At 33.9% G+C, this 144,179-nt stretch overlaps 7 protein-coding genes, 1 long non-coding RNA gene and 2 pseudogenes across 11 annotated transcripts; 6 read left to right on the top strand and 4 right to left on the bottom strand.

Annotated features, from left to right (window-relative positions):
• Window positions 1–2,256: 2,256 nt before the first annotated feature.
• Window positions 2,257–3,408, bottom strand: LOC147390445 (Protein kinase superfamily protein). The gene has a single exon (XM_086458467.1). It carries the CDS (start codon window positions 3,406–3,408, stop codon window positions 2,410–2,412), a length of 999 nt encoding a protein of 332 aa, XP_086314593.1. The 3' UTR covers window positions 2,257–2,409.
• A 2,404-nt stretch (window positions 3,409–5,812) lies between these two features.
• On the top strand, window positions 5,813–6,536 carry LOC147390444 (protein DMP4 pseudogene; annotated as a pseudogene).
• A 115-nt stretch (window positions 6,537–6,651) lies between these two features.
• LOC147390443 (uncharacterized) lies at window positions 6,652–9,957 on the bottom strand (annotated as a pseudogene).
• A 1,993-nt stretch (window positions 9,958–11,950) lies between these two features.
• LOC147390442 (DNAJ heat shock family protein) lies at window positions 11,951–15,267 on the bottom strand. The gene is made up of 3 exons (XM_086458921.1): window positions 14,860–15,267; window positions 13,942–14,357; window positions 11,951–12,556 (listed from the first exon to the last, which is right to left on the bottom strand). Exons 1-3 carry the CDS (start codon window positions 15,022–15,024, stop codon window positions 12,118–12,120), a joined length of 1,020 nt encoding a protein of 339 aa, XP_086315047.1. The 5' UTR covers window positions 15,025–15,267; the 3' UTR covers window positions 11,951–12,117.
• Window positions 15,268–16,708: 1,441 nt separating this feature from the next.
• LOC147390441 (taximin) lies at window positions 16,709–18,719 on the bottom strand. Its single transcript, XM_086459974.1, has 2 exons — window positions 18,607–18,719; window positions 16,709–17,246 (listed from the first exon to the last, which is right to left on the bottom strand). Exons 1-2 carry the CDS (start codon window positions 18,702–18,704, stop codon window positions 17,123–17,125), a joined length of 222 nt encoding a protein of 73 aa, XP_086316100.1. The 5' UTR covers window positions 18,705–18,719; the 3' UTR covers window positions 16,709–17,122.
• A 10,511-nt stretch (window positions 18,720–29,230) lies between these two features.
• On the top strand, window positions 29,231–44,590 carry LOC147390440 (pectinesterase inhibitor-like). Its single transcript, XM_086457875.1, has 2 exons — window positions 29,231–29,437; window positions 44,102–44,590. The coding sequence occupies exons 1-2, from the start codon at window positions 29,231–29,233 to the stop codon at window positions 44,588–44,590; spliced, it is 696 nt and encodes a 231-aa protein (XP_086314001.1).
• A 17,613-nt stretch (window positions 44,591–62,203) lies between these two features.
• Window positions 62,204–67,458, top strand: LOC147390439 (putative transcription factor GLK1). Its single transcript, XM_086459882.1, has 6 exons — window positions 62,204–62,965; window positions 63,405–63,545; window positions 64,277–64,585; window positions 64,675–64,731; window positions 65,369–65,485; window positions 67,037–67,458. The coding sequence occupies exons 1-6, from the start codon at window positions 62,528–62,530 to the stop codon at window positions 67,184–67,186; spliced, it is 1,212 nt and encodes a 403-aa protein (XP_086316008.1). The 5' UTR covers window positions 62,204–62,527; the 3' UTR covers window positions 67,187–67,458.
• Window positions 67,459–80,278: 12,820 nt separating this feature from the next.
• Window positions 80,279–80,921, top strand: LOC147390438 (uncharacterized). Its single transcript, XM_086459588.1, has one exon. The coding sequence runs from the start codon at window positions 80,314–80,316 to the stop codon at window positions 80,785–80,787; it is 474 nt and encodes a 157-aa protein (XP_086315714.1). The 5' UTR covers window positions 80,279–80,313; the 3' UTR covers window positions 80,788–80,921.
• Window positions 80,922–87,995: 7,074 nt separating this feature from the next.
• On the top strand, window positions 87,996–89,159 carry LOC147390437 (protein E6-like). The gene has a single exon (XM_086417131.1). The coding sequence runs from the start codon at window positions 88,037–88,039 to the stop codon at window positions 88,949–88,951; it is 915 nt and encodes a 304-aa protein (XP_086273257.1). The 5' UTR covers window positions 87,996–88,036; the 3' UTR covers window positions 88,952–89,159.
• An 18,345-nt stretch (window positions 89,160–107,504) lies between these two features.
• Window positions 107,505–110,931, top strand: LOC147390436 (uncharacterized). 4 transcript variants are annotated; one of them, XR_015182488.1, is made up of 3 exons: window positions 107,505–108,198; window positions 110,328–110,563; window positions 110,663–110,931. It is a non-coding gene; the product is annotated as an uncharacterized LOC147390436 (long non-coding RNA). The 4 variants fall into 4 exon arrangements; XR_015182489.1 differs by having other exon boundaries at window positions 110,160–110,563; window positions 110,730–110,931; XR_015182491.1 differs by lacking the exon at window positions 107,505–108,198 and adding an exon at window positions 108,270–109,641 and having other exon boundaries at window positions 110,730–110,931.
• The last annotated feature ends 33,248 nt before the right edge of the window (window positions 110,932–144,179 follow it).

The raw sequence follows: 144,179 nt of genomic DNA, 5'->3' as shown, positions 1-144,179 counted from the left end.
TAAGATCAATTACTTGTGTAAATAACGGTTATTATGAAATTAAAATGATCCAATTATGAATCATTGTCGTTGGATTTTGTATTTTAACGGTTGGGATTTTGTGAAGGTAAAGTCAATGGATGATGATTTCGTATTGGGTTTTATGTTTGAGATACCTAGATATGATGATGATGATGGCCATGATGGCACCATACATGCAAGCTTGAAGAATCTTAAAGGGAAAGATGAAAGTAATGAAGAACATGTCCAATTTGGGCCACTATGGGGTGTGTTGGACTAGTTTGGTCCATGTTCGACATTGAACTCATATCTTATTAGAGAGGAAGTCAATCTTAGTTGGATTATCGATCATTTGAGAAACATTTTGTTGATTAATCTCTCCTCATGTGGGTTTGGGGATAGCCAAAAAATGCACTCTTTTGGGGCCCATTAGCTCATGGACGTATGGCCCAACATTGGTGAATAAATTTACCAAAAAAATCAGCTTGGTCGGAGTTCCCTAGCCATTATATTCAAATGAGAAGGCCAGACTATTCGAGCTTATCAACGGGTCCAAGTGGTCCACCATAGTTTCTTGGACTTATATATGGGCTCAAGAAATAGATCAATAAATTATGTTCAACATCCCCAAGTAATTTATAACCATCGTTATGTTTTCCATTCATCTCAGCCATCTTCTGATCCAGAACTTCAAAAAATCCATAAAAATATGAAGAAATCGTTTATTTATTATATGAACATGTTTTTGATAATAGAAGATGCAGCTTTTGACAAAATGAATTAAAAGAATAAGATTAATACTTGAGACAAGGATTTCACGATGGTGATTAGTTTATTATTATATATCTAAAGATTTACGAGAAACAAAAAGATTATTATACAAATTGAACTACATTCATTTGTCGAAACCTCCATCTACAAAAAATAAGGGCTCTTTAGTTTGGAATCTAAAATATGGTTCTTGCCCATAATCCCATTCTAAAATCTGATGTTATGTTTGATTCAGATAATAAAATGACACCTTTTACCCTTAGGTGCACGATATTTCATATTACGATTGTACACAAAAAAAGGATTCTAATTCTAAAATAAATTTCGAAAAATAATAATTGAGATTTCTTATTCTGAAAATCAGTTTCTATAATGTGATTCTAAAAATCCATGGATCTAACAATGTGAACCCGACACTCTATTCAAATTGGAGTTTCACTTCCTGTAAAATCATTCATTGGCCAAAATTAATTTGTTTAAGCTGCAAAGATGGCATTTAAGTCTGCTTACATTCAAGAAAGTCCTAAAATGAACTTAACCCTAAGTCACTTTATAATTCCTCTATTCAAACAAGAGTTAAATCCAATCCTTATAACAGCACATATTAGTAAAAATTGAAAATTTTCCACATAAACCAACTTTGACCACCAATCTCATCCAGTGGGTCAACCTTGACTTTCAACTCTGTGGATCTTCATTGATTTTCTACCAAACCCACATTGACAATATATGACAAAGCTTGTATGAACTTCATTCCTCTTCATTACTCATGATGAATAAGTAAGCTTAGTTTACAATTCAAGATAAGGATCATCTTAATCAATTTTTGTGTGTGGATAAATTAGGCTTGAACCCACCACATATTATTCGACTACCATTAATTATGGTCAATAGATTTAATAGTTTGTGGCCATTTCTTAACCACAGATAATTATCTCTTATGTGTACTGACGTTAACAGATTCTTAACTCTATCCTCAATTTGCCATTGGTAACAAAACTTACACTACATTATACATAATTAGGGTCAAGGATTAACATATTGGCCTCAAAACGACAGTTTAATAGGAAAAAAGATAATATTTTTATGATAAATTTCAACCACGATGACAAAGACGACAATGATAATGATAATGATATTGAGAGTACTATGATACATTGGGGCTTCCTCGATGCCCCAATCAAGATGGACTTTGGTCATCCAAAAATGAACACCAAAGGTTATAAAAGTAATTCAATGATTCAGACATGATTAGTCAATTGGAACATATATTACACAAAAGAAGACAATACGTATAAGTAATTAATTAAACTTGGCCCACCATCACCACCGCTAAAAGATACCCATTTGACACGAAAACAAAACTTTCAATTTCCACCCATAGACAAGTCACCGGCCATACTTTCCACTTTATGTGGGGAAGAATTAGATATCTCTACTAAATAACAAACCATGATCTTTTCGGATTCGTGAACCATCACATGAATCTGGAAGCATAATTTTTTATAGAAAACTTGTGATTGTGGTACAATGTTTAATTATGTGCCAAGATCATCAATTACACATCAAATAAATCTAGTAGTTCTCAAGTCTCTATCCCCTATAACCCATCTTAGAGGTAAACCCATTGTTCAAAATTTAAAGTTCCATCTCTAAATTGTTCAAAATAGCTGCCACTTGAACAATTGAAGGCCTGTTTTTTCTAGTATTGCTAACACAAGACGAAGCAACCTTAGCTAATCTAACGAGAGGTTTTATAACTAAAGGAGCTTGAACCCTAGTGTCCAAAAGCTCAACCACCCTCATATCCCTGATCAAAGGCAAAGCCCATTCAACAAGCAACCCTTCTTCACACCTTCGACCACTCAAAAGCTCTAACAAAACAACCCCAAACCCATAAACATCACTTTCCTTACAAACTCCCCCTTTATCAACCCAATACTCCCTATCTACATATCCTACAAGGCCTTTTCTCTCTTGTGGTGCTAAAAAGGATAAGCCATAATCACTAATTCTAGCACAAAATTTCACATCTAATAATATATTAGAAGACTTGATGCACCCATGGACAATAGAAGGTGCTATGCCTTCATGCAAATACTCGATACCCCTGGCCGCCTCAGTTGCGATCTTCAAGCGGTGCTGCCAGTCTAGAATTGGTGCACCAATGGAATTTTGATGTAGGTAGAAATCCAAGCTCCCCATGCCCATGAACTCCATTAAGATAATTCTCTCTCCTGGGGCTTCCGAGTACCCGATGATGGGCACCACATGTGGATGGTCGGCTAACGATAGTGACTTGATTATCAATGAGAACCCAAAACCAGCATTGCTTAATACAAACCGTGGGTTAATCCGTTTTACGGCAATTACTTCCCCACTTGGCAATATAGCAGCATAAACAGTTCCTAGACGACCCGTACCAATAATTCGTCGATGGTTGAATCCATCAATGGCAACATCGATGTCTACTAAGGCGTAGGGACGGGCACAAAGTTTGGCGGGGGGATTTTCTTCCGACTCCACTGGTTTCTTCCGACAAATGACGATGATGATGAGACCGATAAGTAAAGCAGCGAGAGCGGTGGAAACAAGTCCCACGACGACATCAGAAACGATAGTGCTAGTATGATTCATGTTAGAGACCTTCCTTTCTGTCCTTCAATGGTGCTTTAAATGGAAAATGGGCTTAAATTAGAGATTGGGAGAAAGCTGGTTGAAAGGGAAAGGTATGAGTAAAAAGATGGTATCTCTTATTCTCTTAATGTGTACGTTTTCACTTTGAAATTTTTGGTGGATTGGTAAGAAAGTTGGACTTCTAGTTTATAGGTTTAGTAAGTTTAGTTGGCTGCCTCTCTATCCAAAAAAAGAAAAAGATAAAATAAAATAAACTCTATAAAAATATATAATACTTTAGCAATTATTATATCATCATCAAGCAATACCTGAATGTTTCAACGAAGTTTCTCTTACGTTAGGTAGAAGTTCCATATGAAGTAGGTAGTGAAAAACAAAACACAAGCTCTCATAAGGCCCATAGTGAGCATAGCCATCCTAAATTTAAACAACCAACCAAACAAATAAATAAATAATTTATAAAATTATATGATCAAAGATTTATATTTGTATATTTTTTTTTTACTAAGCAAGCAAGATTAATTGTTTCTAATGAATTGGTTAAGGCAGATTTCTAACCCAAGTTGTGATATCAAGTTGAAGGATATGGACCATTCATTTAAACTGATTATTGAAGACAACTATGAATCTAGTTTATTAATAATATTAGGATGAAATGATTTTTTTTCTATGAACAGTGGTTTTCTAACTGACACACACCCTCTGATGTGGCATGTGCTAGAATCATAGTCTTTCCCCGGGATACATAACTGCACATATTTATGGGGATTAGAATTGTGTATCCCGAGGGAAAAATCTATGATTCTAACTCATGCCATGTCAGAGGGGGCATCAGAAAATCACGACTCTTGTTCTAATGATGATCTACATTTTGTGAATACCTCATTAATTACATGGTTGGCCCAAAAAATTTGTTTATATATATATATATTATTCCGAATTTTAACCATGTCAAAAGTACTTCTAGGAGCATCTACATAATATCTATGGATCAAGATAGACCAATTTTATTTAGATTCATGTCTTCTATTATTGAAAGTGTGTTCGTATCTACTTTTATATTATTTTGGGTTTGCTTTTCGTTTCGTTCGACAATAGGCCAAAAATCAACCAAATTATATATTTATAGGCATTGAAGTTCAATAACTTTTCATCCACAATTTCTAACCATTGGATTTGAGCAGTTGTTTAGGATACTCAATGATGACTGAGAGAGACCAAAAACCACACCTTTCCTCTTCTAAAGCTACAAGACACAACTAAAAACCAAAGTTCTCGTAGAAAAACCAAATCCAGATCAACACCCATCAATTACATCTCATTGTAACAGAATACATATCAAAACTCAAAACAACCAAGATTGCTGATTCTATACTTCAAGGAAATGGTTTCTAACCCTACCCTGGTCCCCTTTGCATACCACGTGGCGGAGGCTTTAGGGCCCACTAGCTCATGAATGCCAGTCCCACCCATTGATATCCAATCAACAAATCAGCCAATAGATGATGTTCTATAGCCGTTGGACTCAGACCTTTCCCCTAAGCTATTGTAGATTGAATATATGATGATGGTCGTCACAGTGACAAAGTGGAGGTTCGCAAATAATTCAGCAATATAAAGCTCCAGAAAAATCAAGGAAAGTCGGGAAAGTATTGGATAAATTTAAAAGAAAAAATAATTTTTGAAGTATAAAAAATGTAAAAAATAAATATTTCATATATTAAAATCATAAAATAAAAAATAATAATCTTAGATTTAAAATAATAATAATAATAATGATAACAATAATCAACTAAATTATGAGGAATCATGATTTTTTGAAAAATTTTAACAATCTTTCAAAAAGAATTTGATTTAATCGATAAATATGAAAATCATATTTCTTGCAACCGGATTCTCCGAGATGGAATCAATTGCCATGTGATACGGAGCCGCCACTCTTACAATTTTGACTCTTTATCGATCTCTTTTGACCTCAACTCTTTGGTCGTGCAATTTTTGGGTGCACAAAAATATTTAGTCACGTCTTTTTTTAAAAAAAATGGCAGATTTTTGTCAGTATGATTGTGGTGATGATGATGATGATGAGCTAAGTTACACAAGGGTCACGTAAGCTTCTTGCACAAAGAAGTGATCCTTATTTTTTGCCTTTCCAAACCTCCACCTTAACAAAACATGCAAATAGAAAACTAATCCCACCTGGCTCCTTGTACCCGTTACTTTCCCTCCTCAAATTCCATCAGTTTTCTGTTTCTTACAACCTTTCTTCTCTTCTCCTCCAGCTCAGACTCATCTCTCATTCTACTACTTAAAGACACATAGATCCCTAACTACAAATATGCAAATAAACGCCTACAGAGAGATCAAAAACAAAGAAAATAGGAGATCATAGAAAAAGTGGGTCATGGAGATTAAGGTTGAAGGTGAAGAATCAACCAATCGCAATCAACAACGGCAACCCCTCTTGGGAGATCAACAAATAACCGACACAAAACCACGTACTCCTATACAGAAGACCATCAAGAAGACGTTTAAGGGCACGGCTCATTTGGCCAATCTCCTCCCCACAGGAACGGTGCTCTCATTTCAACTTATATCTCCCGTCTTCACAAATGAAGGTCAATGCGACACTGTTAGCCGGTACATGACACAAGGTTTAGTGGCTCTCTGTGGTATCTCATGTCTTCTAGTGTGCTTCACAGATAGCTTTAGGAATGAAAAGGGGAAGGTTTATTATGGGTTGGCGACATTCCGAGGGTTGTGGGTCATTGATGGGTCTGCCACCATTGCACCAGAGCTTAAAGAGAAATATCGGTTGAAGTGCATTGATTTCTTACATGCTTTCATGTCAGTATTGGTGTTTGTAGTGGTCGTGTCGTTTGATCAAAATGTGGTGAAATGTTTATACCCAACACCGTCAGAAGAGACTAAGCAGCTTCTTATGTCATTGCCAATTGGCATTGGTGTCATCAGCAGTATGTTGTTTATGGTTTTCCCAACTAAGCGCCATGGAATTGGCTTCCCACTCTCTACCCATTAGTGCTCTTTTCTTTCTATGGGAATTGGTTGTATAACCATGTATTCATACATAATGTCATTATGTCCTCGGTGAACAATCTTTGATTGAATGGTGATAATTTCTCTGATCTGCAGACATAAATATAACATTGATCATTACAATAGATGATATAGATTCAGCACAATAAATCATACTCAAACTTTTCTTACAAACAAACAATATGAGAGATTATAGTCTCAGTACATTTCTATGAAACTATTTTCCAAATTAATTTCAAGTGAAAAAAAGAAGTCATGGCACAATATCTCCCCACCATACACATCAGATATAGATTCGCAGCCCATTCTCAAATCTAACAGAAAGTGAATCTATTTGGCGAATGTATATTCCTGGCCCTTTGATAGATATATTTCCATGCCAATAACTTTAGATGTGGCACATATGTTCGATTAGATGGAAACCCGGGATCCTCACCTATAGTAAGTCAATCCACGTCGATTGATTCATTTAGATGGATCTTTTGGGGGAACTATCCAACAGTGGACCTTTTAGTTTTCCTTTGGTTGGGAAGCTGGATTTTAACCTCAAGAATTGAAAGTTACATTACAAGTATGTCAACCCACTAACCTTATACTAGACTCTTACAAATGTGACAGCCTTAACTTCTAGAATAGAACCCTGAACTTGGAGAACTTAACACTTAAAATAATTGAGTAATCTAGAGGAGAGCGTACTCTATAGGTTACCACTGACACTTGAGTTGCCACATGTACACAAGCCAAGATTCATATGAAGACCTTATGCCCTGGGCTCAACAAACTTGCTCATCAGTTCAACCTGTACCAACTCGGCAGTTCCCGCATCTTCCATCGACCCCATAATTCACTCACAACAGCATTCCATGTGACCTCATCAGGGACACACCCTTCGAGCACCATTTCATTAACAATCCGAGCAGCTTTGTGCACATCTCCTTTCTTACAAAAACCACTCACAAGAGAATTAAAGGTCTCACCATTGATTGAGATACCTCGGGTACGCATGCTTAGGTAAACTTGAAAGGCTCTGTTCAGATCACTGTTGGTACAAAGTCCTTAGACTACAATATTATGAATCTTGACATGAAGAGTCCATGTCATACGATTAGGTGAGACTCCACCAAGGGGCATCTCATCAAGGAAGTTTGCGGCCTCTTAGAACCTAGAGGAATCACATAGACTTTCTATGATCTTACCATACAACCCCGCATCAGGTTTCAAGCTTTGAAGCTTCATTCTATCAAGAATCTCTACTCCTTGAAGCTTTCCTTCTTTACATAGTCCTTTAATTAAAGTGCTATAAGTTATTGTGTTGGGTGAATGACGTTTACCGATCATCTTTTCGAGTAGCTCCATGGCTTGTGAAGATCGCCCACCTTGGAAGAGACCCCTCCATTAAAGAACTAAAGTAACCACATTGGGTTCAATACCTTTGCTACTCATCTCTTCGAACAATTCCATAGCTTCATCCAAATTGTTGGACAGACATAGACCATGAATCAAAGATGTGTATGTAACAACTGTTGGAGTACAACCCTTAGTTTCCATTTCTTTGAATATCTCTTTTGCTTCATTAATCATCCCAAATTTGCAAAACCCACTAATCAAAGTACCATAAGTATAAGAATCAGGAATACACCATGATGGGGCATCTTTCTAAAAACTTGAAGAGCAGCATCCATGGTCCCCTTGTTCATGCATAAAGCCTTGATCAAAACATTGAGCGAAGCAACACTTGGAGGAATACCCACTTCTCTCATATACTTGTAAAACTTTAGAGCCATCTTCAATTGGTTTTCGGCAACAAGAATGGCAAAGACTGTGATATAAGATTTTTGGGTGGGCTCACACAGGAACTCCTTCATCTGATGGAAAATTCTGAGGGCTTCCAATGGCCTGTGGACCCGCCCATAGGCTCTACAAATAGAGAGAAATACGTCTTCCGTGAAGTTACATTTCTCTTCCTTCATCCTATTGAAGAGCTCCTCAGCTGATTTGAATTGGTTTGTGGAAGCTAATCCGGAGATCATGAGACTAAAGGTGATGTGATCATGCTGGAAGCCATTAGTGTACTTGGCTGTTGCTGCATCAAATATGAAAACAGCTTTCTGGATGTTCCTTTCTGCCTGTATCAGCTGCTGGACTTGGGAGGATGTGATTTGTTTTGACCATTTAATCAGTGTCTTGTTGCCCATTATATATATGAAAAAAAAAATCTTCTTTTGCAGACCACGCTTTCTTTAAAGACAACTGTGGGTAGTTGTAACAGTAAATTTCAGGAAATTCTACAATGTAAGTAGCCTTCTTTGTTTAGAATCAACTTCGGGATAAAATTCCACCATGAGTTTCCATTGGTTGACTAGAAAAGTTTGTGTTTAATTGAATTTAAAAAGCATCTAGTCCTGAAGCAGAGCCAATGCACGTGTTGGAACTACCAACAGTAACCACAGCCCTTTATAGGCTGCAAATAACTTTTAGAGAGGTCATTAATGATTTATATACATATTAAGAAAGAAAGAAATCAAGAGTAGTTCAAGTAATGCGAAGAAACTTCCTTTTAAGTGTGCACACTTATATTGCAAAAATTATAAAAACATAAAACAATGAAATACCAAAAAAAAAAAAAAAAAGGAGGGAATTAAAACATATCATTTTACAATCGTATAGAATGTTGGGGATTCAATTACAGATCAAGAAAACAATATAATCGACATATAATTGCACACACCAGAAAAATATGCGAATAGGCTATCATACAAAATTCTTGGAGACTAACTTCAAATTTTTTCAATTTTGATAAGAAATATAATGTGAGAAGATTTTATCTTTTTCTATTTAATTAGTTGGCTATAAACATGAATTTGAGGCTTCGAAACTTAAAGGGACAACACTAAATTTTTCAATATCTTCTCTTCTAGAAAGAGGTACCTTTAGACTATCCTTCCTTCAGTCATTGCTTGAGGTCTCTGGAAAGAGTGCAATACTAGAGTGTTCTAGAGTAAGGAGAGCTCACCTCTCACTGTGATTTTGGAGATATTGGGGTTAGTCATCAAAGATTTTGTTTTCAATTGGGAAACCATTTGTGACTCATAGCCCCCCCTTTGGGCATGTATCTTTCTTTTCCTTTGTTCTTTCTTTTGCTTTTGGCCTGTTTGTTTTTTGGTCTTGCTATTTGGGGGCTATCTCAGCCACCTTTTCTCTTTTTTTATCAACATAAAATTTTATATTTATCAAAAAAAAAAAAAAAATTTCCAAAAAAAATTGGTATTTGGGAAAAATCGATATTTAAATCAAGAATAATGCTGAAGTGACCTCAGGCTGGAACCTCATATAACACTTCTTGATGTGAAAGTGTATAGGATCCATAGATGTTTTTCATCGAGATATGAGTGAAAAAAGTATCTATGGTTCCTATCCACTTTCACGTCAAGAAGTGTGATATGAGGTTTCAGCCTGAGGTCAATCCAGCACGACTCTTAAATCAACCTATCAGACCAAAAATAAATCACACCTAGAATAGAATTGTCTTAAACACTTTGTGAAAGGAAAAAAAATAAAAAATAAAAAACAGGCTCTTTTGGGAATCAGAAAAAAGAGTTCTCTTAGACACTTTATCAAACATTAGCATGAAAACTATATTAGAGCAACTTTTATCAGAATAATCACATATAAAGAATCATATGTTCACTCTCAGTCCTTAATACGTAAATTCAACAGAAACCCAACACCAACTTCAAAGAGAAAAGCACTCTACTTCCATTAAATTCGGTAATTGAGATGTATTACACAAAAACATATATTTCTTAACATATATCGACCTTACAGACCAAAAATAGAGGACACCCATAGTACAAATTCGAAAAAAAAAAAAAAAAAGAGTGAGAAGAAACAATTATGAATTCTGGATAAGTACAATTCGAGAATTACAAATACAAAAAAAAGTTTCAGTTGGGCATCAGGAAAAAAAAAACACGTCTGTTAGACATTTTATCAAACATTTGGCTATAAAAGAGCGTATACCTTCATCAGATGAACAACATTAAAGAGTCCAAAGTTCAATCTTAACCCATAATATAGAAATTTAACAGCAGTCCAAGACCACTCACGAAGAGAAAATTCTCTCTCTCCTGCCGTTTACAGTTTTTAGAATCAGTGAGGTAGGTTTGAGCCTTAGAGCAGATCTTTACAAGGGAGTCAATCGGACAGATCAGCCCAGTTCTAATCGGTACTCAATATCCTAGACAAGGCCCGGCCCACTAATGGTTGGGAGTTGTGACAGATAATAAAAAAAAGTCGTGCCGAAGAAACCATGGTCTCAGGCTGGAACCTCGTATGGCACTTACGTGAAAGTGTATGGGAACTCCAGATACAAAGCAAAAATCAATGGCAAAGACTGGTCCTGCCTGCAAGTATTCGAGCATAATTATTAGGATTGGATTAGACTAGAAATCCAATCCGTCCTAATTCAATAATGTTGGATCTGAATCGACGATTTATATTCCAATAAGATTTGGATCCCATTATATTAATTCTAACCAACCATATCCCGATCCAATAAGGATTGGATCGGATAAAATGTGAGCAATGCATATATTATATTATACATTTTGTTTCAATATGTGAAGGTTATTTAGTTTTGTACATCCAACTGTTATTGGATCTGGTTTGGATCCTAACATTGAGATCCAATAAAAAATAACTTCAAATCAATTCTAGATCCAGTCCTTATCTTATTATAGGTACCAAATCAACCCTGATCCAATCTGAAAAAATGGGATGGCCAAGACCTGATTTCAAACATATTTTTTCTTTTAATAAATGAAAATACTGATAATATAAATAAAATTCTAAATAATGCTCAAGTTAACTTAAAATTGAACCTCATATTGCACATCTTGATAATGCTTGACTTGTATCTTGATGAAAATCATTTATAGTTTCTATAAACACTTTATATGGAGTCGTGCTGGAATGACCTCATAGCACAAGTCAGGTGTGGATGTGCAATGTGAGATCCCATCTTGAGGTCACTTCAAGATTATTCTTTTATTAATCGTGTTGGAGTAACTTTGAAATTGACATCGTTTGAGACATTAGTGTGCATATAGAACCATTGGATCTTCTTCTTCGCATCCCGATGAAAAGTACCTACCGTTCTAGAGTCACACCCACATCAGCAATGTCCCATTCGATGTCGATGTCAATTTCGATGTTACTTCAGCATTTTCCTTCTTTTAGTAATTGATGGGCCGAAACCAATTACTAAAGGGGCCTAGTAACACAATCAAACCCAGTCCACAACCACACCAAACGAAAGCCGGCCCGTTGACAGCCCTACATTTGATGTCATCCATTGTGAACCGTCCAAGCTACAGACAAACTCATTTGTGTACCATTGGTACCTTCCACATGAAACAGACACACAAACACACACACACACACACACACACACACACACACAAAAACAAACAATAATTTGCAGTAATTTATGGTGACAATTAATCTCAATTGCAGATAAATTGCATGTAAATATATGAATACATGAAGCTACATTTTTCCAACCATTATCTATATCTCAACTCTCATCTATCATTCAAACTTAAACGGAAGCTCACTAATTACAAACTTTTCAAGAGCAGACCAACATATAACTCAAGGAGCCAACAATCTCTTAATTCCGACTTTCTGCTCAGAAGTAAGCCTCGTCGGAAACTTTATGTTGAACTTGATTCTCAAATTACCCTTCCTTGAAGGATCTTTTTGTATCGGCATCCCCTCATTTGGCACAACCTCCTCATAATTGGGATGAATCACATTGTTGATGGGAATAGTAAGGTTCCTACCATCAAGTGTTGTGAGTTTAACGGTGTAGCCTGTGAGGGCTTCAACCAACGATATCTTCTGTGTGACAACCAGATCGTTCCCGTCCCTAGTGAACACATTATGTGGTTTTTCATCGACGATAAAGATAAGATCTGCAGGGGTAACATTTGGTTGCTCATTTCCTTTCTCTGAAAATGTGATCTTCGTTCCCTTCTTCCAACCTGGCTTGATGTCAATAGTTAGAATCTCTTCCACCGGTAAGGTTTTCCTGCAAACATAGAGGAGGCAGATAAGTAATTATTGGTGCCAAGAAATGGTTGTATTCTAAACTAAATGAAAGACCTTAATTGAAACGAAACATCAAGATGAAAAACATAAGAATCCGTCAATCATCCTTTCCTCCATGCCGAGAATTGATGATCTTGTATTCTTTTGTAAGAACAAAAAGAATAGAGAAGCATCATAAATTCAAATCTCAACATATACTATTAAATCAAAACTTCATACACATCGACCACCATCAAAGACACCAAAATCTTAAGAGAGACGGACTTCTAGACCCCAGAGAACACTAGCGGCTTTCCACAAACCCTCAAAATGATCCTAATTTGAAATGGAAATCCATCATAAGAGACCATACATTCATAAGCTCATCAACACTTACATGGTGTTTCCTAGCCATAACAATCTGACGTATAGTCCTAGTCATCAAATGATCAGTCCTGCTCTTCAACATAGTTGATTGGACTGAACAGAACTCAACTTATAAACCTAGTAACTGATCACTAATTGAATTTTTCCACCCTTGTAAAACCCCTAGGAAAGCTAAAACAAAATAGCAAGTTCTGTTGAGTTTAATTCCACTTTGGACACTTGTTGCCTTGTCTCTCTCCCTATAAGCTCCTGGGCCTCTCCGCTCTTTGCCAATTGGTTTTGAGTTGGACCAACAAATTTATCATTGTTTCAGAGCAGGCCTTTCTCTCCTCCACGTCCCCTAGTTCGTATCTCCCCGTGCTTTGGCCCAGTCCGACATAGGACACTCATTGCCTTGTCTCTCTCCTTACAAGCTCTTGGGCCTCTCCCCTCATTGCCAATTAGTTTTTAAGTTGGACCCCAAATTTATCAAGTTTGACTCTCAAAGATATAGCCCCCTTACACACTAATCTGTTATAAACTACTATACGGTTGTTGAATTGTTTTTTAGAATAAATTAACAAAGAGCTTATCCATGAACATCAAGACAGTAGGCTCTTCTAAAACCAGGTGGCTTCTGCAATCTCTAGCTGAAACCCAAAGTTCCCTTTTCTGCAATCAATTCTATCGAAGAAAAAGGAGCAGGAAAAATTGGTAGAATAAAACTACCCGGGAATACCCCATATTCGGTGCAATTTGTTACCTTGCATTTTGAGTTCCCTAGCTTACTAAATTGAATTACTGATGAGAATGCAAGATGTCGTAAAACCATAACCTCTAAAATCAATCAAAGAAGCAAACCCATTAATCAATTTGATTAACAAGAAAAACCCATAACTAACTTTGATAAAAATAAAAATTTAAACCCATTGCTCAATTTCATCAAACAGACTTAAGTCACATAAGCCATTAATCAAGCTACCCAAAATATTAAAGAAGGAAAAATGAAGAAGTACTCACCCACTTATATCAGAAATTTCCCTGGAGATCTTCATCTTCTTGGTAGTCCCCTTATAAAGCTCTTCAAGGCTACATGGCAACAAACGCTCTATTGGAGCAGCTTTATGAGGCACCTGACTTACAGGCACCTCCCCAAACGATCCAAAGATATCATCCCCAAACATCCCATTTGAGAACCTCGAACCACCCCTCATGCCACCGCCGCCCATCCTTCCAAAAGGGCTAGAGTTCCCGAAGAATTCAGCAAAAATATCATCCGCATTTCTCGGATTAAATCTAAATACTGTCGGCCCGTCTCCACTTTGGAAGAAGGTAGTTCCATCAGGACCTCCTGCACCTGGTGGAGGCACTTGACCTTTAAGCCCCTCTTCACCGTACTGATCATAGATTGCTCTCTTCTGGGGATCACTAAGAACCTAACCAAAATTGAGAAAACAAAGAAACCCAGATTAGATTTCAGAAAAAAGTCCATATTTCTGTATTTTTCTGAGATCATGGGTAGCTTTAAATAGACTTCATACACAGAAAACAAAGAACCCCAAATGGGGGGAAAAAAGGAAAAAAAAAAAAAAAAGATTTTGGTATGATGGATAACCTTAACAAGGATATATTTACAGAAAAATAAAGTATTGGATGATGGGTAGCCTAATAAGAAACATAAATTGAAGAAAACAAATAAGCCCAGATGCTAAGATGATAATTGAGATCATCATAAATAGGTTTTATAGGGAGAAAAACAGAGAAACCCTACGAGTATAACAATATTTTGGGATGATGGGTGATCTTCAAAAGGACATAATTTGAGATGATGGGTAGTCTCATAAAGGAACAAATTGAGTAAAATCAAACAATTCCAGAGTCTATAATGAAATTTTAGATTGATGGGTAGCAAGGAAAAATAGATAGAGAATTCCTCACCTCATAGGCTTCAGAAATCTGTTTGAACTTGGCTTCAGCTTCTTTCTTGTTATTGGGATTCTTATCAGGGTGCCATTTCATGGCAAGCTTTCTATAAGCTTTCTTGAGATCATCATCTTTGGCATTCTTGTCAACTTTTAATATGCTGTAGTAATCCACTCCCATCTCTTGTGCTCCTCTTCTTCAAACACTTGGCTTCTGTTGTTTAAATTGTTGGTGGTACAATTGTGCTTGCTAATTGGTGTTGTAGTTATGGTTGAGGTGATAATGTTGGTGGCAGTCTTATATTTAGATTTGAGAGAGAACCAATAATGGAGAGGGAAGAGATGTCTCTGGAAGGAATTGAAGGGTGTAGAAAGTTCCAGGAGGCTCCAGAGTCTGCTAATCTTCAAACTTACACACCTTTTCACTATTCTTGAAAAAGTAAGGGTGTGTTTGACACATTTTTACAAGTTACCGTTACTTGTCACATAATTAAGGATGCGTCTTGGCTCCTTACGGAAAAACGTTTTTTGAGTTAATCGGTTTATATAACTGCACTTCGATATTTCACAAAATCCCATATGATCAATTGCACGAAATCTATGAAAGGTAAATTTTGTAAATTGAGGATATATTCAATACATGAAATTTTGTGTGATTGATCAATGCAAGATTCTGTAAAATTCTGAATTGACTTTTTATTGAATAAAAAGATTTTTGGTGTTTAGTATATTAAGTTGAGAAATGGTGAACTCCCCCGTATAGTAGACCCTCAAAAATCATTTCGGAGCCGGATGAGAGTTTGGTGTGACTCGCCCTTCATATTCCTTTAGAAGTGGCTTAAATCCGAAAGGTCAAAAGTAAAAACTGCCCAAAAATAACATTTGAGTTCTAGCTTACGAGGGAACTGATGAATTACATCAATTTTATTTATTTATTTATTTGATAAAATAGCCATTCGTTTTTTTTTAAATTTATAATGATTAAAATATCCATAATGATCAGACTGTGCAAAAATTTTACTGTAACGAAAAAAATATCCCCAAGAGTCATTTTTCACCATAGGCCCACAGATTTTGGAAGTACTTCTAGATCTTATTGAAGATATCTTAGATTCTTACAAACGAGCCATTCGTTATCAGTAATTACTAGAAAACAATTTTAAATTGAAAGTTTCCGAAGATTTTGGGTGTTCGGCTTCACATTAAAAATACCAAAATACTTGTATTCTTGATTTGATTATAATAAGACAGCAATTAATAAATTAAGTGAAATTTCAGGTGAACTTAGGGTAAGAAGGATTGTCAAATTAACCTATTGGATTGCACATTAAGCATTACTTGTCTCCTCAATAAGTGAGATTATTGGATTCCAATAAACAATTATTATTAACATTTTGTTGGGATTGAAAAAAATGAAGATAAGAGAAGAGAAAGGAATCAGTTTTCTCTCCATTTATCTTCTTTGGGACGTTACGTGACGAAAGAAGAGAAAGACAATAAAGAAAAATTATTCAATTTTGTTTTCTCCAAATTGAAAAAATTTGAAGAGAAAATAGAACAAATTACTTCCTATTATTTTATTTTCTCTCTTATCTATCTAAATAGGGTGGAGAGAAAATTGCTTTACGAGAAGACATTATCAGTGCCAAATCAAAGTGTGGGCAGACACTATAATTAAATGTATATCAGTTTTAAAAGTTGGGGCGACCACAAAAATCATAATCATACTATCGGCTGCTCCTACCAAACATGGATAAAAACTTACCATGAAGATAGAAAAAAATTCTCAGAAATTGCAAATAGCATGAAAAATCTGAGGAAATTCAAAAAATAGTGAGCAAACAACACTTATTAAAATTGGTGAAATTCAATCAACGAAGATTTTTTACTTCCCATTTACAAAAAGATTAAACAGCTATGGGATTTATAAAAAGGGTCAGGATCCATAGACACATGAAAAGGAAACTCATATGTTCGCACACAATCCCAACCATGTATGTGCAAGATCCAACGGTTCAGATAAAATAAATATCCCAAGAATATTTTACGGATCTCTAAGATAAATCTTAACCATTGGATCTCGCACATACACAAGTGGGATTGTGTGCAAACATATATGAGTTTACCTTCGTGAGTCTATGGATCCCAACTCTAATAAAATTAAAAGAATCTCCAAATTTTCTAAATCTCTTACACCCAACATACTTGAATGGTGGATTGAAGTCTAATCACAAACTAATCAACCAAAAAATCAAGAACCATAGAAACAATGGTCGACATCAACAAGGGATCTGATCGATGAACCATCTAATAACTTCAACTGGAAGGTTCACAACGGACAGGGCGAAATTTGCAATTCCAGTGCAACATATGCAACAAGGGCACAAACAACTCAACATAGACCTGCCATACCAAATAAAAGAAGTTATTTAAAGACAACATCAAACCTTGAAAAGGAAATTTGCAATCTTGTCATGATGATTTAGCGGCATTTGGTTTTGATTCTAGAATCTAATTCTTGCCCATAATCCAATTCTAGAATCTGATTTTATGCTAAGTTTAAATCATAAAAATGATTCGATCCCATTATCAAAATCAGAAATAGTAGAGACATGGTCGGTTAGAGACTAGATTTGAATTTTATATTCTAAAATTAAAATCAGTTTTAAGATTCATTGTCGGCAAACGAGACTCTGTATTTTGGAAATCAAATTTTATAATCTGATTTAAACAATACAAATCACAATATATTATTATCCATGGGAACTCAAAATAAAAGTGCTCATGAAATAAGTGGTGACATTTCCTTATACAAATTTATCCTATTAAGGGCCTACTTGGTATACCTGCAAAACACCGCAAATTTTTTAAAAGTTTTGTGCTGCAGTTCTGGGGTCACCAAATTTGGAAAACTTTTGCAGTGATTTTTATTGGGAAAAAATCCTTGTCGAAATTTTTAGGATTGCAGGGAATCCCCTTTCAAGCGAATATGATTATCTTAGGAAAATGGCTCTAGGAAAATAAATTCTATAGAAAAATGAATTTCCCCGTTTTGATTGCACCTAGGAAAATCTCAAATATGGAGTTGGTTTTAAATTTTGGGGGTGGTGGTAATTGTGAGAAAATAAAATTGGGAGACTGGAAAAACTTTTATTTTTTATTTTTTTGTTGTTGAGGATGAAAATTTGATTTGGGCAGGAACATGCACAATCATAAACTTAAAAATTGTATTTTCTACGAAAATTAATTTTTTTCTACCCATTTCAACATGCAATCATATAAATCTTTATGAAAAACAAGGGGCACAACCATCCAAATAAAAAAAAAGGTGAGTGTACACAAAAATTTAACCATGCACCTAATGACAAAAAATTACTGGTAGCGCACACAAATTACGATGTTGTATACTTGGACGAGGGCAACCAAGCAGGAGCAGATTTATATTGGGGGCACTTGCCCCCACAAAAAATTTTGATGTCTATGAGTATAGTTGAATTATTGCGATAAATAAGAACAGATAAGAAAATCCATCATTATTGCCCCCACAAAATTATGTTTTCTATCGGGTTGCCCCCACAAATTTTTATGCCAATTTGCAACTGTTCAGGTTGCTTTTAAGAATCAGAAAATATATGAAATAAATAAAATGACTTTTTTTTTACAATAGAAAATAAACGAAAAACATTGTGATGATGATGATAATGATAATGAGATAATAGTAATAAAAGAAAAGAAAGGGGAAAATGAGAAACTAGTTAATTACCCAATTGCCCATACAACAGTTGCAACGAGAGATAAAACCAATGCAAGAACAGCGAAGGGCAATCCCACCAAGAAACCCAAAGGTCTGCAATTCTCCATATCTTTGCTTCTCTCTTTTTCCCTTTACGTATACTTTAATTTGAATGGTTTAGATTTGGTTTTCTTTTTCTAGGCTTTTGATAGAGCGAGAGAGAAGAGGAAGTTATAACTGCCTTTATTTAGCCAATCAGCAAGACTAATATGACCACAGTGGCAAAAAAAAATTTAAACTGACACAACTACCCTTTAAGAACACATTTGTTTTAAGGATAAATGTGGGTCATTTAGGAATTTAAAAATAAATTGGCTATTTTCTATTCTAACCTTAAAAATGTTGAGCCTATCGAAATGATTTGAGCTTGATTTTTGTTAGGATTGTCGATGGATCAAATTAGGGTGGATTTGGTACTGATCTAATAAGGATCGGATTTGAGACTGGTCCGATAAGTATCGGATCAAGTTTTTATTGGATCTCAATATTAAGATTCAAATCTGATCCATTAACATTTGGATTGAGTCCGAATGAAGTCAAATCCAATTTTATATACAAAATATAAATAAATTCTACATATATCTCACCAAATATATAATATAATTTATATACTTTCCAACATATTATCTAATCGGGACATAGTTGATCTAGTTTCGACCCATTAAAATATCGAATCAAATTCTTATCGGTTTGGATTTTTATCGGAATCCATAATATCTATCCATACTCAAAATTATCTATCACGCTCTCGATTTAGGATCTAGTTTTTTCCAAATCTCGAGGGTGGAGCGAAAAAAATAAAAATCTTCAAATCTTAAATACGATGTGATTTTTTCCAAATAATTTCGACATAATTTCTCATAAAAATTGGACTTATGAAAAATTTTCACCTCTATAGACATACATGTATGATCAAAATCTATATATCCAATTGCATTCCAACCACTATATCTTAATGAATATATATCATTAAAAAAATATAACTATAATTACAACTTAAAAGTGTACATGCATCAACTACACATCTCATATGGATTGACAATTATTCACGTCATAAACACTAACTCTCATACTCTGAATATATACATACAAGAAAACACAACATACATGACAGAAATAATACCCATCATCTTGATCTTGAGATCCTTATATATAATATTCTCTATCAGGAATAGGCATCTCGATAACTATGATATCTGTAATATTTTGTTGGTAGAATGAGTAACAGAGAAATTTACTAAATAGTAAACTCACATTTTAAATTAATAGTTTTAATATTAATAGATAAACAAGTTAATCTATTACAAATAATACAGGTTTTTAAATAAATAACAAAAACAAGTAACACTTGAAACATGTTAATCTTTAATAAAATATATCCATCTTATAATAAAATAAAAGAAATATAAATATGTTATAAAAATTTCAATATTGACGGTGTATTTGATAAAAATGACGAGGTACACAACCGATATAAAAGTGTCAATCTATATATTGATATTACAGTACTTAACCAGTGTAAACTCATCGTTAATTCTTGATTTTATGGTCAGTCTTGCAATTTACCATAATTGGTTAACATTGTTTTTTGAGTCATGTTAGTCATTGATCCCAAATGGAGATCAATCGTTTGATTATTATAAATTGTAAATGATCATTAGACTATTATAGATTGTAAATGATCATTTGACAAGCCAACTTCATGTACTTATATGATATGTATGTGTCATCAATCAATCTAGTAATCTACAAACCATCTTTACAATACAATTTATTATTTTCCAATAAAGATAAGATATAAATTTTCTAAATGATAGGTACAATGATATTCTCAAATGGTATCATATACTACCAAAGATAATATTAAACCTTTATTATTCTAAATTAATTGGTTGCTTCTAGAATGAGCTATCGACTAATCGTGTAGACATTCATTATCCCTTCAATGGTTTATATATAGGGTCCCGTTCAAAAACAAATATTTTGACAAACATTTTGGCAAAACATTTTTCAAAACATGGGTTAGAGGTTTTGGAATGGGCTGATTTTTGGTGAAGAAGATCTCTACGGTGAGGAGATCATCCTCACCAAAAATCAGCCAATTCCAAAACTTCTAGCCCCAGTTTACAAGTTGAAAAATCATGGACCGTCCATTTTTTGTAAACTATTTTTTATGGGGTTAGAAGTTTTGGAATGGGCTGATTTTTGGTGATGATGATCTCCTCACCGTAGAGATCATCCTCACCAAAAATCAGCCCATTCCAAAACCTCTAACCCATGTTTTGAAAAATGTTTTGCCAAAATGTTTGTTGCTGAACATTTCCCATATATATATATATAAAATTCATTAAATTAATTAAAAGAAATTTACAATTGTAATGATCTTCCCAGGTATTTTAGAATTATAAATATACAGTAGTATATTGAAAATAGTAAATTATAAAGTAGGAAATATATAGGTACATCGTCCCACGATTATCATCCTAATAGCATCTCACGTTCTATTACATAGTGCTCAAAAACACTTTAAACTTGAAAATTTTTCAATACAAGTACATACAAACGAGAATCTCATTCTTGATTTCAAGCAAATCGAGAATCACAATCTTTATTATAAACAATCGAGACTTTTATTATAAATTATTATCCAATAAAAATACAGTTTCAAAAAAGTGCATCTTTACAATTTTTAAAATGACTATGAAAATCAATTTATTTTAAATTGATTTTCTAGTTAACTCACCCAAATTCATTTATTTTTATTTCATAATATTAAAATATTAGAGAAAAAAATATAAAATGAATTATTCTACAATTCGATGCATAAATTTTGAATTTAAATCATAATAAATTTGAAATTAACTATTAAAATTGAAATAAAACAGATTCGATGTACACGAATCCACTCATTTCGGATTTCTATTTCTCTCTCGTAGAAATGAATGAACATCAAGTTACATTATAATATATTATATCATATTATAATATATAAAATGAATACACCTAGGTATCTAAACTATTTACACAACTGTAACTTATAGTATATTATATATAATATATAATATAATATAAGATAATAATATTTATATTTATATTAATTACACCTTAGCCCTTTAACATATCAATAATTTCAAATCAATCCCTCTTATATAAATAATTATAATTAATCCAAATTTATAATAAAAATTTATTTTTATATTTTATTAATAAATATAATAATTAAATAATATTTTTTTTTATATATTTTTCGTTTTCTTGTTACATCCGTTACATTAGATTAATTCGAACTATGTATCTCGGATTTTTAAAATTCCTCACTAATTTTTTTTTTTATTGATCAAAATACCATATACGCGTTAAGTTTTCTTGATAGAATTAATATTTTCATAACTTATCATATTAAATTCAAATTTAAATATGTTGATAGTCTTTTCGATGCTTTTGAATTTAATGATAACGTCCGTTTGATCAAAAGAGTTTCACATAAAATTTTAAGTTTTATATACTTTGACTAAATGCTATAATTTTTTAAATCATAATCATGATAAGCTTCTCCAAATTGTACATTTTATTTATCAAATTCTCCTTGTAACAAATCTTTATTTTATATTTATAATGTTACGATTTATTTTTATTTATTTTAAACTTAATAAGAAAGTAGGTCACTACAGTTGACTTAATTCCTCAATATACATAATAAAATTTTATGGCGTTACACTATCAGATCAAATTTTAGGTTTGATCTGATCTATTGATAACCATAATTTCTACTTTAAAGCTAAGGAAGTGTACCACTTAAGATAAATTCCAAACAATTTTTATATTGAAGTTTTGATTCCTAAAAAGAGTGAAAAGTACAAACTATACTCGTTTTCTTTTGTCCCCACTAACAGGTCACATAATAAAAATCACTATAAATCCAATATAGATCAAAATGATGTGAAACAAATTTCTAATACAAATTAACTTCCAAAAATCTGTTCCACATAAAAATCATGCTTAAATTTGAAGGGAAACTTAGTGTGATTTCTGGCACCAAATAGTACTTCTAATTTTCAATTCAAAAAAAATTAAAGAAGAAATTTTGCAAATTAATTGGATTTGAAGCTCTTAACCACCCAAACTAAATTTAATAAATATACCAACAAATTTAAATCAACTAAAAATATATTTCTGATGGTAGTCCCCCATGCCTTTAACACCCAAAAATAAAATAAAACAAGATAACTCCTAATCATGCTTAGTAAAAATAGAACAAATCCTTCACTCGCCTCCTGTTGCTTGACTTTAATGTATTTGAAATATTAAAAATATGAGCTGTGAAGCCCAATAAAAGTCACACGACAAAATCGAACAAAATGCACATAGTATAATGGCAATGAAATATACAATACAAACTAAATATTTCATCACATGATAAAGAATATAATAACATAATAATTTTCTATCATTGAATCATGGTATCAACAAAATCGTGCTAACTTCTACACAAACAACATCATTGGGTTCCATTTATAATTATCTTCATTTTTTTGGTAACAAAGATCATGGCTTAACTACAATACATAGAGATATATAAATATACACCCATTACTTCGTTTTTATCAATATTAAACTACATTAAGGAGGTCAAATCCTACCTTGATTGTCGATAGTATCCTCTACTTAGCCTCTTGATCTTCTCCGCTTCGAGTCTTCTCTTCAAGTTCTTCTAGCTAATTTCTAAATCTTCCTCCAATGGAATCTTCTCTTCAAGTTCTTTAAAGAGTTCAGGGAATTTTTCTAGTACACAAGGGAAGGATGAAGAATATTAGTTAAAGATTAAGATTCCACTGTAAATCATATGATCTTACAATATCTTAAAAGAATGCAATTTATTAGACCTAGATAAGGTTTCTTCATGCTCCCACGATTTAGGCATTTAAAGACCTCATATTACTCAGGAATGGATCTCCTGTAGCTCCGTTTTCTTGTAGCTATTGTCCTACAGTCTATAAAACGTCGCTTTTGAAAAAACAAATAGCTCAATCCTCTTCTAATCATGGTTTATATTATATTTTAAAAAAATTTCTCAAAAAATAGTTTTTTTAGTTAGATCAAGTGTTTAAAAATGGATGTGCACTAAACTACGAAATTTAAACAATCAAATATAATTGTCTTGATGATGATGTGACACATACGTAACTATTTATAATAGTTATAGAGAGCTGTAGAAAAAACTGGTTACAGAGATCTACTCCTTTTTTTTTCTCTCTAACACATAAATAACAAGCTTCATAATTAGTATTTTTTCAGTAAAATATGTATATAGATGTGAGATGGGGTTGTATAGACTAAAGGACCATCCATCCCTATGGATCACATGTCAACTCAAATACACCATTAGGTGGTACATGTATGTAGAGCATAAAATTTTATGACCCCATCTCATATATGGAAAAGGTTTCCTGGTCCAAAGGACCAAACAAAGCTTGGACCGAATGAATGAAGATGTGACATGTGGCATTTAATTAACTTGAGGTGAACTGTGGTTAATAAGATAAATCGTAAGAGTCAACTATGTTATTATTTTTCATTTTTTACTCCTTTAACCTCAAATTTTTTTAATAATACTTTTCTAATTTTAATCACAATTAACCTCAAATTAATTAAAGGTCACATGTCACTTTTTCATTCATTTGGTTCAAGCTTTGTTTGGTCCTTTGAATAAGGTAACATTTTCTATATATATATATATAAAGTTTGACTTCCTCAAAACTCCCCCCAAACACTTCCATGATTTTGGTTTCTTATGGAATCTTCTTTGTTTCTTAAAAAAAAAAACCCTCGGTTAAAAAGAACCACCAAAAAGCTTCCAATGAAAATTGCATGGTGAGCCCTCTATTAAAATCCTTGATTTTCTCTCCAAATTAATTGTGATTCCAAATTTAATTACATTGCTAAATATTCTTCAACATTCCAAGATCTTCTTGCTCCATGGCAACGTCACACTAACCCAACAAAACTCTAATTATTCTAATCAAAATAAGGTGGTGCTCCATAGGAAGTCTAAATAAAGAATATTACACATAAAATATAATTTTATTTGAATAAAATATTCTCTTTATAGGATTCCAACTTCCAACAATTTTGACTAGGTGGAGTTGATTTTCTCCTATAATTTCTCAAAATTTAAATTTTATCACCAAGTTTAGCACTCCACGATTTTGCTTAGGAGAATTGCATTGATTTCCTTATGTTATGCCAAAAATAACTCCCACAATATCAATAATTAGCACTCACGATTTTGGTTGGTTGGGATTTTCCAGAATTTACATTTTAGAATAATTTGATGGCTAGAAAACATTGAACAGAGATTTGTTGTCTCAAATTTTATGTGCTTAGCTGATGAAGTAATAGCATTACCACACTTGTCTTTAAAAAGCTACTAAAAGTAACTCCTGACCGCTTAGAAATTCTCTCCACCAACCAATCATACTTGTTTTTTTAATACATGTGGCATAATGCCCATTGGTTTAACAGCTTAGCACATAAATTTCTTAACAGCAACTTTGTACTCTTCCAATACGGAAGCGTATCCTCTATAGCACGAGGTTCCTGTAACACAGTTTTGACGATCGAAAGAGTGTCACATAAGCGATGCAACTAAATCACAAACTTAAAATATTAGGAGTTTAGTAATCATTCATTTGTAAAGATATGGATCTGGAGAAAAAAAACATTTTTGTTGAATTTTTTTTTTTTTTTTAAATCAGTTCTAAATCATGATTACAACTCACAAGAGGGTTGAGATGTTAAATTTTTTTATGTTCTAATATGACTCTCTTATCTATTAGAAAAGCAAAAGTGATTGGTTAGTAGTGAGAAAATTTATAAGCAGTTTAAATGCTTGGATTTTACTTGTTTTTCCAATACGCATGGCATGCCATTGGTTCATAAACATAACACATACATTTTGAAAGAATAATGATTTGTTGACATACGCCCCGTCACAGAACTGTAGGTCATTTGACTTGGGATGTGCAAAACCATAAATCTTTTTCTTGTGTATCCCTAGTTAAATGATCTACAGTTCTATAATGGGGGCATATGTTAGAGGGAGGCATCGGATTATCACGACTCAATTTGAAACAACAAATCTCTGTTAAAAAAATAGTAAGTTATTTACTACTCTTGCCATCAAACAAAAATAGATCCTACGCAATGACTAGTAAGGAAGAAAGCAACAACTTCTGTAGAAGAGTTTGTGTAGTTTGTATGCTTTGGAGTTGTTAGTGATCAGCAAAAAAAATACTCAAACCACAAGAATAACATACGCACACACAAGTTTTTATTTTATTTTTGCTAAGCAAGCAAATGAATTTGTATTAACTCAAAATAAAATTACAAAGGGAAGGTCCCTCTTAATTTACAATTATCATTTGAGGCAAGGCTAACCTATCTTCCGACAAACATTTTCTTACTAGCTACCAGAGGAAGGTTATTAACCAAACTTATACACTTGGAAGATTGACTTCTCATGGCGAAGTTAGGTAAGGCATCTGCCACCGATTTGCTTTCTCTCCAAGATTGTTGGACCTTCCCATAGACTGGGGCCAAGGAAGATCTGATGTTCTGAATTCAAGGCTCCAATCTCCAAGGATTTTAGCACCCTTAAGACCATATACGATAAATAAAGAATCCAACTCGATCAGAAGAGGGGTTGGGATTTATTCTTTCCATGAATCTTGAGGACAGCTTTAATTTATTACCTTTTCTCTTCTTCTTCTTTTCAAAAACAACCCTCGAAATTTATTGTCTTTTATCTTATAACCCCCTTTTTCAGGAATATCCCTCAAACTTCATACATTATCTTCCCCCTTCTCCCTCATTTTTAATAATACCCCTCTAACTTGATGGGATTGCTAACATCCAAAACCTTATAGGGATGTTAGCATTCTACACAACTTTAAATTTTCCAACATGCCACCGTTAACAACTATGTTAATAGTATAAAAAAGATTTGCGTATTTTGGCATTATAGATTGGTATTTTCATAAATATCATAAATCTCATTGCCTTCTTGAAAATTCATTTATTGTACAAAGACTAAAATACAATTGAGATTTGTGATGTTTACAAAAAAAAAAAAAAATCACTCCACAAATATCAAAATACCCTTACCTTTTTATTCTAAAATAAGGAGTGCTGATTTTGTAACTCAACCTAATAGGGTAACTAAAAATCTCACTGACGTGGCAGGCAAAAGAATCGTAGATTTTTTCCCTTGGGATACACAACTGCACATGTTTCATGGGGATGTGCCGTTGTGTATCCCGAGGGGAAAATAAACGATTCTTGCAAGACACACGTCAATTGAGTTTTTTAGTTACTTTGTCAAGTTGAGTGAAATCGCCTCGACCCATCTTCACTAAATAGTGGATAAGGGTCCAATTTATAAATGGGGGACTTTTGAGAAATGGGAGTCGCCACCTAGTTTAGGTCTAGGAATCGTAAATAACTCGAAATGGATATGGATCGATCCACGGATCAAAAAGATGGGTAAGGGTCAGATTACGGGTTTTGGAAAGTGTTAGGCACCGAACCCGCCCGATCAAAATGATCTTTCTCTACTACAATCCAAAATCATCCTATGGTCAACATACAAAGACTACTGTCAAAGTCACAGTCCAATCATCATCATCAATTTATGCTGGGTTTGCCAAACAAATCGTATGGCTAAAATCATCCCAATTATCACATGGTCATTCTTTGAATTCCATAAAATATGGAAGCATTTGAAAAAGCTATAATTAGTCCCATGATCTTGAATCAATTAAGAAATTTCATATGCAAGTATTTCTCAAATTGTCCCAAATAGGAACTACCAAATCAGAACTCAAAGAATTTTCAAATTGGGAATCCGAAGTTCCCCAAATTATGATTCAAAAATATAAGCTGAATTTAAAAGATACATTCTCCAAAATAATAAATTTCAAAAAATGCAAAATTTTGAATTAGGAACTCCCAAATTTCCATATGAATGTGAACCTTCTAAATATAAAAATGTAGAATCTTCTAAATTGGGAAATTGTTAAAATATAAAATTTCTAAATTAGAAATCTATGAATATATTCTCTTAAAATAGAATACTACGCAATCCCATATTAGAAAGTTCAAAAAATACATTTTCCAAAATAGAAAGTTTCAAAAAATGTAAATTTCTGAATTAGAAACTCCCAACTTTCCATGAATGTGAACCTCCTAAATATAAAGATGCAGAATCTTCTAAATTGAAAAATTGATAAAATATGAATTTCTAAAATGGAAATTTATAAATATGTGTTTTTCCCAAAGTAGAAAATTATGCAACCTCCTATTAGAAGGTTTCCAAATATGAATTTTCCAATGATTTGCAAATAATTTCCTAAAAGAAGAATTACATGAACATGAAGTCCCAAACTAAAAGATTATGGATTTGCCAAAAAAATATCAAATCAGAAATTTATAGATAGTACAAAAGAAAATCCACGTTCATCCAATTTGCGAATATCATCATAAGCACATTAATCACACGGAATAATCTTGAAATAACACAAAGAACTCGAATACCACCATAAGTCCCACAAACCCGATTCGAGCATAATGATTATAATATCTAAAAAAAATCTTTTAATACTATCAATATGCAAAAATAAAAAAAAAATGCATAAAAAAATATTTTCCTAATCCTATCGATATGCAAAAGTAAGAAAATGAATAAACAAGTAAATAAACAGAAAAATAAATAAATAAATGATGCATCTTCCCTATCAAATTGTTCAAAACACGGCAAAACATTACCTAGCATTGCAAGCCAAAAAAAAAAAAAAATCTATTTTGCAACTCTATGATGATTATGACACTGAAACTCAATGTAGGGGCCAATTTAACACACGAAAACAGAGAGAGAGAAACATAGAAAGAAAAATAAAATAATAAATAAATAAACAATTTGTTATAAAAAAATGAGAGAAAGTAAATAACGAAAAATGAAAACAAAAAGAATAAACCAAAATAAACTCACCTATTGATCGGAGAATGAAAAATGGCGGGTCGATTCCTTCAGGTATGATCCGAATACCTGTGAGTACTCGTTGCTATTGGGATGCGAGAGATGAGGACAGAGAGAGGGACATTCCTATATGCACAATAACAGTGTTGCAACAGTAACTTGAAAGTACTGACTGAGCAAAGTATGACTGTGTTGGGACGTGGTTGAAGAGGAAGAATGTGAAGAAGGGGCTGTGTTGCGACAATGAATTGAAGGGGATTGGATGGTGTAAAGGGGCGTGATAGAGAGATGACTGAGGAGGGTTGTTGCAACAATGTAGAAGAAAAAGAGAGTTCAGGAGAAGGTGTAAGTGAAGCTAGAGGCTGAGAGGGACGTTGGGCAGTAAGGGGACTGTTAGGAGATGGAGATAGAGAAGGGAGCGTTGCAGTGGGTTAACAAAAAGATGTGAAATGTTATAGGGGCTGTGCTGAACGTGAGAGAGAGGAGTCTGGGTTGAAAGTTGTTGCAGGTTTATGGAGATGATGGAGCGGGCAACAAGAGGTTGTGTGAGTTGTAGGTTTAATGGGGAAGAGAAAGGAGGCAGTAAGAGGTTGTGAGAGTGAGAGAGGATGTGGAGGAAGTCGGCTGGGCAGAGAGAGAATGACGTTGGGAAGAAGACGAGTTCAACAAGTTGCAGTCATAGAGAAGAATGCAGCAAACTCCAAAACGAAGAAGGGTCCAACTTGTTGGAAGAAAAGACGTCCAGAGAAGTTGTGTTTTTCCGAAGAGGTGAGAGCCCTATTATTGAAGAAGAGAATAAGAGAAGATGAACAAGGAGAGAGCGACCTGTTTTGCAGCCCAAAGAGAAGAAGACGTGGAGAGGGCCATGTTTAGCCGAAGAGGAGAATGGTGTTGAGGGTGTGGTCCCAAGAAAGACGAAGGAGAATCCAACCTTTTTTTTATATAAAAAACTTTCTAATTTTTTTCGCTTCCTTTTTCAACGTGTCTCTCTTTCTTTTTTGCTTTTAATTTCTTTTTATAAAATGATGGTGGGGCGCCCCCGTTACTGATAACGCATTAGTACTCCACCATTAACGAATGGCGATCGGTAAATCTAGTTTTTATTCTAATTGGGTTTCGTCGACGTTTTGATTTAAGTTTTAATTTGATTTTTCATTTTAGTTGATTATGTAATTTTATTTAAGTTTGATTTTTATTTTGAATTTTGAATGAGTTGATTAATTGAAAATTTTATTTTGGTTGATCGATTTTAATTTGAAAATTTCTTAATTGGATTTAATTTATTGATTGCATTTTGATTTCAATTTGATCGGTTATTTGATTTTAATTTTAAATGTTTAATTATTTAATTTTATTTGATTTTAATTTTAATTGTTTAATTGTTGCTTGATTTTAATTTTAATTGTTTAATTATTAATTTCAATCGTTTGAATTTGAATTGTTTAATTTTTAATTTGAGTTTTATTTTTAGTTTTAATTGTTTGAATTTGAATTGTTTAATTTTTAGTTAAATTGGATTTTTAATTGGATTTCAATTTTTATTATATTTTCCTAACGATCGGGATCTCTATGTTAAAGTTGAAAGTTGAGGGGCATTTCGGTCATTTTTATGATTTTTCCTAAATTTCTCTGTTTTCGTCGGTTTGGATCTCGTTAGACTCGAAATCATGTTCTGAGTGCAATGGAGGTATGGATCTCGTTAGACTCGAAATCATGTTCTGAGTGCAATGGAGGTACTTTCGAGGTCTTTTGGAGGTCCGAAATTCATGAAGGGTATTTTTGTCATTTTGTCGATTTTTATAGATTTTTACGAATTCTTGCATGAAGTTTCTTTTCAGTCCCGACGTGATTATTTCTAAGTTTCAAAGTTATGTTTTCTTAACGTAGCGAGGTCTCTACGTTATTGAACTGTGTAGCGAACCTAAATGTACATTGATCGATTGTAAAGCTTGCAATATAAATGCAGAGATTAAGATGTGAATTAAGACTTTGGGCAAGTCGAATTCGTTCCACAGGGACAATGAAGATTCAAAGATTCATTCGGTTAGAAGTCCAAAACAGAATTGGAAAACAGATTTTTCTTAAAAACAAAACAGATTTGTTGCACAAATCAAATGGAAATTAACTTGCAATTTGAAATAAAAACAGAAAGTAGAGATTGAAGATATAAGAAAGGAGGTTTAGAGAAATCAAATCAGCTTTTGCAAACTATCCATAATGTAGATCAATTCCAAGAATATCTCAATCCATGTAGCAAGTCATTGCTCATGGATCGGAAGGTGGAGCGGTTTAATTATTAAAGGTAACCAAGAGACATTCATGAAAATTCAGATTTAATTGAGATTGCCTAGCTTATATTCAGATTCTTCACAAAGCATAGCCGTTCTTGAGCTTATCTAAGTAATGGCTATCAAAGTTTGAATCAAAAATATAAGTAGATCATCTAATCAAAGTAGAATTTCTAGAATAGTAAACATGTAAGCAAAATAAGGAATTAAAACTACATTAGAGGGATAAACTTGCTTCGGCATCATTGATCTCTCTAAAGAGGATCTAGCGATCATCGCAAGGATCATATTGCAACAATACTAAAAAGCAAAGAAAAGATGGGAGAAGAAGATGAAGATGCAACTTGATTCCTTCTTGAATGGATCTCTCAAAAGAGTTACAATAGAGCCAATGGCTTACTCTTGATGTTCTCACTACACTCAAGATCTCACCAAAAGGAAAAATACAGAAAATTAAAAGAAGAAAAATCAAAACTTATGGAACAAGAGAAGAAGAGAAGAGCCCCCAATTTATAACATTTGTATTCGGGTAATCGGGTCAACTTTTCGGATGATTTGCTTCGAACTACCCAATCAGTTACAACCACCGAAGTTTCTAGAAGCTTCTGTAAAAATCTCGAGGATAAATTCCTCGAAATGACCGCGGCGCGGTCATGCCTAGTCGCGGCGCGGTGACGTGGCGCCCAAATCGACCGAGATTTTTCTGGAAACTTCCCTTCGACTCGTGTATTGTAACCGTAATTGTTTCGCGATTTGTTGCTTCCACGTGCGCTACAATTAACACTAATATATCATTAGCTTTATTAATTTGGATAAATAAAATAATTTTGCAATTATTTAAAGGAACTAACATTTATGCAATGGTAATCTTAATGCAATTACGGTCCCAAAATCGAATAATTGGGATCTTATCACACCCCCAAACCTCAATTTTGCTAGTCCCGAGCAAAACTTAAATGTAAACAACTCCTCTTTCGTGAGGTTCCCGACTGCATTTAGCTTATGCAGTAAGCCCTTAAACCCCTAGGTTACCCCTAGTGGACGAGTTTGACTCGTGAGGGTTTGCAGCGAATATACCCACAAAATTCTAACATTTTAAAAGATAACAACTTCAAAATTATTGTATATAATGCCATCACACCAATTTCAGAATCCAGTCAAAGGTCTATTTGAGTAAAAATTCTTTTTATTCCTCATTTTCAGAAATATTGAGTGTGTGCACAAATTTTTCTGATTGTAACATAAATTTTTCGGAACAAGGTTTCCCTTCTTAACTATTAAAATGTATGGTCTGCCTAAATTCTAACTCGAAACTGAGCCTCCTGTCTGGGATTGTGAGAAGTATGGATGTTCACTTTAATACCTCTAAGGGGCTTTATCTGTGATATTCCAGTGTACTCACGTTTTTTACCATTGACGGCTTTCACCCTACTGAACTATTTTGGTCCCATTGGACTCTTTTTACAATTTGCACTTTTTCAGTTCTAACTTCACATCTTTCTGCTTTTTTTTCAACCTTTTTCACGCTTTATCATTTTTCTGATATTTTTTTCCAAAAAGCAGGTAGCCCTTTTCAAGGTACCCAGTCTAATCCTATGGTTGCTGTCTCCCAAAATATCAACTACAGTTCTGTTTTTCTTCTATTCAGCCAACCAAAGGACAAGGAGGTCAAAGTTCATTATTTTTCAAGCTTTCCCTCTCATTCTAGACAGTGAAGAAGACAACTCTTAATCCAAAATAACTTTTTCACTACAATCAGAAGTGGCGTGAATTTTGTTTTTCAAAATATCTTGTTTTGAGGAATAAGAATTTATAAACAAATTGGACATGAGCCTGGTTTTAAAAATTCGTATGATGACAGTACATATAAAAATTTTGATGAAGGTATTTTTGAAAATGTACCGAAAACAATGTACAAAAATTAAAATGTGCTATCCCACACCCCCAAACCTAAATTTAGCATTGTCCTCAATGATTAAAGAGTAGAGGTTTAGAGTACACCTGAAAACGGATGTCATTACGTAGCAAAAGTTGTAGGTACAACCAACAGAAGTGTTCCGCATAGGATGTAGAAGCTAAGAAGCACGCCACATAAAAAGTATGCCAAAATAAGTGGTCCGAAATTTTTTTTTTTTTTGAGATGATTTAAACTTTTTTAGAAGGTGAGTAAATGTGGAAAAAAATTGACAAAATAAGCACACAAATCAAGGGTTGCCTCCCGAAATAGCGCTAAGTTTAATGTCTTCAGCCAGACATGGAACTGGAGCTAATCCTGGTACACAGGATTACTCAAAAATGAATATTTCCGATGAATGAGGGAGAGTCTGAAATGGCTTCAGCCTTTGGCCATTGACTTGGAAAATATTTCCATTGGCTGGGTTGAGTACCTCGATGTTTCCATGAGGGTGAATATTGTGAATCAAAAATGGTCCAGTCCAACGAGACTTTAATTTCCCTGGAAATAAATGAAGGCGAGAGTTATACAAAAGCACTTTCTGGCCTACGTGGAAAGATTTTCTCTGAATGTGCCTATCATGCCAGATTTTCGTTCGATCTTTGTAAAGTTTTGCGCTATCGTAAGCATCATTCCTTAATTCTTCCAACTCAGTGAGTTGGAGTTTTCTAAGCTCACCGGCCTTCGCTAGATCAAAATTTAAATGTTTGATCGCCCAATAAGCTCGATGCTCAAGTTCGACTGGCAAATGACAGGCTCTACCAAAGATTAACCGATAAGGGGACATTCCTATCGGAGTTTTGAATGCTGTTCTGTAGGCCCACAAGGCATCAGATAATCGTAAGGACCAATCTTTACGAGTCGGATTGACGGTTTTTTCAAGAATGATTTTGATCTCACGATTAGAAATTTCGACCTGCCCACTGGTTTGTGGGTGATACGGAGTAGCTACCTTATGAGTGATTGAATATTTGCGCATCAAACTTTCGAAAACTCGGTTACAGAAATGTTTCCCTCCATCACTAATGATAGCACGAGGGGTACCAAATCGGGCAAACACTGTGTTTTTGAGAAATTGAACAACAACCTTATGATCATTCGTTCGACAAGCTGTGGCTTCAACCCATTTCGACACGTAGTCGACTGCGACTAAAATGTATTGGAATCCATGTGAAATGGGGAAGGGACCCATGAAGTCAATGCCCCAAACATTGAAGATTTCGATGATCAAAATTGGTTGTTGGGGCATCTCATTTCTTTGACTGATTTTACCTAGACGTTGACATCTATCACAAGATTTAGCAAAGAGATGAGCGTCACGAAAGATTGTGGGCCAATAAAAACCACACTGAAGAATTTTAGCTGCTGTTTTCTTTCCTCCAAAATGCCCACCACAAGCATGATTGTGGCAGAACTCGAGAATACCACTTTGTTCTCTCTCATCAACACACCGACGAATTATCTGGTCTGGGCAGTATTTAAATAAATATGGATCATCCCAGAAAAACCATTTGGCTTGGGCGAGGAAACGCAGACGATTTTGTTTACTCCAAGAGGTGGGAGTTTGACCTGTCACCAAGTAGTTGACAATGTCAGCGTACCAAGGTGTGTCAGAAATAGAAACTGCCATGATTTGCTCGTCAGGAAAATTTTCAGAAATCGGAAGAGAGTTAGAGAGAGTTTCAACTACTAGCCTAGATAGGTGGTCTGCAACCACATTCTCGCATCCCTTTTTGTCTCGAATTTCGAGATCAAACTCTTGAAGAAGAAGGATCCATCGTATCAACCTCGCTTTTGCATCCTTCTTGGCAAGAAGGTATTTCAGCGCTGCGTGGTCAGTGAAAATGACTACTTTGGACCCTATAAGATAGGAACGGAATTTATCTAAGGCAAAAAACTACTGCTAGTAGTTCCTTTTCCGTGGTGGAATAATTGAGCTGGGCATCATTAAGCGTCTTGCTGGCATACTGGATGACATGGGGGAGTTTGTCAACTCGTTGCCCCAATACAGCACCTATAGCGTAATCGGATGCATCACATCACCTCAAATGGGAGATCCCAATTGGGTGGTTGGATAATAGGTGCTGAGGTCAACTCAGTTTTTAGTTTCTCAAAGGCGGATAAACAAGCAGTAGAAAACTCGAAAGAAATGTCTTTGGCTAACAAATCACACAGGGGTTTTGAAATTTTTCCGAAGTCTTTAATGAACCTTCTATAAAACCCTGCATGCCCTAGGAACGAACGAACTTCTTTCACAGTTCTAGGTGGAGGGAGATTTGCGATGAGATCGACTTTGGCTTTATCTACCTCAATTCCTTTGTGGGAAATAATGTGCCCTAGAACTATCCCAGAAGTGACCATGAAATGACACTTCTCCCAATTTAGCACAAGGTGCTTCTCTCGACATCTTTTCAAAACTAGCTTTAAATGATTCAAACAGTCATCAAAACTCGACCCAAATACAGAAAAATCGTCCATGAAGACTTCAAGAAAGTCTTCGACCATATCAGAAAATATACTCAACATGCACCTTTGAAAGGTGGCAGGAGCATTACATAGCCCAAAGGGCATACGTCGATAAGCGAAGGTCCCAAATGGACAAGTAAACGTTGTCTTTTCTTGATCTTCAGGAGCAATTGGGATTTGGTTGTATCCCGAATATCCATCAAGAAAATAATAATAGGCATGACCGGCTAAACGTTCTAGCATCTGATCGATGAATGGAAGAGGGAAGTGATCCTTACGTGTCATCGTATTCAATTTTCGGTAGTCTATACAAACTCTCCATCCGGTTTGAACTCGAGTAGGTATAAGTTCGTTATCCTGATTTGTCACAACTGTGACACCTGACTTTTTAGGGACAACCTGAACTGGACTAACCCATTTACTATCCGAGATGGGGTATATAATACCCGCATCTAAAAGTTTGATGACTTCTTTTCGGACGACCTCTTGTAACACCGGATTGAGTCGCCTCTGTGGTTCTCTCGATGGTTTGAAATTTTCCTCAAGATGAATTTGATGCATGACCACAGAAGGACTGATGCCTTTGATATCAGCTATGGTCCACCCAATAGCTTCTCGATTTTCGCGCAGAACGTCAAGTAACCGATTTTCTTGTGATTTTTCTAGAGGGGGAGATAATGACAGGAAAAGTTTCAGCATTACCCAAAAATGCGTATTTCAGCGTATCAGGCAATTGCTTTAACTCGAGCTTTGGAATTTCTTCCACTATTGGAGATGACGAGAGAAAGGACAGACTCTGAATTTTTGGCTGCCAATCCATCATAGGGACAGATTCAAGAAGAGAGTTCACCTCCCTAATGGATTTCTCAGTATCGAACTCAAGGTCGAATTGGCCAAAATACTCTTCTAGAGGATTCTTGTTCTCTGCTTCCTCAAAAGTGCTACTGACTAGGGTGTCGATCATGTTGATTTCTTCCAAATCATCCATGTCAGTAGATTGAAACTTATTTTGGAAGACATTCATTTTGACCTTCATGTCCCCAAATGATAGGGTCATGATACCATTGCGACACTTGATGACTGCATCGGAAGTGGCTAAGAAAGGTCTTCCTAAGATAACTGGCACATGAGAATTTGGGTTAATGACAGGTTCAGTGTCAAGAACTACGAAGTCGGCAGGAAAGTAGAAATCCTTCACCTTGATAATCACATCCTCCACTATTCCCTTGGGAATCTTCACCGATCTATCTGCTAGACTCAGAGTGATATCCGTAGGTTTAAGTTCACCTAAACCTAATTGCTGGTAGACTGAGAAAGGAAGAAGAAGATTCACACTAGCCCCAAGATCTAATAGACATTTCTCAATCATCGTTTCTCCAATGTGCACAGAAATTGTAGGACAGCCTGGGTCCTTGAATTTAGGAACAATTGTCTGCTAAATCAGACAGGAAGACTGGGCTGTCATCACAGCCTCTCTTGGCACAGGAGTTTTTCGCTTCACTGTGGTGAGATCCTTGAGAAATTTGGCATACGAGGGAATTTGACGAATTGCGTCAAGGAAGGGAATATTTATTTGAACATTTTTGAATACTTCTAAGATTCCTTCCAATTGTTTTCCCTTTTTGTTGTCTAGAAGTCTATGAGGGAATGGAGCTTTGGGAATGATCACTCGACTCTCGAGAGGAGGAGGTGTTTCCTTAGATTGGTCTTCTTTTTCTGTGGAAGGTGCACTAGAGGTTGTTTCTTTGGATAGAACCTCCTCAGGCATTTCTACTTTATTGTCCACCAATTTGCCAGATCGTAAGGTGTGGACGGCTTGGACAGAATTAGAGGGACCTGCCTAACTATTGATTTCATACTGTCCTCTTGGAACAGTTCCTGCTGGATTAGGTACAGTTTGACTAGGAAACTGGCCTTTGTTTTTCTCTCCTATGGATGAAGCTAACTGACCCATCTGAACCTCTAAATTTTTTATTGCTTGTGCAGTGACCTGGTTGGTCTGAGACTGGTTCTGGGTAGTTTGGATTTGTTGATGTATGAGTTGCTGTTGTTGCTTTAAGATCTCAGCCATCATTGATTCCAATGCTGAGTTTGGTTGAGCAACAGGAGGAGAGTAATTGGTCATAGGGTCGACAACGATCGCCCGTTGATCAGAATTTTGAGGTGAAGAATAGGATGGCTGCGGAACCAAAGATAGGTTCGCATTGGCATGAGTTTGACGATTGAAATTTTTCTGAAACCCTGGAGGACCTCCTGATTGGATAGGTTCACTTTGTCGATAGGAGAAATTGGGGTGAAACCTATTATCGGGATGGTACGTCTGACTATAGGAGTTAGGAGTGGGTTTCCTATACGTGCTGTAATTTCCAACAGCATTGGCTTGCTCTGACTGCGAGAGAGTCAAGGTGGGACAATTCTCTGTAGAATGATTGAAATTCTCACACAGCTGACATGATGAAAATGTCTCTGTGGCAACTTGTAGAATTGGAGTGGCTTCTTGAAAGTTGGTTTTGACACTGAAAGCGTCAAACTTCTTATTGAGACTTTGTAAGCTACTCACAAGGCTATTCATGACACTCTTAAGTTCAGGATCAGACTTAACCTCATACATGCCCGGCTTCTTGACTCCTAAATCTCCTCTATCAAAATCTCCTATGTTTGTGCTCCAATTTCGAGCATTCTCAGCCAATTCGACTAAGAATTCATAAGCTTGATTAGGAGTTTGATTCATGAATTTACCCTGATGCATAGACTCGAGAAGAATACGCTGGGCTGTTGGGAGACCTCGGTAAAAGAAATTAACTAATTGGGCTTTGTCTATCCCATGATGTGGACATTTGACAAGAAGGTCATTGAACCTTTCCCAAGTCTGGGAGAATTCTTCATCCGGTCTTCCCTTGAAGTTCCGAATGGCATTTTTGAATTGTTCCGTCTTCGCCATAGGGAAGAATTTGGCCATGAATTTTCTCGACAACTCATCCCATGTAGTGATAGAGTTGGAGGACAAGGAATTTAACCAAGCCGCAGCATGGTCTTCGAGGGAAAGAGGGAATAACCTAAGCTTGACATTCTCATCATCGAGGTGACCATTTTTGAATGTCTGGCATAAGGTCAAGAATTTATTGAGGTGATTGTACGGTTGTTCGCTTTCGAAACCGTGGAATTTGGGCAGCATATTGATGGTGGCTGCCCGAATTTCAAATTGTGCCACGTTAGCAGCAGGTAGAATTATACATGATGGAGGGTTGGCAGTAATAGGTGCGAACAACTCATTGAGCGTTCGTTGATCCTCATGGATGTGATGAGGTGGAAGTGGATGTGGATCCATTTCTGGGACTGGTGGAGTGAAAACGGTGTTGCTTTCTCTTCTAACCTTAGGTAGAGGGTGAGACCTTGTGATCTCCGGATCAAATACAATTGGATTTTTCTGCGATCTCCTACCTAACATACACTACCAAATTGCACACAATAGGAGGGAGAAATTCACACGTGAGAACTGGGTGCCTATTACTAGACAGCTCCTAACTGGTTCAAAGGATTAATCAAAGCCTCCAACCCAAATCTCTGAAATCGGAACAGCCAGTTTAATCTCCAGAGGAGAGGTGGCGCACAATGCTGAGCAAGGGCACTCTTAGATCACCTCTCGTCTTGAATAGACGTAGTCTATCCCCTGAATTCACGTAGAACTACAGGGCAAGATTGCGCTAGGCACTGTTCACGATCAAGAAGTGCAATTGGTGCAACTTTTGATTAGCTTTGCTTAATGAGCTCGATGGAACCTAGAGTCCAGTCTAATCAAATTTTAATTAATTATTTGCTGTGAATTTGATTTTCCTAGAAGGGCAAGATATCGGTAATGAACTCCGATTCTTATCTTATGGTGCCATCCTCGTAAGGGTGCCCTTGTTACTATGTGCAATCCAATGTGTATAGATTAGTCACTCAAAAGCAATACAGAAACTCACTAGCGAGTGATGCGTGAGTGTTCGAAATTTACCTCCCGTTCTAGACGGGGGATGATCGAGTTGAGTCGACTCGGGCCACCAACACCAAACTTGGTGTACGAACCCGAGGGGCTGAGATAGTTTCGTCCCACTATCGTCCGTCCCTAAATCTATTACAATCCGAGCCCTCTCGGATGAAATTAAAAATTAATACAAGTTCAAGTTCCTAATACAAGTTGTTTTCTAAGAAAAATAAAAATGCAGAGAAAATTTGAATTTGCTGATCTTCTTGGTGATGGAACCAATGTAGTGGATAAAAATTCCACGTGTCGCCTTCCGTCAATTTCCGTCGACTTCCGTCAAGTCCTTCACCTGAACAGAACAAAATTATTCAAATCAGAATACTAAGAAAAAAAAACCAATATGACCATTACAATGTCCATGATGTCAGAAACTTGTCCAACAAAAATCAGAAGAAAATGTTGCCACGTTACCGCGGCGCACCAAGGAGCAACCGCGGCGCGGTAAAATTTTGATGAAAATCGATTTTTCAAATTGGAAATAGTTTCTGATATCCTGAGGATTGTAATGAAATTTTTTTCAATTTTTTTTCTGTTCATTTGGCTTCTGTTTCAAGCAAAACACATTCGATTCTGTTTCGGAAACTGTTTCGGATACTTTCCGAATTGAAGAATGAATCAACTCGCTGTCCCCCGCAGCGGCGCCATTTTGATCGATTGTAAAGCTTGCAATATAAATGCAGAGATTAAGATGTGATTAAGACTTTGGGCAAGTCGAATTCGTTCCACAGGGACATGAAGATTCAAAGATTCATTCGGTTAGAAGTCCAAAAGAATTGGAAAACAGATTTTTCTTAAAAACAAAACAGATTTGTTGCACAAATCAAATGGAAATTAACTTGCAATTTGAAATAAAAACAGAAGTAGAGATTGAAGATATAAGAAAGGAGGTTTAGAGAAATCAAATCAGTTTTGCAAACTATCCATAATGTAGATCAATTCCAAGAATATCTCAATCCATGTAGCAAGTCATTGCTCATGGATCGGAAGGTGGAGCGGTTTAATATTAAAGGTAACCAAGAGACATTCATGAAAATTCAGATTTAATTGAGATTGCCTAGCTTATATTCAGATTCTTCACAAAGCATAGCCGTTCTTGAGCTTATCTAAGTAATGGCTATCAAAGTTTGAATCAAAAATATAAGTAGATCATCTAATCAAAGTAGAATTTCTAGAATAGTAAACATGTAAAAAATAAGGAATTAAAACTACATTAGAGGGATAAACTTGCTTCGGCATCATTGATCTCTCTAAAGAGGATCTAGTCGATCATCGCAAGGATCATATTGCAACAATACTAAAAAGCAAAGAGAAGATGGGAGAAGAAGATGAAGATGCAACTTGATTCCTTCTTGAATGGATCTCTCAAAAGAGTTACAATAGAGCCAATGGCTTACTCTTGATGTTCTCACTACACTCAAGATCTCACCAAAAGGAAAAATTACAGAAAATTAAAAGAAGAAAAAATCAAAACTTATGGAACAAGAGAAGAAGAGAAGAGCCCCCAATTTATAACATTTGTATTCGGGTAATCGGGTCAACTTTTCGGATGATTTGCTTCGAACTACCCAATCAGTTACAACCACCGAAGCTTCTAGAAGCTTCTGTAAAAATCTCGAGGATAAATTCCTCGAAATGACCGCGGCGCGGTCATGCCTAGCCGCGGCGCGTGACGTGGCGCCCAAATCGACCGAGATTTTTCTGGAAACTTCCCTTCGACTCGTGTATTGTAACCGTAATTGTTTCGCGATTTGTTGGCTTCCACGTACGCTACAATTAACACTAATATATCATTAGCTTTATTAATTTGGATAAATAAAATAATTTTGCAATTATTTAAAGGAACTAACATTTATGCAATGGTAATCTTAATGCAATTACGGTCCCAAAATCGAATAATTGGGATCTTATCATACATGCTTGCTAAATCGGGTGTAAGGTGTAGCGATCCTAATTGTGCATAAATTTCTATGTCGAGTCGTAACGAGTAGAGGAGATGAAAAGATTGAAAATGGAGGGAATCAAGGATAGTACTCACAAGCTTTCGAGTTCTTTACGATCATCATTAGGAATTCATAGTAACCGGATGACGAATTGTCGAATTAGACAGATGCAAAAATGGGGTGTCTACATTGAGTTACAAAATCATTACACTAAAATAAAATAAGAGTCGTGATAATATGATACTCCCATAAGAGGACCATAGATCATTTGCCTCACAATACACAAGAAAAAGATTAATGATTATGCATATCTCGAGGCAAGTGATCTATGATTTTGTGAGGAGGCCGTGAGTCAGAGGGGGGGCGTCAGAAAATCATTACACATAAATAACAATGACATTTATATATGGCTCCGTTGGATAATCAACGTTAGAGAGCCAAAAATTTTCCTATATAAGTTAAAAGTTTCGGATGGAGCTGATTTTTTGTGAGGAAATCATCCTTACAAAACATCAGCCCAATCCGAAACTTTTAACCTATGTAAGTCAAATTTTGACTCCCAACTTTGGCCTCTTAATGTTGGCTGTCGAACCCAAATAAAAAAATATTAGCAAACCACAATAATTGATTCACAAATACCTTGGTATATGATTTGCGATATTGGGTAGAAAAAAATATTGAAAAACACTTTCTTTACAAATTTAGTAAGGAAACTTTCTTGACGATACCATGTTGTGACATCAAAAAACATTATTAGATGCTGTAGGGATATGGAGCAAATATTTTAACAACTTAATAAATAAATAAAAACTACTTTTCAATGTTGAATTTTAATTTGAGTCGTGATAATCTAACTCCCTCACGTGGCATACTCAAAATGCTCTCCTGATGTGGCATTTGCTAGAATCATAGATTTTTTTGCATTGGGATACACATTTGCACATCTCTATAAATATGTGCAAGTGTGTTTCCTGAGGCAAAAAGATCTACGGTTCTAGCACATGCCACGTTAGATAGTATTTTGAGTATGCCATGTGGGAAAGTCAGAAAATCATTACTTTTTTAATTTTAAATTTGGGAATTCGGTGGTAGGTGACTTTTTGTTTTCAAAACCTTGGAATCAAGTCCAAATTTTTTTTTTTAAATGAGTTTTTCCATGTAATCTAGAGGTTTGTGGTGATGGATTGCCAATGTGACAATCCATGTGGACCCAATGACACTTAGTAAATTAAGATTAAGAGTTGAAATCTTAATAAATTAGGGGTAACATGTGCCCTAAAGGCACACATTAAGGTGCATTAAATTCACCTTTGAAATTTATGGGGTGTTTGGTTCGGATTGTAAATCTCGATTCTTGATTTTGATTATGAATTGTCAAAATCAGATTATACAAACTGATTTCTAGAATTCAAAATCCCGTTTGGCTAACACTACTTTTGAAAATTGATCTACTGAAAAATAATTACCTAATTACACTTCTTGAGATTGAAAATGTGAGTAAAAATATATGTTCTAGAGATTGAAGATAATAGATTTTTTCTTTAAAAGAAAAAAATCAAATATTTTGAAAAGAGTCGAAAAATATGATGTTTAAATCATTTTCTTTTATTTTTCAAGTGAATTGTATGTTAAGGAACATGTTAAGATTAAGATTACCTATAAAATTATAATGATTTTGTATTTTTATTTTAAAAATTATTATTATTATTATTATTATTTTATTATTGTTGATGTTATTAATATTATAATTATTTATATAATTATATATTAATATTAGTTATTATTATTATGATTGTTGCTTTTGTTACTAGTACTACTACTTTCCTTAATTATAATTGTATTTATAACCATATTGCTATTATTGTTAGTTATTAGTTATTATTTATTATATTATTATATTATTTATATCATTATCTTTAAAATAATAATAATAATTTTATTATTATCATTATTATTTTGATAATATTTGTTATTATTATTGTAAGATGTATTTTAAGATTGTTATAAGTGGATATTCTATGAAAATAATGAGAAACAACTTGCCAGTTATTTTCGATTATCCATGTTTTTAACTCCTAATCATGAAAAAATCAGGTTGATTATCCGAACCAAACAATACATTGGATTCTAGAATCCGATTATGAGTGAGAATCATATTCTAGAATCCAAAACAAATACCCCCTTAGTGTGCTTTAAAAAAAGGTGTAAAAAATATTTTACTTACCAAAAATACCCTCATATGCTTATTTCAAACGTGTAGTTAATGCAGTTAACTTGTGCACATGTTAACAAAACCCGGGTCCGACTTTGGAGCGGGTAACCTGCTTCAAAATTCGATAGAATCCTCTTCACAACATGACACGTGGTTTTTGATATGTATTTCTCCATGATACGCCATGTGTAATCCAAAGAAGGGGCTTCTACTGAAATTTTGAAGCGGGCTACCCGCTTCAAAGCTTTTTCCCTAAATTAGTCACGTAAGTCTTTTCTCTAATACTTTCCTTCCAAGTTTTTTTTTCCTAAATTTGAGTTAAAAGCCAGCCTAGCACTATTTCCTTATGTACTCCAATTTTAAACACACAAAAGGTAAGTGTTAAAGACCATTAATTTCTCTAAATAATACTTTTGTTATATATACAATAACCTTGATTCTTCATCACTTCTGTATCTACTTAGAAAAAAAAAAAAATGGTTTCCTTCACTTGTTTATTCTCTCTTATTATTCTTCCATACTTTCTTGTCTTCTTCTCTAATCAGCCTTCCTTGTTTGTGAGTTGCGACGATACTTTAATCGATAGGGTGTGCAGTAAAACAGTAGAACCTGTCATTTGCTCCGAATGTCTCAAATCGGATCCTAAGAGCAAAAGTGTAGATGTTCGAGGCCTAGCGAAGATCGCCATCACTTGTGCCGAGACCGATGCTACACTGTTGCATGATGACACTTACGAGTCTTCGAAGAATACTACAGATGGTTCGCTTAAGGAATTGTTGGAAGGTTGTGCTGTGAGATTTTATGATGCTAGAGATGATTTCACTGGGGTCCAAAGTAATGTCGATGCAGGACTTTATGATGGAGCTAAGGGTATTGTTGCTAATGACATTCTTCCTTCCATAAATTATTGTGTCGAGCAATTCGATAAATACAGTCAACTCCCATTACCACCAAACCTTTTAAGTGGAACTGCCATTGTTAGGCAACTCTGTGATGTTGTTACAGGGATCTTGAATTTTCTTATTACTGGTTGAATGTACTTAGTTTTGTGTGTCATGTGTCTGTAACCACCATTGGTACTCTGAAAGGTTTCTTGATTTCTTTCTATCTATAAGGAATAAAGTTCTGTTTTTGGTGGTAATTTAATTTGGAAGGAATACTTCAACGTGAGGACACCTCATTATGAGGAAAAATTAATAGGGGTGTAGAGGGGGGCGATTTTTTGCTCACAGCCCAAAACCCGCTCTTCACATATGGCACAGATGATCTTAGCAATTAGAGAGAGAATTTCTCTCACTTGCCCAAGGTGAAAAAACGAAATTTCTTCATTAGGTCACCTTGTGAAATTCAAAAATGTGATCCAATATCACAGTGTTGTAAGGGACAAAATTCAATGAATTGTAAATAATAAAAAATAATAATTTTTTATTGTTGAATTTTATTTTTAAATTTGAATGCTTGACAACTATTTGTTTTCAACACCTTGGATCAAGCTCGAAAAAACCTTTTTTTTTCTTTTCCTAGCCACAAGTTTTTAATAAAGTGTCGTGTTGGAGTGACCTCAAGATTGGACCTCATGTTGCATATCACACAACGTAAAGGTTGGAACCATAAATGCATTTTCACCCGTATCTCAAGGAAAATGGTTTATGGTTCTCATTCACATTCACGTCAAGGTGTGCGATGTGAGGTTGAATCTTGAGGTCACTTTAGCATTATTCTTTAATAAAATCTAGAAGGCTTTGGTGTTCGATTTTCAATATGATAATCCATGTGGGCTCCATGACTCTTTTCAAAATTTGAAATCTTAAAATTAAAATTTGTCGGGCAGAAGAAATATGAGCAGGGGAGAGAGAGAAGTTTTCACTCTATTACTTATATCATCCGTGCCATATGTCAGTTGATTGTTGGGCTATGAGCAAAAAAATACTAGTGTCAAGGGTGCAGTTCCACATATACCTAGGACCAGAATTTATTTTTCGGTTCTAGTTCTTATCAGTTTTTCCGGTTGGATAAGTATCCATTAGGATAGATAATGTTTTTTGAAAGAAGGAAAAAGAAAGTATCCAAAAAATAGATTACTAATTTTCTTATAGATAAAATAAATTTACTAGTCAAGTACCTATTAGGACCCAAAATTGATCGGGTCTATAATGATAGGCCCAAAATTAATCAATTTAGGGTACATTAGACATTCCGGTACCCATTGACACCCCACCAAGGTCTTTTTTAGCCAAGGAAGGGTCATACCATGCACTAGCCTTGACCAACTTGGCATGGTCAAAAGCCTAGACCACTTAGGAATATACTCCCACTGGGCTAAGTATTATTAAATACTTGGCCCATATAACCCATTGAATTGCAGTGGTTATGAAGAAGATAAGATCCATTGATCAATCCAGTGCAACTTTTCATAGATCGATTGGAAAGAAAATTCAAAATGGATTGAATGTCTTTTTTCTTTCTAGAAAACTTATTATACGAAAATTTTCATAACATGACATATATGTGTGCCCCATCATTGAGAGTATAAATAGAAATTAATTCCAAGTAATATAAATTAACTCAATTTTACTCTTTCTAGTGAAATAAAACTGGAACAGAAAGCTAAAAGACCAGTTTTTTTAACGATGCCCAGATAATTTAACCCACCACTATTTTCAATGTAACGAATGTTATATGGGCCGGGTTTCCTCTTTTTATTTATTTTTATACATTTTCATTCTTTAAAGAAAAAATAATTCTTTTTTATCTCTCTTCTATGCTAATAAACCAACTTTGCTTGAAAAACAGGCCTATAACGGGCAAAACAACTAAAAGGGGTGCTCAACAAGGAAACATGTAGAGTGAACCAGATCAAATCCAAATATTTTTGTTATAACCTACGGGATCGAGCACAATCATTTTCCACCTATGAACTGAAACTACTTGGCCGACAACACTCAAAACAAAATCATTTGTTAATTATGATACCCACCTTTGTTCAAATTTTCTCAAAGATATTTGTAGTAGAACTGTCTCGTGTTATCAAGTCTCCGGCAACTATCTACCTATTTCATATTCAATACAAATTTTAAAAATTATTATGTATATTAGTATTAGACTGGCTTAATGTGAAGACCAAAGAGAAACTAGGCAAATTATTGTTCCTACTAATGTGTTGTAGAGATCACCTTGACCATCGTTCCAGACAAAGTCACGACTCTTCAAACCAATGTCTCAGTTGGAGGAAGACATTGAAAAGTTGTTGAAAGATTTTAAGGTTGATTGAGCTTTTTAACGCCTTATTTTGAAAAATGTTTGGCTCTTTATGGCACCCGAATATATATATATATAGCTTTGTTGTATTTATTTATTTATTTTTATTTTTTTTGTTACTTGCTTGCTTGGCTGCATCCCTTGAGTACTTTTGGGTTTGCCCTCAATGACAATCTTGGTATGGATTTTTTTTTAATTTTCCTTTTAAGGTTTGTCCTATTTTTGAAGGGCACCGCATGTCTAAAATAACTAAAAAATAATTTAGAGAGCTTCCAGCCACACCACCTTTTGCCAACTCCATGACAAGGTGTGTGCACATTTGATTAGGGGTTGCTTTTGCAAATGTTGGTGTGGCAATAGAATCTCTCATAATTTATTTACTTTTCTAAAAATGTATCCCTAGATTTTTGGGGCAGTTAGATACAAATTGCAAAATGATTTCCTGATTTTGATGGCCCGGCGCACTTAAAATTCTTTAGTCTTGCTGGAGTAACATTGAAAAGTACATATTTTCTGACATTCTGATGTGGTGGTGCACAGAATCATAGATGCTTTTCATTGAGATTCTATGAAAAAAGCATTATCCAAAATACTTTTATTATAAAAGTAATAAATTATAGAGATTCTATGGCCACATCAACTTTTGCTAACACCATCCCAAATCATATGTAAATCACCAAATAATTCCACACAACTTGTGATGACATTAGCAAAAGTTGGTGTAGCAATAGAAGCTCTCTAAATTATTTTAGACATGGGGTGCCCTTCAAAAATTAAGACAAATCTAAATGGAGAATAAAAAAAGAATGAGTCATTGCTAGAGTGACTTCAAGATTGGACCTCATATCGCACATCTTGACGTGAAAATGTGTAAGATCCATAGATATTTTTCTATTGTATCTCGATGAAAAGCATCTATGATTTCTACACACTTTCCCGGCAATATATGTGATATGAGATACAATTTTGAGGTCACTTCAGCATTATTCAAAAAGAAAAGAAAAAATACTCTCATGCTTGGCATTAGGCCTCTATCGTGCCTAGTTGAACTTGTGGGATTGCACATGTCCACGCTTCTATCAAAAGAAAAGTCAATGGAACCAAAGGGGAACCCTTCTCTGGATAGCACTTATGCTTGGCATTAGGCTTAACAACCCTTACTTTTGAATTAGGAATAACTTCAGCCAAGGTTTAGAATTTGTTGGCATTGGGGTTGTTTTTATTTTTCTTCTTTCTCTTTTTTGGAGGTCTAGTGCTACCTCCACTGCTAGCAACAATGCTAATGGGGGACTTAAGGGCTGATTTGAGAGGTTCCCTGTGTACATAGCACTTAGGCTCAAGTTCAGGACCTTTGGAGCCTTCTCCTTCTTCCTCTACCTCAATCCATTCCATATCATCACCTTCAAAAGCCTCCGTATCACCCTCTAGATAGAAGACATGTGAGTTTTGCTCTCTATCCAACTGGCCTTCTTTGATCACTATCCCATAGTTCATGTTAGACCTCTTCTTCTAGTGGGAGACCTCAGACCAACCTTCCTTGTCATCATAAGGAGCACAGGTTTCCTCACCCCCTCCCGCAACATCTGCATTATTGCTAACATTAACATTTTTAGGATCAGTCTAAAATGATTTTTTAGCTTGGGTACATTTGACATCCAAATGCCCAAAGGTTAAGTAAGTGCTGCATCTTAGGGTGTACTAGTCATACTCCATCCTCACATCAACCATGAGGGTTTCATTAATATTCACTTTAAGCACTTGAGGTAGTTTAGAATCTGCCTTAACTTTAACAAAGATCATGGCAAAGGATAGCCTACTCCCTTCATCTGTAGCATTGTCCATATACAACGGCTTCCCCAACCTACTAACACCACACCCCAGTCCTCTAAGAGTCCAGAACTGCTTAGGCAACTTGTAAAGCTTAATCCATAAGGGTATTGAGGCTTCTTCTCTTTTTTCCATTTCCACTGTGGTGTCCCAGCGCTTGACCACCATGAACCTTCCCTCTTACAAACCATGGCCTTTTGTCCGACACCCCAACAAAAGTCGTCCTCCTCTCCAAATTTGGAAAAGAACAACTTATTGTCATCTGAGAATACCTTCAAAGTCCCATTTACCTTCCATAAACAGGCTGCATTTTTGACTAACATGAACGGTATTTTAGCATTAAAGAAATGCCTTATCAAGCATTTGTCCCATCTAGAAATGCCTTCCTCTAGGACCTCGTCTGGGCTATCAATAAGGATATCCTTCCCTTCTCTTGAAGGGTCAAAGAAAGGAATCTCTTTCATGCTTTTAGCCAAAGCTGTCGAGTTGAAAAGATTGTTCTAAGGCTTGGAGGCTCCGCCATTAGGCCCACTGAAGCTAGTGGTGCCCTCTGTGCTTGTTGTTCCATTTCTACCTCTAGTGCCATCTCTAAGAGATCTTTCAACAAACACCTTGTGATTCCTTATCCCGTCGGACACTTGCGAGTGGCCTAGCTTTAGAGAAGCCTCTATATTCTATGAAGGGGGACCCTCTTTAGCTAAGTCAGCAGGGGGATTAGCCTCTACATTTTTTTTCATTATCGATCGTTGTTCAAGTTATAGCAACCAAAGATCTCACCACCCCAGAGAACTGGAACGAGAGAGAGAGCAAACCAGACTCACCGTGTCTCCTCTTCGCTTTCGTTCCTCAAGGTGGCATTCGTGACTTTCGTAATTTCCTTATTTGTCACATAAGCAACCCATCAGTAGGAAGTAAGAACAATAATTTGCCTAGTTTCTCTTTGGTCTTCACAATAAGCTGATCTAATACTATCATACATAATAATTTTCAAAATTTCTATGGAATATGAAATTGGTAGATAGTTTCTGGATACATAATAACACAAGAAAATTCTAGTACTACAAATATCTCTGAGAAAATTTAAACAAATTAAGGGGAGTATCATAATTAACAGATGATTTGTTCTGAGTCTAGAAGGTCAAGTAGTTTTGATTCATAGCTGGAGAATGATTGTGCTTGATCATCTAGGTTATAACAAAAATATTTGGATTTGATTTGCTTCACTTTACACATTTCCTTGTGGAGTACCCTTTTTGTTGTTTCATCCCTAATAAGCCTTGTCTTTTCAAGCAAGTTGGTTTATTAGAGCATGAAAGAAAGATCAAACAAGACTTCTTTTTTTTTAATATAAAAATAATGAAAATGAATCTGTGTATGCATGCAACATCTGATCATCTTTCTTAATCTTTTTTTATAAGGATATTTTAGAAATGCCCTCTTGTTAAATTGGTGATATTAGATTTACCTCATTGTAAAATGCAAGATTAGATTTACCTTGATGATCATAAGTCAATGTCGTAATTTCTTGATGATTTAACAACGATTTTTTTATTTTTTGATTTTTTTTCAAATACTTAAATTATTAAATAAAAATTTCGAAAAAAAAAAAAAAAAAAATGAAATCAAAATCAAAATTTCACTATTAAATCGTTCAGGAAAAGCAATCTTGACTTACAGTTAGAGGCGGAGGGGGGTGTTAAATCTAATATTGCACTTTACAGAGGGGTAAACTTAGTATCACCAATTTAACAGGGTGTATTTCTAAAATACTCTTTTTATAAAGATTCCCAATGCCAGTCTTCCTTTTAGTGAAATATATGAAGTTTTTGGAACACCTTTTGCATGGATTCTCATTGTATGGAGTACAATCTCTGGCATGTACAGTTGCATAACACCTACCACTTCAGATGGTGACAATTACACAAATGAGCCCCCACATAAAAATCTCAAAGGAGATAGATACAAATCCATCCTAACCTTAATCACACCTTCAGTTTTTAAATCGACCTGATTGACCCTTATCGACAGGCCGGGCCCACCAAAACAACCATTGATGTTTTCCATTGACGATCTCAATAATAATGATTTCCGTTGCTGGGTCAACAATCAATCAAGTTCCATCGAAGCAAGAATTTGAGGGTGTTTATATTAAAAAATTGAATAAAACTAGATGTACCCTAATTTGAGTTGCATTATTGGAGGTGTGGGTCAGAGCTAGGTTTTTGGATTGTCTAAGGGTGGAGACAAGGTACATAGAAAAGGGAAGGAGAAAGGGTAAGGGGACCTCTTTTAAGCACCAGAAATAACAATTATTGCTGACCCATCCTCATGTTTGGAGGTCCTTGATTTTGTGACCACCAATAAAGACATCTATGTCTCGAAATAGTTGATATAAACTTCTAAGTAAAATGTGCCCCCTTGGAATGACATAGTCACTGTTCCCAGCTTCCAATAAGTGGTCTGAGAGATGCCCATTAAGTCCATGGTTCAGAGTCCACTACGTGAAAAAAGAAAAAAGAAAAAAAGAGGAGGTGAATTAGACGTGAAGGTCCTTGTTCGTCAAATTTGATTAAATTCAAACAAATTCGATGGATCTGACGTTAAAGTTACCCCTTTTTTCATGTATTGGTCCATAGAGGTTAACTAGTCCATGGAGACAGCTTGAGCTTAAAAAGGGAGAGAACCAATTCTTATCTGGCTACAATCACAGTCGTTCCGCACCCAGTTCGTTAACAATAAACAACTCATATACTTCATTTTCAATATTCTCTTCATCATCAAAGTCTCATTCAAAAAAATTTGGATCAGCTAAACATATCATATATGTTATGCGAAGGTCTTGCAATAACCCTCACACACACACACACACACACACACACACACACACACACACACTCACTTGCTCACTCACTCGATTAATAACAGATTTGATAAAACAATATATATATATATATATATATAATAGTAGCAAACACTCAAGAACACATAATTTTTGTGATTTGGCCTTAACCTACGTCCATGGCAGCAAATAATTAAAGTTCACTATTCCAAAATATATATATATATATAGATATAAGTTTGAAAAAAAAAAAAAAAAATACTCTGTTATCTCCTAGGCATGAACAATCACATCAACCGAACAAAGAACAAAGAAAACTCCGATGCCTCCGAATGCAGTCATGGGCGCCATGTACCCAAAGGTGCTCAGACTCACTGGACATTGATCAAGTCCAAACAAAGTTGAACTTGACCCAGTTACCACCTTGGTCAACATACAAGATTATCAACAGTCCCAATCTTTTAATTGCGTATATCTCCCTCATCAACAATCTCCCCCAAAAAGTGAAAATGCAAGTCCATGCATGTGTTTTGTATGTGCATAATAGAGTCCTTTAGGGTCAAAATTGGCTGATTGAATAATTATAAAAAATTTCAATGAGGCCAATCATTGGTGGGTCACTTTTCAAATCCATCAGACATTATAAATGTTTAATTTATTAAGAGGACCTAGGTGTGGCATACCTAGTCACTTTATAGTATTCTGCCAGAGTCAATCCCAATTGTAGCTCGAGTCAATCTTATCCCAATTAGTCTTTTTTGTTCTTGTTTTTGTTGTCAATTAGTCTACCACCCCCTTTTTTCCATTTTTTTTTCCATTTTTTTCTTACTAATGATAATCTAACGCTCTTTTTTCAGATGTCCCCCGTACGCTCTGGCCTGATAGTTATATAATCATAAATCTTTTTTTTTTGTGTATCTCGAAGCAAAGGATCTTTGATTCTCTAATAGGGGTGCACAAAGTGAACGTCTTAAAAAAGAACGTCAGATTATCACAATTATTTTTTCAAAACAGACCTCATCCATACAAGAGAATACAATTTATTTATTTACGATGAAATTTATATTCTCATACTATATGATTTGGATGATCGTAAGAGTTAAATTTCCTAATTATACAAAAGTGTGTATGTTTTCTCTCGGGTGTGTACGTGTCTATGTTAGTAAAGATAGAACACCTTGAAAGAAAACTAATTTAAGCTACACCAAGAGGTTAGTTTGAATATCGTACGGATCCTAGGTAATGAGGGACTAGGTCATCAGATTGACTAGCTTGTTAATCCAAAACAATCAACCTAAAAAAAACAAAGGTTAAGGTAGAAATTCAATCGTGAGAGCTAGATCTTAATAGCCACCAATTGCAACTGATGGATTAAAAATGTTAGTATGCATACCCCTCATCCTTACTTTCTATTTGTATTCCTACTTGTAAGAACCGTGTAAATATTAAAAATATCATAGTTGATGATCCAAAGGTACATAAATTTTCCATACCTCTGAAGTCATTCTTACAAAAAATTCAATCCATTCAAGTATTTATAAAATCAGACAAAAAGTTTATCTCTAAGTTGAAAAATATGTATTATTAATTTAATCATTATTTTAAATCAATATGTTATACAAAACTAAAAGTAGAAGGGAGTAATTTTATTTTTATTTTTATTTTTTTTCCAATAATCATATTGATGAGAGTGACGATAGTTTGAATCATCTAAAATATCATCCACAAAACGACTTAAGTGCATGTTCTTCACTTCATTACTAGAGGATATGGTCCTATGCATTCAAGTTGCAAGTAAAACTCATTTGGGGTGCGTGTACTAAAGGAGAGACATTTACTCCAAAATGAAACTAATCGGCATCAGTTAGATGCATTCTATAATATGCATGGGATGCATTATATCATTGCTTTGCGCATCATCCTTTAAATGTTTAGATTTGCGTCAACCATGATTTAATATTCAAATCGCACAATCATACATCGTAGGCTACTAGGAAAGATCATGAAAAACTTAATTTATTGGACAATCAATTTCAACATATTAAAAAATGAGCAGAAGAATGCAATGGAGACGAATTTCACAAGCAGGCAGTTAGCGGCCATAATAAAACATGATCGGATTTTTGTGGCTATCCATTGACAATATCTTCAGGAAGTCAATGGATGGTATTAAATGTACTCAATTGCATGTTCCCTTTCCAAAAGACCATGCAATTGCAAGAAGGTAATAGAAATTTGTTAGTTGCATTATAATAATATGACTAAGATGCATTATATCATTGTTATGGTTAAGAGTATCAATTGGTACCCAATTACCCGAGGTACCCGGAACTCATTAGTTGGTTTTGGGTTTAACATTACGGACCAATCATTTTTGGGTAGCTGTATTAAGGATCCGATAAGAATCGGGTCTCCTTTAGGTACCTAACTGGTATTCGATAAGTGCTCAATTAATAAAATTATTGTATTTATAAAATTTATAATAAAATTATTAGTCTAATTAAATAGTAACAACCAAATATAATGAAATAAACATATTTGAATTAAATTAAGGAGTTTTAGCATAAAAAGTCTATAGGTAATTAGGTATAACATAATGGCAAAAACTGGCAAATATTTTTATAATACTCATTTGTTACAGTAGCTCATGTTTTTGGACAAAAATGTTCTCATTTACAATTTTGTTAGCAAACCCTTAGGAACAATATTCAAGAAAATTACAACTTCCTCCCTCCCAATCTTTTATACGATTGAACAAGGGAGAGATCTCTCTACTCTCTCTACCAAAACGTACCAAACAACCAGTGGAGTTCACCAACAAGCCTCTAGCTTTGAAGAACCATCGTGAATCTTGTAGATCTATCCTCTCTCGTATTCAATCCACGATCCATTGGAATTTTCCACCACTTTCACCTCTCTTTCTTTTATATGTTTTAAATTTTTTTTTTTAATTATTATTAACAACCTTGATATATTTCTCTTCCAAAGTAAAATAATGAAAAATAGTAGTCAATAACTCAATGATTGCATGGATTTTTTAGGGTATAGTTCCTAAAATTCACCCAGTGTCGAGACGCAACACTCGAATGTAACTCAGAGTCGACCTTCAACCTTACCTATCATCAAAGAATTTCAATAAACTTTAGTTTAATGCTTATTCTATTGGTGGATTGTTTGCTCCCTTTGGTTATGAGTTCAAAACTAGATGGGCTTATGACTTATTTTGCTGCATATTGGGAAACTTAGGGGGTATCCCAAAGGGTGAGATATCTTACCATATTCCAAAATATATATATATATATATATATATATATATATATAAGCTCCACTTATCCAATGATTAGGGTACATTGTTCAATTTAAGGCCATGGATCATGATCTTGATCAAACATTGAATGATCATGATCAACAATTATGTGTTCTCTATGACAAGATGAATTGCAAGCTTTGGATCGATTGAGTAAATAGTACTTATCATTCCTTGTTAACCATGGTTTTTAAACTCATCCGAGATCGAGATGTATCGCCTGAGTTAACTCGGTATCAGAGTTCAACAAGACCAACTCATAAAAGTCATTTTTTAATCGAGATTTACGAGTCACGTTCAATTTTTTGATTTGTCTCACAAGACGTCTTAAACTCAAACGTATCGAAAAACTCATCCGAGATGACTCGGTATTGGAGCGAGAGGAGACAAGCTACCGAGTTTAAAAACCATGTTGTTAATGGTTATCATTAAAGCATCCATCTGCAAGGCTTCTGGTCAAAACAAACGGCCCTAGAAATTGACGGATAGACGAAGACATTTTTGTCCTTTCACAACGCTGCATTGTCATTTTCCTGCAAGAAATTCATGAGTCCAACTAACGTTGTGCTGCATCCTATAGAGGTCCTCATGACTTTTGACTATATTATCGTTGAGTCGTGTTGTAGTGACTGTCTGAGAGCTATAGATGATTTTTCTTGAGATATGAGTGAAAAGGCATGGAGGGTTCTTATAAACTTTCATGTCAAGATATGCTGCAGTGACCTCAAGATTGGACCTCACACGACACACCTTGACATGAAAGTGTATGAGAACTATAGATGATTTTTCTCGAGATATAAGTGAAAAAGCATCGAGGGTTCTTATTCACTTTCAAGTCAAGATATGCTGTATGAAGTCCAATCTTGAGGTCGCTTCAGCATTATTTGTTAGATATTGCTGAACTAACATTAAAATGTACATCACTTGGGGCATTTCTGGCATGTATGTGTGTTAGAACAATAAATGCTTTCATCCAGATATCACTTATATCTCAATGAAAATCATCTATGGTTTTAACACACATCCACATCAGAAATGTCTCCCACGATATACATTTGAATGTTACTCCCATACGGCTATTATTCTTTATGGTTTGCTTTTTTCAAACAACAAATGTAACATAGAACTTTTTAGGATGATTGTACCTACCCACACGTTATGATAATATTAGAGATAAACCCCATTGACCTAGTTTTATTGTAGTAAAAATCCCCTAATTTTTTCCTCAAAACCAGTCATCTTCAACTTTCAGGTTTAAGAGTTTTAACCCTTGTCTTAGCTTCGTTTAGATTATTTCTTCTTAACCTTCAAATCTCAAGAATAAGATATAGTTTTTTTTTAAAGAAGTGCAAGGATTGTCAAGAGATTAATAACTTAATGATGAAAGTTTTTTATGATCTTATTTGTGAATGTGATTTTTTAGGATCCACCAATCAACCACATGAACACAAAACATCACATATATAAAAACATAAGAGATCTTTACATTATTCTATTTTCCGGATCCTCTTTACAATGCATAATTCATCCCTTTAAATAGACAAAATATTTAACCTTAAAAAGGAAGCTACTCATTTGATCTTTATTTAATTAAGGTAATTGCAAGCATCCAAATTTAAATGAGTCCTCGTCATTTTCTAAATTAACACAAGTCCCTTAGATTAAAATCAAGTCCATGAGTCTAAATTGGGGTTTATTAAGTAGGACAAGCCGCATATGATTTGAGTTTAGTTTTTCATAAATAAAGTCCATGATCTAACAAATTTCAAGTGATCCGCATTATGTATTGAGCCCATACACCCAACGAATGGGTTAGCCCATGGTTAAGTCCAAAACCCACTAAAAATGAGTTGGATCAATAATCAAATAACACTTAAATCGATTTTATAAAATTCGATTAAGTTGGGGCCATATTGGAAAATATCATCTTACCTTAAATCTATAAATACCAAAACCTCTCTCATTTTGAGAAATTTGGATCACTTTCTTTCAAAAGATAGAACCTCTTCCTCTAGAGAAGAATAAGCTCTGAAGCTCTTCTCGAGAGACAAATCAAAGTTTTTAAGAAAAACTTGAATTATGATTCAAGAGAAAATCAAGTTCAAAAGCCTTTCTTCAGAAGTCAAATAATTATTCTCAATCGATAAAGCGCAAAAGTCGAAGAGGAGAAAATCTACATAAACTTCTACAGGAGATTTAACATTAAAAGCAATCATTTACACGTCAAGAGCTACTTTCTCAACCGATCATGAGTGAAGCCTGGAGAGGAGAAAGCTACACAAACGTTGTCATTTTTGCTTTTATGTTTGACTATTAATTAGAGGAAAACATTGAGATATGTATCTCCATTTCATCAAAATCAACAAAATCATTTGCAATCTTATTTCACGAATATCGATATAGATTTATGAAATTTGTCATCGATAGTAACGTTATGCAATTAAGTGTTTATCCATATTGAATTCCTTCCTTAAAATGATAAAAAATAAATAAATAAATAAATCAAATCAAATCAAATCATACCATGTGATATAATAGATATCTCTAGTTAAAATCTTAAATACTTCCTGTATGTTCCTCTTGATTTTCACTAGATCATACCTTTGTCAAGATTTGTATTGATTGTTGTCGTATGATCAATCCAGATGATGTGATATTTTATACCTTCTTGGTCTTGTACATTAAAATTTTATCTTCTTCAACCTTCAAACCTCGAGAACATGAGGATGGATTTTTTATGTAGAAAAAAATATGATAATGAAGATGAAGTAGAACATATTAAAAATAATTTAAACTAGAAAATAACAATTTAAAGATGCCTGTTTTTGGGAAGAAATTAATCAATGGAATTTCGCTAGCTGTTGAAGACAAGGGCTTTCAAAACATTTTCTAGGTATCTATTGTAAGACGAGTCAACTTTGAAGCGGCGCAGGCCACTTCAAAATTTGGGTAAGACCCTCATTATAGTATTAAAAAAATTTAGTCATAGAGATATGATCATGAAGATGAAGTAAAACATATTAAAAATAATTTAAATTAAAAAGTAACAATTTAAAGATGACTGTTTTTAAGAAGAAATTAATCAATGGATTTTTACTAGTAGTTGAAGACAAGGGCTTTCAAAACATTTTCTAGTTATCTATTGTAAAACAAGTCAACTTTGAAGTGGGCAGGCCGCTTTAAAATTTGGGTAGAACCCTCGTTATATCAATCACACGTACCCACGTGTGTTGAATGGCATTCCTAATTTATAATAGTACTCTTTTAGTTACGAAACTATCCTTTATGCTTGACGAGGCGAGGAATCTGTGAGCACTGTGAGCAAAAAATCGACTCCTCGTTACATCCTGACACATGTATTTTGTATTTATTTCATGCCCCTACATTTTCACTAATATTTAAGAGACCTCCTTATACAACGTGTAATCCAAAGAGGAGGGTTCAACCAAAACTTCCAAGCAGGCTGCCGCTCCAAAGTTTTTTCCGTTGTAAAACCTACATCAAAGTAGCATGTCATCCAGATTTGAAAACACGAGGGTATGTCTAAACTAATGCCGATGTGATAGTAAAGTTTTTTTTTTATAACTTAACTACCATTTGCCTGACCAGATTCCTTATTTATGGGTTGTGATTGAATCTGAATTGGAGTTGATCTGATTGGTTTTTTTAATTATTACCTCTCAACATTAAGATCTAGATCTGGATCAGATAAATTCAATTTGCTATAAGAACATAAATAAATTTCATATTTTTTACATTTAAATAATATATATTATTCTTTCTCCCATTGTATATGGTTCGAGTCCTATTGGGGTATATTATTGATCCATAATCAATCTGGCGTTATTAAATTGGATCTTTATCAAAACCCAAATCCTCATCTTAAACCAAGGCTATCAAATCAACACATATCAAATACTGCATCTGATCTGATCAATTGACAATCCAATCCTCACCTCTTCCTATTGTGAATTGATATCAACTTTCAGTTTTCCATCCACATTCTTTTAGGTCTTTCTCTTGTTCTTTAATTTTCAACTTGAATATTTATTTTATATATTTTTTTAATTTATAATAATTTCTAAATGAAAAGGTGAATATTTCGTAAAAACATGATTTCTTTCATTTATATATTAGATCAAGCCAAAGAAAGATAGATAAGTTAATAAATAATTTCTTTTAAAAAAAATAATAAAAAAAAAATTCAGTTTCTTTGAAATGTAATGCCTAGATGAGCTACTTATAAGTAAAAAATGGTTTATATAGAAGAAGTGCATAATTTTATTTCTAGCTTTGAATTCTTGATTTAACATAATAATTTTCATAAATTGGATCAATTTTATAGAATTTTTTCTTAAAGTGAATATGAAATTCAAATTTTAGAGAAATAACTTCTTTTCTGAAAAAACGTTTCTAAGGAAACAATTTATAATGTTCCTTCTCTTATTAAATATAAGGACATTTAGCATAAAAATTTCCATACGTTTATGGCAATGGAAAAAAGTGCCACTGTTTTTTAAATACTCAAAATAGGGCTTTTTGCCACAATAACTTATGTTTTTGGACAAAAATACCCTCACATACAATTTAATTCTCTAATAAATCCTTGAAAAATAATCAATTAAATTGTAACTTTCTCCCTCCCAACATTTTATACCACATATACATAGATAGAGAAAGAGAGAGAGAGAGAGAGAGAGAGAGAGAGAGAGAGAGATTCTCTCTACCATAACTTACCAAAAAGCCATTGAAGTTCATCAAAGAGACTCTAGATTTTAGGAACAACAATGAACCTTGTAGATTTACGCACTCTCTTGTTTGATCCACGATGTATTGAAGATTTCTATCAAATGTTATCATTATATATATTCTTATAATGATCTTAATATATTTCTTGTCCATAATTATATAAATGGAAAATAGTTGTTAAAAAAATTGATTTCACAAAATTTACGTTTTTGTTCATAAAATTTATCTAGCATCAAACCTCTATATTGGAATATATTATAGCGTCTAGGCTCAATAGTATCTATTGTAGAACATCAACGAAATTGTCTAATAAAAGTTTCTGTAAGAGAAAAATATCTACAACTTCGAATCTCGACAAGAGGTATCATTGAGCCTTAATGCTATAATATATTCCAACATTGAGGTTCGACGTGTACTAGGTAAATTCTATGAACAAAACCATCAAAATTCCTTGAAATCAAGGAGTGATTGATAACATTTGGTGGAAATCTTCACTAGATCATGGATCAAATAAGTGAGTGCATAGATCTACAATATTCACTATTATTCTTCAAATCTATAGCCTCTTTGGTGAACCCTAATGACATTTTAGTTGGTTTTGATAGAGATGATGGATCTATCTTTCTCACTATTTCAATGATATAAAATGTTGAGAGGATCAAAGTTACAATTTAGAAGGTTATTTTTCAAGGGTTTATTAGAGAAATTGTAGGTGAGGGTATTTTTATCCAAAAACGTAAGTTACTATAGTAAATAGCCCTACTTTAAGTATTAGGAAAAAAAGTAACTCTTTTTTTTCATTATTATAAATGTATGAAATTTTTATGTTAAATGTCCTAAATATATTGGATGAATATTAAATTAAGGAAGGATGTATCTCCCTTTTTAAAAGATAATAATGTATTGTTATATCATATCCACCAAAATCTCTCCATTTATTTAATGTATAATAGATAGACTCCAATCGAGTGATTTTTTGCTTACAGTGATGTGAGCAAACTTACTCATAGCCCAACAATTGTTTGACATGACATACAAATGGCATCAGCAATAAGAGAGAGAGTTTTTCTCTCCAATCCATAGTAAAAAATAAAAAGAAAACTTTCTGATTTGATCACCTTGTGGCATTCAAAAACATGATCCAATGCAATGGGGTTGTAGAGGGGCAAAATTATATGAACTTTAAAAAAAATAATTATTTTGCACATTTGAATTTTATTTTTAAATTTTGGAGCTTGGTAGCTATCCATTTTAAACACCTTGGATGAAGGTCGAAGTATAAATTTTTTTATACATATTTTTTCTTTGAATATGAATATTTTCATGAAATCTAGAAGTTTATGTTATTGGATTATCAATGTGATAATCATTATGAGCCCAACAACTCTTTTTAAGACTTGAAATCTTAAAAAATAAGTCTCTGGGCAGAGGACGTGCGGGCAAGAGAGAAGCTTCATCTCTATTGCGAGTGATTATTTGCTCACAGACCAACACCGTTTTGACATGTGGCACTGATGACGTAAGTAATAAGAGGGAAATTTCTCTCTCCTGCCTACACATCCATTGCTGAGAAATATTTATTTTTAGATTTCATCTTAAGAAATATTGTGGGATCTATATTATCATATTGGCAATCGAACACCATAACCTTCTAGATTTCATGAAAAGCCTCATGGTAAAAATATCGGAATTTTTTTTTGAGCTTAATCAATGGTGTTGAAAATGGACGACTACTGAGTACCCAAATTTAAAATAAAAATACAACGGTGAAAAATAATTAAAAAAAAATTTTTGTTTGAAATTCATAAAATTTCATCCTCTACACCGCTTTTGTATTGGATCATATTTTTCAATGTGAGATGATTTTATCAGGGAATTTCGATTTTTTTACCATGAACAAGAGAGAAAAATTCTCATATTATTGCTTATGTCATTAGCACCATATGTCAAAACGGTGTTAATCTATGAGCAAATTTTCTCACAGACAAACACCATTTTGATGGCGTTGATACGAAAGTAATAAAAGAAAATTTTCTCTCTCCTATTCGCATATCCACTACCTAGAAATCTTTATTTTAAGATTTCAAATTTTAAAAAGTATTATAGGATTTAAACGGATTATCATATTTGCAATCAAACACTACAACCTTCTAGATTTCATGAAAAGTCTCATGGTAAAAAATTAAAAAAACAAAAAAAATTAAGTTTGATTAATGGTATTGAAAATGGATGGTTACCGAACACCAAAATTTAATATTAAAATGCAATGGTGAAAATTTTTATTTTTTTTTTAATTCATAAAATTTCATCTTCAAGGTAACAAGATATCTTATGAAGAAATTTAGATTTTTTATCATGATAGGAGAGAGAAAAAAATTCTCTGATTATTACTTATATCAACTGCGCCACATGTCAAGACGGTGTAGGAATGTGAGCAAATTTGCTTACATTATAAGCAAACAATCAATCCTCTATTGCTGATGTAATTCACACCATATGTCACGCTGCTGTTGGTCTGTGAGCAAATTTGGTCACATCATCATGAGCAAAAAATCACTCGACTTCAACCCTACATTCTGACATCAATTTGGATCTGCTTTCCATCTAGACTATCCTGAAAAAGCAAAACCATTAAAAAGCTGAGAGCCAATTTTTTTTTATTATTCTTCAAAATATTTCAGTCCACAACCTCCACCTCAACCTCCCCTCCAAAACAAAAAAACATACAAACAAATCTCAGAAAACCCAAACAAGTTGTGGTTGAGATCCAACCTCTCCACAATCCAAAAAGCAAGCGTAAACAAACCACAAACACTGAATTGTCTGTCCCTTCCTTAGTCAGATTTTCCAGGAACGATTTGCCGGAGAACCCACTGGTCTTTCACAAATACCCAGCTAACAAACTCATTTTTATCAAATATTATAATTTATGATCCTTGGTGTAGTACAGTGAGCTAAAATTATTGAGTAAGTTTTAATTTCGATATTGGAATGCTTGCTGTGTCACCTTTGAGTTGTTGTAACAATGAAAGGGAGGGAGAAATGGAGAATTTTTCAATCCGGTTTGATGACTTCTCCTGTGGAAATTTGCTCGATGATATGGATGATCTCTTTATCGGCATGGGTGATGGAGATGTGTTGCCAGATTTGGAGATGGACCAAGATCTACTCGCCGAGTTTTCAGTTAGCGGTGGTGAGGAATCTGAAACTAACATATTAGTGTCAACTAGGGAGGTGGAGGAGAATGAATGTAATGATGAAGAAGACAGAGGTTCGGGTTCGGGTTCTGGTTCAAACTCGAGTCGAGGAGAAGAAATCATGAGTAAGAGAGATGAATTAGTTAAGGTGAATCGATCACAGAAGGAGATTGGTAAAGGTCGAAAATCTAGGAACAAGAGCAAAAGTTCCCAAGGAAAGCGAAAAATGAAGGTAAATAGTAATGGGTCTGTGTTAATTAACTTGAACTGGTTAGTTAAGGTTGGTGTTTCTCAGTATTAGAGCATCAAATACGATCTATTCTAATAAGGTATGTTATGATACAGCACTTCATTTTATCCCATAGAACAAATATTAGGTTGTTAGGTTGAGATCCGATTAAATATCTGAGAATATTCCGTTTTGGTTAGATTTGTTTCCATTTTTTTGTATATAGATTCTATTAGGGTTATGAAGATCTTAAGGTTCCTTTGCTCTCTCTCCCTTAATTATGGTTATTTATGGGTTGTCACATATTTAATGGGATTCAAAGATATCAAGAGAGTCATGGGTAGATCTCATACATTGTTGGAATATTTTCTAGGGAGAAGGAAGTGTTTTTTTAACTCTCTCTCTAAGTGTTTTTTTTTTTTTTTTTTTGAATTGTGTGTAGGTCGATTGGACTCCAGAGCTGCATAAGCGGTTTGTTCAAGCAGTGGAACAGCTAGGCATGGATAAGGCAGTGCCATCAAGGATATTAGAGCTTATGGGCATAGATTGTCTAACTCGCCACAACATTGCTAGTCACCTTCAAGTACATCTCTTCCTGTCATTTTTAGGGTTTTGTTGTGTGTATTCTTCTTTTTTCCATCTTCTTTAGAAGTTATAGTTGAGTTGAGTTTCCTTTTTGTTTTTGTTGTTTTTTTTTTTTTAAATCTATCTCATCAGTCTGTTAAGACAAATTTTTTTACCTTCTTTATTTGACTTTTTTGTGTCAGAAGAATCAGATTATGGAAAAAAAATTTCAGAATCTCGCTTGGCTGCAATTTTTCTTAAAATTGATTTTTAGAATCTAGAGCTTAGAAACCATTTTAGCTGAGTATGTTTCTACGATTTTGACCTGAAATATTATATATATACCTTAATAAAAACAACCATCATTTTAGCTCAAAAACACAAGAATAAAATTTCTAAAAATCAAGGTATGGGTGCTACTACATTTTTTTTTTTTAAATTTAGTTGATCCTGATTCTGATAATGGAAGAATAACATTTTTAATCCTATGGAATTCCAAAATCGAAACCAAAAAGGAAAAAAAAAAAGAGTAGGAGCTTTTAAGTTCTACTGGTTCTTGTAATATGCCAATCTATGCACTTAAGTTCCTTAAAATATAATTTTGGTACCTTTAAATGAACTTAAATTCTCACTATTCTTTGTTCAAACAACCCGATTACCGATTGTCTGGAATTAAATGTATCTTAGCTAGGAAAACTATGGTAAAGGAGAATTATGGCATTGAAGATGAAATTTGTGGATTTTGTGCAGAAATATCGGTCGCATCAGAAACATTTGCGAGCCAGAGAAGCTGAAGCGGCAAGCTGGAATCAACGAAGACAAATGTATGGCGGCGTTCAAGGAGGAAGCAAGAGAGACATGAGCCCATGGTTTCCATCAACAATGGGTTTCACTCCCCCTACTCCCTTACAGCCTTTCCCACCCGTGCACGTATGGGGACATCCCACCGTTGATCGTTCATTGATGCACATGTGGCCAAAACATCTTGTTCGGTCTCCACCACCATGGGCAGCTCCTCCACCACCACCAGATCCTTCATACTGGCATCCACACCACCAAGTAATACTCTCTCTCTCTCTCTCTCTCTCTCTCTCTCTCTCTCTCTCGCTCTCTCTCTCTCTCTCTCTCTAATTTCTTTGCTCTTTTAGGTACCGAATGCTGTTACACCAGGGACTCCATGTTTCCCTCCAACACTAGCAACAGCGGTAACTACTTGCCTTTTGCTCTTGGTGTCTTTTTCCCTTTCATTTATACATATGATATGGAAAAAATATGTTCTGGACGATATGAATTTTCCACAAAATGCTTGTCGGCGGTTGATTACACCTTGGGAAATGTAGCAGAAATGATGCATTTTAGTGTTGGATGTGGTAGAAATGTTTTAAGATTTTCAGCGCTGATTAGAATTTTCCACAATTAAAAATTGTTCTTTTTGAGATAATTATTCCCATTAGAAAATATTCTGGCAATATGGATGGTGATTTACATTCTTGAAGGAAAATAACTTTTTACACTAGGTTAAGTTTCAAATTATTTTTTAGAGTCAAATTCTCTCTCTCTCTCTCTCTCTTCTCCTTTTTCTCTATAGGGCTTATTTTATTTAGATTATTCTAAGAAATTCTAGATAAGGACTTTGGTGTTTCATTAATCCTATTTGGGGTGTAACATACAATTTTTTCTTTAAATGCTAATTTAGATTTCTAATTTCAAGCCAACTTTTCGTGAGGTTGAAAATTTAAAAATTTATTGATTTCTTTTAAGATGATCTCCACAATTTAGCGAAGAAATAATTATCCATAGAGAGAAAGGAATGATTAACTTTGTTGGTCAAAATGAATGCAGAGATTTCCTGCTCCACCTGTTCCAGGCATTCCACCTCAAGCCATGTATAAAGTAGACCACAACATTGGTGTCCCAAGTGGCCAATCACACTCCCACCCTCCATTTGACTTCCATCCAGTAAGAAGCTTCCTCCCTTCTTTTCTTAAGAAATTACAAGAAAAAAAAAATTGTTTGATTCAATTCTCATCAGCATTATTTTTTTTTATGGGTAAGCTGGACTTGAATCCACAACTTCATAGTTGCTTTGCAACACCGAGCCTACTGAGCTATGGATCCAAGCCCTTACCATCAGCATTAGTTTTAAAACTAAACTCAGTGAATTTGATCGAATATTTTAGATTAGTGTTTATTGGAAGGAAAATAATTTAATTCTGGGGTTTGTATGATTGGCCATGGAAAATGGTTGGAACGGTGATTTCTCGTAAGGAATTTCTATGATTTTTAGGAGTATGTTTATGCCATTTCCCTGGAATTCATTTTCCCATTCAAATCAATTTTCCACATTTGGGGATATATTTTCCCGCGCCACCCCAGAAAAATGATTTTCCTTTGTCCAAATGTTATTCTCTCGTGTTTATGCCACTTCCAAAACTAAAAATCAACTCTCAATCCAATGGTGGAATTCATTTTCTCGGATAAATTATTTTTCCATGATCATTTTTGGAAAGAATTCACATTCCCTTGAAGACAGGTTCCCTACAATCATACAGACCCCTAGTTCTTTCTGTTCATTTTATCTCGATATTTCTGTTCATCTCAAATTGTTTGTGAACGAGATGTGATGTCATCACTGAGATCTTCTTCTTCTTCTTCTTCTTGATCATCATTTCAAGAATTTAAAGAAAAGAAAAAAAAAATGTTCATCTTGTCTTAGATACCAAGATAATTCATCTGAGTCGTATTGGTATCGTTCATTAATGAGATGAGATGTGATACCAAGGTCAAAACCCAAGTCTGTAAATTGATTGTGAATCATTAATGAAAAATAATTGAATTCAACGTTAGAGATCTTCAACCAATTTAACTTTTGGTGTGTAGGTTTACATAGGGTGGTGTAAGTATTTATTCAATGTTATTGGGCAGAAAAAGTACATTGTATGGCATGTAAAGAACTCCAATTATATTAACCTAAGGAGGTATGCCGAATATGTGGGATGTGCAAAATTCATATGCAATACTTGTAAAGATTTTCTCTTCTTTTAAGGAGATTTTGTAGCTAGTTCACGACTTTGCTCCCAAAAATGTTGTGGTCCCGATTTTACAACCACACTAACTTATATGAATCATAATCCAGAACAGTGTCTCATTCCTATAGCAACGTTAGGTATCTACGTGGAACATTTTTTATGTATAGGTAATGATTTACATACAAGTGGGTGTTCTACTAGTATTTTGCAAAAAAATTGTTGATCCAACCATCCTTTTTTACATTTAAATAAATGGCTCAATTGGATTTTGTAATTATTTATTTTCACCAAATCGATTATATGTTGTATGATCACATTTACAAAATTGCACCATTTTCATACATATTAGAAAAGATGACTGGTTCAATAATTTTTTTTGCAAAATATACAATTGCTTTAGTAATTTCCCCTATAAAAACCTTGTGAATAATAATACAATACTACATGCTTAATAATTTGTTTTCTTTTGTGGCATTAACAGTCCAAAGAGAGCATAGATGCAGCTGTAGGAGATGTTTTATCAAATCCATGGCTGCCACTTCCTATTGGGCTCAAGCCTCCATCACATGAGAGTGTGTTGGTCGATCTACAACGTCAAGGAATTCATAAAATACCACCCACTTGTTCTTGATTGCTTAAAATTCCTGATGGTGTGATGGTAATTTCACTTAAAATCGAATTCGACGATCTATCCTACTAGTAGATGTATCCACATCTCAAAGAAATTTTCTTCTTTTTTCTTTCTTCTCACTTTTCGTCTCTTGGTGTGTTTTATCTTTAATGCTGTCCATATGTGCAAGAAATCCTTTTATTAACATTATCGTGGATGAATAAGCAAAGAATTTTGTAATATTTGCTGTAAGTTATGTTTAATGATGGGGATATCTTTTTTATGGTCCACAACACTTTTCTTCTCCTAAATGTTCTCTCATTTTCTTTTCTATTTTTTTCTGACCGGAAAGCTGTCATTTTTTAAGTTGTTGTTAAGCACATTTTATGATCATCGTCACCAATGTCTCAAATAAGGTTAAGTACATCCTCTCTCTTCTTCTTTTTTTCTTCTAATTAATCAATGATTTAGAGTAAATCATTGATTAATCACTGATTTACACGTTTTCATGTATCATGATATAAAACTAACTAAAGTCAAGTAACATTGTAGAAACTAGAAACAATAGTTCACAAAATGATAAATTTACTAATATCATAAGTATTGTATATATATAGTTTGTAATTTGTACATCTTTCCATTCAGATTTTGTAAGATGCCCATTGAAATACTAATATATTCCATTAGATAATTATATCTATATCTTTATTTATTTATTTATTTATTTATTAATTTATTGGTAAGTTTGTTTTTAATGAGTTCAAGAACTCAATGCTGACGGGATTTTAGCCTAGGTCTATGGTATCATCACCCAAAAACTTTACCAACTAAATTAGCTCACACCTACGCATTTTTCATAATTGTTATTAAGTAGCTTTAAAATAGTATTATTCATCTAAGTAAATTAATGTGTAGGGATGGAGATAGAACCCATGCAGGTACCAACCACATCAATCGGTAAAGTCATTAGGTGATGATACAATGACCTAGGTTCAACTCTCACCAACATCAAATTACTAATCTCATTAAAACATGCTTAGCAATATAAAAGTTCGAATAATGCTAAAGTGACCTCAGCCTGGAATCTCATATAACACTTCTTGACATGAAAGTGTATGAGAAGTATAGATACTTTTCATCAAGATACAAGTGAAAAAGCATGCATGATTGTTATCCATTTTCTCGTCAAGAAGTGTAATATAAAGTTCTAACTTAAGGTCACTGCAACACAACTCTAAAAATTTTTTAAGAGTGACCAACTAGCTTAATTGGTAAGGTCTTTGAATATTGAAAAGATAGACCTGATTCAATCATTGTAGTCAAAATAATTAAAATTATGATCCATGACATAATCATGTTGATAATAATTTTTAAAATTATAAAAAAATATATATATCATTTTTACTAAATAATTTTCAAAAATGCCTCGTCAGTGAGTGAATTTTGAGTGATTTTTTTCTAGTTAATTTATAATTATTCTTTTTCAAATATCATGGTGGACTATAGGAATGAATTAATTAAAATGATTGATCTAATTGGATATAAATTTGATTTTATCAAATTAATTATTTTATCTGATTTGTACCAATCATATCCATTGTCACTTACTACCATTTAGGGGCGGATTTAGAGTGGGGGCACTTGCCCCCACAAGAATTTTCAAGGCCTAGGCATTAGTGAGCTATTGCAATAGATTTTAGCGACGAATAAAAAATCTGTTACCATTATTCTCATAAAAAATTTTCTCACTCTTAATCGTTCTTAAAATTATTATTTTTCACTCTTAGTTGTACTCACAGTTTTTTTCTACTCTTTATTGCCCCAACATGGAAAAATTCCCTTGCCACCAATGTAACATTGGTCTCTTTCCATGGGCCCACTGTCTTTTTTTTTTTCCTTCAGACATGAGAAACTCTGCAACCAACATTTTGGGGCCATGTTCAAAATCACGATTCACTATGTGCTAGTCTGAGACACCTGTCGTGCATTATGCATGACCGCATGACCACATGACTGCATGACAATGTCAGTGGAGGACGACAAGACATGTGAAGTACTACTGTAAAATCCAATGTTGAAGACAAGGATGCCGACGTGGCAGGTCAAGCAAGGACAAGACACCGACTATTATTGGAAAAAACTTTTCATGACGCGTAGCAACCCCACGTTTGGGTGAATATTTGAAATACTCCTATCTTTTCAAATTGGTGCTATATGCCCCTTGACTTCAGTCTCGAAAAATTGATTTAAAAATCCTTAATCCAAACATCCTTATTTTCATAATGATGAGGAGGAGGGAGTCTAAGGTATTGATGTTATTTTTCTTTAATCTGTAAGAGAAGGCCAAGGTCAAAGAGGACATGTCATTCACAAAAGCTTCGAGGGAATTGCCATCGAGGGCATGTCATCTATTTAAAAACATGAAGCATCTCAAATATTCACATAAGTATAGAGGGAATTGTCATCAATTATAAGACTTAAGAAGACATGCATCGTAAATAAAGTTAGACTAGCGGTCTATTAGCTATGGCCAGTATTTACTAAAATAATATATATATATATATATATATATATATATATAGATATATATATATATATATATATATATATATATATATGTATTTTCTAAAAAATTGAACCCAATTTATAATCTAACTAACTGAGGGCCCTGAATCTAATCAATTTGAGAAGTTTTCAACGCACTCATCGGTTCATCTTGTACAACTTCGATTCAAATCCCTTTCTCCTTGGAGCCTGGGTTTTAATCTTTGCTCTTACACACATTAATATAAAATAACCCAAAGGACTGTTTATGGGTGGGTCTGGGCCGAGCTTGAGTGAGCCATAACGCATTCTTGAAGAGATTGGCCATACCTAAATTGTCATTGGGCCTGCGTTGACAAAAACCGTGAATGACCTTAATAGGTTTGGATTGAGCTTGGTTTGATTTATGGATTTTGTAAAACTTTAAATTTATGCCTCGCTCAAAGTCTTATAATGTTATTTTTCATCAAAATAGGCATTCAATCTCTATTGTAATTGAGAAACAATTGGAATAAAAGTAAATTTGTTATTTATGATGGGTTTAGTTATTTTTCATGACAAAATTATAAATCTAATTACATCATAGATATATGCAATATAATATAGTAGTACGTTTAGAGAGTCAACCTACCATTGTTAGACCCCTAGTTTGAACTGGATTAAATGAATTAAAAATTTTAAGTTTGACCCTACCTTTGCACGGGTGTAGCCATTGAAATTATCCAATGAACCATATATCTTATGTAAATTACAACAAAAACCCTAAAAATCATAAGTAGGTCCACACATTGGAATTGGGACCATTAAGTGGGGACGGACCTTTTACAACTTGGTTTGAAATTTTGCAGATAAAGCTCATGTTCCAATAAGTCAAAATGATCCACATTATATATTGGCGTCAGTGCATCCAATAGCAGGTTTAGCCCATTGTGAAGTTCAAAACCCCCAAAATGGATCAATAATCAAATAACATTTAGACTAAATATATTGGTAAAGTCCATCAAAACTAGGGGTACAATTGGAAAGATATTCATATCCTAAGCCTATAAATAGAAGAGCCTAGGTCATTTGGAAGGATCTTGGATATTTTTTTTCACATGACAAAATATCTCTCTCTCTCTCTCTCTCTCTCTCTCTCTCTCTCTCTATATATATATATATATATATATATATATATATATATATATATATATATATATATATATATATGTGTGTGTGTGTGTGTGAGAGAGAGAGAGCAATGCAGCAGCCCCATTATGGTGCCCCATATGCTGCCACGCATTTTTCAAAATATGGGTTAGAACTTTGGAATGAGCTGATTTTTGGTGAGGATGATCTCCTTTGGAATGAGCTGATTTTTGGTGAGGATGATCTCTATGAGATCATCCTCACAAAAAATCAGCTCATTCCAAAGCTTTTAACCCCGTCAAAAGTGATTTACAAAAATTGGATGGTCCACGATTCTTCAACTTGTAAACTTGGGTTAGAAGTTTCAAAATGAGCTGATTTTTTGTGAGGATGATCTCTTCACCGTAGAGATCATCCTCACAAAAAATCAGCTTATTCCAAAACTTGTAACCCCATGAAAAGTAATTTACAAAAAATGCGTGCCACCATGTGTGGCACCATAAGGGGCTGCTGAACCTCTCTCTCTCTCTCTCTCTCTCTCTCTCTCTCTCTCTCTCTATATATATATATATATTATATATAATATATATATATATATAATATATATATAATATATATTATATATATATATATTCAGCAACAAACATTTTGGCAAAACATGGGTTAGAAGTTTTGGAAGGACTGATTTTTGGTGAGGATGATCTCTACAGTGAGGAGATCATCCTCACCAAAAATCAGCCCATTCCAAAACATCTAGCGCCATGTTTACAAGTTGGAAAATTGTGGACCGTCCATTTTTTGTAAACCATTCTTTGATGGGGTTAGAAGTTTTGGAATGGGCTGATTTTTTGTGATGATGATCTCCTCATCGTAGAGATCATCCTTACTAAAAATCAGCCCATTTCAAAACTTCTAACCCATGTTTTGAAAAATGTTTTGCCAAAATGTTTGTTGTTGAACATTTCCCTATATATATATATATATATATATATATAATATATATATATATATATATATATATATATATATATATATAAAGTTCTTCCATAGAGACTTGAACTCTAATAATAGAGAAGATCAAACCTTAAAACTGTTCACTACAAGTCAAGAAATCTTTCTTAGTCGATCAAGTATGAACTCTCAAGAAAGAAAAAATTCTTCGTAAAACCTCTACAAAAAATTAAATTTCACATATCTCTAAAGAAGATCAAGCCTCCAAGCTCTTCTCCAAAAGCTAAGAAATGTTTCTTAGTCGATCACTTGCAAAATCTAGAGAGAAGAAACGTACATAACATCATTTTCTTATGCTTAACCATTAATCAAAGGGAATTGCTTTGTTGAATGAGTGCACTAAGAATTGTATCACCATTTTCATCAAAACCCATTAAATCAATTATCATGTTGTTTTGTGCATCGCAATGTAGATAACGAATTTTTTATTTTCAACAGTAGGCTCAAAATCAATATCCTAAACCAAATTTTTTTACTAACTTGGGCTAAGTTAGAAAACCAAATTTATAGTCCTAGTGTCACCAATGTAACTAGAGTTAGAGATAATTTGAATACTGGATATAATATTGTCTCATATAATATTTTATTATATAGAGAAATTGAATGATTATTAGGTCCGATAGAGCTCTGATCATGTGCATAACTATTATACTAACTGATCTAATCTTAATCTCATTCTAAGCACATGAATTAATGATTTAATATATCATTGTAGACCTTATTGTAATGCATCACAAATTAATATATATATATATATATATATATATATATATATATATATATATATATAATATATATATATATATATATATATATATAATATATATATATATATATATATATATATATATAGGGTCAGGTTCAAGGGCCATATGAGAAAACTTTCGTTTTTCAAAATAAGGGTTAGAGGTTTTGGATTGAGCTGATTTTTTGCAAGGATGGTCACTATGATGAGAAGATCATCCTCACAAAAAATCAGCTCAATCAGAAACTTCTAAATCCATCAAAAGTGATTTACAAATTAGTGAGAAAAATTGGTAAAAAATCGACGGTCCACATTCTAAATCACTTTTAATGGGGTTAGAAGTTTCAGATTGGGCTGATTTTTTTTTTTTGGATGATCTTCCCATCATAGAGATCATCCTCACAAAAAATCAGCTCAATCCAAAATTTCTAACCCATATTTTAAAATTTTATTTACCGTCGAAAGTTTTCTTATATGTTTTCTCATATGGCCCTTGAACCTGACACATATATATATATATACCTGAGTCCCTAGGCGCATGAGTAGCTGCTGTTGTAGGCGCTGGAACGGGAGTAGTAGTTGCCTAAATTGACATAGATCTTCCCGGTCTCACCACCGCAACCGAAACATGTACAAAAGAAGCAGACACACAGAGAGTAATAAGAAAGACTATGCGCAGGCACCGGTAATCCTCATGGGAAAGGAAGTCTGCGGGAAAGAACCTCAACTGACTCGCTAGGGGATGGGATTCATTCAATTGCATTCCTGTTTACGCTGATCTTTCATCTCCTGGTTTACCGGGTGAAGGAGTTTAGCCTAAGTTGAAGCAGAAGATAAGCAACTTTAACGCTCAAGTTCAGGAGTTGAAGTTGAATCAGTCGATCGAGTTTCACCTAACATCCAAGATCTCATGGGGACGTTAGCATTGTCCAACACTTTTTTTTTTCAATAATACCCTTCTAATTTTATCTTTTAGTGAAAAAGACAATGACATGTTAGTCATTTATATAATAAATATATTTATTATGTTATTAATAAATATATTTATTATGTCATTAATAAATGCATTGATTATATTGGCATTAATCGCCAAAATATTTACTAAAAAAATATATTTAATTCAAAATACTTAAATGCTCATAGCATTTAATATATAAACAAACATTTATAGTGTAAAATAATAATACACATTTGTCTTTTTCACAAAAAGACAAAATGAGGATGGGTATTATTAGAAAAAAAAAAAAAAAGTGTTGGACAATACTAACGTCCCCATAAAGTATTAGACTTTAGCATTCCCCTATATATATATTGAGTTCCATTTATTCAAGAATTAGGAATCAAACAATAACACAAGATCCCAACCATTAAAAAATAAAATCCAATGGTTGACATTTTATAGGGATCATATCTCAATGATGCTTATCCTGAGGATAATTGTCAACCATTAGATTTTGTGTTTACATAATCAAGATCTTGTGTTATTTTTTTAGTTGGGTCTCTTGAGTCAACGGAACCTAACATATATATGGGGGCGGTTCAAGGGCCATATGAGAAAACATATGAAAAAACTTTCGTTTTTCAAAATAAGAGTTAGAGGTTTTGGATTGAGCTGATTTTTTGCAAGGATGGTCACTATGATGAAAAGATCATCCTCACAAAAAATCAGCTCAATCAGAAACTTTTAAATCCATCAAAAGTGATTTACAAATTAGTGAGAAAAATTGGTAAAAAATCGACGGTCCACATTCTAAATCACTTTTAATAGGGTTAGAAGTTTCAGATTGGGCTGATTTTTTTTTTTTTTTTTGGATGATCTTACCATCATAGAGATCATCCTCACAAAAATCAGCTCAATCCAAAATTTCTAACCCATATTTTAAAATTTTATTAAAAACGAAAGTTTTTACATATGTTTTCTCATATGGCCCTTGAACCTGACCCTATATATATATCGAAGCACTTACAGTTCCTGCTCCCACACCCACCATGTAAATTCTATTTAATAAAAAAAAAATCCCTAAGGGGGGATCCAAACTTAAGACCTCTACTTCCTGAGATGTGGTATCAATCATTCCACCAACCCTTGGGGTTTTAATATTCTATTTTTTGTCATCAAACCTATGGTGATCAATGATCATTCTGAGTTTGTTGAAATCAATAGCCTCTAAGAACATGATCATTGAGAAAGAGTCGTCGATTTGAAATGTGTGATATATTTATTGAGATAAAGAAAATTTGCTGTTGCCAAATGTATGTTGTACACGAGGAATGAGATGCACATTGATGGTCTGTTTGATGATGGATCATATGCCAAGATGTGTAGAAAAGATTGATGGGAAGGAATTGCTCAACTTTAGGGTAGAATCTAATATGATAGATTTTAATTCGAAAATGATCAACAATCTATTCTGGACCAATACGTAAGTTCATTGCTTCCCCCATTGTTAGCAGGGCTACTGGTCATGGCCCCAATTGAATTTAATTTGAACTCAATTAAGCAGGCTCAATCTTGGACTAAACTTTTGCCCAATAAGCCTTAGGGATCTTTCAGCCTTTAAGCAGGCTTTGATACTTATTTGACGCATGAGCTAATATACTTTTTGTAGTAGGGCTGCAACTCGGGCAGGATTGGGGATCAATCCACACCAACCCTAACTTGTTAAACGCCAATCGGCGCCCATGTCTAACCCAAGCTCGGGGCATGAAATGCTCAACCTGAACCCAACTCAAGTTGGGTTGGTCAGGTTAATTAATTCCCCATTAATATTAGGTAATTTAGTATTGATAAATTTATATAAAGATAATTGTCATGTAAAAGAATTTAAAAGTTATAATTATTTATCCTAAAAATGTGTTTCAAATTATATATGTATATATATAAAATTATAAGCAAAATTAAAGAAAAAGAATAAGAAGATTAATTAAAATAATCATTTTTATTTTTAATAGCAATTTTCAACAAAATAAAAACATTTATGATCATTGTACGGCAATATGGAATTATACTTTAACAAAAGCATTAATAATGAAGCAATTATTTATTTAATGAAAATAATCACACATTATTTTTGAAATATAGACAAACAAATGCATGCATGTTGAAATACTTTTAAATTATAAGCGTATTAAGTCCAGCTTCGGGCAAATTGGGTTGGCCGATACCTATGCCTGAACCCGAGCTAATTATGCCCAGACCTGACCCAAGGTCAGGTTCAACCCAGCACATCCCCTCCCCCCCCAAACAAAACAAAAAAAAAACAAGTTGCAGGTCTATTTTGTAGTCTTTTCATACATAAATAGATGATTGGGCTTACGTTGCATGGGTTGGATTACTGCGAATTTGATTGGAATGGGCTAGACTGGGCTTCCAAAAAAAATGTTACTCGTTGTAAGGTGCTTATTATGTGTTGGTTTCAGTCAGGTATGTTTAGCTAGGGTTTTGGATGATATAGGATGGAGCATAATCCACCAAGTCAAGTCAGTCGACAACTGACGAGTTGACTCAAGCAAGTCAAATAAAAATATAATAATTCGATGATATAAATATAGTTATATAATAAACATATACATACATTTTCTGATGTTCCCTCTGACATACGCTCTCTGATGTGGCATGGGCTAGAACCATAGAGCTTTTTCCTAGGGATACACAACGGCATGTCCCCATAAATATGTACAGTTGTGTATCCCAAGGAAAAGGATCTATGGTTCTAGCCCATGCCGTGTCAGGGGGTCATATGTCAATGAGAGCGTCAGAAAATCATTATTTATATATAAATATATGGAAAGCATTTGAAGGCTTTAAAAGCCAAATATTTTTCATTATATGGGTTAGAAGTTTTGGAATGAGCTGATGTTTTCTGAGGAGGATTTCTACAGTGAGGACATAGTCCTCACAAAAACTCTGCCCATTCTAAAACTTATAACCCCATCAAAAATGGTTTACAAATGATTAATGGTCCACGATTCTTTACCTTATAAATTGGTGTTAGAAATTTTAAAATGGGCTGATTTTTTGTGAGGATGATCTCCTCACCTTTGAGATCATCCTCACAAAAAATTAGACTATTCCAAATGTTTGGTCCTAAGGCCTTCGAATCATTCTCTTGCCTCAAAAAGTATAGAAGGGCTCATTACTTAAAAACAAGCTATTTTACAGAAGGTTGTCTTTCAACTAAGCAAATGGACTTGGATAAACCCCAGTTGTACACTTCATAATTATGTAAAAAGGGTAGAAAAATGGAGTGCTTAACTAGAACCATGGATGACAATGAGGTAATGTTGATAAGCAAGAATAGATTGGATTTCTTCTCTTGATTGTAATTACATGAACCCTAACTGATGAGTAACAATATGGAACAATCCTAGATAAATAGGAACTCTACCTAAGTATGCCTAATTTGATTAGAGTCTATCTTAATCTTAATTCTCTCAAGAATATGATTTTTGTCTCCCAGTACACCCTATTACAATACACCATATAATATACACTCTAAACCCTTCCCTTAAACTCGTGGTGATCAATGACCAATACATGAAACCTAAATCATTGCATTGTATTTCTTTTATCTGGTAAGATGGAATAGCTTCAGCTAAATTTGTGTCAGTGATGAATAGAATAGTTGTAGATGAGTGTTAGTCCAAGAGATTGTTGAGAAATTATCATCAAAAGTGTTGTGTTACCAATGAGATGAGACTAGCATAATAATTGATTACAAATAGATGACGAATCACATGGCCCCTAATAAATTTGAGGGTCCAACTTAAAATCAATTGGCAATGAGTGGAGAGGCCCACGAGTTTATAAAGATAGAGACAAGGCAATGAGTGTTCAGACTAGGCCAAAACACATGGCGATATTAGTTGAATGGCAAAGAAGAGAGAAAGGCCCGTTCTGATACCATGATAAATTTGGGGGTCTAAGTCAAAATCAATTGACAATGAGTAAAGAGGCCCAAGAGTGTATAAGGAGAGAGACAAGATAATGAGTGCCAGATGTAGGACTAAACTCAGCATAATGTGTAAAATAGAAAGAGAAGCAAGTAGCTTAACTCAAATGTATCTTAGTTGGACCATGATTGATTAAGGTACTTATTAAAACATATCACAATTTTTGTCCAGAAAATATGATTTTTAAAGGACCAACAAATGAACTCAATGTCAATTCCATATTGAGCTCTGGTGGTTATTGTCCTAGGCTTTTATTCGACCTACAAATGAGAATGGGTGTCTGTAGTTTAAGAGGAACTTGATTCTTGACAATTCAAGGACACTTTGGACATGTGATGGTTTTGGCATATCATACTCCAATCATCTTGATCTCATAGGCAATCTAGCAAGAAACTCAATGTGAATTGTCCATCAAATTGCCTCGTCCATGATTTGAGATGACTTTCCCAAAATTATAGACAAACCTTGGCCTAACTAGTTTATATAAACTTGGTTGACTCCATCTATTTATTTCATTTTTTCTTCATGAAAAATAAAATATTAATAATTTAAATATTTTTTCTTTTTTTTGCTAAGCAGGCAAGGTGATTTATATTATATATATGAAAATTCGTACATAGGGTAAGCCTAACGATTTACAAGTCGAAATTGAGGTAATTCGAGCTTATCTCCAGTATAAGCATACTTAACATTAATAGGTAACTCCATTACTTTCATAAACTTCAATGACTGTTGACTATGAATTGATGCAGTAGTAAGGGCGTCTGCAACAACATGTGCCTCTCTCCAAACATGAGTTACTCTAACTTCAATTTTTGATAGCATTGTTCGTGCCTTATGCATCCATTCGTCTAGTCTCCAAGAGACTACCTGACTTGCAAGACCTATCACTATGATAGCAGAATCCATTTCAACAATAATTTTTTTACTTATTAAATCAAAGCTCTCTAATACAACTATCAATGCATGGATCTCAGCTACATTATTTGTCGCTTCTCCAAACACCCAGTGCCCTACTACCACAAGCTCTCCATGATTATCATGAAGAATAGCACCACCTCCTGAAATATCTGGGTTACCTCTTGCTACACCATCAGTGTTGAGTTTAAACTAGCTAGCAAGAGATTTTTCCCAGCAGACTTTGACAATACGTCTTCGAGGAATCGATCTCCTATGTATTCTAATAGCTTGAAGCTTTTTGATTTCATCATCTGAGGAAGGAAGTTTGAAAACCTGATGATCCTCAAGTTCTTTTAACCATTTCAGACAGCTGAAAATAACCCCTTAGAAAGAGGTCTTATTTTGCTCAAAGATACATCTATTCCTAGTTATCCAAATGTTCCAACATACTACCCATGGAATCATTCCATTGACACTTCCAAATTGAGATTTTTTCGATAGGCCCCGTTTAAGAAGTAATCCAAGCGTCATTATTCTGACTTGCTCATCTAGTAAGTGACAGCTAAAAAATTCCATACCTTTATAGAAAAAGAACATTTGTAAAAAATGTGTTTAATAATTTCTTCATCACCTTCACAGCATGGACATCTTGACGCCATGGAGAATCCCCATTTTTTCTGAATTCGATCCATCGGACTCTTTTTATGGTAGACCTTCCACGCCAAAGTTTTCATCTTGGTGGGTACCTAAGCCTTTCAGGTTTGAGATACATTACCCCTTTCTCTCACTGATTCCTATGTCGAACGGGATGAAATATTTATTACTTATACAAAGTAATATTTAATGACTGAAAATAATATTCTTAACCATGGTTAGCAATTCGGTATATGGCAAAAAATTGTTACAGGATCAATTCGAGTACGATTCAAAATATGCATTTGGTAGTTTGTTTAAAAATTTGGAGAACGGTTCGTGTATAATTAACACAAATCTTCATAATGAAAAAGGCACATACTATCTTATTTATTTGAGTTCAAAAAAACTAAGAGGAGAGAGAAGGTATATAAGAAGTGAAAACACTAATTGTTGATCGATAGTCGTGAGATTTAATAACAAATAATAGTTAGTTATTATCTAATTATGAAACCTTTAATTAAAAAGAGAGAAAAGAGAAAATATTATTATGTGATATTGAAATATAATTTTCTTTAAAAAATACAAGTTAATTTATGTTTTTAACTCTCTTTGCTGAAAGTATTTTTTATTTGTTTAATTCATGAAAAGTATAACCCGTGAATGATTCGAAAAAGTTGCAAATTTTTACAAGGTGTTGAACTGGGTAGAAGTATTATTCATTTTGTGCATCATTTGAAAAATTCAAGTCCAATTCGTGAATTATCAGAAGAATTTCTAACCATGTTTCAACCTCATCTTCTGATCTTGAACCGTTCTTTTATATTAAAAAAAAACCCTCCTTATAAAGTTTCTATTGACATCTTAATTTTTTACTTATTACACTTCAATCAGAAATAAAGAAAATAAGTGAATGTTAGGAAAAAGTAAAAGTTGGAGTGTCAATAGAAATTCTTTTTTTTTTTATCTTTTGCTTTTAAAATTCTATATCAATCTATTCGTAATTATAAACAACTAGTGAAATTGTTTGAATGAATGTTATAACGTCTTGTAATGTTGAGATAATAATTTGAGCCAAACCTTTGTAATGGTTGGATGGTGTGTTTTAATATTTAATTGTGGTGTGATAAATAATTTAAGAAATTGAAATGTAATAAGTAAAAGTTGGGGGTGTCAGTAGCAGTTCTCTTTCGCAAACGTCCAGAAACCGAGTCTTGAATCTTGACCCAACATAATGGAAGACACAACATGGGAACAGAGACTCCAAGCCCTAACCCACCTTCTAACACACCCAACAACCACTCCTTCTCTCCACTCTCAATTCTTCATCTCTACCCATATCCCCTGCTACCTCAACTGGGACTATCCACCAATTCTCTGCAACCAATCACACCAATTCACTTTCCCATCTCTTCATCTCAAATGGGGTTTCTCTCTCTTCTTAAAAAGGGTCTCTAAATTAGGGTTTCCAGAGACATCATGGCGTTCAAAATGCCCATTTCAACAGCCCCCACCATTGATCTTGGCTAAAGGAGTTGAAGAAGCACCATCTCAGTTAGGGGAAGAGCAGAGGAGAGAGTATTTCAGAAAGAAATTGAGAAGAAAACGGCTTGGAAGTAATGTTAATCCTTTGATCCCCTTTTTGGTTCCAAATCTATTGTTGTTCACTCTTTTGCTTTGGAATCCATATCCCCATCATGATTCATGAGTCTACCACTTGTCTCTTTTAGATCAAATCTCTTCTTGGGAAAATGGGTGGCTTGTAATTTTCCATATCATATTGTAAGATAGGCTTATTTTCCTTTTTTTTTTTTTTCTCTTAAATTTAATGGAAATGAAGTGTGATTTTCTTGAATTTGGTACATAATTAAGGAAATGAGTTGAGAATTTTTTGATGGGTGGACTTGAGATTGTTGTTATATTCTTATCAAGGATCTTTATTTAGTATTAGAGTATTAGTTAAATTGCATTGTATTAAGGATCATCTGGATGAATCATATTATTTAGAATTAAATCGATTAAGTTAAAAAGGAATAAAATGTAATTTTTACAATTTTTATGAATTTTAATAAAATTTGGTCCAAGAAAAATCTGCTATTCTAACTTATCGTATGTTGCAAAGTGTAAACTTGTAAGTTGTGACATATAACCTAAGTCCACTTTGAAGTGGCCGTGACATTAAGTGACAAATTATCCTTTTATCTTAAAAAATAATAATGACATGGTGCTCTACAATTTTTGAGATCATTTGACTTTAATCTTCTTTTATAAACCAATGGAATAATAACCTCATGCTTTCATCGTCACCACCATCATTATTACCCTCACCACTGTATCACCACTGTATCGTCACTTTTCACCATCACCATTTACATCACTAATTTCATCATCACTATCATATTATATAATTTTTTATTTTTGAATTTTTGAAATGAAATGGATAATACACGTATGAAGCATATGTTGTATATTTTCCATCTATCAAAATTTTTACCAGATTTTGACATTCAAAATTGAATAGAACTCGAATCTTGTTGTATTCCAAATTGCTAACAAGGGTCTACCTTAAGTTCAACTTCAACAAGATTGAGAAATATTTTGCGCACATAAAAGTCAATTTAGAAATTTTCAAAATTCGGATTGATCAATCCGATGGTAAGTGTGTGTTGAGGACATCCCAATTTACAAAAATACTGAGTTAGGAAGTCCTCAATACACGTGGTGTCTTACAATTGGTCAATCCGAAATCAAATGACTTTGCTAATCACTAGAAAATGTGATTATTGGGTGCATATTGTGCATTTTCTTTGGTCCAACAGAACTTCCCATGTTGAAAAGGATTACGATTTTCCATCCCTCACCCAAGGAAAAATAATTTTCCCATCTCATAATGTTATTCACTCACGATTACCCCCAGACCCAAAACTAAGAACCGACTCCATTTTTGACATTTCTCTAGGTACAATCAGCCAGTGAAATTCATTTGCCTATGAAATTCATTTTCCCAAGGAATTTATATTCCCTTTAAAACAAATTATTTACAATTCACAGAGGCTTTTGGATAGTGTAAACATCCTCAAAAACAAGCAAAAATTCCATCAAAGAAGCCTCATTTGGGAAAAAAAAATGCTTGAACCCAATCGTTAAAAATTGCAAAGTAAGTTGAGTTTCGGCTCAAAGGAGTGGGTCAAAGAGTCTTGTGGACCCATCACATTATGTATATTGACAAAGAAATAATTTTCCAAGGTCCAACAAATAGTTATTCTTCTATATACTCAACATGTTGCCTCTCTTCTAATTTCGCTCAAGCTCGGGCTTTCAGTCATATAACAGTTGAATCACCAAATTTTTAATGAATTTTGGAAATTGAAGGTGCAATGAACTACCAAGTAAAGAAGAGAAATACAAGTTTCACATTGAGCAAAACAAATTTTCTAGGGATAAATTTTTCAATGGGATTTTGTGGATGCAAATTTTCCAATATCTTCCTCAATTCTGTGGATTTTGTTTAGATGCTAGTGAAGTGTCCATAAGCGCCCATTGTATTCCACACCTTAATGGGCTCCAAATCTTACCCCAAGCTTGACTTAAACATGATTTGAGTTTGGGCCTTAAAAGCCCATATAGAAATTAAGCTCATACTCTAAAGTCTAATCTAAATTCTAAAAGACTACTGCGTTGCTCTCCGCTCATCACGCCACAAAACTCTGTCGATTGTCAAACAAAGACTATAAAGTAGAAATGTTTGCTTTGGTGGGACTCCACATTTGCTGTTGCTAAAAATGGCACAGTCACTCTTTATTTATCTTTTATTTTATTTTCTTTCACTAACCGACTCTGCTTCATTTTATAATCAACATCATTACTTAATTCATCTTTAAGTCAAGGGTTGGAATGCGTTGACTCATGAAGAAAGTAAGGAATTCAAATCATTGAAAAATTAAAGAAGAGAGATTTTATTGGCACACCAACTTTTTCTTACAACACACCAATCCTTTATAAATTAGATGGTTGTTTACATTATAGTTGCTAATTGAGAATCATCATAAATTTTGTGCACCACATGTTTTCTCTTAAGAAATCCTGTATGGACCTATTGTGGTACAAATATCACTGCAAACTTCGTGATGTTTTATGGTGTAAAATTCTTTTGTAAGGGAAAAAGCTTTCTTCGATATACAAATCCTAACACCTACCTAATTGAAATATTTATTGCATGACATGTACCAGTGTTTGATGTGTGCAATGGCATGCTTATAGTACTAGAGTCGCATAATTTAGAGGTCTGATCATTATAGGAAATATAGTGAAATATTTAATTCATTCTAAATGAAATTAATGGTTTGGAATTTATACAAAGGTAAATTACCATTTCGTGAGCCAAATTTTGTTGAAATTACGATTTTGGCTAATTGTTCATTTTAACTACTAAAATGTGCATGTGCAAGATCGCAGATTTTTCAAGTAACGGGTTTAAAGTGACAAACTCCCCCCAACCCCCACCCAACAAAAAAAAAAAAAAAAAAGAACAAATGACATTCTCTCTGTTTTGTATGGTGACGATCTCATTAAAAGTAGCAAAACCTGCAAGCTAGTCACTTGATACGTGCAACATTACCACTTTAAACCTGCAAAATTGTCAATTTAAAACCAACGGTATCATTACCATTCATGTTTTGGTAATTAAAATGAAAGGTGAGATAAAATTGTGATTTCGTCATAAGTTGGTCACATTATCTTAATTGTCTCTTTATAAAATAGAATCTCAATTTAATTGGTAAAAAATTATAAAATCAGCTAGGGAAAAATTATTAGTACCTTTATTTTTATTGACTTCAAAAAAAAATTTGATTCCTCGTTTATTAATTCAGTTCTAGTGGAAAATAAAATTTCGAAGCTCCCTAATTTGTCATCCTCTTATCTTCTTTTCTTTAAAATTTTAGTCATGCGCAGTTACCAGGCTGCAAAGCTGTTGCGTGTGCTTGTGTGCAACGGTGCTTTTGAGGTTGTAGGTGTGTGTAGGCTGCTATGAGACCAGCTTTGGCCCGGCCCTACTATGGATCAGGTTTGGGTAACTAAGACCTTTAGTTACCGGTCCCTGCCTTGGCGTGATTGATGTTTGGGGTCAAGCTCATCGAACAAGGGAGCAGGGCCCGTTGGCGGGCCAACGTGGCCTGACAAATATACTGTACTTTAATTTATAATGAACCATCAATTAGGGTTGGGATCAGGCGACAGCCTTATTTTGACAATCTCCTCCACAATCATTGTCCAATATGGGTTAGAAATTTCAGATTGGCTGTTTTTTTTATTTATTTGAGAATGATATATATGGATCAATTGACATCCTTCTTGTAATTAATAAAATGGTGTTGGAAGAGTTGTTTGAAGGAATTGAACTTGAGAACTATATAGCCAATGCACAATGCAATAGTTGTGTCACTTGATCATATTTTGTTGACAACCTTTGTCTTTCGTGAGTTAGAAGTTCTAGGATGGGCTGATTTTTGTGAAGATGATCTCTATCTCAAGGAGACCATTCTCACAAAAATTGAACCCATCCTGAAATTTCCACTCTTATCAAAAGTGATTTGCAAGTTATTGGTAAAAGTTGACGGTCCATGATTCTTCAACTTGTAATCCACTTTTGATTGGGTTAAAAGTTCAAAATGGGCTGAATATTTTTTAGAACTTCTAACTCATATAGGACATTAATGGTTGCACAATGTGAAAAAACTATATTTGGTAGTCCAAGACCGTCGAATTTCATAAAATTCAATGGATCAAGGTGTCAAATTGTTCATTGTCAATTTTTTTTTTCAATGAACCGAAACAGTCAAATTAATGGAGGATGTCAGAAATTTGATGACTCTAAGCCGTCAAATTGGGGAACATAAAAAATTTCAACATCCATGAGTTGTCAAAATTCATTTTCTAAAATTTGTGGGTTTTGACCTGTCAAATTCTCGTGTCAAAATTTTCAGTTTTCACATAGTGTTGTCGCTTGATCTTGATGTGTTTGGTCGTGAACCTAAGTGCATGAGTAAAAACTCGATCGATTCTTTGACCGAGTGTACAGTGAGGAAAAAACTCATTGATGCCAACTGTTTTTTGTTTCCTCTCGAACATGTATGATTAATGACCCGACCCAACATTTCTTTAACTTTTGCTCTTTCTATGGTCTTGGATTCGGCAGCTTGAAGGGCCCGTATTATCTTAAAGTAACACCATCTATCTACCATAATAAAATAGCTTCCACCTTCCATCGAAACAAATAGTTCTCGTGGTCCAGAATCCAAGTTAAAACTAGGATTTGGAGAATTAAATAGCTCTTATGAAATGGGGTAGCAAAATTGCCAATCAAGTAATGGTTTAACATTTCAACTGTCCTAATTGATAGCTAGTCAGAGTTTTGTAGGACCCACAAAGGGATGAGGAAAAAATGGTCCATCCACATCAATTAGTTGTAATAGAGAGAAACCATCCCTACCACTATAGATAGAACAAGAGGCGACCTTTCTCAACCAACTCAACCACTAAAGTGTGGAGAGGGTCTGCCTTCATAATTTCACATTGCCCTATAAAGAGATCAAAAGTAGCTCTTCTAATTCTATCTAAAAAAAAGGCTATCTTTTGACCTAAGGTGTGGGGAAGGTTTAGTGGTAAAAGGTTAGGTGTACCTCTCATGATATTAGACAATTTGAGAGTGCACATGGAGCGTGCGCTAAATGACATTATTTCCATGCCCCACCACTCCACAATCCACGCATAATTAGCCGGCCATTTTGGAGGTATCACTATGTGGTCTAATTTACTAACGAGGCGTGCTGTGGACACTGACATCCTACATCATTGTGTGTGCAAGAACCATCGATTTTCCTTGAGTATACAACACTCGCATCACAGAGAAAAGCATCTATGGTTTTGCGCACACTATAGCCTCAGTGCAGTGCTGAGGGCAGTGTCATAGGATGCCCTTTTTCTTTGCAAACTACACGTGTCCTCTAATAAGTTCATAAATTCTATAGGACAATTATATTCTATTGAAGTTGCTTGATGCATCCTAATCTTAACATTATTATTATTATGATTTTTAATGAGGAGTTAGAGTAGAGTTAGACTGGTTTGAGCTTCCAAAGAAGTACATTTCTTAAGGACCGACAAGTTGCACACCATTAGTGGCTGGTTGCATTCCATCATTAAAAAATAACCTTTTTTTTCTCTAATTTTTTTTTTTGTTAACTTACAAGTTGCACTTCATTAAGATAACCTGCTTTTTCATCTCCTTGGTTCTACTTGTCTTCTTTTTTGTTTTAAGATATTTAATTATTTATTAATTAATTTTATGAGTCAAAATGATTTTCTTTATCGGAGATGTGTCTTGATCCCTTGGGGAACCTGATAAAAAACTGACAAGTCTTTTTTGAACAAAAGTTTGAACAAGTAATAATTTTTGTGGGCATGTTGAAGAAGGAAAAAAAGTGGAACTTTTTTTTTTGGTTTTATAAGATCAATCATACAAATGATGTGGAAGAGGGATTTTTTTAAAGTGAAGGGAGTGCAAATGGAAATGGCTAGTGTGCAACTAGTCAGTCCTTTTTTTCTAATGTAGTCATACCAATCGAATGTAGGTGGGAAATTTTAAATAATGGAGTGCAACCAACGATAGCTGGTCTCTAATTATATATATGATGGCACTGGACACTAAAATTTCTAATCGACCATTAATCTTGTTACGTGGACGTGCAAATAAAATTAGCTTGGAAATTGCTTCATGGCCCTTTTCTCATTGCATCTATATGACTACACATGAAAAATGGGAAGGAAAATGATTTTGCTGGTAAAATGTGCTTTTTAAGAGTATTATCATTCATTTTTCGTGGATTGAAAAGATAATTTCCGTTCCCAATCACAAAACAAATGACTTTCCTGCCTTCTAATGTTATTCTCTCACAATTATGCTGGCTCTCAAAATTAAAAGCCAACTCTATTATTGAAGAATTTTACACATTTCTTATGAATAAATAAAATATAATAATTTTTACTATGAAAATTTTGCAAATAACTTCAACCATATTTTATTTTTTTTAAAACCTTTTTGTTTAAGTATTTGTTATTTTCCAATGCTGGAGTTATATATCCGAATTATTCTTTAAAAATAAGAGAATTAAAGAATATAATAAAACATTCAGAGGTGTTTCATGATGGCGTTCTGCTTTTACTCATGAGGCACACAACAAGATCAGTAGTGGGTTTAATCTGTGGTACCTGTCCAGAAAAGAAGTCGGTGACCACTTCCTACCAATGCTATTATGCAAAAGGGACACACCAAAAAGTATCGGCATATAAAATCAAGGGTCTTGTTAACATGTGCCCTAAGGGCATACGTTAAAATGCAATAAATACACTTTGGAAATTGAAATGTGAGGGTATTTTGATAAAGAAAATTAAAATTTTAAGGGTATTTTCGGTATAAACTCCAAATTTCAAAGTGTATGTATTGCACTTTAATGTGTGCTCTAAGGTGATACAGTATTTACTGTGATTCTCACAATTCTAACGTGGATATGCATACATAACCATAGATGGTTTTTACACGTATCACGAGGAAATACATCTATGATTATGTGCACATCCACGTCAGACTTGTGAGAATCACAGTAAATGCTTTTTGTCATTTTAGCATTTTCCTTTTCCATACTATCTTTTTCATTTAGAACAAAAAGCGGACAGAAAGAGCTTTTGACTGCCAATCCAGAAAAGCTTTTACATTAGAAATTTCCTTAGAAGAGTGGGGCCTTTCAAAAAAGTAGGTATTTTTTCCTTCCTTAACGGACCACAATCACCACCCATTCTTCCTTGTCTATAGCCAACTTAATGGATTAATAGTCTATTTAAGGACTTTGTCACCACTACACACAAAGCATTCATTTCCCTCATCTCATTCACACTCACTCATGGCTCCCTCCACAAATCACCTCTCTCTTCTCTTCCTTCTCTTCCTTGTCTCCTCTCTTCAAATTTCAGCTAGGGAAAGCCAGTTGTTCAGTAAGGTTACTCCTTACAACACCAACAACGAGAACAGCAACAGCAACAACAAAGTGGAAGAGACCAAACTTCCCTCAAAGGAAGTGAAGGGAGATGAGGAGCCGGCCTTCACCACGGAGACTAACAATGGTTATGGCCTGTACGGTCGTGGCAAGGACCAATTCCCTTCCACTAGCACCACCACCAATGAAGCACACTACACCGATTCAAAACTTCCAGAGAAGACCGCCGAAGAGTTCACCGGTGAAAGCTATGAATACAAGGAGCCCAACAAGGACAACTATTACAACAACAACAACAACAACAATGGGTATGTGACCAAGCAATATAGCTTGAGTGACACACGGTTCCAAGAGGATGTTAACAACAACAACAACAACAATGACAATGGGTACCCTTATTACAACAACAACAACAACAAGTGGGACCCAAGCAAGAAAGAAGGGTTGAGTGACACAAGGTTCCTAGAAAATGGTAGGTACTCTTACGATGTTAATAGTGAGAACTATTATCCCAATGGGAACAAATATGTGAGTGGAAGAAATGAAGGGTATGGGTCTTCCAATTCTAAAGGAGCGGATTCAAGGAACCAATATAATTCTGGAGGTTATTATGGTAACAATGATCTCAGTGGAAACCAGTATGTGAGTGGAAGAAGTGAAAGGTTTGGGTCATCCAATTTTAGAGGAGTAGATTCAAGGAACCAATACAATTCTGGAGGTTATTATGGTAATAATGAGAATGGTTATGAATCCAACAACTACATGGAGGGGTATCAGAACCAGAATCTTGGGGAGGAAAACCAGGAGGGATATGTGCCTTAAACTTAGTTTTTCCATAATTATACAACAAGAGCATTGTAAGATTTGGAGAGCATTTCATTGTTGGTGGTTTTTGTTGAAGTCTTAAATTATGTAGTATTAATGTCCAATGATGTTTAGTATTGTTCATGGGTTTTCATCATGTTCTATGCTTAGAGTGTATGATTTTCATTTTATATGTTGGAAAAGTCAATAAATGTACATTGTTGAAGCTTGTTTTTCCTCTTTGTAACAAACACATTGGACTATCCAAACCATCTCTTAGTCAATGCCCTAGTTGCTAGGGATATTTGTTCTTGACCAAATTAGTAAGAGTAGTTATAGGCTGCCAATGGATTGAATCAAATATGTATTATTGTTAAATTTTAATTATATTTCTTAAGAAATTAATATTAATTAAAGTCTTGGGTCCAATCACCAATGGCTCTTGTCTTCATTTGGAAATTATGATGTGATTAGTTAATGGATCTGTCCAGGACCGACATTGATCCATTCAATTATATGACCCAAACTGGTATTTTTATACATTATTACTGAGATATTTCATCTCAATGAAATGTATGTAAAGAAATCATTTTGTCCATTTCTTTTACTCATAAAAACAAGTAATCCCAATGGTTAAAGCATGAATCTAACACTCGGGATAAAACACTTATCTTGAGAATATATCATGTATCCCTAAGATAAATCTTGACCTTTGGATTTCTTATTTTAAAGGTCGAGATTGTGTGTTTTTATACGAGTCTTTTAAAATGAGTCCACTGATCCCAATCTTTTCTTCGGGTTTTCTGTGTGTGTTTTTCTTTTTTCATATGACTTGACAGCTCGTACATTTTGCTTCTTTACACAACTTCAATGGATTTCTAGACCAGATGGAACCCAATTTTTGGGTTACCTTAATTCTTTACATCTGGATTCCATCAATTGAAAGCTTTTTGACTCCGAATAAAGTTATTAGATTTGGGATCGATCTTGATCCAATCTGATCCCTTAGCAGACCTAGTGTTGTGCTTCTTTAAATCCTCTATAATTTCTCTAGGAGATATAATTCCATTTATAAGAACCTTCAATCTCCTTAGCATTACTTAGTGAGTTAATAAGATTAATTTCTCAATGTTGAAAAACACAACATATTGAAAAGTTTGAGAGGCCTCAGATTAATCAGGGAAGAAAATAGACCACCCAATAATTCAGTCAAAGATACTTTAATACTTAAAAGATGGTTCCATTACCCTCACTTTGGGATGAACAATAACAATGTTACAGAACATGAAATGAAATTTTTGCAATTCCCTAAAATTCACATTTTAATATGTCGCAATTCGGATCCGAAAATACAAGGGGTATGGGAAAAGCTCACATACAATTTGGGGGCTATCGTTTTAAACGAATAGCTATTAGGAGTAGAAAGTGAGAATTTTAAAATCAAGGAAATGTTTGGGTGAAGAGAAAACTTGAAATTGTCTTAATTGAAATATTCTGAGATATATCAGAACATCTTGAGATTGTTCGAAACATTCAATATTATCTTCCGATTTCAATTGAAACTAGAATGTTCTACCGAAACATTTCAAAATGGAGTGAAATTTTAAACTAAGGGCCTGAGGATCGTTTGATTCCTACAAACATTCAAAAGATTGTAGTCCATACAATAATAATAGAATGAAATTGCTTCTTCAATGTGAAACATAAAAAACTCTTTAAAAGTTCCTTTGAAAATTTGCCAGATAATTAAAAAATAGAAATGATGATTTTGAAAAATTTTCATTATAAAAAATGAAACTGTTTGTTTAATTTATTAAGTAATACATTTATAGTATCAATGTAATTTATGAATAATATATTTGGTTCAAAAACATGTGAATTTGACCAAAACTTAGCTTATAATATATGAACTTTTATATAAGTAGATATATGAGTAGATATGTGTTTACAGGAATCTGACCCTAAAGTTTGCCAAAAAATTTGTTAAAACGTTAACCCGCGAACGCCACGCAAACATAAAATAGATGTATCAGTGTCACACATGAATTTGGTAGCAATAAGGTGGGATTAGGAAAGTTTGCTAAAACGTTAGCCCGCGAACGCCACCCAAACATAAAATAGATGTATCAGTGTCACACATGAATTTGGTAGCAATAAGATGGGATTAGGAGGACCGCACCTACCAAAAAGAGAAATTGTTAAGGCCAATGTCGTACAACATCGAAAGGGCCATTTTCTGACGTACGTGCATGAGACCTATCCTCCTAAGTGGAATCTCACATCCCACCGTATATGTGGCGGTGTGGCCTATGTAACCTATCAAATCATCAATTGTGACCTAGATATGTGGGTCCACCAGTCCAAGTGCATGGATCAATGAAGTGATGAATTGGAGCAATTGTACTATTTCATTCAAAAAAACACTTTTTTTATTAACTTAGTAAGATTTTAACTGATGTTGTTAAGGGCCTTTTTGCTAAAGTGGATTACCAGAGTAGTACTGCAACACCACAGCCCTTTAGATTTCACGAAAAAGACTCGGACAATTTTAAATTTGGAAATTCTGTGGAAATTTGGTCACAGTCCATTTTCGAAACCTTGGATAAAGTCCAAAAACATATATATATATATTTTTTTGTTTTGAAGTTCATAGAATTTTGTCATCAACAAACCCTTTGGCATCGAATCATGTCTTTGGATGCCACAAGGTGAAGCCCACCACGATTTGAAATCTTACCAAGTTTGTAAGGTTAGTCGGACTCTTTCTTTAATACAGTACAGTGTTTTAGGTATTTAGGCTCAAAGGGGTCAAACATATTATCTTACTCCGTGATGGACGGGCTTGTTTGACGCCTTTTAGTTAATTTTTTCATTTATATTGTTTAGGTTTGATATTTATTGCTTTAGCCTTGTAAAGTCTATATAAGTTGGACAACGTGTTATACTTATAATTGACTTTTATGGAATCAAATTTAGGGTGATTTATGGATTTTGGTGAATATTAGATATAGCCCTTTGAGTTTTTAAACTCTTGACATATCCCTTGACTGTAGTCTTCACTAAGACATTAACATAAAATGATCTAATTAAAAGCCCTCATTTTCATCCTCTTGACAAAAACTAATCGTCTTTAAACTCTACTATAAAAGCTTTTACCCTCTTCTTCAACCTCAAGATTCTATCTTCTTTGATCTTCAAACCTCAACAACAAGGTTGGAATTTTACAAAAGTTATAATTGATGGAATTTTTGGAAGAAAACCAAGGATTTACGGTAAGAAGTTGAATATTTGAGACAATGGACCTAAGTAAAGGTTAAATAGTTTAAAATAATATTTAATATATTTAAGACAATGGTTCAGTGGAGAAAAATTAGAGTTTTCATTTAGAATTTGAAGAAGAGTGCATTTATGTCATTTTTATTACTCTCCTACAAAGAGACTGCAGTCAAGGGATATATCAGCAGCTTAAAAGTAAGGGGAATCTCAAATATTCACCAAAATATGGTGGTGTATCTAAATTACCATAAAATTTGTGTGGTCTTCATTAATAAGGGACTGATTATTAACTTTATTCTTAATTTTTAATGGGCTATTGTAAAGTTAAAGAATAATTTACTTAGTCGGAGGAATCTTAGATGTAGGAATCGATTTGAATCATTTGTTGACTCGATAAAGTTTTTAGAAAAATGTGAAGTGTCGACTAATCTAAAAAGCAAAAGTTTCTTAAAGGGCAGATATACTATGACATAAAAAACAAATCTTTATATATATATATATATATATATATGGGTCCCGTTCGCCACCCTTAGTTTTACCACACACTTTAACAAACGCGTTTTGTCTTACATGGGTTAGAAGTTTCGGAATGAGCTGATTTTTGGTGAGGATGATCTCTATGGTGAGGAGATCATCCTCACCAAAAATCAGCTCATTCCAAAACTTCTAACCCCATCAAAATTGATTTACAAAAAATGGACGGTCCACGATTTTTCAACGTGTAAACATGGGGCTAAACATTTCGGAATGGGCTGATTTTTGGGGAGGATGATCTTCTAATCATAGAGATCATCCTCACCAAAAATCAGCTCATTCCAAAACTTCTAACCCATGTAGGACAAAAAACGTTTGTTAAAGTGTGTGGTAAAACTTAGGGTGCTGAACATTTCCCTATATATATATATATATATATATAACGGGTCCCTATCCGTGGCCAACAGTTTGGCAAACATTTTGGCAAACACTTTTTCAAAACATGGGTTAGAGGACTTGGAATGGGCTGATTTTTGGTGCGGATGATCTCTACGGTGAGGAGATCATCCTCACCAAAAATCAGTTCATTCCAAAACTTCTAGCCCCATTTTACAAGTTGAAAAATCGTGAACCGTCCATTTTTTGTAAACCATTTTTGATGAGGTTAGAAGTTTTGGAATGGGCTGATTTTTGGTGATGATGATCTCCTCACCATAGAGATCATCCTCACCAAAAATCAGCCCATTCCAAGACCTCTAACCCATGTTTTGAAAAATGTGTTTGCCAAAATGTTTGCCAAACTGTTGGCCATTGAACGCTACTCATATATAACAGCGTTCCTAAGACTCATATTGGGACTCACATTGCAACACACCGTTTTGTCTTATATGGGTAAAAATATTTGGAATGGGCTGATTTTTTGTGAGGATGATCTCTATGGTGAAGAGATCATCCTTGCCAAAAATCAGCTCATTATGAAACTTCTAGACCGTCCAATTTTTGTTGAAAAATTATAGACCGTCCAATTTTTGTAAATCAATTTTGATGGGGTTAGAAGTTTTGGAATTGGATGATTTTTTGCCAGGATGATCCCCTCATCACAGAGATCATCCTCACAAAAAATCAGCTCATTCCAAACATTTTTGCCCATATAAGACAAAACGGTGTGTCGCAATGTGAGTCTCAATATGAGTCTTAGGAACGTGACCCATATATATATATATATATATATATGGGGTGAATCATAGGACATATGTAAAAATAATGAATTTTTAAAATAAAGGTTAGAAGTTTCGGATTGAGCTGATTTTTTGCGAGGATGATCTCTATGATGAGAAGATCATCCTCATAAAAAATCAGCTCAACCTGAAACTTATAAGTCCATCAAAAGTAGTTTATAGATTATTGGTAAAAAATCGACCGTCCACATTCTAGATAACTTTTAATGGCGTTAGAAGCTTTAGATTTGACTGATTTTTTTAAAGATGAACCTCTCGTCATAGAGATCATCCTCACAAAAAATCAGCTTAATCCGAAACTTCTAACTCATATTTTTAAAAATTATTATTATTACATTGTTTTTACATATGTCCCATGTGTATATATATATCAATTGATTTTTACCAGTAATATTTACCAAACTAAATTCGCAAAATTTTATACTAAAAGATTTGATCTTAGTAGAAATTCTTTGCACTGCTCTACAATCCACTACCTCTCAACATGAATTTTCATTAGACATGGACATGGCTTTGGATGTAATTGAGCACATGAACATGATTCATTTAACCAATGAATAAAGTGTTGTGATTTGTAGAGCTCGAAAATACTGGTCAACAAAGATGTATGGTAAATCAAGTCATGCATTTATGCCGGTCGAAACCCTGATTAGATTTTCTTGGGTATTTATCTTTCTCGTTTTTTGATGAAAGTGTGTAATCTGTAACTACGAGTTTTCTTTTCATAGTAAAATTGGTGTGATTTGTGGACGTACCTCAATCTTAAGGGAATCACGTAAAAAATTGTATTTCTGTGTGTGATTTGTATTTTGTTTCGATTCGCTTATTGGTTCGATTGTCCTATTTTCTTAATATAAAATTTTGATAGTGTAGAAATTTTTGGGATGATAAAATTTTACATCATTTACTTTTGAAGGGAAATAGTGGATTTGACCAAATATTTGTACGATTTTCATTCAGATGAAAATTAAGCACCTAAAAAGAATCTGTAGCGATATTTTACATGGATTTTAGATCATACCAAACAGGTCTGCATCTCGACAGTTGTTCTACAATTAATGTCATTGTAGATAATCCAAATCTTTGTAGATAACTAAACGTTTACCACCCATTCCCAACTTCACTATCTTATTATGGCCGAATCCAAATAGCCCCCTCGAGATTCCTACCAGAACTTATCTCTTGTAGCATATTTGTTTCACAAGGACAAAAGTGAGACATAAACACATTAAATGGGAAAAGATGATGGGAATGTATTTATCCCATACCAGAATAGAAAGAAACAAGTGATTGTTGCACCACCCACTCATGATGATGTTGGATAAAGAAGAGAAGGAATGAGGAGACCAGCTGGAGATATAGCAAGAGCTAATAATCCCACCCATGCCCCCACTTTGTTCTACCACTACTTCTTTCCATTTTCTTAATTTTTATAATAATAATAATGAATGATCTTCGAACTTGCCCATAAAAAATAAAAATAAAAAGGTACTCGAAAGATTTATATTTTAGTCCTGATAATATGACTTGCCAGGTGGCATACACAATCGACTCCTTGACGTGTACAAGTTTGGGAACCATAGATCTATATGCCTTAGGATACACAACTCCCTCGGGATACACTTTCTATGGGGAAGTGCAATCATGTATCCCGAGATGTACAGATTTATAGTTTCTGAACTTGTCACGTTAGGAAGTTAATTGAGTATGCCACCTAACGAGTCATATTATCACGACTCTTTTATTTTGATCATAAGCCGGGGCCAGATGAGTCATTAATTGGCCCCACCCAATTCATTGACGATGAAAAAGGAGGTTTTACATACCAATGTAATTACAAGTCAAATTCTCCAAATAGTTGATATTTGGTTAGGTATCCCATTCCGAATCCAACTTTGAAGCGGGTAGGCCACTTCAAAATTTTGGTAGAACCCTCTTTGCAACATGACACGTCATCTTTTGTATTCATTTCACACCCCTACATCTTCATTAATATTTGGGATACCTCTTAATTTAGAGATTCCTCAAATAATCCAAAGAAGAGGGCTCTACAAGATTTTGAAGTGGGCTAGCAGCTTCAAAGTTTTTTCCATCCCATTCCTATATATAGATAGGAATGGTGTCCACATGAAACAATTTCATTAGAGATTAAAATACATCGGGCATTAAAATGTTTGGTTACAGTTCGATGTTATAATCTACAATCAAAATGTGCCACGTAGACACTATTCCTATAGCGGACACCTAACTACCTGATCCAAAATCTTCTCCACAATAATAGAAACTGGATATGGAGGAACACTAAATCATAATAGACAACCTCTCACAACCCGAACCAAATTGAATCAGATCCAGAACAGTGTCTACATGGCATGATTTGGTTGGTGTTTAAACACATTGAGCTCCTAAACAAGCTGTGCACGCAGTCCTTGGTGTTTTAAATCCAACCAAATAGGCACCGTTTGTCGTTGGCCAAAAGATGAACTGCTCAAGTAATCTCTCTCCAATAAAACTCAACTGAACATTGCTTAAAATAACTTTGAAGGACAGAAATTCGCCGCATCAAGAAACCATGATACCAGAGAGACCTTGGTTAAAAAGTGGCTTACCGGTAATCAAAATAAATAAATATGCAACTTTTTTGATGTATTGGACCACAAATAAGGACTTCGAACACGAACACAAACACACCATTTGCCCCTCGTATATTGCCAGGGGCAGAGTAAGGATTTTCTTGTAAAGGGAGCAAACTATAGTTGTCCGGTTAGGTTAAAGAACATGAAGATGAGTGGTTTTGAGGATAAAATTCAAAGATTTTTCATGTTAGAGATTGAAGAAAATGATATTTAGGTTATTTCTCATTAGTATATGAGAGAAGACCTAGTCAAGGAGCAATGCCATCAGTGCAGGTGGGGGCAATTGCCAAACTTTAACCAAATGGTGGGGGTTTTAATAAAGCTAAAAACTTGTGTAGGGTGGAGGCAACTATCAAAAATTTCTTGGGGTAAATTCAAAATATATCAAATTATCAAGAGGATAATGTAACTTTAAAAACAAAATTAATAATTGTGTTAATCCACCCATGGCAACATAGAGAATTACGAGCTTCATAAGATGTGGGCTACATCCACCGAGATTCATCATCCTGTTCGTTCTTCTTTTATTTGTATTTTTATATTTATAGTTTGGCTAACAAAGCAGGTGAAAATATAATAAAAAGGGGAAATTTACAAGGATATCAGAGGAATACCCCTACTTTACAAGGATTGAATTCAAATGTTTTAAAGACCTATGTATGTCCCTAGATCTCTTTTTTGATGATCCATACATGGAATATCATTTTCAATAAAGAATAATTTATTTTCCTTCTTCCTGACAGTATATGAAATCAAAGAGTCGGCAACTTAAACTATTTCCTTTTTTCCCATAAAAATATGTTATGGACTAAGAAGTCTGCTTCAACCTATCCAAAAGACATGTGCCTCCATGGTCTATTTGTTGATAAAATCAACAAATGTTGAGTGTATATTTTGCTCCATTCTCGAGTGTGGCATACCCTAGTTAAGCCATGTGACCCTCTTCTATTCATAGCTCTCCCCCTCTCTAACAGATTGGTCTTTTGGACCCGCTAGGAGTTAGTTGAGATGGTAAGGGTGACTTGGTATGTTCTCCAGGTTATTTTCAATCTATATATTCCCCTCCACATAAAGTGGTATATTTAACTGTTGTAACGCACAGTCCACCCAAGCAAAAAAAAAACAAAAAGATTAGTCTTTTGGAGTGGTTGGTTGGTTAACCTGGTATAAGAGAGGTAGGTTTGTATAGGTCATAAGTTCAATTTTTTTCACCCTTAAGAGTGAGGGGGAGCATTGAGTGTATGTTTTCCTCCACTCCTGGGTTTGTCATATAGTTAAGTCTCATGACCCTCTTATATTCATAATTCTTCCCCTTTCCAATAGAGTTGGAGCAGTTAGTTGGTTGACATGGTATCAAAGCAATAGTTCGTATAGGTCACATGCCTGATTCTTTCCACTATTATGGGTAAGGTGGGTATTGAATATATATTTTCCTCCATCCTCGGGTGTTTCATACTCCAATTAAACCATGTGGCCCTCTTATATTTAAAGTTCTCCCCCTATCCACCAGATCGATCTTTTGGAGTAGTTAGTTGGTTAACATCGTATTGAGTGCTAGGTTTATATATATTACAATTTCAATTCTTTACATCTGATCGATTGTAAAGCTTGCAATAGAGATGCAGAGATAGAGATTAAGATTAAGAAATGGACTTTGGGTAAGTCGAATTCGTTCCACAGGGACAATGAGGATTCAAGGATTCATTCGGATAAAAATGCCAAAACAGAATTTAGAAACAAAAACAGATTAGTTTAAAAAACAAAACAAAGTTGTAGTAGAAACTAAATTGAAATCTAAACAGAAAAGAAAGATTAAAAATCTAAGAAAGAGAGATTAGAGAAGTTAATCAAACCTTTGCAATTAATCCATAATGTAGATAAATTCGTGATCGATTGTAATGCTTGCAAAAGAGATGCAGAGATTAAGATTAAGAAATGGACTTTGGGCAAGTCGAATTCGTTCCACAAGGACAACGAAGATTCAAATATTCATTCGATTAGAAACCAAAACAAAGCTTTGAAACAGATGATTAAAAACAAAACTGATTTGTTGCACAAATAAGATGGAAATAAACTTGCAATTCTATTTAAAACAGAAACTAGATGTTGAAGATAAAAGAAAGGGAGATTAGAGAGTTCAATGTAGCCTTCACAAACTATCCATAATGTAGATCAATTCCAAGAATAACTCAATCCATGTAGCAAGTCATTGCTCATGGATCGGAAGGTGGAGCGGTTTAATTATTAAAGGTAACCAAGAGACATTCATGAAAATTCAGATTTAATGAGATTGCCTAGCTTATATTCAGATTCTTCACAAAGCATAGCCGTTCTTGAGCTTATCTAAGTAATGGCTATCAAAGTTTGAATCAAAAATATAAGTAGATCATCTAATCAAAGTAGAATTTCTAGAATAGTAAACATGTAAGCAAAATAAGGAATTAAAACTACATTAGAGGTATAAACTTGCTTCGGCATCATTGATCTCTCTAAAGAGGATCTAGCCGATCATCGCAAGGATCATATTGCAACAATACTAAAAAGCAAAGAGAAGATGGGAGAAGAAGATGAAGATGCAACTTGATTCCTTCTTGAATGGATCTCTCAAAAGAGTTACAATAGAGCCAATGGCTTACTCTTGATGTTCTCACTACACTCAAGATCTCACCAAAAGGAAAAATTACAGAAAATTAAAAGAAGAAAAAATCAAAACTTATGGAACAAGAGAAGAAGAGAAGAGCCCCCAATTTATAACATTTGTATTCGGGTAATCGGGTCAATTTTCGGATGATTTGCTTCGAACTACCCAATCAGTTACAACCACCGAAGCTTCTAGAAGTTTCTGTAAAAATCTCGAAGACAAATTCCTCGAGATGACCGCGGCGCGGTCCGCCTAGCCGCGGCGCGGTGACGTGGCGCCCAAATCGACCGAGATTTTTCTGGAAACTTCCCTTCGACTCGTGTATTGTAACCGTAATTGTTTCGCGATTTGTTGGCTTCCACATGCGCTACAATTAACACTAATATATCATTAGCTTTATTAATTTGGATAAATAAAATAATTTTGCAATTATTTAAAGGAACTAACATTTATGCAATGGTAATCTTAATGCAATTACGGTCCCAAAATCGAATAATTGGGACCTTATCAATTCGAAATATAACTCAATCCATGGAGCAAGTCATTGCTCATGGATCGGATGGTGGAACAATTAAATCCTTGAAAGTAATTAAAAGATAATCATGAAAACACTAGCATGATTGAGATTGCCCAACTTATCTTCTAATTTTTCACATAGCATAGTCATTCTTGAACTCATCTAAGTAATGGCTATCTAAGTTGGATCAGAATTATAGTTGGATTACCTTAATCAGAATAGAGTTTTCAGATTTAGAACATGTAAGCAAAACAAGAATTTAAATCTACACTAGAGGGATTAATTTGCTATGGCTTCCTTAACTTCTCTAATGAGAATTTAGCCAATCATCGCAAGAACTAAAATTGCAGAAATTAATAAAAGAGAAAAGAGAGAATGGGTGAAGAAGATGATGATTGATTAGTAATACTCCTTTAATAGCTCTCCAAAGGATTACAAGAAGTATGAATGGATCACTCTTGAAGTTCTCACTACACTCAAGAGGTCTCTCAACAGAAAATTACAAAGAATTCTAAGAAGAAACTAAAGACAATTAAAGAAGAAAAGAGCTTAAGAGGAACCCAAGAGGGGACCCCTTCTTTGAAATCAACCCTCAAATTTATAATGTTCGTATTCGGGTAATCGGGGTGATTTGACGGATAATTCGATTCGAATGGCCCAATCAGTTACAACCACCGAAGCTTCTAGAAGCTTCTGTAAAAATCTCGAGGATAAATTCTTCGAAATGATCGCGGCGCGGTCTTGGCTAACCGCGGCGCGGTGACGTGGCGCCCAAATAGATCGATATTTTTCTAGAAACTTCCTTTCGGCCCGCGTATTGTAACCATAATTGTTATTTCTTTTGTTGGTTTCCGAATGTGCCATTTTCACCTAAAATTAGTAACAAACTATTGTTAGTCACATTAATTTGGGATTTAATAAAATTTATTATTATTTTAAGGGAACTAGTATTATATGATGGTAATCTCGGTGAAATTACGGTCCCAAAATGATATTATTGGGACCTTATCACACCCCCAAACCTCAATTTTGCTAGTCCCGAGCAAAACTTAAATCTAAACAACTCCTCTTTCGTGAGGTTCCCGACTGCATTTAGCTTATGCAGTAAGCCCTTAAACCCCTAGGTTACCCCTAGTGGACGAGTTTGACTCGTGAGGGTTGCAGTGAAAGAATATACCCACAAAATTCTAACATTTTACAAAAATATTAAAATCAAAATCAAAGTATGTAAAGTGAACATAACGACATTTCATAAATCAGTCAAAGGTCATTTATGTTTGAACAAAGTTCTAAGTTTTTATTCCTCATTTTCAGAAAATTTGAAAGATAACTTGAGTGCTTGTGTGATTTTCTGTTTTTTTTTTTTAAAGCAATATCTTTTTAGGAACAAGATTTCACCTCCTAACTGCTAAGAATGGTCGGTTCTACCTAAGTTCTAACTCGAAACTAAGCATCCTGTCTGGGATTGTGAGAGGTGTGGATATTCACTTTAATACCTCTAAGGGGCTTTATCTGTGACATTCCAGTTTACTCACGTTTTTACCATTGACGGCTTTCACCCTACTGCACTATTTGGTCTCATTGGACTCTTTTTTTCATTTTTGCAGTTCTAGCCATCTTTGACATTTTTCTCGTATTTTCTGCTTCTTTTTTTTAGATTTTATCACACTTCACCATTTTCTGGTATTCTTTTTACAAAAAGCAGGTAGCCCTTTTCAAGATACCCAGTCTAATCCTATGGTTGCTGTCCAAGTAATACTAACTTAAGTTCTGTTTTTCTTCTAACAAGCCAACCAAGGGACAAAGAAGTCATAGTTCACTAGACTAGGTTTTCCCTAACACTCTAGTCAGAAAAGAGGGTCAACTTTTGTTCCATAAAATCTTATCTTTCCAAATACTTAATCAGAAGTAAATCTCTAAAGTAATTCTTTCATAATTTTCTTAATGAGGAATAACCAAAAAGAACTTTTGATCAAAAGTTAGAACATGAGCCTGAGATTTGAAATTCATATGTAAAAAAATATATACAAAGATTTTGAAGAAAATATTTCGAAAGTGTTGAATATTTTTGAAATTTTTTTTTTTTTAACATGAAATTAAACTAGCAATGAAATAAACATGAAACTAAACTATCAATGTAATGCAATGCAATTGTGAGCTAACCTAATACCCCCAAACCTAAATGACATATTGTCCTCAATATGCAAGCAGTAAGGAAAAATAAAAAGGTTGGATCACACCTGAAACGGATTGGGCATTAATGTGCAAAGTCTTGTTACAACTAATCTGAAAAGAATGAAAGTTATAACAATGAGAATTTCCGAAGCCGTTTTTTTTTTTTTTTTTTTTTTATTCATAAAAAAAATCCTTTCTAAAATAGAAAAACAACCTAATTAAGAAATTAAGAACATCCTAATATAAAATTTAAACCTATCTTAATCCGAACATTCAGTAGTCTGTGCCTTTTTCTCCTCAATATAAGCTAACATCTATCTCTGCTACTCAATCAACAATTAGTGACCAGGCTGCAGTCCTAGTGACACTCATTGATTTGGTTTGATAGTGGACTTGAAGATGAAGAGAATGAGAAAGGGATTAAGGTTAGAAGTTTTTTTTTTTTTTTTTTAGAAAATTTTTATTTCCTAACTACACTACTTATTAAAATAAAAGCACATGGGTTGCCTCCCAAGCAGCGCTAAGTTTAACGTCTTCAGCCGGACCTATCAAAAGGTCTGATATCTAGGAATTTTCCTAACATTCATCTTGACGGACACAACGATCGATTTCCCACCCCAATTGATAGGTAGACAAATTTTTACCATCGTTAGGACTTGGAAATATTTTTTTAAAAATGATCAACAACTCTCGTTTGTCCTCAGTTCTTAGTGTCATCACCTTTTCAAAACAAGTTTCAATCATCATATATTCCCAAGAGAATGGAGGTTGTAAGACATGAAGGGTCTTTACACTTTTGTGAAATGATGGGATACGAAATTGAATCAATAATGATCGGAATTGGTGTGACTAACAAAGTAGAATTGGTCGTTGATTCCTCTTGGACAACAGTATCCTCTAATGGCGGATCAATTTGCTTAGCCAAATTTGTACAATCACCTTGCTTATTAGGACTTTGAAACATTGGTTGGCTCTCATGGGTTATCTCATTTGAAAATTGTCCATTCTCTCTTCTTCTGAGGGTACAATAAGCTGACCTAGTTGGACTTCCATCGTTGCTTCGGTTGGAATTGTAACCTCATTGGTTTGAATTTGAACTTCAATTGAGACAGGGTTATCAATTGTTGATGGATAATCATCGACATCTTCAAAAGAGTAGAACTGGTCACTAAGGTTATTTTGAAAGAATGGTGGATTTTCTGGGATTGAGATATCCTCATTTTCGAATTTATCAAATTTTCCTTCTTCTAAGGACAACGCTAGGTGACTCAGTTGAGTTCCTATGTTGACTAAGGCTTGACCCATATCCCATTGTTGTTGATGATTTAACAACTGTTGTTGATGATTTACCAACATTTGTTGATGGAGCTGTTGTTGTTGGATTAATTGTTGTTGTTGAATTAAGAAGGCAGACATCATAGACTCTAATGACGACGATTGAGGAGAAGACAAACATGAGTGAGTGGATGTTGGCTCAGGCTCTGTAGCTCTGTAATCGGAGAAATGTCGAGAATCATAAGATTGTTGAGAAATTATGGTTGGATTCATCATCGAAGTGTCATGCAAATAAAAATCCTCATGGTTACCAAAATGACTACCCTGAGTGAACTCGTTCTGACACGGTATGGAATTTTGTGGAAACAAATTATCTACGTGGTATGGTTGGTCGAACGAACTGGGTGTTGGCATCCAATACGAGTTTTGAGAATGATGCATATTGGCCTGTGTAGCATGTAGCATGGGCTGACTCGGACAATGCTCGGGAGAATGACCATAATTATCACATAAGCCGCACGAGATCAATGATTCTCTCCTAAACTCCATGACGATATAAATCTGCTCGAGGTTCTGTATCTACTGTAACATACACTATGGACTTGCACACAAGAGAGGGAGGAATTCACACGTGATCACTGGGTTCCTAAGACTAGACAGCTCCTAACTGGTTCAAAGGATTAATCAAAGCCTCCAACCCAAATCTCTGAAATCGGAACAGCCAGTTTAATCTCCAGAGGAGAGGTGGCGCACAATGCTGAGCAAGGGCACTCTTAGATCACCTCTCGTCTTGAATAGACGTAGTCTATCCCCTGAATTCACGTAGAACTGCAGGGCAAGATTGCGCTAGGCACTGTTCACGATCAAGAAGTGCAATTGGTGCAACTTTTGATTAGCTTTGCTTAATGAGCTCGATGGAACCTAGAGTCCAGTCTAACCAAATTTTAATTAATTAAATGGCTGTGAATTCAATTTTCCTAAACGGGCAAGATATCGGTGATGAAATCCGATTCTTATCTTATGGTGCCATCCTCGTAAGGGTGCCCTTATTACTAGGTGCAATCCAATGTGTACAGATTAGTCACTCAAAAGCAATACAGAAACTCACTAGCGAGTGATGCGTGAGTGTTTAGAAATTTACCTCCCGTTCTAGACGGGGATGATCGAGTTGAGTCGACTCGGGCCACCAACACCAAATTTGGTGTACGAACCCGAGGGGCTGAGATAGTTTCGTCCCACTATCGTCCGTCCCTAATTCTATTACAATCCGAGCCCTCTCGGATACAATTAAAATTTAATACAAATTCAAGTACCTAATACAAATTGTTTTCTAAGAAAAATAAAAAAAAAATAAAATAAAATGAACAGAGAATTGGAAGTTGCTGTCTTCTTGGTGATAGAACAAATTTAGTGGATAAAAATTCCACGTGTCGCCTTCCGTCAATTTCCGTCGACTTCCGTCGAGTCCTTCACCTGAACAGAACAAAATTATTCAAATCAGAATACTAAGAAAAAAAAACCAATATGACCATTACAATGTCCATGATGTCAGAAACTTGTCCAACAAAAATCAGCAGAAAATGTTGCCACGTCACCGCGGCGCACTAAGGGACAACCGCGGCGCGGTAAAATTTTGATGAAAATCGATTTTTCAAATTGGAAATGGTTTCTGATATCCTGAGGATTGTAATGAAATTTTTTTCAATTTTTTTTTCTGTTCGTTTGGCTTCTGTTTCAAGCAAAACAAGTTCGGTTCTGTTTCGGAAACTGTTTCGGATACTTTCCGAATTGAAAAATGAATCAACTCGCTGTCCCCGGCAGCGACGCCATTTTGATCGATTGTAAAGCTTGCAATAGAGATGCAGAGATAGAGATTAGATTAAGAAATGGACTTTGGGTAAGTCGAATTCGTTCCACAGGGACAATGAGGATTCAAGGATTCATTCGGATAAAAATGCCAAAACAGAATTAGAAACAAAAACAGATTAGTTTAAAAACAAAACAAAGTTGTAGTAGAAACTAAATTGAAATCTAAACAGAAAAGAAAGATTAAAAATCTAAGAAAGAGAGATTAGAGAAGTTAATCAACCTTTGCAATTAATCCATAATGTAGATAAATTCGAAATATAACTCAATCCATGGAGCAAGTCATTGCTCATGGATCGGATGGTGGAACAATTAAATCCTTGAAAGTAATTAAAAGATAATCATGAAAACACTAGCATGATTGAGATTGCCCAACTTATCTTCTAATTTTTCACATAGCATAGTCATTCTTGAACTCATCTAAGTAATGGCTATCTAAGTTGGATCAGAATTATAAGTTGGATTACCTTAATCAGAAGAGAGTTTTCAGATTTAGAACATGTAAGCAAAACAAGAATTTAAATCTACACTAGAGGGATTAATTTGCTATGGCTTCCTTAACTTCTCTAATGAGAATTTAGCCAATCATCGCAAGAACTAAAATTGCAGAAATTAATAAAAGAGAAAAGAGAGAATGGGTGAAGAAGATGATGATTGATTAGTAATACTCCTTTAATAGCTCTCCAAAGGATTACAAGAAGTATGAATGGATCACTCTTGAAGTTCTCACTACACTCAAGAGGTCTCTCAACAGAAAATTACAAAGAATTCTAAGAAGAAACTAAAGACAATTAAAGAAGAAAAGAGCCTAAGAGGAACCCAAGAGGGGACCCCTTCTTTGAAATCAACCCTCAAATTTATAATGTTCGTATTCGGGTAATCGGGGTGATTTGACGGATAATTCGATTCGAATGGCCCAATCAGTTACAACCACCGAAGCTTCTAGAAGCTTCTGTAAAAATCTCGAGGATAAATTCTTCGAAATGACGGCGGCGCGGTCTTGGCTAGCCGCGGCGCAGTGACGTGGCGCCCAAATCGATCGATATTTTTCTAGAAACTTCCTTTCGGCCCGCGTATTGTAACCATAATTGTTATTTCTTTTGTTGGTTTCCGAATGTGCCATTTTCACCTGAAATTAGTAACAAACTATTGTTAGTCACATTAATTTGGGATTTAATAAAATTTATTATTATTTTAAGGGAACTAGTATTTATATGATGGTAATCTCGGTGAAATTACGGTCCCAAAATGATATTATTGGGACCTTATCGACATCCTTATGTATGAGGGGGAGTGTTGAGTGTATATTTTCCTCCTCTCGGGTGTGTCATACCCCAAGTAAGCCATGTAATCCTCTTATATTCATAGTTCTCCCCTTCTCTAACAAACCGGTCTTTTGGACTAGTAGGTGGGTTACCATAAAATAACAAGAAATAAAACAAAGAATGCAAATGCAGATATTGATAAAGTTCACCCTTTTTTGGGACTAATTCCTAAAAGGCAATTGAACTTCTTCACTAATTCAAGAAAAACTTACAAAGAGATTCATCATTTTTTTTCTCTCTCTCTCTCTCTCTCTCTCCAAAATTTGTTCTCTCTCTACTTGAAAATCCTAAGTCAAAGTTATATGTTTATACTTCAAACGATGCATAATTACCCTTAGAAACACAAAAATTCTCATTCTGTCCCAAACAATCTATGTACTATGATCACAGTCACAAAATGAATACTAGAAATTATGCATAACACCACATTCCAAGGATGCCCCACACCCTTAAAAGTGTTACAAAGAACCTTATCTAATTCAGTGCATGGTAATATGTTTGCATGGAAAAAAAATAAAGTTAAAACCTTTCAACTGCGCTCCAAGTTCTGAAGCATTGTTTGTTATGTCTCCAGGGAAGCTACAAGATGCAACCACCATTTTCCCATTTGGAGACCCTAATTAATCCACCCGTACTTCCAAGCCTTGAACTTCCATTGACTTCATGAGCTTTACCCAAATATTTTAAGGGTGAGTAGTTACCAAACATGCAATGATATCATCTTATTTACAGGGATATTACACATTCCAAATTATTAATTTATAAAGTCAATAAAAAAAATGTAGGTAACTAAGTTGTATTTTTGAACAGTTAAAAAGCTACTAGCAAATATTAAATACTTATGATATTAATATAGTGAAATATCAATTTTATCCCTATTAAGTTCTTTTTTTCAAAAGATAAAAAAGTTACCAGAATAATAGAAAAGCCTTATTTGGTAAATATGTTGGAGTGTGTACTATAAGAATACTTCAAGATGATCTTATTCATGAGTTGGTAAATTTCTTATGAATATAATTGTTCGAGCAGTAGATTATGATAAAATAAAATATCAAAAGACCTTGGCAAGTAAGGATTAATCCAGAGAGACATCGTTAATCCGATAATCTTTTCACTTTAAATCCAATTCAATTTATGCAAACAATTACACTACAGGAAATTAGTTCTATCCCAACGACTTGCAGCGACGGTCACATTTAAACCCTCGTTATACCCATCTGTAGTAACAGAAAAATGTGACCTTATATATGGAAGTAAGGAAGAAGGGCTCTTCCTCTCTCTCCCTCGGCTCTCACTCTCTCCCGGCTCTCACTCTTTGATCGTGGTTGCTTACTCTGTAAATCGTCTCTTTCTCTAATATCATTTTTTTACGAAATCAAAACTCGTCCTCCTCTAAGAAACCTTTGATTTCTCTAAATTTTTTTATATTGTAAATCGATCTCTCTCCTTCGATTTGTTTAACTCTTCAATTGAAAATTGATCTCTCGTCATCTATTTCTCTTAACCTTCGATTGTAAATTGATCTCTCATCTCTGACTTCCCTAAATATCCGACTGTAAATCAATTTCTGATCTTCGATTTCTTCAAATCTTCAATTTTAAAACAATGTCTCCCATCCTCGGTTACTCACCATAGTCGATTTCAAAGTTGTGCTTCTCCTATTCTCACAAAACCCTATTTGTCTCTCACATTTGATTTGAAAGCTGGCTTCTGATCTTTGTTTCACCAGAAGAAGAAGAAAAAGGGGAGGTAGAGGGATTTCATTCTCTTTGGTTGATTTCGAGAACGACTGAAGTCAAATGGAAGATAATGATAGAAGATCTATAAAAGAATTTCAAATTTGTAAGTCCTTAAGAAGAAACATTAGTTTTCTTCAATTCCATCATGATAAACCCTATTTCTTTAGTTTTTTATTGATTCAAGTAATTTAATTTGTGGTTTTTGTTTGATTTGAAACCCTAGAATCTGTAATTTTTTCCAATTCAAGCTGTTCATTTCTTTTTCTCAATTTATTTTTGATGGATTATTAAGCTTGAGCCCTAGATATGTTATGGATTGGAGTTTAGCTTACAACAGTAAATCAATGTAAATTTACAGTCAATTAAGATTTCATATAGCATATCTTACACCCTAATCGAGCTCTAATGAAAAATATTTTTCTTATATGTTTTACAGAAATATTTAAAAATTCAATTCCATGGTTGAAATGGATAATCCTTGGGCTTTGGGAGGTAAGCTAGAGGTAGTACTAGAACTTATAACATTTGTAAACTAAATTATCCCATCTACATTTCTCTTTTGATCAAATTATATAGGCTGTGAGTAATCCTTTCGTATATCATGTTCTCTTAATTATTTTGTAAATGTTTTTTGGTGATCTTTGACTAAGCAATTCATTGTAGTAGTTAATGCTTGGTTGAATTTCTTTATGTAGGAGGATTAGTGACATAAATGGCACAAGAAATGCTTTACCACCACTAAGTAACTTGTTAAACATGACTAGCCTGTGAGTTGAATGCTTATATAGAGTACTACCAAACATTGTTGTTGAACATGTTCTTTTGGGCTGCAAACTTTTCCTTAAATGTTTTGTGATGATATGTTTTCCACGAAGATCTCAGCTTTAACAAGCTAGCAGGACAAATTCCAAGTAGCTTTGATAGTCTGTCAAAGATAGATTTCATGTAAGTGATCTGATTAGTATGCTAGTATGTAACAAAAAGTTGGCAATCAAACAGAAGTAATGAGATGGCTTACGTACCTGACTAGCAATTTGTTGATTGGACCTGTTCCTGATTGGATGTTGAAGAAAGGAGATGGAATGTGAGTTCCTCTTCCATAATGCTTAATTTTCATCTTACCCTTGCAGTTTAGTAGTGAAGGCTCAATCTCAATTATTTTAGGCAAACTAACTATAGAAATCTCATATATAAGGACTGATTTATGTCCATATTAGTACTGTGAAGGGAAGCTAACATTTTTTTCACTCGGTTTCCAGCATCTGCACCTCTTAAATTCTATAGTATGGTGTAGATTGTGTGTTTCCTTGTGCGATTTTATATTTGGTTGGTTTGGGAGCATTAAGTTTGTATCGTGTGTTTAATTGAAAATGCCCTAACCAAATCACTTGTATGATATGTAAATATGCCTTATCATGCTCATTTGTTATATTTTGGCTTCTTTCTAGTTTCTAGCTTCATTTGGTTAACTATCTTATTTTAACACAACTTTTTTCTGCACAATTTTCTTCAGAAACTTGTTTGGAAGTTCACTAGGCAACAACTTGTAAGTTACAAATATCTTTTCATCTCACTCCCTCTGTTTGTTTTTTGTTTTTTGTTTTTGCTTTGTTGGAATTGCATCATAATCATTTTAGATGATGATAAATGTTTCAGAAAAACTACTTCAATCCAGTTCTTTGCATCATAATCATAATCAGTTTTTGGTTTCAAATCAGTTTTTTTTTTCTCATTTTAATTTTAATGGATTCAAATGAAATTTATTTATAGAGCATGCTTCTTGTGGGAACAGAGAATTTTTCACTGCGGACCCTCTTTAGTCTATGACCTTTTCCAATGCTTGGTTGATTCTTTTTTTTCCCTTAGTTATTAATTATCAAACCTCATTTATGCACAAATGTCTATGATTGTTCTGAGGTGTAGATATTGTGTGGTGCATACAAGTGTATTTGTAAATTTGTAACATATGAATTGCATACAGTTGGGGTTTTATTTGAAGACACTCTTTAGATGGAGTTCGATTTGTAATTTTTTTTTTTTTTTTTTTTTTTGTGTGCAACTTAGGTATCAGACACATTATTTACATTGGTAGACTTGCAAGCAAAACATAACAGCAAGTTGCTCTATAACTTGGGCAATTTTATTAATCGAGTATTGCATTTCATTGCTAAAGATCCAGGTTAGTATGCTATGTATACTTGTAAAACGTACACTTCATTGCTCTTGTTCCAGTTTCAAAGCCAGCTGATGTGATGGAGGGTGATAGCTCAAATGGTACAATTAGTTCTAGCAACTCTGGGTTGCCCAATACAGGTCTACACTCTATTAGTTCAAGCAGCAGTATTTCTCTGCACACACCACGGCCACACGGATGTAGCACCATTGCTGCCAAAGGTCATAAAGAATCAGTATATGTGTTGGCAATGAATGATAGTAACGCTTTACTTGTTTCTGGTGGAACTGAGAAGGTATAATGTGATGCTTACGTTTAGTTTCCTATGTCCAACCTTTCTATATTTGTGTATTATTATATGTATTAGTCAAACTATAATTGTTTTTATATTCAGGTTGGCTTTGCTCGACTATAGCTTTTGGTTAGAAGAGTTGTTAATGGTTTCGAAAATCACTCTGTAGGTTGTTCGTGTTTGGGATCCAAGAACTTGTTCAAAAACTATGAAGCTAAGAGGACATACAGATAACATTAGGGCTTTGCTTCTGGATTCCACTGGTAGGTTGGTTGGATCCTTGAATGTAATATGCAGTTTATTTGATTCATTTGTTGCTTCCTCCATTTTACCTAAACTTTGCCATTTTAATATCTTTGAATTCGTAGATATGCCCTATCTCGCTGGTGAAAGTTATAAATAGAGATTCGCTAGATTAATCATCTCTAACGAATCTCTATGAAATTCCTTTTATAACAATTCATAGATATGATCCTTGACTGGTTCTGGTTCTGTTTCTGTTTCTGGTGTTAATGGTGCTGGGTTTAATGGGTTTGGTGGTTCTAATGAGTTTTTACTTAAAGAAACTAATCCTCACCTTGGCGGTGGACCAATGAACAAAGATAAAACCAGTTCGACAGAAATTATGTAAAAGAAAACACTAAAAGCAAAGACTTAAAATACTATGGAGAAGTATAGCTCAATCGGATCTACTTTCACAAGTTTTATCAATAATTTTTAGTCCTCTATTTATCTCGATCCACTAAATAAAGTTAATGTTTGTGGATCGAAAAATCAAACATTTATATTAGAAAAGAAATTAAAAGTATGTGATATATAAAGTCAAGATTATGAGATAGATATTAATTATTCTCTGTGAAACATGGTTAATCTTTAACTTATCAAATAATGAACCATCAAAACTTGATAAACAATCAATATTCACTCTGATAATATTTGCTTAAAAACGATCACAATAAAACGATTGAAATAATTATTATGAGAACAGTAAAAATATTAATAAAAATTTGCTCCGACTTCCTCAACCAATCTAACGGAGAGTTTAACCAATGGTCATCACAAGAACAATAAATAAAATAAACTTAAACATAAAAGAAGAGGGAATAGAAATGAGAGAAAAGAATTCTTCTTTATTGCTCTTGATTCTGAAATCGACAGAATTTCCTTACAATCCTCAAACTAAGAAATAAAGAAAAATATGAAAACTTAAAATTAAAATAATAGAAGAAGAGAAGTTGATCTCAGGGGAGATGAGATATCCTTTGGATTTGGTTTGGTCTCTTATTTATAGATACCAGATCAGGATTTTCTAAAGTGTCTAAGGTTCGTAAACTTTTCGTAAACAAAATAATTTCAAAACCTTACTTCAATACGAAGCTTTTGTAGTCACCAAGCTCCTGCACAAATCTCGAGGTTTGATTCACCAACATTATTGCGGTGCCCTTGTTAACCAATACGACATGGTAAAATTTTGCCCAATTTACTTGAATTTTGGTCCTTGATCTTATTTCGAATCCTGGATCGCAGTAGTAACTTCAGATTTTTCTAATTCGTTTTAAAATTTTGCAAATTTTTTTTGTTACATGTAAATAACAATAATTACTTCTAAAATTCATTATTTAATTAAAATCCATGATAAATATGGACTAGCCATACATTTTCTCAAATAAGGGCATTAATATGCAATTTATCCATAAAATTTATGAAATAAGAGCTCTAAAAATCATTTTCTAAACTTTGATCACACCCTCAAATCTAGATTTTAACAGTCTTGGGCAAAAATAAAAATAAAAAATAAGTTATTAACCACTTTCGTAAGTTACATGACTACATTTAGTGGATGCAGAAAGTCCTTAAACCCCCTAATAGATGAACTTGACTCGTAAGGGTTTCAGTGAATATACCCACAAAATTTCAACACTTTAAAAAAATATCTAAATCAAACTCAAAGGATGTAAGAAAAACATAACAACATTTCACAAATCAGTCAAAAGTCATTTACATTTAAACAAAGTTCTAATTTTCATTCTTCATTTTAAAAAATTTTAAAGATAACTTGAGTACTCATGCAATTTTTCTAATTTTTCTTTTAAAAAATAACATTTTTCAGGAATAAGATTTTAGCTCCTAATCTGCTAAGAATGGTCAGTTCTACCTAAGTTCTAACTCGAAACTAAGTATCATGTTTGGGATTGTGAGGTGTGGATGTTCACTTTAATACCTCTAAGGGACTTTATCTGTGATATTCCAACTTACTCGCGTTTTTACCATTGACGGCCTTCACCCTACTAAAACTATTTGATTTTATTAGAATCTTTTCTTTTTTGCACTATTTTAATTCTAATATTTTTACTTTACTTTGATCTTTTTCACATCTTTCTACTTTTTATTTCTTTCAACTTTTTCACACTTCACCATTTTTTCGATGTTCTTCTTACAAAAAATAGGTAGTCATTTTCAAGGTATCCAATATAATCCTATGATTGTTGTTCAGGTCATACTAACTCTAGTTATATTTTTCTTCTAACCAGCCAACCAAAAGACAAAGAGGTCATAGTTTATTAAATTCGATTTCCCTTAACACTTTAACCAAAAAAGAAGGTCGACTCTTGTTCCATAAAATCTTATTTTTACTCAATCAAAAGTCTCATGAATTTTCAAAGTAATCTTTTGGATTTTCTTGATGAGGAGTAACCAAAAATAACTTATAATCAAAATTAGGACATAAGCCTGAGATTTGAAATTCATTTATACTCATACAAAGATTTTGAAGAAAATATTTTAAAATTATTAAATATTTTTTTAATTTTTTATTGATTTATTTTAAAAACTTGAAAATAAATTAGCAATGCAATTGTAAGCTAACCTAATACCCTTAAACCTAAATGAAATATTGTCCTCAATATCCAAATAGTACGGAAAGAGAGAAAAAATGTTAGATCATACCTAAAACAGATTTGGCATAAATGTGCAAATTGTGTTACAATTGATCTGAAAAGATTTAAAGTTATAATAATGATAATTTCTGAAATAATTTTGCATAAATGGAATCCAATGTAAAAATTGAAAAATAACCTAATTAAGAAATTAAAAGCATCCTAATCTAAAATTTAAACTCATCATAATCTGAATCTGAATTGTGAGATGACCCGTGCACTTACACGTACCTTATTTTCCTCAATGTAGGTCATTATCTATCTTTACTACTCAATCAACAATTGTTAACTAGTTTGTAGTCCTAGTAGTACTGATTAATTGATTTGATTGAGAGTTGGCTTAAAGAAGAAGATAATGAGAAAGGGATTAGGGTTTGAGTATTTTTTAAGTAAAATTTCTCTATAAGAATAAATTTCTCCCTTGAAAAATCCCAAGAAAATAAAGTTGTCAAGGAATTCTTGAAATTTTAAACATTTGTACCCCATTTTAGTGAGTTCAAATTGAGATAAGAGAAACAAGGTCCTACGTAGAAACCTATAATTACAAAAACAAATCTCCTAACTAAACTACTCATTAAAAGAAAAATACATGGGTTGCCTCCTAAGCAACACTAAGTTTAACGTCTTTAGTCGAACCTATCAAAAGGTTTGATTCCTAGGAATTTTTCTAACATTTAATTTGACAAATACGGAGATCGACTTCTTATCCCAAATGATAGGTAGATAGATTTGGATCATAGTAAGGACATGAAAATAATTTTGTACAATGATCAACATTCCTCGTTTGTTCTCAGTTCTTAACGTCATCACCTTTTCGAAATTATTTTCAACCATCGTATTTCCCAAGAGAATGGAAATTATAAAACAAGTAGGGTCTTTACAATCTTGTGAAACGATAGGTAGGATGGGGTACAAAGTTGGATCGATAGTAATCAAAATTTGTGTGATTAACAAATTAGAGTTGATTCTTGATTCTTCCTAGACAACAGTCTTCTTTGATGGTAAAACAATTTCCTTAACCAAGTTTGTATAATTATCTAGCTCAATGGGAATTTGAAACATGGGTTGGCTCTTTGAGGTTATCTTATTTAAAAACTGATCATTCTTTATTTCTTCTAAGGGCATAGTGAATTGACCTAATTGGATTTCCATCATTGCTTCGGTTGGAACTGTAACCTCATTCATTTGTGTTTAAACTTTCATTGAGATAGGACTATCATTTATTGATAGACAATCATCGAAATCCTCAAAAGAGTGGAATTAATTACTAAGGTTATTTTGAAAAAATGGTAGATTTTTTAGATTAGTTAATCAATTTTTCCTAGGTTGATTAAGGTTTAATCCATGTCCTGTTGTTGTTGATGGATGAGTTGTTGGATGAGCTGTTGTCGCTGATTTAACAACTCAGTCATCAAGAACTCTAATGACAAAGTTTAAGGAGAGGACTAGAATGAGTAAGTAGATGTTGAATCAGGCTCTACAGTTTTATAATCGAAAAAGTATTGAGAATCATAGGATTGTTGGGGAATTATGGTTGGATCCATCATCGAGGTGTTGTACATATAAAAATCTTCATGGTTACCAAATTGACTATTCTGAGTTAACTTGTTGGTCAAACGAACTAGGTGTTGACATCCAATAAGAATTTTGAGATTTACGCATATTGGCATACATATCACAGACCATGAGCAGACTCGGACAACACTCGAGAGAATGACCATAATTATCACATAGGATGCACGAGATTCACGATTTTCTCCTAAACTTCATGACGATGCAAAATCTGCTTAAGGCTATGTATCTACTTTTGCTTAGCAAATACATTGTGAACTTGCATAAAAAAGAGGGAAAAATTCACACAATATTTTATGGGCTCCTATTAGACTAGATAGCTCATAATTGTTTCAAAGGGATAATTTGAGCCTCCAATCCAATTATCTAAAATCGAAATCAACTAGTTTAATCCTCAGATGAGAGGTGATGCATAATGCTGAGCAAGGACATTCTTAAATCATCTCTTCATCTAGAATAGATGTAGTCTATCTCTCTAATATAGTAAGGTACATCGAGACAGGATTTCGTTTAGACACTAACTCCGATCAAGAAATGCAATTGGTGCAACTCAGGCTAGCGTTGCCTATTGAGCTCGATGGGACCTATAGTTGAGTATAATTTGATTTTAATTAAATTTGGCATGTGTTCATTAATTTCCTAATAGGGCAAAAATTTGGTAATGAAATCTGATTCTTATATTATTTGTCTCATTCTCGTAAGGGTGCCTTTTTTACTATTGTGCAATCGAAAGTTTGTAAGTAACTCACTCAAAGTCAATATAAAAACCCACTTACAAGAGTTGCATGGGGGTTTTGAGTCTATCCTCCTGTTCTAGACAGGCGGTGATCAAGTTGAGTCAACTCGGGCCACCAACACCAAACTCGAGGTACCAAAACAGTTACATCTCACTATCATCTTCCCCTAATTCTATTATAGTTCGAGCCTTCTCGAATGAATTAAAATTAAATTCTAAAAAAAATTAAAATCCTACTATAGTTCTATTCTAAAGAGAAACTAAAAGAAAAAAGTTATTGTTTCTTCGTCTAAAAATCAGATCCGGGTGGTGGAATAAAACTTTCCAACCACATTGCTCCTTGTCGAATCCTTTGATTGAAAATAGTAAAAAAATTCAAAGTTAAAACTTCATAAAAATTATGTGTCCATTAAGATCTAGAAGTCTGAAGAAAGATTCTGTAAAAATTTAAAGTAAAAAATCTTGAGGTTTGATCGCGGTGCCTTAGTTGACTAAGATACAGCAACAAAATTTTGATAAAATTGACTAAAATTTTAAGATTTTGTTCGTACTGACTTTAGGAATCTAACAGTATTTTTTCAAATTTTTCTAAAATAAAAATTTTGATCGATAGAAAATCGAATCAAATTTTTGGATAAAAGATATTGGATTATACCGTTGTCCCCGGCCGTAGTGTCAATTTATTCGAGTTGTAGATTATGATAAAGTAAAATAACAAATACCTTGGTAAGCAAGGATCGATCCATAGAAACAGCGTTAATCTGGTAATCTTTCCACTTTAAATCCAATTCAATCTACGCAAACATTAAAAAAAATTTGAGAGAAATTATCTAAAAGAAGACACTAAAAACAAAGACTTAAAATGCTATGGGGAAGTTGAAATTGCCTCGACCCCCGGTCGTCCGCTAAATAACGGATAGGGGTCTGATCTATGCATTTCGGGAAAAAGAATAAGGAGTTGCCACCTAATTTAGGTCTAGAAACCAAAATTAACTCCAAATAGATATGGGTCAATTCGCGGATCAGAGAGATGAGTAAGGGGTCAGGTTACGGGTTTTGGAAGGTGTTAGGCACCAAACCCGCCTGATCAAGATGATCAATTTCTACTGCGATCCAAAAATATCCTATGGTCAATACTCAAAGACTAAGGGTCAATCTAAAGTCTCATCATCATCAAATTACATCGGATTTACTAAATAAATCTTACGACTACGATAATTACATGATTTCTCAAATTTCGCATAAATGAATCCCACAATTTAATATGGCTTACGTGGCACCAAAATTAATGGATCAATTCAATCACATTTTGAATAATATAAAATCGATTTTCAATGCTACATATATAAAATTAGTGAATTAGCTCATTGACGACATTTTATCAAAGAAATTCAATTTTTGAATCGTCACGTGCACTAAATTAGTAAGTTGACCCATACATTTTTTATCAAAGAAATTCGATTTTGAATTGTCACGTGCATTAAAATCAATGAGTCGACTCACATGTTTTTAATAAAAGGAATTCGATTTTGAATCGCCGCGTATATTAAAATCCGTGAGTTAACCCGCAAATTATTAATCAAAAAAATCTTCATTTTTTTAACTGCCACGTGTATTAAAATCAATGAGTCAACTCACATGCTTTTTCATAGAAAATTTCGATTCAACACACACAAAAAATTAGTGAGTTGACTCACGTGCCCGTTTCATAGAAAATTTTGATTGGAAATTTTCAATATCGTCACGTGCACCAAAATCATTTAGTTAACTCATATGTTTTTAACCAAAGAAATTTTGATTCTATGAATTGTCACGTGTATTAAAATCAGTGAGTCGACTCGCATGCCTGATTTTATAGAAAATCTCAATTTGAAATATCCAATGCATACAAAAAATCAGTGAATCGACTCATGCCTCCATTTCGTGAAAAGATTCAACTTTAAATTTTCAATGTATACAAACTTAGTGATTCAACTCGATAATTTTGATTGAAGAAATTTTTTTTAACTGTCACGTGCAACGAAATTAGTGAGTTAACTCACTTATTTATTGATAAAAAAGATTCGATTTTTGAATTGTCACGTGCATATCAAATAAATCTATCAACATTTATCAAAGAAACTCGATTTTTGAAATGCCTTGTGTATTAAAATCAACGAGTTGACTCAAAGATTTTTAACCAAAGAAATTTAATTTTTGAATTGCCACATGCGTCCTAAAATCAGCAAGTTAACTCACACACTTATTGATCAAAGAGATTTGATTTTTGAATTGCTATGTGTATTAAAATTAGTGAGCCAACTCATTGTTCAATTTCATAGGAAATTTTGGTTTCCAATGCACATGAAAAATCAGTGAGTTGACTCGTTGATTTTCATTGAGAAAATCAATTTATTAATTTGTCGTGTATTCAAAAATTCATGAGTTGATCACTACCAAAATTAATGAGTTAACCCAATTTGATATAAGCGAATTAAAAAAAATCGATTTTTTAATTTTTTGTGTATTCAAAAATTCATGAGTTGATCAGCACCAATATTTACGAATTGGCTAAAAAAATCGATGAATCTACTTGATAATATAAATACCCAATGAGCCGATTCACCAACTTGATATATGCAATTTAATTCAATCAATCTGAAGATAGGTGAATCGATCCATTAATATTTTGGAAAATTAAAGGTTGCCAATAATACCACGTATACCCCAAAAATCGATGGATTAATTCAAATGCATAAAATATGCAATCAAAAATCAATAGAAATAAAATAAACAAAAGGGAGGCATGAAAAAAAAATTAACAGAATAAACTAAAAATAAAGTTACTTGTTGAATCAATAATAATGACTTTATTCCTTCAGATTGAATCCCAAAGGCTCACAAGTACACGTTGTTGAGAGACAAAGACAGAGAGATGGAGGTACTTATATGAGCTGCAACAGTGTTGTAGCAGTGAGTTGAATAGTCCGGGCAGAGAGTTGGGTGTGCTGAGGCATTGTTGACGATGAGGGTGATGTGTGTCGTAACAGTGTTGTAGCAACGAGTTGACGAGAGATCTGTTGATTAGAGGATGTGATAGAGAGCGGGCTGTTGCTACTAGGGGATGCGAGAAAGATGGAGCGCAGAGAGATGGAGAAGTGCAGCAAGATTGGGGCGTTGCTGCTATGGGGTGTGAAGTTCAATGGAATATAAGAAGAGGGTTGTGATGGGACGTTCAGGAGATGGAGTATGGCCAAGGTAGCAATGTAGTGAAGGAGATGAAGTGGGAGAGGATTTGTAATGGTGTTGAGGCGTTGGTACAGCAGGGAATTAGCGTAGTGAGGACATTGTGGTTGGTGTTGTAATGGTATGAGGGTGTTGGTGCAGCAGGGAGTTAAGGAGATGAGGGCTGAGAGAGGGAAGTTGATGCAACCAATAGAGTTGTAATGGTGTTAAGGTGTTGTAATGGCTACTATTTTTTTTTTAAGATAGAGAGAGAGAGAGAGAAACGTCGAGAAATTGAGAGAGATGTAAGGGAGAGAGGGATCAGCTTGAGTCTGTTTGCAAACGTGGAGGTAGGAGTCTGAGAGAGAATGTTGAGGGAGAAGAAGATGATGGTTGTCCTCCTTTTTCTTCTCTTTTTTAAAACTTGGGACGGTAAGCTATTTATGGATAGATTTGGAGGGAAAGAGATGCAGCCTGGTTGCTGTCCAACGTGGGGGTAGTTGATGTCCAACGTGAACATGGGAGAGAGAGAGAGAGAGAGAGAGAGACGTGGGGTAATGGGAGAGGGGGTGCGTTGGAGTGGAGATTAATGGAGAGAGTTGGAGAAGAAGACAACCACAAGAAGAAAAAAAAACGTGGATTAGATTTTGATTTGAGTTTTAATTCATCAATTACTTTTGATTTTGATTTTGATGAAATTTTAATCGGTCGAATCATTATTTTTTTAATTTTCATTGGATTCTAATTTTTAACTTGTTGATTTTTTTAATTTGGATTAGATTTTCAATTTGATTTTCGATTTGAATTTGATTTGGATTTTAAATTAGTTTTTTTTTTTGTTAAATTTTCTATTTGAATTTTATTTTCCTAGGGAATAGGGTCTCTATGTTAAAGTTGGATACTAAAGGGCATTTTGGTCATTTTTACGATTTTTGACGATTTTTCTTGAATTTCTCTATTTTCATCGGTTTGGGTCCCGTTATACTCAAAATCATATTTTGAGTGCAATGAAAGTACTTTCGATATTTTTCGGGGGTCCGAAATTTATGAGAGGCATTTTCGTCATTTTGATGATTTTTTACAAATTTTTATGAATTTCTCAGTTTTCATTGATTTGGGTCCCCTTAGACTCAAAATCACCTTCTGAGTGTAATGGAGGTACTTTCGAGACTTTTCGGAGGTCTGAAATTTATGAGGGGTATTTTCGTCATTTTGGTGATTTTACAAATTTTTACGAATTTCTCTGTTTTCATCGATTTGGGTCTCGTTAGACTCAAAATCACCTTCTGAGTGCAATGGAGTTACTTTCAAGGCTTTTCGGGAGTCTAAAATTTATGAGAGATATTTTTGTCATTTTGGTGATTTGTAGAAATTTTAGTGTGAGATTTCTTTCAGTTTCTACGTGATTATTTCTAAGTCTCAAAGTCGTATTTCCTAGCGTAATAAGGTCTCTAAGTTGTCAAAGTATGTAGCAAACCTAAGCGTACATACTTGCTAAGTCGATCGTAAGATTTAACGATCCTAAGCGTGCGTAAACTTCTATGTCAAGTCGTGACAAGTAGGGGGATGAAAAGAAACTAAAAACAGAAGGAATCAAGCAGTACTCACAAGCCTTCGAGTTCCTTTATGCACATCATTAGGAATCCACAACAACCAGGTGACGAATTGTCGAGTTAGGCATATACAAAACATGGGGTGTCTACAGAAGTGTAGATCAATTGGATCCATCTTCGCAAGTTTTATCAATGATTTTTGGTCCTCTATTTTTCTTGATCCACTAAACAAAGCTAATGTTTGTGGATCGAAAAATCAAACAGTTATGTTAGAAAAAAGATTAAAAGTATGTGATATATTAAATGAAGATTATGGGATAGATATTAATTGTTCTCTATGAAGTATGATTAATCTTGAATTTATCAAAGAATGAACTATCAAAACTTGATAAATAATAAATATTTAATCCAATAATATTTACTTAAAAATTATCATAATAAAACGATTGAAACAATTATCATATGAGAATAGTAAAAAGATTAATAAAAACTTGCTCCGACTTCCTCAATCGATCTAATGGAGAATTTAATCGATGGTCATCACAAGAACAATAAATAAAATGAACATAAAAGAAAAAAGATTAGAGATGAGATAAAAGAATTCTTCTTTATTCCTTTTGATTCTGAAACCAATAGAGTCTTCTTACAATCTTCAAATTAAGAAAGAAAGAAAAATATGAAAACCTAAAACTAAAATAATAGAACAAGAAAAGTTGATCTCAAGAAAGATGAGATATCTTTTGGCTCTGGTCTAATCTTTTATTTATAGAGACCAGATTAGGATTTTCTAGGGTTTCTAGGATTTGAAAACCTTCTGTAAATAAAACAACTTCAAAATTGTATTTCAATACGAAACATTGGTAGTCACTAAGCTATTGGTAGTCACTAAGCTCCTGTACAAATCTTGAGGTTTGATTTCTCGACATTATTGTAGTGTCTTTATTGACCAAGGCGACGCGATAAAATTTGGCCCAATTGACTTGAATTTTGGTCATTGATCTTATTTTGGATCCTAGATCGTAATGGTAACTTCAGATTTTTCTAATTTACTTTGAAACTTTAAAAAAATTTCTTGTTACATATAAATAACAGTAATTAATTCTAAAATACATTATTTAATTAAAATCCATAATAAATATGGATTAGCCATGTATTATGTCTAATAAGGGGATTTAATATGCAATTTAACCGTAAAATTCATGCAATAAGGGTTCTAAATACCACTTTCTAGACCATGATCAATAATCTTCACCTACTATTCTAATTTCTACCTTCATAATGATCTCCATTTATACTTTACATCGAGATATGATCAAGCCATATGATCCAATCCTATGTTACCTTATTCGTGGGTTTGCTCACTTTGAATTCAAGTTCCTGGTTTGCCGATCAAGAACATACCCGATTCGTAAGGGTAGACAGAGATGAGGGTATTTGAATGTTGAAGTAATGAGTAGCATAAAAAATATTTTGAAGATGAGGGTATTTGGTTATTTTCCAACAGTCAATTAATAAAGAAGAAGGTCAAAAGAGCATGCTATTAGTTTGAAAACTTTGGAAGTATCTCAAATGCTATCGATATGTGGAGGGGGTGCAAAAAAAAAACATAAATTAAGGAAGTTCGTCTGGTTCAATGTATTGACAAACCAAGAGTGAACTGTACTGCAATTTGGTTCGATTCGAACCGGTTCGCGGCTTGGGTCCTTAATAACAAATTAGGTAACTTTGGTCCATTCAAACACTCTTGGTAGTACCATATATAAAAGGTATGATTTAGTGACTACCGGCTCAGATAAACTCCATGATGAACAAAACGCATCAATGATATATTCACTGGCAAATGATGACCATCATTAGCATGATGAAGGCTCTTTGACAAAATCAATTATTCATTAGATCAACTAGGGACTTTGAGGTTACTTTGTAACCAATCATGCATTCCTTATCAAACGAAACATATGATTGAGGGAGTGTATTGGAGTAACTAAATATGATGTATTCTAATGAAGTGTATTGCTATATACCTTATCATATTTAAGAAGATTAGGATTAGGATTAGATCAAATTAGGATCAGGTTGATGACGCAGATCTTATCTTCACGATAAGATTCTTGATTGTCATTTCCTCTATAAATCCTCTTGTAATTGACCATCGATCAAAGAATAAATCCAATCTCATTCTTTCACAGTAGCCTTCTCCTTGTTGGAAGAGTGTTGAATCTTGGGGTTCACCAGTCTTGTAGAAAGACGTCAGGAGTGGAGGGGGACTTATTTTCCTTAGAACAACACATGCAATACATGCCTAAATCGAGAAACCTACTAATCGATAAGTCAAATCTCTTCTATTTTCAATTATTTGAATATTCTATTGTTGTTCATTATTGATTGTTGGTTGTTGATTTTTCATATATGCTTAAGATCTGATAAGTGAACTTGCACTTTGATTGTAAGAATATTTTTCATTTAATTCTTAAGTTAAATCTATTTTTGTTAGTCCTTGTTCATGAACTCTTTCAATTTAATTACCTATTTCTCCATGGGATTTATTAGTTTTTCTAGGTTATTTACAGATTCTTGCCATTTTTGTGATGATTTATGGTTATTTATGCTATTAGGTTGATGTTTTGATTATTTTGATTTTTTTTGTTAATTATTATTTGTGATTAAATTATTTTTTTGATTCATAAAATTAAATTAAATGAAGGAAAAATTATCAAAATAATCTTGATTTTAATATTTATTACTAAAAATAATAATTTTTCAAAAATTATCAAAAGCAATTTAAAACGCTAGACTGTCCAACATTTTAGCTTCCCATATTTATAAAAATCGACATAAATCGCTTGATTGTCCACTGATTTTAGAAAAATGGAGATTCTTTTAGATATGCAAAAAAGGTGGGAAGCTAAAACATTGGACTATCCATCGATTTCAGAAAAGTTGATCAGTCAAGCGTTTTAAGTTGCTTTTAGTAATTTTTGAAAAATTACTATCTTTTAGGTAGATAAATAAAGCAATGTTGTTTTTGTAATTTGTGTTAAATAATTTTTTTATTATATACATTTGATAATAAACATACTTTTTACTAGCAATTTACAAATGCAAGTTGTCTTTAAAAAATGCCTTGGTTTGCAATTTGGTCCATTTCATCCACCACCTGTCTAATTGGGTTTAACTTGGATATTATTGGAGTAGATATTTTGATAATCCGAATCCATATACAATAATTATTCGAAGGTTCAAATCATATTTTTACCATCCATTGACAGACCCATCAATAGGGTGGCCTTTGAGTAGGGATTTGCTGTTAACAAATTAGGGTGTTAAGCTATTAAATAAATCACAAACTAGCTATCATATGTCCCTAACAAGTGTAATTGAAGATGATTAATGGGCTCACCCATATTTTCACATTTTTTTTTTTGGCGTATTTCACACACTTTAATTTTACATATTTTCATATTATACCATAGAAACTGGAGTATACCCCATATGTTACATGAGACGAGTAGACAGTAAGGACAATAGATCTCCCATGAAAGCCCTCTTTACAGGATATAGCTACGGAGATTCATTTCTCCATATTCAGTTCAACCAAAACAGTCGATATATGCGATATCATGAATTTGATGTCAAGTGTATCTTTTGTCTTTAGGGTAGATCCTTAGAATTCGAAGAAAAAAAATTTATTCACGACAACCAAATAGTAAACCTACACTCACAATGTGAAAAAAGCCTATATTCGACAGTCCAAGGCCATCAAATTTCGTAAAATTTGACCGATCAAGGGATAAAATTTGATTAGTCAAAATTTTCAGTGTCGAATTTTTTTTTTTTTTTTTTGACGGGCCGAAATCATCAAATTCATTGAGGATGAGAAAATTTTAATGGCTCTAAGCCGTCGAATTTGGGGACCATCAACAATTTCAACGGCCTTGAGCCATCGAAATTCGATTACTAACTTCATGGTCCTTGGCCCATCAAATTTTCCAATTTTTAAGTAGTGTCTTTTAACCTTGAATTTGTACGACACGACTTTGAATGCAATGAGGACAATGGGAAGAATAGAAAGGGGGTTCATCACAAAAGTTTTCTCGTTCGACATTATGCTTGCTTACTAACCTGATCAGTACCACCTCTGTATCAAACCATGTGTTAGGTCCACCGCATCAACAAGTGTTAGGTAGTTTAATCCAGATTTCTCTAATGGAGGTCCATGAGGGATCCCTTGTGCCGTTTATGAACCATCCTTCAATGTACCTATATTTCATTATACCAGAACCAAACTTTGCGGGTTTTGAGCTTGAATTTCTTTAGCTTAAAATATGATCAACTTTCACGGTTATATAATATGTGCTTAACAACAATTTTTTAGAAGGAATGTTTATCACATAATGATTGGACCCAAATCTGCTTACAAACAATCCACACTTCAAGGTCTAGAGAAATAGTGGGCAATCATGTTGAAAGCAAGTCAAGATCTATTTTCCACACCTAGACCTTAAGAAATTGGATACAATTAAGGGGTTGTGGACCACTATTGCATGGGTTCAGATTTTCCACCCCAAGATTTCAGCATTTTATATATGGTGTCCTTTCAATTAAGAGTCGTGATGAATGCACGCAGTCTTGGTAGCGGTTGGGTACACAGGTGGTGTGGAAAGGGTACAGAATCATATACACAAGAAAAAAGATGTGCGGTTTTGTACCCTTGTCACGTCAGCCACATACCCAACCGAGTACGAAGACCGCCTGCATTCATCATTCTTCTTCAATTAAAAGGGTTAGAAGGCCAAGTTGGGAATGATTTGGGTTTTGGGCACCAAGCCAAACTCATTTGCATTCCAATGTAAGTCTTCTGTAGAGCCTCAATGGAACAAAAAGCTTATTATCGATCATCCAATTATCTTCTCAACACATATCATTTCTACAAATCATTGTTCCTCATTTTCAATCATACTTGGAATTGAACTATATATACTGGTGCTTATCTCTTACTTTTTCTCATAAATCTGTCAAATGAATTCTGATTAGTGTTTAGGTTGATATGGTTGATTTCTTCTAGAAGAATTCTTGAGATTTTTTTTTTTTTTCATGAATTTTAGGTAAAACTTCTTCAAACCCAGTGCGTTTTCTAGGAGCCCAATATTTTTAGTTAGGGCATCACTTAGTTCTTTGGTCATTTTATGTGGGTTTTATCCTTAAAAGGTGACTTGTCCTACGAGATGCCATGACATCTAGAAAATCTTGTCCATTAGACATTGAAAAAGGTCTTTGAGGTGTGCGAGTTCCTAGGCATATTTTTGTTTGTCTAGGAGGGCACCTAATCTAGATTATGTTTCCCTCCAAATATGTTATACCAATCTTATAGGTTTAAATACACCATCATATAACTATGGTAGTTTATGTACGTTCCCATTAATTAGTTGGTCAATTCGTTCTTCCTTTCTTTTTTTCGATAATTGATATATGATTTCTAGTCTAATTTAGATTCGAGCTTCCATTATCTCATTTTTCAGTAATTACCAAGGGATACTAGGTACCACAAAAGCTGTCATTTTGATGTTTCAAGAAAATTAAAATTTAGTACTTTATAAGAAGCATTCACCAAATAGATCTGTTATAATTCTTGCTTAGACATCAAACAGTTTAACAAAAATGGTTTTCATACCTCAAGTGATGACATCTAATCCCTAATATCAATGGAAGTTGGGGAGCTAGAGTACTTTGAACATGTCTCTTTACATGTAGAATTCACTACTTGAAAAAAGGGGTAAACTCGAAGTTAAGGTTCGTCAAATTTGCTTGGATTAAGCTAAATTCAATAGATCTTGGAGTTGAATTTACCCCTTTTTTCATGTAGTGGAAATGGTGTACCAACTAATGTCCTTATGTAGGCTACCTTCATCATGACATTGAGATAATTATTAGCAGGAATTATAGGAAGCCCATTCCATAGAATCAGCTTCATTTTCAGGCCTAGCCGGTAATGTCAATATAAGCGAACCTTGACTCGGGATTTCAAGATCATGGCATGGGATATGTTCATTGTTGCAAAAGTTGCAAAGTAGCTTCAATATATGTTTTGCATTGAAGCTATTTTATGACTCTTGCAACAATCAACATTTAATACCGAGAAATTGAAATCCCAGTAAAGGTTCATTTATGTTGGCATTTAGAGGCCAGGCTTTAAAGCAAAGTTCATTCTAGGGAATGGTCTTTCTACTTTTCATGTTAATTAATTATCTAATGGCATGATTAGGCAGCACATTAGGACATCAGTTGCTACACTATTTCGACCCGTGAAGTGGCACGCTCAAATTTCATTAGCTCCTCAACTGCCCATGGGATTAGGGATTAGAAGTAATCGCTTGAGATCAATCTGATGATCACTTAATGTTAAACCGGTTCATGTCTAAACAAGAATTTCAACAGATCCATCTGTTGAATGCTTCCTATAAAGCCCTCAATTTAACTATCTTGAAGATAAGAAAACGGGAACTTTGGCGGTATCCTAGATCTCTTGGGAATTGCTAAAACAATGAAATAAGAATAACAAGAATCCCTAAATAAGATAGAAATCAATCATACATCAGTTTATGAAGAAAAAAAAAAGAATTAAGGAAGAATAAGTTGTCAAATAATGAGAACATAAGTTTCCAGCATTATATAGTATATTCAAATCTGTATATATGATTGATATATCAACTAAAGAGGGAAAGATAATCTACATTTGGTCCATCCTTAACAAATATACAAATGGTTGGGAGCTTGCATTCAGCCTGCCTTAAATGTAGATAGACAAGATCGTTTTACCAGTTGTCATGGAAGCTCGTAGAACAAGTTTATTCCTAAGGATATAAAACGTACATATAATAACAAGAACTTGATGATACACTATTGGTAAATACAAGGCTCCTAAAAACTGCATCAAGTTTTACGAACTTGTACCTATGATTAAAAAGAAAGAAAGAAAAATAAAGAATTCATATGTTGGAGAAATTTAACCATGCATTTCAATCTTAAACACTACTTCAAATTCATTCGCCAAATTTGTGATAAAAACTAAGAGCTAAGGAGGCATTCTAGATTCAATTGCAAGTACGATAGAAATATTGATGATGAGGACTAATGATTCATAATGATATAGTAGAATAGACTGATGTTAAGCTTTATGCTCCATTAATTGAGACCCCAAAGAACATTTCCAAGCTCCATTGGATAGAGAGTGGGTTTAGCTTGGAATCCTAAATCCAAGTCAAACCTCAACTAGGCCTTTTAAACTCTTTTAACTGAAAGAGCACCATGTCTTAGTATTCGAAATAATTGAAAGTCTAGGAGCTGAAAAGTGCGATCCCTTGCATAAGTCCCTCACAACCCCTACAATCTCCTCAGATCCAAAGCATGGAAAAGTGACCTTGAGTTTGCTTTCTATGTGCTGCCCAGTAGATTCAGGGCCTTGAGATGTGGATAGTTTGTAAGCATGTTCTAGACTAATCTTTCTTTGATAAACATCTCTTTTAAAGATAGAGTATTGATAAGTGTAATATAACTATAGAAGTTAAAATACTTTAGGCTACAAAAATTCAAGCTCGAAACCCTCAAACTCTGGTATATATAGTTAAAATGGGCACTTCGAAGTGTGGTTCTTATATGTAACACGAAGGATCCACAATGTGAAAAAAGCCCAAATTTGACGGATCAAGAGGTCAAATTGGCTTCGAATTTTTCATTGTCAATTTTTTTATTCGATGGGTCGAAACTGTCAAATTAACGAAGAATGGAAAAATCGACAGCTCTAAGCCGTCAAATCTGGGAACATCAAGAATTTCAACGGTCCTAGACGGTCAAAATTCAGTTTCTAAAATTCGTGGGCCTTGACCCGTCAATTTTTTCTATCAAATTTCCAGTTTTCACGTAGTGGTCTCTTGTGGTTTTCCATTAGAGAAGTCTAGATTAGGCTCTTTACTGCTTTTTTATCCAGCGAATCTAACCAGGCTTTGATGCAATATATGATGGGACTCGGGCTGGTAAGTAAGCCTATGACTGAACTTAAAAAACTCTGGCTGGAGGAAGTGAAGTACTGTCCTTTTGACATAGTCTCCTTCTTCTCGTCACTCTTATTAGTAACTAAAGTTGTGCCGTACGGTAGAAAGGTTCAATAATTGGCTCACTGTTTGATTTTGTCACGACCATAGAGATATGGACTTTCCACATCGTTGATAGTTCAGTATTTTTGTTGTATTGGTTGGCTTAATATCATTTGGCATCATAGACAATACCATATTTTGGATTTAAACCTAGGGAAGAGTGACTTGTGAATAGAAAAAGATTGCCTAGGAGCCTAAAAAGAAGGATACAAGAGTGTAAGCCGGTACAAAATGGACTATCACAGACATTGACTGTGAAGTTTGGTGGTATGCTATGACCACAAAGAGACATGGGCTTAACTTTCCCCATAATTAACACCAAAGTATTTCTGATGTATTAGTTGTGTTGGTATCATGTTATCGATGAATTTTTTATGTTTTTAAGGTGAAAATAAATACATATATCTATATATATATAATAAAAGACAGAATTTGAGAATAAAAATCCATGGTTTCTAAAAGGGATTACAACAAGGTTGAAATTATGGTTGCATATTCCAAGCCTAACAAGTTCGCATAACCTCCCCTGTTCAAGGTGTGTATTGTTGCTAGAGCAGTTGAAGAAGGAGCAAGTTCAGGGCCATGTTGTGAAACATGGGCTTGATGGAGATGAGCATAATTGGAGTGTTGAAGCATATTATGGGTTTTTTTTTAGGAAACCCACAAAACGGAATATCACGCTCCATCTGACCCTACACCTGAGGCATGTAATAAAAAGGTATGGTTGACTAGGACAAACTGAGCTCATGGTTTCCTTAGTTATATATATAGAAAATTCATGATAAATATTTGATTTTTCTCTATTACCATTTGGTGTGTAATATTTTATTTCATAAATTAATGTGATATAAGTAAAAGTTGGTGTGGAAATAAGAGTTCTCTCTATTTTCAATTTTGTGGACACATTCTCTGTTTGTTATTCTTGGTATGCAAATTGGAAACGATGATCAGATGTGAGAGATGCTTTCAAAATGTTTGATTTAAACAAATATGTTTTTGTTTCCATAAAAAAAAATGTTGCTAATAGATATGAAGCTCAGATACGTTACATATATGTAATGTTAGAATTTTACACATTCAAATCTTAAACATAACTTTAATAAACGTTGATTTTCAATAGAATCAAAATCTATCACATACCTCAAGTATACTACTCATGTAAATTATATTGAATTATGGTACTTACCTTGTGCCATAATAAACCCGTTGAATCAAAACTGTTGGACGTGTGTCTTGCAATCCACGTATTCATCAAAGCCTTCAAACCCCAATCGTATTTACCTTTTACAGTCTAGACTCACCTTCTCCCTTCTCCCTTCTCCCTCCTCTCTATATGGAACGATTAGGGTTCTAGTGATTGATGGATATCACTGTTTTAGAACTTTCTACCTTATGTGCGTTTTTCACAATTCACACACTCTTCACTTACTTGCCAATATGAAGTCGCTGATCCTCTTTTATAAATGAAGATTTAAAGCCTATCCATTAAGATTTCTTACTAAATTTAAATAATACTATCTAATTCTAACAACATTAGGATTTTGTCAATATTGATATTTATCACTTTATAGAATCCTTTTGCAATTAAAATACCAAACGTGAGGTCAATGGGCCACATAATTTATTCTAACATGTAACACCGTATAAAAATATTTATTTAAGCTAAACTGATTATTTTATCATAATGTTGATGTTAATATGATTACTCAAGGGGCCTACTGTATTACTGATCTGTTGTATTCAATTAGCTTGCAATGATGACGTATGATGAATGTCCAGTGGATTCTAGCAAAGTTTTTCATACAATTAATACTCCTTGCAATTCTAAGACAGATTTCCAATAGTTTACAAGTAATTGAATTAAGTGCAAAATAGCTTCTTCTTCTTCTTTTTTATCCTTATTGTGGAGAAAGCCATGATAGATTAATGTGAAAACCTGCATTGGAACTTTCAGTTTATTGAGAATAAATGTTGTCTTTTTAGAATATATTGTAACTAAATTTTCATCTATTTATATTAAATTAATATTAATATAATGGCTGTTTATTTCTTATTTGTGTTTTTAAAAATTAACCATTCACTGGTCTGAGTACTTTTTTTTTTTTTTTTTTGGCAACTTCGTGGCATATGTGACTAATTGGAAAAGCTCAAAGGGTCATGTTAGAGATATTCCTAACTAGGCCAAATTCAGCGACTTATTGAAAAAGTTGCAATGAAATTGTGACTACTTTTTCCTTCATTGATTTAATTGCAACTTTTTCAATAAGTTGCAGCTTTTACAAACTTAGCAATTAAATTGCCAACCTCACAATTAAATCATGAAAGATGAAAAAGGAGATCACAAGACCCCCAGATGATGCACGAGTAAAAGACGAGATGACTCTAATGAAGATAATGATCATTTTACCAATGAAGCATCAGATAATTATGCAAATGAGATGACACTGACTATCATAATACCACTTGGTCGGAACAATTACTCAATCTTATTCCTGAGTCCTGAGACTTGGTTAAAAGCTTTGTGTTTCATGTGTGATAGGAATTTAGGGAGTGCACTGGTAAACGTAGTGGAGATCCATACCTAGAGTTGTGTCATTTTGAGTCGGTCATCGGAGATTGAAAAATCCAAACACTTGTCACGTCGACAATACTATAGGAGTTACGATGATCTCACATCTTAAACCCTAGGATCTTTGATAAAAATATAAAAACTTACAAAACTAAAAAAGAGAGAAATAAATAAAATTTCTTATTATTTTTTTGTGTGTTTCACGTATGTGACTTTACTCCTACTTATAGGGACAAATAGATAATGAGATTGTAGTCTCCTAATCAAATAGGGACTCAATCTCACTAGGACTCTTAACTCCTAAAGGAGTCCTAGTGCACGTGAATAAGATATGGGCCCACATAGACGCCCAATAACCAATAATGTGCAAAACCAGTCATCGTTATTAATCTCTTGGTGTTTTCCTTTTTCGATCATGGATCTTTTCCAAACCTAGCACCGTTATTAAGCCTTATAAGGAAAAGAATGTTGTGGTCTTTAACTCCTTTCGCTATTTGTTGGGCTATATTGATGGAGTGGAATAGTAGGATCTTCTAAGGGAAAGAGCACTCTTTGCATGAGGTTTTTTTTTTAAGTATTTTATGTCTAGTTGGGATTCGCTCTTGAATTTCTTTTACTTGTTTGTTGTTCTCTTCCTTTTGTTTTTGGGTGACTCACTTAGCCTCCCTTTTTGCTTCTTTTAATAAAATTTCTTATCTTTATCTATCAAAAGAAAAAAAGGGATCCAAGTGCTATTTTTATAGGTGGGTTGAAGGAACTTTCCAATTCTTTAAATGTTGCAGAGAACCCTAATAGTTTTCAATGGGTATTTTTCAAGATATTTTTCTCTGGGAGTGGTTGTCTACCTTTTACTAGAACTTGTAACGATCATTGTATTTGCATTCTGTTTAGTGCTTGTTTCTTTAAAATGCAAGGCAACTCTTGGAAATACGTTATGAGCATATTTGTATTTCTATGGCCAGTAAAGTTATTTTTTCCTGTCTTACGTGGTTTTGTTAATGCTCAAGGTGGCAACATGATCAGCTACCTTATCCACCCTTGGCACTAGAAGACTTCCCACATATGGATACAATAAAGAAGCAGTGGCTCAACAAGCTATTACGTCAGTTGGATCTTATTGTGTGGAGAGATCGGAGAAGTTCATTAGAGACGACACGGCTGCTCAATTGTAAATAGAGCACAATGCATCCCTATGATTCAGAGTGTGGTTTATTTTTAGGCTCTTTCAGACGAAGTCATACGACTCTTGATGATAGTAGCATAAGGATTAGTATTATTTATAGTATATTATCATTTGATTGTAATTGTAAATCAAATTTATAAATATTTTTTTTAAATGTATTTACTAGTTTCTTTTTTAAAATTATTAATTTACCAGTGCATATAAACAGGTCTTTTGAGGTTCATATATTTTTTTTAAAATACTTATAGCAGCGGATCTTCCCACTGCTATAGGCCATATATTTTTTACAAGATGGACCAAAACAGTCATTCGCCGAATTGTATTTTGGATCACTTCGACAGTTCAGTTCGGCGTAGTGGGCCGTTGAATTGGGCTACTCATTTTCTTGATTTTTCATAATGTGAGATTCAACCACCATTTTCCCATTGGAGACCCTGATAACCAAACATGCAATGATATCATCTTATTTATCGGTAGGGATGTACATTCGGGTAAACCCGAACTGGACCAAAATGAACCGAATTTTCAGGTTCAGTCGGAGTAAGACTGAAACTGAAACCAACTCGTAATATTTCAGTCCAGGTTCTAATTCTAAATATTGAAATTGAACCCAGACCAAACCGATTTTGTTGGGTAAATTTCGGGCTCGGGTTTAGGACATCTTGTATAAGTTAGAAACAAACCACAATTCCTTATCAACAACACAAATGACTTATTGTGTTAGAATTTTTAACTATTAATATATTATAATAACTTAGATTTATAAGCATATATAAATATAAATCTATAAATTTTTATAAACATATATTATAATAATTCAGATTTATATATATACATAGTAATTTATAATTATATAAATTATAAATTATATAACTTATAAATATACACCAACATAACTTATAAACTACAAATAATTATATAATTTATATATATATATATATATATATATATATATATGGGTCCCATTTGTCACCCTACGCTTTACAAAACGTATTTTGTCCTACATGGGTTAAAAAATTTTGAATAGGCTGATTTTTTGTGAGGATGATCTCTATAGTAAGGAGATCATCCTCACCGAAAATCAGCCCATTCCAAAACTTCTAACCCCATAAAAAATGGTTTCCAAAAAATGGACAGTCCACGATTTTTCAACTTGTAAACGTGGGACTAGAAATTTTGAAATAGGCTGATTTTTAGTGAGGAGGATCTTCTAATCGTAAAGATCATCCTCACCAAAATTCAGCCCATTCTAAAACTTCTAACTCACGCTTTACCCTACGCTTTACAAAACGTGTTTTGTCCTACATGGGTTAGAACTTTTTGAATGGGCTGATTTTTGGTGAGGATGATCTTTACGAGATTAGAAGATCTTCCTCACAAAAAATCAGCCCATTCCAAAATTTCTGGCCCCATGTTTACAAGTTGAAAAATCGTAGACCGTCCATTTCTTGTAATCCATTTTTTATGTGGTTAGAAGTTTTGGAATGGGCTGATTTTTGGTGAGGATGATCTCCTCACCATAGAGATCATTCTCACCAAAAATCAGCCTATTCCAAAACTTCTAACCAATGTAGGACAAAACATGTTTGGTAAAGCATAGTGGCGAACGGCACCCTATATATATATATATATAAGTAAAATTTTATTTTTATAATTATATAAAATATAAATTACATAACTTATAAATATACACTTATATAACTTCTAAACTACAAATAACTATATAACTTATATATATTTATATAATACTTTCTTTTTGTATTATATAAAATATAAACTATTTAACTTATAAAGTCTACATAATTATATATATATATTTATATAACTTATATATATTATTTATAAATAACTATATAACTTATACTTATAAATATATCACGAAATAAATAAATAAATAATGAATCATAACTATTTTATTGATGAAATTGTTGTAAGGAATTCAACCCGAAATTCCCAACCTGTGAGAAACAAGAAATAGAAGAAAAACACACACGTCGAAAAAGAAAACAATCACACGCACAAGACAGTATTTACGTGGTTCGGCAATTTGCCTACGTCCATGAAGTTGTAGAGATTTCACTATTTCGAGAAGAATTACAGAAGTGCGGCTCCAGTCTCAAAGACGACAACCAAAACCTTAAAAAACCTAATCACCAAAAACGACTTTTATATACTGCGCACAATATCCCATCAAAATACCACGCAAACATTATTCGGGTCGGGTCGGGTCGTCAACCGGATCAAAATATAACTAGGCTCCACAAAGCCCAACAATTGTAAACTACATTGAGTGCATTACATTAAATATAAAAGTAATTATAAAAATTAACCTACTTACAATTACAAAAATGGGGAGGACTGCATCCCAATAGTTTTAATGCATCCCAACTAGGTTGACACACATTCATTTTATATATCATATGTACAACTCAACCCAAATAAATAATGAAAAATTAAATTAAATTTGTAATTTCTCTAATAATTGTTCTAATCATATTTCTTCTTATTATTATTCTCCTTTTTTGCCTAACCATCAATTCTTCAAAAAAATTAAAGCTTTTATTGTCCCTAAAACTAAATGACTATTATACTGAGATAGAATCTTTCCATCCATATTAAATGTTGATTCTGAAATCATAGTAGATACAAGAATCGTTAGTAGATTACGTGTCGTTATAGATAACATGTGATAATGCATACTATAACTTTTCCATTATTCTAATATATTATAATGACTCTCATCCCCAATTTCTATAAGATCATAATCAAAATAACGTTGTAATTCGTATGTTAAATTATTATTATTATAAGTTAGAGGTCCTCTTGATAAAAGATTAACAAAAATTATTTTTGAACCAAAAGATAATGAAGCTACATTTTGAGGTTACTATTAATATTATTATTTAAATCATATTTACTTTTATAAATATTAGAAAGTTTAAATAATTCTTTTTTTTAATTTTTTGCATTTCAATTTCAACATTAAGATCACTACTTAAACTAAAAATATGTTCTAAAACTTTAGCTTTAAATCTAGAGTCCATAATTGAAAAAAATGCTAAGTTATGTAGAATAATTTTTCAATATTTATTAAATTTATTATTCATTTGTGTAACATTATTACTACTATTATTATTATTCAAATTCAAATTTGAAAATTCTTTAATTTGAGTTAATTGCATATAAAATTTGATGGATGTAACATATTTTTGTCCCAATTTTTTTTTTTATAATTTTGACAAAACTTTGAAAATAATCACTAATATTATATGCATTATTCCAATCAGTTTCTTCTAATTGTGTTTCACTAATGTGTCTTCTAAAAGTATTTTTATTAAATTTTTATAACAAATAGTATATTATAACATGTAATACGTGGAATTCCATCGATGGGACACATCTAATGATAATCTAGTGGGTGATAAGCCAGATAATACACAATATTCATTAAATCATTTTTTGTTTAATATGTGATAATACTAATAATTTCTCTAATATTTTCAAAAATATTATTTATACATTGAATACCATCCTGTATAATTAAATTTAAATTATGTGTCGCACAACAAACATGTAATAATTCTTTTAAAATTTGTTCATTAAATAAAACATCTTTAAGGTAAGTTTCGACATTATTATTACTATTAACATTATTTAATGAAATATTTTATTACTAATTTCATAATCTAATAAAATATTTTGAAAAGCTTCAAAAATTATTGAATCGATATGTTTTGCATTTAATAAGAAAAATATACAATTCTTTTGGGCAAATTCTAATTTTTATCTATAACATGTGTCGTAACACACATATATAGTATACCTTTTTTTATTTTTGCTAAGCAAGCAAGTGAAGTATATTAGATTAGTAAAACTTTACGTAGGGAATTCCCTAATGATTTACATAACGAAACTGAGGAAGATCAAGCTTATCCCCAAAATAAGCATTTTTAACAAATAACGGCAGATCTAAAACTTGTTTGAACATCATAGATGAAGCATTGTAAACTGCAGCAGTAGCAAGGGCGTTTGCAATTGCATTTGCCTCTCTTCAAACGTAATTTAATTGCACTTCAATATTGGAAAATAGCTCTCTTGCTTTATGCACTCATTGATCTAATTTCCAAGAGATTTTTTGATCAACGAGACATTTAATTATGATAACCGAATCCATCTCTATGATGATTTTTTTCCCTTCTAATTGGAAGCTTTCTAATGCAGCAACCAGTGCCCTTATTTCAGCTTTATTGTTTGTTGCAACACCAAACTCTCAATGACCTGCCTCTACTAGATCTCCCTTATCGTCACGGAGAATGGCACCTCCACTAGAGTGCCCTGGATTACCCTTAGCAACCTCATCTAAATTTAGTTTTAGCCAGCCTATAGGAGGTCTTTGCCAATGAAATCGCCTCGACCCTTTTTCACTAAATAGTGGATAGGGGTCTGATTTATTAAATGGGGGACTTTTGAAAAAAGGGAGTCGCCACTTAGTTTAGGTCTAGGAACCATAAATGACTCCAAATGGATGTGGATCGGTCCACGGATTAGAGAATTGGGTAAGGGGTCAGGTTACGGATTTCGAAAGGTGTTAGGCACCGAACCCGCCCGATCAAGATGATCGGTCTCTACTACCATCCAAGATCATCCTATGGTCAACATACAAAAATTACAGTCAAGGTCACAGTCCAATCATCATCATCAATTTATGTTGGATTTTCTAATCAAATCCCATGGCTAAAAATTGTCCCAACTGTCACATGGCCCTTCTTTGAATTCCACAAAATATGGAAAGGTTTGAAAAACCCTTAATTAACTCCATGACCTGAAATTAATTAAGAAACTCCACCTGCAAATATTCATCAAACTGTCCAAAATAGAAAATCATGAGAATATCTTAAATAAGAGGATTTCAAATGGAGACCTGTCAAATTGGGACTTAAAATATTTCCAAATTAGGAACATAAAATTTCCTAAATCAGAATTCAAGAGATATGTGCAGAATTCCCAAATTGGAAATTTCTTTTAAAAAAAAAGAACATTCCTGAAATAGAAATTTTCCAAAGATCACAAGTTTGAGTTAGAAACTTCTAAATTCATGAACTTTCTAAATACAAAATTGCAAAATCATCTAAATTAGAAATTGATGAGAAGTAAAATTCCTAAAATAGGAATTTATAATATATTCCTTCCTCAAATAGACCATTATGCAATTTCCATATCAGAAAGTTCCAAATACAAATTTTGCAATGAGATTACAAATAGGAGTTTCTAAATCAAAGAATTATGAATTTATGATGAATCCTCAAATTGGAAATTAATCAAAATAACAATAGAAAATCCCATATTCAACCAATTCTCAAAATAATCAAACGGACATACATTCACGATTTTCGATCTTTCCAAAATAGTTATCATTCAATAATATGCATAACTATCAATTCAAGGACTATGTTGATCACATGGAAAAACCTTAAAATAATACAAAGACTTGAACATCATCATAAATCATGCACATCCAACTCGATCATAATAACCGTGAAAAAAGAAACCTATGATCCTACAAACATGCAAAAAAATAAAAAAATAAAAAGTAAAAATGAAAATAAAAATAAAAACACTAAGAAACCTACATAAAAACTAATGAATAAAAGATTCCCCTAACCTATCGACATGCAAAACAAACCCAACAATACAAAAAAAAAAAAAACAAACAAAACAACAAATTTATGCATGAAATAAAAATAAAAATAAAATAGAAAGTCAAACATTCTCCCACACCCAATCCATATGCAAAGCAAATATGAAGAAGCCTCTAATCCTATCAAAGAAAAAATAACAAAAAAATAAAAAATAAAAAGTAAAAATGAAAATAAAAATAAAAACACTAAGAAACCTACATAAAAACTAATGAATAAAAGATTCCCCTAACCTATCGACATGCAAAACAAACCCAACAATACATAAAAAAAAAAAACAAACAAAACACAAAATTTATGCATGAAATAAAAATAAAAATAAAATAGAAAGTCAAACATTCTCCCAACCCAATCCATATGCAAAGCAAATATGAAGAAGCCTCTAATCCTATCAAAGAAAAAATAACAAAAAATAAAAAAAAATCAAACAAGAGAGATGCTTAAAAACGTTCCCGAATCTTACCGATATGCAAAATAACAATAAAGCATAAAAGGAATACATAAAAATTATCCTAATCTTATCGACATAAAAACACCAAAAACTACATAAAATAAAAATACCTTCCTAGTCCTCCTACTATAAAAATAAAAAAATAAAAAAAAATAAAAATCCAACAATGAACATACCTATAAAATGAATTATCGGGCGTCGATCCCTTCAGGTATGACCCCCAAAGTTTGTGTGCACTGTGGCTGTGAAGATATAAACGGATAGCGAGAGGCGTTGCAAGCAAAGATGGAGATGTCCTTTTGCAGAGAGGAATTGAAAGAAGTTGCTGGGCATTGGGCAGCAAGAAACAGAAGCAGAGAAAGGCTGGGGTGTTGGTTTTTACGGCAACAAGTCGAAGAAAAGGGGCTGGGGAACGTAGTAGAGAGAGGGCAGAGATAGAGTGGCAAGGCTGACTGTGTAGAACGTGAGAAGGAGGGGTTTGTATTGAAGGGACTCCAAGGGAGTGTTGCAGCACCGTTAGAAGGATTTGGAGTGTTGGGGCAGCCAAAAGAAGAAGATGTGTGAGTTGAGCAGGGACGTGTGCTGAGAATAATGTGGGATGGCTGCAACAAGGTTGGAGGGAGAGATGAATTGCAAGGGGCTGTTGGGATGTTGCTGGGAGATGAGGGACGTGAGGAGAGAGAGGGCAGAAAGCAAAGAGAGACGAAGGAGGAATCCTTTCTTTCTTCTTCTTCTCTTTATTGCTGTCCAAGAGGACGTCAGGGAGATAAGAGGAAGATGAAGGAGAGGTTGTTGGGTGCTGGGCAGCAAGGAATAAAGAAAGAGGAGGGCTGGGATGTTGGGTATTGCAGCAACGAGTTGAACAGAGACCGGGCAGCGAAGTTGCAGGTTTAATGGTATAATGGAGTTGATGTCTGTGGGCAGATGGCTGCAGCAGCCACACTTGAAGAGACGGCTGCGCTGCAATGGTCCTGATGCTGTAGAATGAGACGTCAATGGAGGAGCAGAAGAAGATGTGCGTGAGTGCTGGCTGGTTCAGCCCAAGGACGTTGAGAGAGGCAGCCCCTCCATGAAGAAGGAAACGTCCTTCTTTATGTAGCCAAATCTTTCTAATTTTTTATCTTTCTATTCTTTTATTTTTTTTCTTCTTTTTTTGTTTTTTTTAACACGTATTTCTCTAGCTTCTTGCTTCTTTTTGGGGAGAATGGTGGTGGGGTGATCTCCCGCTACTCGTAGCGCATTAGTGGTACCTTATTAGCCAATAGCGATTGGTTGATCAATTGGTTTTGTTTCGAATTTTTGTTGGTTGATTTTTTAATTTTGAGTTTTAGTATTTTGAATTTTTGGATTTACTTAAAAAATCTAACTTGATTTTAATCTTTTAATTTGATATTTAATTGGCCATTTGATTTAGGTTTTATTTGGTTGATCGATTGAATTTGACATTTTTTATTGGTTGATTAATTAACTGAAATTTTTTTTATTGGTTGATCGATTTTAAAATTTTTTTAGTATATTTAATTTGTTGATCACGTTTTAATTTTAATTTGATCGGTTGTTTGATTTTAATTTTAATTGTTTAATTATTTGATTTTAATTGTTTAATTATTTAATTTGATTTTAATTGTTGTTTGTTTAATTTTTAATTTGATTTTAATTTTTATTAAATTAGATTTTAAATTAGATTTTGATTTTTATTTTAATTTTCCTAAGGATCGAGGTCTCTAAGTTGAGTTTGGAGGCCGAGGGGCATTTCAGTCATTTTGTCGAATTTTACAGATTTTTACAAATTTTAACGTGAGATTTCTTTCAATTTCAACGTGATTATTTCTAAGTTTCAAAGTCATATTTTCCTAGCGTAACGAGGTCTCTAGGTTATTGAACTGTGTAGCGAACCTAAGCGTGCGTAAATTTCTATGTCGAGTCGTAACGAGTAGGAGAGATGAAAAGAGTGGAAACGAAGGGAATTAGGGACAGTACTCACAAGCCTTCGAGTTCTTTACGATCATCATTAGGAATTAACGGTAATCGGGTGACGAATTGTCGAATTAGGCAGATGTCAAAATGGGGTGTCTACAGATGCCCCTCTTTGGCAGAGGGTGGAAGCAAACTAGATGGCCAATCTATTGTGATAGATAGTGCGACATCCGAATGCCAAAGCCAGTGACAGCTCATTTTGCAACCTAATTTGACAATTTGTCGACGTGTCCAGATCCTTGAGGGGAAGCTCTCATTGGACTAAAAATGTCAAATCCTTGAATTTTGAAAAATTCTCCTTGACTGATGCAATTGCGTGTGTATGCGATTGTGTAATGATGATTTTGAAAAGGCGCATCTCCGTTCAACGCATTCATGATGAGAGGATAACAAACTTATTGATGGAAAACTACGTAATAAAATCTGAGCAAAACCTGAGGAAATTATGAATTAAAAATTCAGTAAAATTGAGTAAAATATGAGCATACACTGAGCATAAGGTCTGAGCATAATTTGAGCATAATCTGAGCAAAAGTTGAATGTCTTACTCAACCTACTCGGGGTAAAAGAGTAATAAACTTTTTCTGGGACTTCTACTCTACTTACTCGGAGTGAAAGAGTAGTGAACTATTTTTTTGAGAACCCTACTCTACCTACTCAGGGTGAAAGAGTAATGAACCATTTTTCTGGGAGTTCTACTCTACATACTCAGGGTAAAAGGGTGATGAACCCTTTTCTGGGAGTTCTACTCTACCTACTCAGGGTGGAAGAGTAATGAACGATTTTCTGAGAGTTCTACTCTACCTTCTCAGGGTGGAAGAGTAATAAACTATTTTCTGAGAGTTCTACTCTACTTACTCGGGGTGAAAGAGTAATGAACTATTTTATGAGAGTTCTACTCTACCTACTCGGGGTGGAAGAGTGATGAACTGTTGTCTGGGAGTCCTACTCTACCTACTCAGGGTGAAAGAGTAATGAACCTTTGTTTGGGAGTATCACTCTACCTACTCAGGGTGAAAAAGTAATCTGGGAGTTCTACTCTACCTACTCGGGGTGGAAGAGTGATGAACTGTTGTCTGGGAGTAATACTCTACCTACTCAGGGTGAAAGAGTAATCTGGGAGTTCTACTCTACCTACTCAGGGTAGAAGAGTGATGAACTGTTGTCTGGGAGTAATACTCTACTTACTTAGGGTATAAGAGTAATCTGGGAGCTCTACTCTACCTACTCAGGGTGGAAGAGTGATGAACTGTTGTCTAGGAGTAATACTCTACCTACTCAGGGTGAAAGAGTAATCTGGGAGTTCTACTCTACCTACTCGGGGTGGAAGAGTGATGAACTGTTATCTGGGAGTAATACTCTACCTACTCAGGGTGAAAGAGTAATCTGGGAGTTCTACTCTACCTACTCGGGGTAGAAGAGTAATAAATTGCTTATCTGGGCAAAATAATTAGGAGATTAACAACACCTTTCGCAAAAGTTGGATTTTATGAAGGTCCGGTCAACATTTTAATTTTCTTTGAACCTCGGGGGTTTTCAAAAATTGCTATCAAGAGGGTAACTTTCAATTCAAAGTCAACCTTATCCTTTGGAATCGAAATTGATCAGGCTTCAAAACAAAATGCTCCTAGTTTGATGGGGAGCGTTGCACTGAGGAATATGTTTAAAAAAATGCCCCTTGTGTAAAGGGGGGACTGTACTCTTTAGAAAAATAAAGTGCCCCTGTTATGAAAGTTTGAAATCTTTGATTACCGCAAGCGCAATAAAGTTTTAACTTTTAATTTTGACTTTTTATATTGAAGATTTTGAGTCAGGCTCAAAGAAATTGGATCAAAATATTTCTTTTTGAAATTCATCACAGAATCTGTTCTTTTTCCCCATCGGTTCACTTAGGGACGTGAAGTTTTTCAGATCAATCGTAAACGAGACACTTGAATCCATTGAATCTATATTTGGTTCAAACTGGGTATTGAGTGTATGATGATTAATTATTCGTCCCAAAGTTGATGGAGTTGTCCTTTTGGACTTTCAACCTTGCGAGCTTGCCTTGATTTTTGCCTAAGTCGCCCTTTCGGGTTTTCAACTTAGTAGGCTTTATTTTCGCTTTTCTTCCTTTTTGAACTTCTGGAGTTACTGTCTGATCACGTTTTATTTTTCCTTCCTTTACTTTTTCACGCGGCACTTAGGACGGCTTTCATAGGTAAGCTTAGGACTGGGCATAAAAGAAAGGAATTTTGAGGCTCAAAAATCCAAATGCCCCTGGTGTGGCATTTCTTTTTCTTTGAATTTTCTTCCCCATCTTGACAATATCCCTTTTTTATTATTTTTTTTCTTTTTGAATTTTTCTTCGTGGGGGAATCTATATATTTTTTTATTTTAATGTGGTCGGGCCTGAAGTAACTTCTCAGGTTGCCTACGTACCCCAAAATTTTGGGATTAGACCAAAACGTAATTCAAATACATTCCCTCCCCTAGGTTGGATGATCCGGCTTAGAAAGAACGAGCATATATATATATATATATATATATATATATATATATATATATTTTATTTTTTTTTTTTTTTTTTTTTTTTTGAGAAAGGCTGCGAGGGGCTGAGAAGGAAGATTTTTAACTGGGTAAAAGGAAACTTGGTCCGGCCAAAGATGGCCTCCTTAAATGTAGTACCGCTTGATCTGGTCAAGGTTGATTGATTCTAGCATTTTGGCATCGTGATGATCTTTGAAGTCTGATAGCTCTTCCAAATAATTTTGTCTTGGTGACAGGATGACCTTCCTTGTTGGATTTGTAATTTTCTTTAAAGGCTTAATCTTCAACTTGTATGTCTCGCATTTCCACTTTCATATGGCGATAAATCAAATTCCCTTCTAACGATGGGTATTTTATTCATACTTTAAGAAACGAATTTTCTATTTCAAACTTCCTTTCATATCATATAACATAAAACCCTGAAGTGGTTCGTATAGAAAATTGAGTCAAAGTTTGACATGTTGAAGGCGTGGACTATGATTTCTCTTGTCAATCTCAATGTATCTAACGCATTTGTGATAGAAGTTTCGAGATTCTTCTTAGCCGTCCTTACAGTGCTCCACTTTGGATTCTTTACCATTTTTCAGAAATTCAGCAATGATGTGACTCGTCCTCTGATTATGTGATTCCGCTCTAGTTCGTAGGACAGGTACCCATTTCTTGTTGAACAACACCCAAGCTTACCCAACATATCCTCATAGGCCCACGTGAACAAGTTTTTTGAGTTTTCTGAATAAATTCATCATCTCCTCGTGTTCCTCTGGGGATAAGTCAGTTTCGATCTGAATTTTTTAAGAATTATTTTTTCCGAGGTCAATGACCTTTGCTTTCTCGATTAGAGGTTGAACCTGAACTTGTCTTCTTGTTCAAATATGATTGATTCGGGAGGGGATTCCTTGTTAAAGGATTCTCTCCTAAAGCAAGATTATTAGTTAACTCGTTAATGCGCTCGAGGTATTCAAAAATTTCTTTTATTCAATTAAATTCAGATGGGGCGATAGACACCATTGTAGACTCGACAAACTGACTTGACTCAGCAGAAATAAAAGACTAGACTCGATCT

The sequence above is a fragment of the Akebia trifoliata genome, chromosome 11 (genome assembly GCF_017979445.1).
Source record: "Akebia trifoliata isolate Shusen 1 chromosome 11, ASM1797944v1, whole genome shotgun sequence".
In the NCBI taxonomy this organism is placed as follows: Eukaryota; Viridiplantae; Streptophyta; class Magnoliopsida; order Ranunculales; family Lardizabalaceae; genus Akebia; species Akebia trifoliata.
Note: the sequence above shows the minus strand (reverse complement) of the source record. Positions and strands in the feature narration are given on the sequence as shown.

Coding starts and splice junctions, on each gene's coding strand:
- LOC147390445 (XM_086458467.1), bottom strand. CDS start 3,408: ATGAATCATACTAGCACTATCGTTTCTGATGTCGTCGTGGGACTTGTT.
- LOC147390442 (XM_086458921.1), bottom strand. CDS start 15,024: ATGGGAGTGGATTACTACAGCATATTAAAAGTTGACAAGAATGCCAAA. Junction 14,358..14,859: donor AGATTTCTGAAGCCTATGAG/GTGAGGAATTCT, acceptor AATTTTGGTTAG/GTTCTTAGTGATCCCCAGAA. Junction 12,557..13,941: donor GAAATTTCTGATATAAGTGG/GTGAGTACTTCT, acceptor CTATGTTTGCAG/GAAAACCTTACCGGTGGAAG.
- LOC147390441 (XM_086459974.1), bottom strand. CDS start 18,704: ATGGAGAATTGCAGACCTTTGGGTTTCTTGGTGGGATTGCCCTTCGCT. Junction 17,247..18,606: donor ACTGTTGTATGGGCAATTGG/GTAATTAACTAG, acceptor TTGGTATGGCAG/GTCTATGTTGAGTTGTTTGT.
- LOC147390440 (XM_086457875.1), top strand. CDS start 29,231: ATGGGGAAGAGAAAGGAGGCAGTAAGAGGTTGTGAGAGTGAGAGAGGA. Junction 29,438..44,101: donor AGTTGTGTTTTTCCGAAGAG/GTGAGAGCCCTA, acceptor TTCTCTAATCAG/CCTTCCTTGTTTGTGAGTTG.
- LOC147390439 (XM_086459882.1), top strand. CDS start 62,528: ATGCTTGCTGTGTCACCTTTGAGTTGTTGTAACAATGAAAGGGAGGGA. Junction 64,586..64,674: donor ACTGGCATCCACACCACCAA/GTAATACTCTCT, acceptor TTGCTCTTTTAG/GTACCGAATGCTGTTACACC. Junction 65,486..67,036: donor CTCCATTTGACTTCCATCCA/GTAAGAAGCTTC, acceptor TGGCATTAACAG/TCCAAAGAGAGCATAGATGC.
- LOC147390438 (XM_086459588.1), top strand. CDS start 80,314: ATGGAAGACACAACATGGGAACAGAGACTCCAAGCCCTAACCCACCTT.
- LOC147390437 (XM_086417131.1), top strand. CDS start 88,037: ATGGCTCCCTCCACAAATCACCTCTCTCTTCTCTTCCTTCTCTTCCTT.